Source organism: Mytilus californianus, unplaced genomic scaffold (assembly GCF_021869535.1).
Source record: "Mytilus californianus isolate M0D057914Y unplaced genomic scaffold, xbMytCali1.0.p SCAF_8, whole genome shotgun sequence".
Classification (NCBI taxonomy): domain Eukaryota; kingdom Metazoa; phylum Mollusca; class Bivalvia; order Mytilida; family Mytilidae; genus Mytilus; species Mytilus californianus.
Window position 1 is genome coordinate 8,887,042 of NW_026262734.1, and position 126,634 is coordinate 9,013,675.

Sequence of the window (126,634 nt, forward strand, 5' to 3'; positions counted from 1 at the left end):
ACATATCAATTTCGATACCAGAATATGATATGACAGAATCAAGTCAATACACACACAGCAATACCGATACCAGAATATGACATGACAGAATCAAGTCAATACACACATACCAATTCCGATACCAGAATATGACATGACAGCATCATGTCAATACACACATATCAATACCGATACCAGAATATGTCATGACAGCATCAAGTCAATGCACAAAATCAATACCGATACCAGAATATGTCATGACAGCATCAAGTCAATACATACAAAACATTGTGACTCGAAACGTTTTAATGACTTTGATTCACAGGAGATATAGACAATCAAGGAATGGAACACAATAACAGACACACTAGACACCGATGACTACAATGCCTCATTGTAGTTTTTATAGATCCTTTTCTATTAGACTATCTCTTACACTAGTTAAGAAGTGTCATGTCAGATTTTGGGTTCATCTTTGGTGAATTCGCGTTTAATTTTTTTTTTTATTTTGGTCTTTAAGAGTGACATATTATACTAGTGGAAAAAGGAAACTGCATTCCCCAATACACGACAAATATTTAAAACACTACTTCTTATTTAACTAGTTGGTGATGATTAAAGCTGTGACTTTGTTCAAATGATTTACACATCTATGGTTTGAATATATGCCTTTATCAAACTCAGAATGTTGTCCCCATCTTGAAGTGTTGATAAAAATCTTGATTGTCCAAAGTTGGCTAAAAATTTCTTAGCACCGCTCCTTTTGTTTTATCATCAAGTTCTGCTTAAAAAGACTGAACATTAAAGAAGCATGTGTAAATTATTAAATATTCAATTGTTTGGATTTAAAACCATGTTAGTTGGAATGTTAGTTTTTTTAGGGTGTGCTATCCTCCAAGTTATTGTTGGAAGAATCACTCAGCAGCATATATTCAAGTTCAACCTGGTCCAATGGTTAAAAGGAGTCATCTGTTGAACAGTGATGTCGTGACACCAAATTAACTCCAAGGTAAATTAAACTAGAGGCTCTAAAGAGCCTGTGTCGCTCACCTTGGTCTATGTGCATATTAAACAAAGGACACAGATGGATTCATGACAAAATTGTGTTTTGGTGATGGTGATGTGTTTGTAGATCTTACTTTACTGAACATTCTTGCTGCTTACAATTATCTCTATCTATAATGAACTTGGCCCAGTAGTTACAGTGGAAAATATTTTGTAAAAATTTACAAAAATTTACAAAATTTATGAAAATTGTAAAAAATTGACTATAAAGGGCAATAACTCCTTAAGGGGTCAATTGACAATTTTGTTCATGTTGACTTATTTGTAGATCTTACTTTGCTCTACATTATTGCTGTTTACAGTTTATCTCTATCTATAATAATATTCAAGATAATAACAAAAAGCTGCAAAATTTTCTTAAAATTACCAATTCAGGTGCAGCAACCTAACAACGTGTTACCTGATTGGTCTGAAAATTTCAGAGCAGATAGATCTTGACCTAATGAACAATTTTATCTAAGTCAGATTTGCTCTAAATGCTTTGGTTTCAGAGATATGAGCCAAAAACTGCATTTTACCCTATGTACTATTTTTTAGCCATGTCAGCCATCTTGGTTCGCGGGCGGGGTCATCGGACACATTTTTTAAACTAAATACCCTAATGATGATTGTGGACAAGTTTGGCTAAATTTGACTTAGTAAAAGATTACAAAAATTTACGAAAAATGGTTAAAAAAAATCTCTATCTATAATAATATTCAAGATAATAACCAAAAACGGCAAAATTTCCATATAATTACCAATTTAGGGGCAGCAACCCAACAACGGGTTGTCCGATTCATCTGAAAATTTCAGGGCAGATAGATCTTGACCTGATAAACAATTTTACCCCCATGTCAAATTTGCTCTAAATGCTTTGGTTTCAGAGATATAAGCCAAAACCTACATTTTACCCCCTATGTTCTATTTTTAGCCATGGCGGCCATCTTGGTTGGTTGGCCGGGTCACCGGACACATTTTTTAAACTAGATACCCCAATGATGATTGTGGCCAAGTTTAGTTAAATTTGGCCAAGTAGTTTCAGAGGAGAAGATTTTTGTAAAAGTTAACGGACGACGGACGACGGACGCCAAGTGATGAGAAAAGCTCACTTGGCCCTTTGGGCCAGGTGAGCTAAAAAGGAGAAGTCTAAGAAACTGACAAACTCAAACGTTATCAACCCACAGAACTAATGAAAAACAACTGCCATATTCCTGACTTGGTACAGGCATTTTCAGAAGGAACTGGTTGGTTAAATCTGTTTTTATAGCTAGCTAATTTTCCAACTTGTAAGACTGTTGTTTATAGTTGCATTATATTGGCAAAATTGGATGAGCAACACAAACAGAAATAATAGGCTAATGTGATAATAATTGGGATCCAGCAGCCAAATTTGTGTAAACATACACCACAGACATACAACACTTCTGACTTAAAAAATTCAAACAAACATACAGACAAATCTAACAAAGACACCAACAAAAAAGTTGTTGTAGTTGATAGTATATTTGACCAGATGATGTGTGAAAAGCAACCAGTAGACAACCCTTAAACCATATTCAAGATAGAACCATACTGAATATGAAATCTGCTTTGCCCTAGACAGCATGATGTTTCACATGGTGTGTGTAAGCCCACAAAGAGACATTTCAATTCATACAATAAACACATTATTTTGATTCAAAGCTTACCATTTAGGCTTTACTTCTAAAAGCTATTCACAGAAGCAGCAATTACCAAATTTGAAGTTTGGCAATGACATCTAACACTTCAGGTGAGTACGCATCGTTAGGGATTGAACCATTGACCTCTAGCACTCCAGTTGAGTATGCATTGCTTTGGAATGAACCAATGACCTCCAGCACTCCAGACGAGAACGCATGACAGGGGATTGAACTAATGACCTCTAGCACTCAAGGTGAGTATGCATGGCTGGGAATTGAACCATTGACCTCTAGCACTCCATGTGAGTATGCATCGCTTTGGTTTGAACCAAATGACCTCTAGCACTCCAGGTGAGAATGCATTCCTGGGGATTGAACCAATGACTTCTAGCGCTGTAGGTGAGTATGCATTGCTTGGGATTGAACCGCTGACCTCTAGCACTCCAGGTGAGTACGCATGGCTGGGGATTGAACTAATGACCTCTACCACTCAAGGTGAATATGCATGGCTTGTGTTTGAATTTAATGACCTCTAGCACTCAAGGTGAGAATGCATGGCTTGAGATTGAACCAATGACCACTAGCACTCCAGGTGAGTATGCATGGCTGGGGATTGAACTAATGACCTCTAGCGCTATAGGTGAGTATGCATCGCTTTGGATTGAACCAATGACCTCTAGCACTCCAGATGAGTATGCATGGCTTCGGTTTGAACCAATGACCTCTAGCACTCAAGGTGAGAATGCATGGCTGGAGATTGAACCAATGACCACTAGCACTCCAGGTGAGTATGCATGGCTGGGCATTGAACCATTGACCTCTTGCACTCCAGGTGAGTATGCATAACTTTGGATTGAACCAATGACCTTTAGCACTCCAGGTGAGAATGCATTCCTGGGGATTGAATCAATGACCTCTGGCACTCTAGGTGAGTATGCAACAACCAGACAATTTAGGCATTTTAATGAAGATACTGTAAAATCAGAAATTATTGCCAGGTTTTTATCAATGCAAATAATGTGACTATGTGAGTATCGCAATAATAAGAACTTGCATTCCGATATCTGATACATATATCTGTATGCAGATTTTCTGATATCTCAATTATTGATCTCGCATTTTTGTCCAATCTTCAAAAATCACAACAATAAATGAACACAATAATTTCTGAATTAAACAGTATTGATGAGATGACAATCCTGCAGGTAAAGGACTGGCCAAAATTACAAAAACAAATAATTATTATAAATTTTTTCTAAAAATATTTAATGATTATTATATAACATATAGTTTACACAAGATTAAACATGTACATGCCAGGCAGTAACAATACTGGATATAAAGTTAGCAAAACAACTGAAGGCACTGACAAAATTACAACAAATAATGATTGATTGATTGTTTCTTAACATCACCTTAGCAAATATACAAAAAATAATAATCAATTTTGTTGTAGAATTAGCCAATGGGTAAAATAACATTTTTATATGCACAATTTTTAAAAAAAGTTTACAGCCATTTTTAGTTATGAATGTATGGTATAAATAAGCCACAACCATTCAAATTAGAAAAAAACAACATTATTTTAGTTGATAATCTGAAATTGAATGTTAATAGTACTAATCACCATGTGAGACTTGAATAACAAGTATATATTTCAAAAGGACGATCATATAGTATTCAATAATGATATATGTAGAACATACACATTGATAAATGAAAATGTGGGGTAATCTTCATTGAATTATTCTGGTTAATGGCTACCATTATAATTTTTGTTGCAAATTGTTAAGATAAATAGACAAGAATAACTAAAAATTACTTTACTTGATACATTAAAATAGAACTTGACAGATTTTAATGGAGCTTATATTGAGTAATCTTTAACTACATTACAGACAATTTGTTGGTTAAAATAATGTGATTATTTTTTTTTAAGTTTTTTTTTTTTAAGTTTTGAATTGTACTGAGAAGTTTTTGACATATCAATTTACCATAGGATACAGTTGCCATGTAACTCTTCTAGTCCTTTTTGTTATATAACTTAAGCAATGAAAGTATATGAATTTAAATACATTTCAATAAAAAAACTAGCACCTTTTATTGAACAATGAAAAAACCTACGTCTCCTATTTCTTATTTGCAAATAAAATGTTACATTTATGTCTAGTCAACTGCAGATGTAAAACTTATATTTATAACTATAATATTAAACAAAAAGAAAATTATCCAAAAAATTACAAATTTGAGGCAATAGAACAATAATGTTAAACATAGAAAAAATTACAAATTTGAGGTACAAAACACAGCTTAACAATAAATTCAAGGCAAGTTTAACAAGTATATATATATATTAGTATTCTTCAGTGCAAATGATAGTGTTGACTAACCTGAGTACTGTTAAAACATAACATTTTAATAAGGATTTATGTTACAATACTATTTAGATCAAATTTACATCTAAATATTGCAACCTAAAGAACCCACTTATCCATTCGTTACGTTGGTTATTAAAGTCTAACGTTTGATTTTGTCAGTTTTTATGGACTTCACCCTTTTTAATTTACCTTGGAGTTCAGTATTTTTGTAAATACTTTTTTTCAATAATCAAAAATATATTGTGTGCCCGCCAAATTAATTTTCAAAAAGAAAAACAACATTATTCTCCAATACAATGTTAAACTGTTCTGACAACTTAAATATTCAGCAGTATTACAAAAGTTACAACTTATAATTTAATCATATGTTCTGTGCACGTTGATAAAAAAAATTAAAAAGACAATTAGAAATTTTTAAAAAAGGATTTACTAGCCATTCTTCTTTAATACTTGTCATTACTTTGTTTGAAAATCCGTGATAAAGGAAATACGTTTTATGATTTTGAAAGTGACTTTTAGACCCAATGGGTCGGGTGTATTTTATTGTTTTTGTAATATATTTGTATTTTGTTAAACTGTTATTACACGTCACAAAAATAAAAATTTACTTACCGGGTACTGTAATGCTTTTGATTGATTGATTGACCAACTATTCATCTACTAGTATATTTACAGAATGAAAATTTTGTATACACAGAATTTCTTCTAATTGATTAATTTATTATTTCTCAAATGTTATTAAGTTTTATAAATAGTGTTTTGAGATATGTTTTTTCCAAGATACAGATATCATATCACAAGAATTTAAGAAATATTATATTATATTTGGATCTTGTATTTTCAATCTGAATTCGTCTAAAATGGCAATATTTTGGCATCAAAACAAAAATATATTTTGGTAAGACATTAAAAAACCCATGGCAAGTTATAATATAAACTATTTAGTCTTAAATAGAATGACTAATCCAAGATTTCAAATATCGTAAAATATTCAACGTGGGACTGAACTACACATCAAATCATGAATGTACATTGTGCATGAATTAATTATCACTGTTTTTTGGTCATGAGTTGAATATTTTTTAATTTGAATTCTTAGATTAATTTAGTGATTTTTTATTTAAATAAAGAGGTAGATGTAATCCACTAATGTGAATTCATTTATTTTCGTGGATACCAATTGTTGTGGATTGCGGAAAACTTGTCTTTTCGTGGATATGTGATTTCGTGGTTTTGCCAAAGTCTGCATACAACCTGATAGAAATTTGTAATTCGTTGAACATTTAAATTTGTGGTTCACCTGAACCCACGAAATCCACAAAAATTGGTACCCAACGAATAATAATGAATCCACTGTATATACTTGTTTCTACGTGTTCTCACTTCATTGTGATACAACGTCAATAACAATGTCTTGACAACATCTATTGTTGTATGACGTCAAAAGAGTGAATTAACTGGATTTCTTACTCATTAGTTTTTATTTGACTGTAAAACCCTGGTATTTATTTGCAGACCTTGTTATAATTTTGTTTAACCTATAAAAAGATCTTTTAGGACTAAGTTATTCAGCAATGTGTGTGAAAGAAAAAATCTAAACAAAGATATGTTTCAATAAAAAATATTTATTTATTTCAATTATCAGTATAAATTTCTCTGCTCTTCAGAATTCAAATACTAGCCGAACCTATAACTGTCTTCTATGTTAAACCATAAAGTAATCAACAAATGATGAAAATAATTAACTATAAATAAACATATGTAGATTATAAAAGCACATAATGTAATGTTACATATAGCATAAGCTTTTGTTCATTTTATTTTTATAATCAAATAAAAAATTTATTCTACACATTTATGAACGTATAATTTAATTTTGGATGTAACGCGTCTTCTGATTGGCTGACGTTGTTTTGTTTATCAGCTCATAGACATAATTTTGTCATGTGACCGTGACGTCATCAACGTTTTTTCATGGTTTACTCCGGTTTAAAATGGAATTTAGAATTAAATTATAAGAAATGACTGTAATATTTTTTCTGTCTATTCGAAATAACATAAAAAATGTGGTGCACACTTTAAAATAACCCGCGTATTCAGTGTGCACCACATTTTTGATGTTATTTCTTAATAGACAGAATAAAATATTACAGTCATTCCTTAAATAAACATCAAGACAATCATTATATTAAAGCTATAATTAGATAATATAATGTACTCTACAAACCTAGAAATTTTCGTTAAGTTGAACCAGCATGTTCTACATGAGGGAATGGTAATTTTTGGCTTATTTAAAAGAAAAAAATCGTGATCATTTCTAAATTATCAATTTGGATCTATAAAAGTAATTTTCACCTTTAATAAATTTTATTTTTTGAGGTCTTCTAGCATATTTGAAAAAAAAAGTTAAATCCCTTGAATTGCTTTATGAACCACTAACTTTTATATGACTTGCATATCGATAAATACTTCAATGTGATTAGTCCATTGGTATTTTTACCAAACTACTTTTGTTACCTATGTAAACACTATGTTGACTGTGTTGTATTCATTATAACACAATACATATGAATGAAAACCTTAGGTTCCAAGAAAGTTGAAAGCAGAAAATAACAAACGTTCAGATTTATAAGGATTACTGTAAAAACATCTTTCTAGAGGTTATCGATGAGTAACCTGGTTTGTTCACTTACAAACTTAAAATAAAAGTCCTTTTTTATTCAGTTCTTTAGTTAATTGATCTAATTAACACATTAATAATTGATATAAAACATGTGTTTAATCCTTTATTGAACTGATTTATCTGTTAAATAGACGATCATCTATCAGATAGACAGTTCTATCACAATGTATTTTGGCCATTTTATATAACACAGATTGACTGACCTGAAAATTTGACCGTGTCCAAAATTGACATTTTTGGCAGAAAAATTTAAATGGAACACTTCCAAAAATTATTGACATAAAAAAATATCAAACTTGCAGATGCATGGGTAAAACATGAAACACAATCTCATTGGCTGAACCTTTAAGTAGCTGCAACAAATAACATATGATTTTTTTCGGAGGTACACAAAACTTAATTTACAATAAGCAAAGTGTGAAAAATATACAGGTATATGGATCACAAACCTTGGATATTAAATATATGAGTACACATTTATTACTTGTACAATAATATAATTCATGGGCTACCTATGTTTCTATAGTTATTGGTTAATATGAACACATACATTAATTCTAGTTACAATTTGAAATTTATAAATCAACTATGTTTTTTCAATATGAAAAGCACTATAATATCATCTAGCCACCTGAGTATCTAATGGATTCAAAATATAATGTTGAGTTTTACAAATATTTTTTTAAGAATTTTCCCTTAATCTAATGACATTTGTTTCTTTCTAGAATGAATGTTTTGGCAATATACAAATATAGATATTATCATTTCTGAATGAAAAGATTAAAATATCAAAATATCAAAAGGTATATACAAAAGTCCTCATTGGCCAATATGCACCAAATGAGCTTAAAAAAGAATACCCAAAAAATAACAAGCTGCAATATTCCTCTGATCAACTAAATGCATACAAGGAGAATCCAAGATATGACAAAATAAACAAGAGGCTTGAAGAATGAGGTTTCTTTTATCTGACCTCTGCATAGCAATATAAACAAGAGGCATAACTGCATGGATGTAAGTGGGTGGACTCTTTCTATCACCATGAACTAAAGCATAGGACTTTCTTGAAACTCTCTTCCGAAAGCCTGAATCTAAGTTTGAACATGTTGAAATTACAATTGAATAAAAATTATTTCCCTTGTTAGGAATTTTACTCAGGGCGAATCCAGGAATTTAGGTTATGGGGGGAGGGGGTGGCGCAAACTTAAAATTTTTTTAGGTAAAATTATCGAAATATTCTTTATTAAGCTGAGGACAACCCATGCTTTGCAAATTTTAGGGGGGACACGCCCGCCACGTCCCCGCCTGAATCCACCCCTGTTATAAATACTGGTTCGCTGCAGTGCAAAGCATTGGTGAGAAGTAAATAGAAAACAATGTGTTACTTTATTTTACAAACATTTCCAGCTTTATAATCGAGCTTGATTACCAGTTTGATGTAGTGACTGGCATGTGCAGGGGCCGGGTATATCAATAACTAGTAAGAAATTATTTAAGATTGCTTTAAGATGCTTGCAATACATACATCTTCTCTCTATTTGTCCGCCATTACTGGACATCACAAAGGTTCCCGTAAAATTATGGTGTCTCAATAGAAAATGTCTGACGCCACAAAGGAAAAGTGATTGTTGTATGATGTCAATAGTTCTCAAGTGTCACAGATTCTCGGGTCAAGTGTCACAGATTCCCAAATAGCAATAAGGTCTATTGCAATAGCATACCAAATATGAACTGCAAAATAAGTTCTTCCTAAATATACACTATAAGAAAGTTCAACACCTGGTAAGAAACCTAACATCTAGCATTGTCTAATTTGTAACACATCAAGCAATATTTACAGTCAAGTCATGAAATTTTATTTGTCCTGTTAGTCCATGCACTTTTTTGACACTAACGTCAAATGAACGGACTTAGAAGACAAACAGAATTACCAGCAAGCATTGTAAGTATCCCCATTAGTAATAATATATGCTTTATATATAATAAGTTCTTTTGTACTTGTTCAAAAAAAATAATTAAATACACATAGTTAATAATAGAATCACATAAAAATTAAACATTTGACTACAATAACAATAATCATGAGGTAGTTATATTTGCCATTTTTCACACCATTTAATTTACTATAATCACAAATACTATAAGTATATATATTGGATTTCCTTGATCCCTTACATCAATAAAATATAACAATAAGACTTAAGGATGTTCGCTAATCTTGGTACTGCAATAATAAAAGTTTTGCCCTCTAACCCCTACTTTTCTTTTCATAATTTTATTACATATACATGTAGTATAAATAGCCATTTTTGAAAATCTTATAAAATCCTTGTTATTTTTTCATAGTTTTTGAAAGAAAAAGGTGCTAATGTTAAATGTATGGAAAATCTAGAGAGAGAAATTTCCCGCCAAATTTTCAATTGATAATATCTCATAAACAAGGACACTGACCTGTCATTATTTTGTACTTTTTAAGTTCCATTATTTATAATACTATCAATTAATAACAGTCTTTTAAAAAGCTTGTTATCTAGAAACAGAGTGATGAACATCCTTAATGATTGATAATTTTTTTGGTAACATGTTAAAATATAAACTAGAAGTAGCTTGACTAATTAAAGGAAATTTAAACAATAAACTGTACAACAAGGAACTATATCACAGTGTTAATTAATTTGAAATAAACAATTGAAATGGCTATGTTTAGAAGTTTAAAAATTACAAAGTCAAAATTTTGACACAATGTTTTTCACATCAAGGGATTTAGATCCTGTTAAATTGGAGATTTAAAGATAATCAATAAAAGGCTGCCATCTTTTTTTAACCCAAAAGTGAAAGATTTTAAATATTTTGTGTAAAAAAAATTCTATTTCAAAGAAAGAATAAAAGAACTTAACGGAAAAGTTGTCTCCTCATTCTAAGATGTATTTCTTTACGACACATTTAATGAAAACTGACTTTTGATTTGCACTTTTTAGAGGAATAAACTAATGCCAACATAAAATAAAATTTTCTTCATCAGCTGCAATTGATTTCCAATAAATGAAAGAAAAATTAAGCAAGAATTAACAAAACATGAAACTGAAAAAAAAATGTATCTGCAGAGAGATAGTGCCTTTCTTATGCGGCTTTTAATAATTGACACATACTTGATAGACTGTTTTCATTTAAAACCCGACATAAATGCATAAAAAAATATGAAATAATTTGAATAATACTGAAATATCTAAATCAAGATTAATACAAAGTAGAAAAATTTACTACAATAAACTTGGTATGACCTAAAAAATAAGATGAACTACAAGATAGTTTTGATATTTGAAATAATAAAGAAAGCTAGCATTCTATATAAAATTCCACTTTTTTTCAAATTATTTGTACATTAAGTAAGGGTCTGGATGTGGTTTACAGAATATAGAATAATTGGTCAGTACTACAGAAAAATGGTTGAAAATTATACAGAATAGAGAAAATAGACCACAAAAATAAAGAATAGAGAATAATGGGGTGGTTAAATATAAAAAATAGAGAATATGGGACAAGAAATTAAAGAATACAGAAATGATGTACCCCCCATCCAGATCCTCATAAGTATATCAAAACAATAAATCACAGTATACATATATTACAATACAGTTCTGAACAATAACCATACATTACAATCCCCAATATTTTGATCACATAGGGACCTTTTTTTAAATGAGGTATACAACATGGAAAAATGTCTGCTGCCTGAACTTTGTTAATGGGAATTTTCTTTTTTTGATTCATTTTTCTTTATAAAGTCACTCTGTAAAAGTCTGTAGAATAAAATAATATTCATAACTGTCATAATGGCTAATCCTACACTGCCGATGGAATAAAATATCAATGGGACGAGATCTTTGTTGATTAGCAACCATCTACTCATCCATGCCATCACAGATATACGACACACAACAAATGTTCCTGCAATAACAGAGACTCATTAATGACAGTTATATAAAAATATTGCATGATCATCAAACATAAAAAAAAAACACTTTCCATAAAGCCTAGTTTTCTCATTGGCAATCATACATCATCTCCAGTGGTGGATCCAGGGTTCAATAATGGTAAAATTATTATACCCTCTACACCCCCTGAATCTGCCAATGGTCTCCCTGCTTTTATACTAATGACAAACTTAACCAGACACTCAAGCATGAAATGTAGGTCAGAGAGTCTAAAAGGTTATTGTATTGTATACACTACTAAAATGTGAGGTGGTGAAAGACCAATGATATACTACCTACTATAGATAAATGGACATATAGGATTTTATGTTTGAAATCTTATTCACTGTGATCAAAATATTGTTAAACAGTGTGGTACAATTCAAGAAAATATGGATGTAAATATCCCTGATACATTACTAAAGGTTTCTGAGAAATTATCATACATTCAAGAGTGACTCCAGTTTGAATTGTTGATGATGTGACCCAAACTGTGCTGAACAGTGTTATACTATTTACAAGAACATTCAAAAGGTGAAATATATAAGTGATTTTAACATGTTTTTTTGTGAAATGGACATAAATTTAAATCTTTACTAAACTGGAATTTTCATTGTTGATATTCAGTTTGTATGGGGAACTGGTAGTGGAGACTTGTCATCATTTTTTATCATAAATCGGAAATAACAATGTTTACTTATCTTATTAATCTTAAGTAGTTCAGGTCATTAACCCATGTGACCTTTTTAATGACGGACTTAATGTTAACACTTAAAACAAAACTTCGGTTTTATTGAAGTGAAAATGCACTTAATTTTGTGGAAAATTACAAACACTTGGAGCATATGACACAATGTATGATCTGTCGATTGTTTTCTGATGACCATGATATTAACAAACTATATTGAAATGTTTGTATAAAGGTTTAATATGTTGAAAAGAAAATTTTATAAATGTTTTGTTGAGAATAAGCCTCAATGATATTTATATTATATTCATTGTAGTTAAACTTGAATTCTACATTTTTTATTAGAATGCAAGTAATGCATAGTAATGAATTTTGAACCATTATGGATTATGCTTGTAATTGTAACACAAGCAATATATTTGTAACAAACAGGATATCAAGCTTGTAATAATTACATGAATTAGTGAGGAAGTCAGCTTATGGTGTATTTGATCCTATTAGTGACATGTCTGATAACATGCAGAACCAGTCATTTTAAAAAGTGATGTTTTGTATAATTCTACTTTTAAAAAATCTGGTGTATATATAGTCAGCTGTATACAGGGGCAGGCCCAGGTGAGGGCGTAACGGGCTAATATTGTATTGAATATGGCAATTAGTGCATTTCATAATTATTTTATGTTTAAAAAAAAGGTCTAAAAAAATGTTTATCTCACTCCGCTCGGCGAAAGATTTCATTCTACGCCCCCTCTTTCAAATATCCTGGAAACGCCCCTGGCTGCATACAGTATACTAACTAGAGCATTATGTTATGACTTGATTTGTATCTAAATAACACACAAGTTCCATATAAACATTCATAACAAATAAAATTGTTAATATTTATGGACTGTTTTTTTTTTTATAAAGTAACTTTCCTAATTTCATCCTAGAGTCATTAGTGAATAACTCAAAAGCCTTATCTAAATGATGCACTGCTTCGGTCATTTGTTAAAATCTAAGTGATCAACTTGATGATGGCTTAATTTTAGACATCATGATCTAATGACTTAAAATACATATCAAGAACAGCCCCCAAACCCCTCCCCATGGCTGAAAAAATTGTATTTTTTTCTGCATTTTTCTGATTATTGACAACCAGGCCCCCCTTTTGAGAAAAACATTTTTGGTGCCCTTGAGGGTCTCCCCCTTTTTAGGGAAAACCTAGATCCACTGTTAAATATAATGACAGTGTGATAGTTGTACTTACCTAAATTAATAAGACTGTTCAGTCTATAAGCACTATTATTTTTGGAATATCTACAGATTTGTAACAACTGTCTAATATGTAAGAAGATGCTGTTTATTTCTATCACTAAGGCAACAACTGCATATCCAATATACAACTTTGTTACTATGGCAATACCAAAGCAAATAAATATCTGAAAAATAAAATATTGAATCAAATTAGTTTTAATTAGAATAAAGAAAGTTTTATTTTACATTAAAAAACAAATATGAACAAAGTTGATGTGGGGTACTTGCTAATGAGACAGCAACCCAATGATATAAAGACACCAAAAGACATCTAGAGGTCAATTTAGTCTTCTACATGTTCAACAAAAGACAAATGTCCATACAATATGTCAAGCTGTCAATCACTGAGTCAAAATTGTCAATTGAAAATTTGATTTGGACAGGAATCAACCCATGAACTCCAGCACTTGAGGTCAGTTGAGGAGAATTTTGGTAAGTAAACTATGACAACAAGAAAACTGATTTTAATATTCAACCATCAGACTTATATAGATATACCAAACACCAAGTAACATGATATATATATAAAATTTGATATGGAATTCATACAAGTTAATTAAAAAGCTTGCAATGTTAGTTCTTGGTACATGTAGTGATGCCTGGTAAGCATAATGAAAAATCAATTCATATCTACTGGTATTCTATAAAATACGGATGTTAATTAATATAAGCATTAACAATACAAATGCTCCCAAATCCCCTAGTAATGATCAGTCATTATGTTCACTCCACTCATGTAGAATTTCCAAACAGAATAGATTTTTTGTTATAACATACAAAAAAGCCACTGAATGATGGACTTAATGATGAACAAGTCTGGAATTATTCGTAGCTAATTAGTGAGGGGCTTTACATCTAGAGACAAATATAACATGCATGACCATATTATGTTATGTGAAAAAAAATACTTTGCTCTGACATGATTAATAACAAACTCTTCTAAAATTCTTCTTTGTAAATAATTAGGGACCTATGGTTCTAACCCACTGGCCAAAGTTGACTGTAGGAGGATTTGGCTATTCATTTTACCTCCCTTTTGGTCATATTCCTCCTCAAGTATTCAAGTTGTTAACCTCCCTGACTTTCAAATTTTTTGGGTTTGAGAGTTTCAGATGAAGGTAAATCCAGAAAAGCACTTTGCACAGCAAATAGAATTTGTTTAATAAGTTTCCAATATCGCCCCTATTTCTAGTATCATTTTATTTTCTAGCACTGTATCCATACCACTACAGGTGGACTGCTATCATCAGCCTAGTGCCCAGCTAGTCCCAGAGAGTATCATCATCAGCTCAGTCATGTCAGTAGTCAGTGAATTGGTATTGACATGATTTATAACAAATGCACCAAATTTATAAGTGTTTCTTTCATTTTTTGTTAACAAGACTAACATAATGAGTTTATGTTAATGCAAGGAAACATGTCATAATTACCTTACAACAATCAGACTTTGCTCATAACCCTGAAATTCCCTGCACCAAAGGCAAACACACTAACATAAATCAACAGATGTCGTTAAAAATCTAAAAAGGTAGATGTAGCCCAGTTGAGCCCAGCTGGATACTGTCCTTTTAAAAAAAATCCTGTTAGATTTTTAATCAAAGTGGTCTAACATTCACAATATCAATGAAGAGACGATAGAATTTGTAAATGTTATACAATGCAATGTTATGAGAATGAATACATTTTATTATGGTTTAATTGTCCAGCATATAGACAGTAGAGACTAAAATACTTTTCAAGATATATATTATTATGCATGGCTAATTATTAACAAACTCCATACAAGTTCAAACAAAATTAGCTATTTAAAATTTGATTTGTTTTTTGCATGAAAGTTAGAAAATGAAAATTTTCATATTAAAGTAGTTATATAAATTGTCTTTGTCTAACAAAGCATACTAATGCTGTTGTGACAGTTGTAAAGTATGATATCTGTATCCCTTTCTTGATACTAAAGGATATGTTTGAGAAGACCAGTAAAGCATACTAGTACTGTTGTGACAGTTGTAAAGTATGATATCTATATCCCTTTCTTGATACTAAAGGATATGTTTGAGAAGACCAACAAAGCATACTAGTACTGTTGTCACAGTTGTAAAGTATGATATCTATATCCCTTTCTTGATACTAAAGGATATGTTTGAGAAGACCAACAAAACATACTAGTACTGTTGTGACAGTTGTAAAGTATGATATCTGTATCCCTTTCTTGATGCTAAAGGATATGTTTGAGAAGACCAACAAAGCATACTAGTACTGTTGTCACAGTTGTAAAGTATGATATCTATATCCCTTTCTTGATACTAAAGGATATGTTTGAGAAGACCAACAAAGAATACTAGTACTGTTGTCACAGTTGTAAAGTATGATATTTATATCCCTTTCTTGATGCTATAGGATATGTTTGAGAAGACCAACAAAGAATACTAGTACTGTTGTCACAGTTGTAAAGTATGATATCTATATCCCTTTCTTGATGCTATAGGATATGTTTGAGAAGACCAACAAAGAATACTAGTACTGTTGTCACAGTTGTAAAGTATGATATCTATATCCCTTTCTTGATGCTATAGGATATGTTTGAGAAGACCAACAAAGAATACTAGTACTGTTGTCACAGTTGTAAAGTATGATATCTATATCCCTTTCTTGATGCTATAGGATATGTTTGAGAAGACCAACAAAGCATACTAGTACTGTTGTGACAGTTGTAAAGTATGATATCTATATCCCTTTCTTGATGCTATAGGATATGTTTGAGAAGACCAACAAAGAATACTAGTACTGTTGTCACAGTTGTAAAGTATGATATCTATATCCCTTTCTTGATACTAAAGGATATGTTTGAGAAGACCAACAAAGCACAATAATACTGTAGTATCCCTTTTCTTAAAGCCAATGTTTGAGGAGGCCAATTTAGATGGTAGACTTCTAATTCTTATATCATAATCAATTGATGAAAATTTACTTCTCCTTTTATTCATAAACTTTTAAAAATAAACTATAAATATGGATATTTCGGTTGTATTCAAATTTTGGTTTAATTGGCGCCTAAGATGAAGTGTCATAATAAACACACCAGAAGATTACGCAATTTGTTTAAGTGTGCATTACATAGGATTTTAAATGTTTTAAGTGTTCAGTATGCATCAATTCTTTTTTTTTATTTTACTTCATTAATATGTAAATTTAACATTGTTTGATCTCTGAGTGAATGAAGGTAATTTTTTGCTGCAAAAGGATGTTTATTTGAATATATGTTAATTATGTAATCAAGTTATTTTGAGAGAACTTCAGTTGTTGGTTGTTAAATCTTAATGCTTCATATCTTTACAACTGTTAAATGTTTACATTCAATAACAACCCCACCTTAATATGCATCCTTTAAAGATCTTCAAAATATTTACTACACAACTTTTAATAAATTTTACTTTATAGGAAAGTAACACTGTAACATAATTCTATTTTAGAGCAGAGTTTCTGATACATGGTCCCAGAAGTATTAGAATACTACTGGTACTTAATTTTTGATAGAAGTTAAAGGTGTGAAAAAAATCCCCTTTTGAAAGTCTAACATCAAAGTTTTACATCAGAAAAGAGATTGAGTAGATTTTTTTAACTAACACTGGTTGAATAATATCAGTATGTACTGACATTAAAAGTACTTTTTACATAATAAACAGAACGGGCACATTCATAAACTTGACTTAACGTCAAGAGTTCATAGATTATCCATAAAGATATGAAAACTTTTAAATAAATAAAATTATCTAATGGCATATCTCAATATATTGAACTATCTCATGCATACATCAATTTGAAATTAAAAACAATCATAATTGCAAAATTTATCAAATTTATTCATAGTACAGTACTGTTTTATTTAGAAGTACCAACATACAAGTGTGAATACATGTATTAAAATACAGGCTTCAATATATATAGCTTGTATTTTTACAAATATATATTTACAATTTTCTATAAGGTTTTGCTTTTGCTCATTGTTTTAGGCGGTGTAGTGACCTGTACAGGGCTGCCAAGTCTCAAGCATTTAGCGTAAGACTCACGCATTTTCATGCTTATTTGGCGGCATTTTCCTTTGATCTATTGTTTTTTCTCTTTGATCTTTACGATTTTGGCCAAATCTCACGCATTTGCATTATTAAAAGTTGGCAGAACTGCCTGTAGTTAATTGCATCCTATTCATTTGGTCTTACGGTGGATATTTGTCTCTTTGGCAACCTTATCACATTTCCTTTCCTTATATTCAAAATTAAGAAACCACCATTTTTACACCTTGTTTAGTGTTTCCTTAATGAACCTAAATTCCAGGTAGGCAGGTTTCCTTATATCAAGTATATATAACCTGAAAGCTAAGTTCATTATATTAACAGCAGAAAATAAGAGATTTAGATAAAAGGTTGCTAATGAAAAGTCTTTTCATCTAATGTCAAAAGGTAAAAATCAATACCAATGTTAGATTACAGCCATATACTTTTTCCATCTGATATTTAATACAAATTGTACCTGGCATAAAGTCTTTATCTAAATATTTGTAATAATAAAGATATGAAAAAATGATCTAACAAAAGAAATAATATGGTTTATATAAAAATATGTCAATCAAAAATACAGTATTTGTTATTTAGTTAAGAGATATTTCATTTCTTTATTTCTCATCAACTTAGTGATTCAAAGCACAATTAGTTAAATGATGAAATCAGCGTCATATGACAAAGATTTCCTGCATGACCACAACAGGGCAATAACCCTGCAGTTGCTTAATTGATTATCATTTCAATTATTGACCTTCTAAAGATGACTTTTCAAAAAATCTAAATTAACTTTCTAAATGTTTACGAAGAAAGTATTTCTTATTTATTATGTTAATCAAAAAACATAAAATTTGAATATATTTGTAATATTGTTTTTAAATAAGTTCTTGCTGTCACAAAAGGCTTAATTTTTTTAATATTAATCCTGACAAGTTTTCCAAATAATTAATTATTTCCTTTGAAAATTTTATCTCAGATTCATGAAAAAATAGATGTTAACAATACTGTACATGAATTCTTTACTATTCTTTAACCTTGTTTCTTAATAACTTTTATTACAATCAAAATACTTGTAACTAATTTGCTTAACACTTGGCCATTAAATTAGCATAGTCATATTTAAATAAAGTTTAGATTCATGTTTATTGAAGTAACTGTTGGTTTCTTAATTTGAGAGAAATTGAAATACTCTGATTAAAAGAATGTTAATGCTAAAGGAGATACTTATGTGAGCAAGGGTTTCAATTGTATTATAATCCTGTGTTGCTTCAAGCATGAAAAGATCCTTCAAATAATTGCTCTATTAAATAAAGCAATCTTAAGGACTGGAAACAGAAGACACTTGAGGACTAGAAACAGAAGGCACTTGAGGACTGCAAACAGAAGGCACTTGAGGACTGTAAACAGAAGGCACTTGAGGACTGTTAACAGAAGGCACTTGAGGACTGTAAACAGAAGGCACTTGAGGACTGTAAACAGAAGGCACTTGAGGACTGTAAACAGAAGGCACTTGAGGACTGTAAACAGAAGGCACGAGGACTGTAAACAGAAGGCACTTGAGGACTGTAAACAGAAGGCACTTGAGGACTGTAAACAGAAGGCACTTGAGGACTGTAAACAGAAGGCACTTGAGGACTGTAAACAGAAGGCACGAGGACTGTAAACAGAAGGCACGAGGACTGTAAACAGAAGGCACTTGAGGACTGTAAACAGAAGGCACTTGAGGGCTGAAAACAGAAGGCACTTGAGGACTGTAAACAGAAGGCACTTGAGGACTGGAAACAGAAGGCACTTGAGGACTGGAAACAGAACGCACTTGAGGACTGGAAACAGAAGGCACTTGAGGACTATAAACAGAAGGCACTTGAGGGCTGAAAACAGAAGGCACTTGAGGGCTGTAAACAGAAGGCACTTGAGGACTGTAAACAGAAGGCACTTGAGGACTGTAAACAGAAGGCACTTGAGGACTGTAAACAGAAGGCATTTGAGGACTGTAAACAGAAGGCACTTGAGGGCTGTAAACAGAAGGCACTTGAGGACTGTAAACAGAAGGCACTTGAGGACTGGAAACAGAAGGCACTTGAGGACTGGAAACAGAAGGCACTTGAGGACTGGAAACAGAAGGCACTTGAGGACTATAAACAGAAGGCACTTGAGGGCTGAAAACAGAAGGCACGAGGACTGTAAACAGAAGGCACTTGAGGACTGTAAACAGAAGGCACTTGAGGACTGGAAACAGAAGGCACTTGAGAGCCTATGTTGCACATCTTTAACTTCTAACACTCTCAAACATGATAGACTAGAATATTATTCATGACAAAAATCACTTTTTTGTTCATCTTGTATTGCTGATGATTTTCTGTTGACAGTTTCTCTCTATCTTCTTTAGTTTTTGCCCAAAAGAGAACCCCAAAAAATTGTCATTTAAGGCAATTATTCCTATAAAGAGTCAACTAACAATTTCAGCAAAAATTTGGTTTATTTGCAGATATTGTCTTGCTGATCATTTTTGCAATTTTAATTTTCTATCTATCTTTTAGAGTTTTCCAGACAAATAGACAAGAACGCAAAATAATTGGTAAAAATTAAAATTAAAGAGCAAAATGAGCTCCAATAATATTGTTGTAATGTTATATCACTGTTTCAGGTTAGGGTGAAGGTTGACGTCTGTTAAAGCGTTTAAACCCGCCGCTAAGTCACGAGCCTGTTGTTCAGTGGTTGTCATTTGTTGGTGTGGTTCATAAGTGTTTTTCATTTCTCGTTTTTTATATAGATTAGACCATTGGTTTTCCTGTTTGAATCGTTTTACACTAGTCTTTTTGGGGCTCTTTATAGCTTGCTGTTCGGTGTGAGCCAAGGCTATGTGTTGAAGGCCATACTTTGACCTATAATTGTTTACTTTTTACACATTGTGACTTGGATGGATAGTTGTCTCATTGGCACTAATACCACATCTTCTTATTTATAATTATTTGTAGATCATGTCTAGTTGATCATTTTTGCTATAAAAAATTTCTCTCCACCTTATACAAGTTTTAAAATAATAGGCTAAATTGATAAAAATAAGGACTTACCACAACATGATGGCCCATTGATTAAAAGGACTAACCACAATATGATGGTCCATTTTTTCAAAGGATTTACCACAACATGATGGCCCATTGATTAAAAGGACTAACCACAATATGTTGGTCCATTAATTTAAAGGACTTACCACAACATGATGGCCCATTAATTCAAAGGACGTACCACAACATGTACATTGTTGCCCATTAATTCAAAGGACTTACCACAACATGGTGGCCCATTAATTTAAAGGACTTAGCACAACATGATGGCTCATTAATTCAAAGGACGTACCACAAAATGATGGCCCATTAATTCAAAGGACTTGTAACCACAACATGATGGCCCCTTAATTCAAAGGATTTACCACAACTTGTACATTGTTGGCCCATTAAATCAAAGGACTTACCACAACATGATGGCCCATTAATTCAAAGGAATGTCTGTTTCTTTGATATATCATCATATCCCACATATCATACACAAAATATCCTGAAAATATACAATGTTCTCTATTACATATCAGTCTCACACACACATATCGAACACAAAACATTCTGAAAACACACAACATTCTCTATCATATAATTGTACCAGTACGAAACACACATACATATCATACACAAAATATTCAGAAAATATGTATTATCCACTATCATATCATTATATCAGTATCAAACACACATATCATCATGATCATACACAAAATATCCTAATCAAACACACATTTCGTCATGATCATACACAAAATATCCTAATCAAACACACATTTCATCATGATCATACACAAAATATCCTAATCAAACACACATTTCATCATGATCATACACAAAATATCCTAATCAAACACAACATTCTCTTTTCGGTATATTAAAAAAGATTTTTTTCAAACATGCACCTAACAACTCCTTAGAGAGTTATTGCAAAGCCAAGGTTCTTCAACTTGCAGAGATCATGGCACTCTTTCTACAAGAGGCATCAGATTGAACTTCCTAATTCTGACCAGAAGTGACTGCCTTTTTATACATCCTGCACAGCCAAACAGAGTCCAAGGGATGACCACATGTCTACCCCAAAGTTAACCCTTGGGGTAAATACAACATAGAACTGTATCCCATTAATTAATGTATCAACATCATCAACTTTAATACAGATTCCTTCACTGCTGACTTTAATGACAATTCTGAAAACTTCCTCTAAACTTTTAGTGTCAAAATACAATGTTTTCCTTAGGGACTTATAGAACAATGGTACCATTTTTACTATGGGAATTTGTAATTAAAAGTTTATGTGGTGCTATAATGTTTTGGGAAACAGTGTTTTTTCAAATCCCATGGTCATGATGGTGCAACTTCAAAATACTTGGGAGTAATCAGAATTAAAAGTGATTTATGTACTTACCAAAAGAAAAGCTTATTAATGTATGTGCTGATGTGCTATATGTCTTTATCAAATCTTCTGCCATTTTGGGAGTTTCATAAAAACTGAAAAAATATAAAAAAGCAATGTATCTTTCATACCACATTATAAATTATAAAGGTCTTAATAGTCATGTAATATTTTCTCAGATAATTGGAGAAATAATGTTGACCTATTTACAATATATAGTTAAAATCAAAGTGCTTGCGAGCACTGAAGGTTAAAGTTTGCTTTTATTTTGCAGTTTTTTGAATTAAAAATAAAACATCCAATTGAATTAAACAGGTCAAATTCTAAATTTGAGTTGGATTTTCATCCTTTGTTCATATTTGTACATATTTAGTTGAAATCACATTAATGCAATTGCAAGAACTTTATGAAGAAATATCACTACTAAAATAATGAAAGAGTTTTTATTATTGCTAACCTGATATTGTCACATTTTTGCATTAAAACATCACAATAATTTCTGATTTACAGTAACTGTATAATACTGTATGTGTTGATCGATTAAAAGTATTAGATCATTTGCTTTTCATCTGTAAACAATGAAGTGTTTCATTTATTTCCAATATTTTGAGAGGGTATAAATAATGATGATAACAATTAAATCTTTGGTTATCAAAGGTGAAAAATTGGTGAAACTTGTTAGGTTTATTTAGTATATGAGAATTCACAGGTATTGCCAACCTTGTATATAACACGTATAAACAATTCATATGTGGCTCCTGATGAATTATAAGTTATTTCATTTTTATTTCATTCCATATAGAATCAAATTATCTCCCCTTTCCCACCAAAATTCAATACTAGTACATCTTTCCAAACTCATCAGTCAGTTGTGTCAGTGACCTATGCCTTTTTATTCTACTAAGCTGTACTTCAGCTTATTTATCCAGAAGTTTTGAACAAAACCTTACATTAACATTTTTATTTTTAAGATTTGAATATGTCAACACCTCTTTTTTCTCTTTTATCTTAATGTTAAAAGCAACTATGCTATTTTGACAGCTATTTTTTTTTTTAAATTAGATGAAAAGTGACCCCCTTATTTGTTTTTCCACCAATTTTATCCTCCTATTTTCAAGTTTAAAAGCATAAAAAATTTATAATTTTCTGACATAAAGTTCTAATTACATGTACCCTTGAATCACCTTAATTTTTATATAAAAATTAGGTACTATTGCTTGAAATAGAACTCTTTTGTATATTTATATACTATTAGTTATTTTGGTGTAATCAAGGGTGTATGGAATTTTACTCTGTTGTTAAATTCTGTGCACACACAATTACACCAAGATAACAAATTTATTTCTTTTGAAGAGTCCCTTTACTCATTTTTATACTGTGGTGTAAAATTGAAAAATTGTTATGTTAGTCTTTAGTTTTCTGTGTTGTGTCATCTGTACTATTATTTGTCTGTTTTATTTTTGGCCATGGCTTTGTCAGTTTGTTTTCGATCTATGAGTTTGACTGTCCCTCTGGTATCTTTCGTTCCTCTTTTATGAAGAAATTCTAAGTCATATTTTGTCAACACCAATGCTGCTGCGTGTTGTCAAATGTTACTTACTATTTTTGGGAATTCAGGACAATATTTTATTTTTGTTTGAATTTTGTCCAACTTTTATTTTTGGTGGACTTGTACTTTTTAATTATTAGCCATAAAAATGTTTTGGGGGAATTTTGACAACATTTAGAGTTTTTTTAGTATATTTTTTTTAAACATTTTGGGGAATTTTGGCAAAATTATATCTGCTGGTGTAAATAGCTAAGCTGGGGTGGTGTATTATATACACCAGGGTAATTCACCAACAGAGTGACCAATCAAGATTCTTGCTTCACAAGAAATAATGGTATATACATATGTATATTAACTACATGAAATATATCAAGAATTGATTGTCTTTTGAACAAGGACATAGACTGCTACAATTTAATGAAACATTTGTGAAGTTTTCATTTTGGTATTGTACATGTTGTATATATATTACATGTATACCCCTCTTCCAAGAAATTTGTTTTGCATGCACACGTATAAAAATTGCGGTTTTTATCCAACGCAATCATAGGTTTGAACGTTGTTTTCAATTTAGAATTGTTTACATGTATATAAAGATATTGTTACAAGTTTACCCAACATTCAACAGAGGAATAATAAGGTACTACTGTGGATTCATTATTATTCGTTGGATACCAATTTTCATGGATTTCGTGGTTACCCGGGAACCACAAATTTTAATGTACAACGAATTACAAATTTTCAATAAGAATGTATGCAGACTTTGGCAGAACCATGAAATCAAATATCAACGAAAATACAAGTTTTCCTCAATCCAAGAAAATTGGGACCCGCTAAAAATAAATGAATCCACAGTATTTAAGGATAGATTTCTTCAATATATTGAGTCAATTGGCCATTTGAAGTTTATCTTGTTGGATCATGCTAATAAAAACATTGTCATGCATGGTTTGGTCCAAGTTGTATAATGATGTCACCTGAGTTACTGGTTTTTATCATCTCTTTAATATCATCAGGTAAAGAAGTGCATGTATTAGAATGTAATCTTTACTTTCCGCTATGCATGTCATGCTTGTAGCAACAAAATATAACATCAGACTGCAATATTGAGTATGCGTAAAATATGCTTAAAGGGGCATTAGCTAGGAGATATACAAAAAAATAAAATATGATTTTTTTTTTTCAATCATTTATCATGTTAATGAAAGTGATATTGTGAAATACTAATTTGCTTTTAGCAAGTGAATAATTTGAATAATACTAATTTGCTTTTTGCAAGTGAATAATTTGACCTCTTTGAATCCGTATTCGTGGTCGCTATCAGTTTATGTTTATATTTATGTTTATATCGTGTTATATGACCGTCGGCAGTTTCAGAGTTCATCTCGATGGTTATTTAGATGACATAGGGCAAAAATACACACGAAAATGTGAAACATATTATCGAGTCCATGCTTTTTTTAAATGTTTATTTCAGACTTTTGTAATTTTTATATGCATTTTAGTATGTTATAAATAAAATATGAGAATTTGAGTCAAATCGGTGAAGATGAGTATAACAGCTAATGTCCCTTTAAGTGCAGTAGACTTGCCATGTTTTAAAATCATCATTGCAATCTTACTTGATACATATGCTTGAATTCATTAAAATAAAAAAAATTAAGGCCACGTATTTGTTCATTTGTTTACTACAATATCATGAATATTAAAAATATATAAAATTGAGAATGGAAATGGGGAATATGTCAAAGAGACAACAACCTGACCAAAGAGCAGACAACAGCCAAGTCCACCAATAGCATTCAAGCATATAAAACCAAATGCTACCTGACAAAAACTGCTGACTCAGCAGTAAAATTGCAATGTAACATCCCAGGCATTTGAAGCATGTCCGACCCCCTTTCATTATCTTCTGTCATTTCTGTGTTTTAGACATTTTCATTCAAATTTCTTTATAATTTGGGCTTAATTTTCTTGATCATAGAACAAATTCCTGCTCGTACCAATACAATCTTATAGTGGAAGTAGTTTGTAAGTGCTGCCCCTAACACTGAATTTCCACTGAATCATTTATATTCAAACACAATGGAATTTGATGCAGTAGCCATATCTATTTTCCATTGAACTGGAAAATAAGAGTAGAGGGGCAGCACATCAAAACTGGTTCCACTATTAGTTAATATGAACAAGATCATGCTACATTTTGTAAATAAAGGAAAGTAACTGAAATAAGAAAGAAATGTAAATGAAATTATCTGTAACAGAGAAAATAGTAAACAATGGTAAAAAGGGGTTGTCCATCATGTCCATGCCTAGATATGATAAAATAATCATGTGTCCACTAATCTTTTATCATGGTTATCATGGTTATGATTCCACAATGGAGCAAAATAGTATTACATGTATTGGTTATTTAAATAAAATAATGTTGTATCTTTCATGAAACTATACAAGGGACAATAGATAGTTAATATATTGCACATTCACCCCTGTATCCCTGTAAAATTAAAAAAAAAAAACATAATAAAATAGTCACTTGTTTCTTTAACAAAAATGTTTAATGTCAGTCTTAGGGTCTCTCTAATTAGAGACAAGAACATGAAGAAGCATTAAGAAGCGACAAGAAGACACATTTAGTGACAAGAAAACAAATTTAGCGTCAAGAAATCTAACAAGTAATTGTTTCAAATAAATAAATGCATTAAAATGATTTTTTTTTTAATATAGTGTATTTAATAAAGTGATTTTCATTATTTCATTAAATCGATAGACATGATAGATGATAGATGAAGAAATTAAACATTTGTTAAAAAAAACAGGAATTGTTTAGTTTTTATTTATTTTCAAGAATATGTTGATGATTTATTTACGGTTTTCCTGATACACATGTCCCTACTAAGTTCAATTGCCATAGATCATTCCATTAACACCTTAACACTCCAGACTATACAATTAACTGGGCCAGAATATACAATCATTGTAAATAGTGAACACCTGTAGAAAACTCAACATTGTCTTTAATTACCTTTAATCTTCATGATCTTCAATCATCAATAAAATATGTATAAATATCATATATGTATATTCAATGATGCAATACACAAAATAAAATTATATATATTTATTCACGTTCAGTAACTGTTTTTCTTTTGTTTGACTTCATTAATTTTATTTCATTGTATATCATTTTTAAAAATATGTCTGTATTATCTGCACAATGACATGCAAATAACATTGAATAATGCATGTTGAATGCAGTTTTATATTTATAAGTTTATTATTTAGAAGGGTAAAAAAATATAAAGATAATCATGCAAGTGTTCTAAAATGCTGGAAAAAAATAAAATTTTGTTTTAATAAGATATAAACTTTCTTGTTGCTAATTTTTGTCTTCTTGTCGCTAAATTTTACTTCTTGTCGCTTCTTGACGTTTCTTGTTGCTAGAATTCTTCGTCGCTAATTAGTGAGAACGCAGTTTTGAACTTAATCCATCTAAAACCTTGGTTTTCACCAAACACTGACAGTTTGCTTGAATTATATTTTTATATATTGACTGAAATTATCAACACACAGTGATCGGGAAGGACGTGCGCCTTGCGCCAATTGCGCTTATCGACCAGAAATGGCGCATAGAGTGACAAATGTAAGCGCCCGCGTGGCGCATGATATTTTTCACTTCGTTTTGAAACGTTGAGATATCGTCAAATGGATTTCCGATCGTATTTCGTGCCGCCATGTGTGAGTACACAACTGTGTAGTGTTTACTCCAATGATAGGAGCACCTATATATTTTTGTGACGTCTCGGGTGTTTTCCTATGGTAATATTAGCAACATGCGGTATGACTGATAACCCAAAAAACGTAATTAACCATCATTCATGGTATAATTTTTTTATAAACAACTTTAAATTTGTGAAAATTGGCTAGTACCTAATTATAATCTTTTAAGTAAGCTTGCTACTTTTTCGATTGAAAAATCCAAAAGCCTTTTTATGAATAGCATAGTATTTGTCTCCATAAAAGGGGCTTAACTGTCCTTGTCAATTTTTTTGGTCTTTGGCTCGTTTTGACATTTTGTAAACATGCCTTCAGCGAATTGTTGTTGTGTCTTATCAATTAACGTTGCTCTCTACTGTTATTTTTGTCATCGTGATGAAGTAATAATAATACAAGTGCAGAGGAAATGTCAGAAACGTCCTCTAATACGGAACGTCTGGAATAAGTATGGTATCGACGAAGACCCAAATTTAATGTAAAAAAAACCATGAACATGAACAAGGGAACAGTACAAGTTTTAACATTGTAAATAAAGGTTATCGTTAATATTGCCCGGTTTGGAAGAAGTTATTGTATATTCATTGAAATTGAAATTACAAAATCACAGGAACAATATCCATGATATTAATTAGAATCATACTTGTAAGTACAGTGAAATATACAATTTTTTTATTTATTTTTTTTTATTGTAAACGAATGGCCCACTCATTTGACAACATGGCCCATTAATTCTAAAAATGGCTCATTGAATTTATTTTTGGGGGGCCCTGGGCCCATAGAGAAAAAATCCTTCCAGATCACTGAACACAAATAGGTTAAAATAAATAAATTTAAATACATGAACATGTATTATTGAAACTAGAATGTATTCATACCTGAACATGTTTACAGAATTAATTTTGCCAATAGTGAATCACTCGTGGGATGCTCCATTGCAAGTAATGGAAAGGCATCATAACTGACATGTAGATTGTAGTGTACACTGGGTTACCAATGACCTTATCATATCTTGTCCATGTCCTAGTCCTTTTTTGGATTCTGAGTCCGTAGCAGGTTTTTTTTCTAATCTGGGTGGTCAAATTTGAAAACAGTTCCAGACTCTGACTGTTGATGGCCAAGTCAGAAAATCATGCCAGACACAGAATACCAAAAGGGAATAGTCCAAGCGAGAAAAAAAATACGATAGAAGCATTACATACAATTTACCTTAAGCAAGCCCATGTACCAACAATAACAGCATGGACTAATGAAACTAAAATGTTTTTCCATCTCCAGGGAGAGTGGCATGCACTGGCAGGAGTAAGAACATGTGCAATTCTACCAAATACATAAAATAAAAAACTGGATGTTATTACAACTGCCAAACCATAAACTGCTCCGTCAAATTTCTCTGGCCATATTTCAGTATCGGTCATTTTAGGTTAATCAGAGAAGTTTAAATGAACTTTGTCACAAATACATCAAGACTGTGTTATGTATCGCAATAGATCTACAACTAGGCCAAATAATATTGTTATATAACGTTCCATTCGGATTACCCTGTACTTTTTCATCCGGCGCTTTGAAAATTTGAAAGTAACACATGTGTATATCACTGGTAAGACAGTGCCGTTATAGAACTAAGACACCCTAACACGTGATGGTCTTGTTTCGTGTCTAATCATTAGTTAGTTAGATAGTTATCGGGTTGAGTGCTAGATGAGTGATATCAATTAAAACCGATTCTTTTTTTCCTTCAAATCCATAGCAAAAATGTTTTTGAAATGAATTGTTCAGACATGATCAGACATGGTCATTGAAAGCCACGGTCACTCCCATTTATTATTATACATTATACAATTGTCTGTTTTATTGTTTGTATTTGATCAAGCCTTAACCAAGGATTTATATACTAAACTGTATATAAATCCTTGCCTTAACCATTTCATTTAAATGTGATTGTAAAATTAATTATTGCCTATTGTGTATTCATTAGCACTTATACAGGCTGTAAATGTTTAAAAATGTAAAAAAAACAAAAAAAAACAAAACAATATACAAATAAGAAGATGCGGTACAAAAATGTGGTATGGACCAATCGACACAGAAATTAACAACTATAGGCCACCGTACGGCCTTCAATAATGAGTAAAATGATCCAGTGGCGGATCCAGAGGGGGGGCGTAGAGGGCGTACGCCCCCCCCCCTTTTGCTTGCACTTTTTTTTTTTTTTTTGTAAAATGATTAATCAGACTAGACTTCGTAAACTTTGCCATTTTCGGCGTATTTAATTTTTATGCGGCAATTCTGTACTTATACAGATATGTTTCGCTCGTATTTACTGTTACTGTAATATATTATTGATGATGTCAAAATCATGTGATTCGCTACGGTGGAGTTGACCAGTGCGTCGAAAAAACGTCACTCAGTCATTTTGAAATTCAAATTACAGTAACACATTGCTTAGGCTGAGGATGACAAGCATGACACCTTCAAAGCGACAAAGGATTGAGCAAGAACGTATGTATTGACTTCTATTTCACAATTCCACCAAACAGAAAGTAATACTTTATTACACTTTCATGAAAAAAAAGTTCCACAGCAAAATTGTTTACCTACGAAAACATGTTTAACCCAACACGCCCCAGCCTATTAATAACATAGCTGAATAATGATCCCCAGTCAATAAGCTCTAGATAGATTTAAAGTCTAAGGTACGGATCATTTGATTTGAGGGGGCAGTCTGAGATGTTTGAGAGAAAAAATTCTGACCCTGATTTTTGCCTTAAACAAAAATTATGGCCATATCTGGATTAAAAACAATAATCTTGTCCACTTTTTTTGCTATTAGAAACAAAAATTTCCAACAGAATTATTTAGCATTAAATGAACATGATGAATAAAAAAAACGGGCGTAATTTTTTTGGGGCCGGGGGTTTGCATGTAAATCCCATATCTGACCGGAATGTCTGTTTCGTCGAACTGATAAAATGAATATTTTTTCAAGGCCCGACTGCAACCTGCCTGCTGGGTGTGGCCTTAATATGTCTCCATTTGTCGACCGTCATTCATATATTCGTTGTATTTCAGACTCATTCGTAGCCTTTGGTTGAGTTTGAAACCCCTCACTTCCCTTGTTGGGTGAAACATTTCAACCAAAAATTTTGATAAAAATTGCTTGTTTGTCTTTCTTAACTCGTGTCGGTCGTATTGTAAATTGCATTGAATAGCCCGGCGTATATCTTGTTTACAACAAGAAATCCGTGACATTATGCTAACTAAACATACAACAAACGAGAATTTTCCATGTCAATTTTTTACTGACAAGTCCCACATCAAATATATTAGTTCATAGCTTTGGATCCATCCAATCATTTTATAATAGACAATTAATGGGGAGAATACGGCATCAAAAATGTCCAACCCTTACACTTTAACTATAAAATATACATGCCTTACGTCAGGAACCGTTAAAAAAGTGCATTTTACACTTATTTTATGTTTTTTAGCCAAAAAAGGTCCCAAAATTTTTTCTGAATCCTGAAATCCATACCGCATAGTCAACTATAAAAGGCCCCGAAATGACAAATATAAAACAATTCAAACGAGAAAACTAACGGCCTGATTTATGTACAAAATAATGAACGAAAAACAAATATGCCTGATATACAGCAACAAACGACAACCACTGAATCACAAGCTCCTGACTTGGGACAGGCACATACAGAATGTTTCGGGGTTAAACTAGTTTAAAAGCGCCAACCCTCCCCTAACCTGGGAAAGTGGTGTAATAGTACAACATAAGAACAAACTATAAAAATCAGTTGAAAAGGGCTTAACTCATCAGATGGATACAAAGCAGAAATACATTTAACAAAACCAGAGTGGACATGGCAGGGTACTTATACATCCCAACAACAAAAAGACACTAAGTACAGATCTGAGAGTAACCGCAGTGACTGACAGCTAGTTCAAAGCTTATAACAACTAAAACATTTTTTTTTTAAATCATGCATCTAAGACTAAAAGTACATATTAATCATAATCAAGGACGTATATTTTAGCAGATACATATGTATTGTATATGATTGTCTCTGATTTTAGTAAGTAATAAAAATCCTTGAAATGATGGAATGACCGAGGAGACATGATAACTTGAACAATTGACTTTTAACATTGAACTTCTAACCAATAAGTATTTATTTAATATATGTAATTGACAAAAATGTTCCATATAAGGTATAAAATGTGCACCTGATTTAAGTTATCTTGTTTTGTAACCTCCATTGACGCAATAGTTACATTGGTTACATATGTTACACAATTATAATTATATGTAGTGTATTCATATTATAGTTAAATTAGAATCCAGGTCACAATGGTAACATACATACAGGATGAAATTTTTCAATACACTAGGTCTGGGAAAAGGATATAACTAAATCTCTTCCCAAAATACTAGAAGCCGATTGAAAGTTTTCAAATGCGTGAGGATAACTTAAGCTGTTTGCTATAAAAGATACTTAACACTGTTCAACTGCGAGAATTATTTTTTAATTATGAGATATTCTCTATAATGTTTATAAGAGGAACATTTTAAGAGAAAATGGACTTCATCTTCAATGCCTCTACTTTGACAGCGAATGAGAAAAATTCGGCTCATATTAATTAGGCCGGGATGCTTATTAAAGTATCACCCCCATTTTATTGACAAAGCGAGTATGCACTTATTCTTAGTTAACATAACTTTAGTAGAATTTTATATAAATGTGTCATCAACCATCATATAAGAGTCGCAGTCTTTCATTTCAAGGGCGTAAAAAAAATACGAGTATTTAGAATAAAAAAGGAAAATGAAAGATGACACCAACTATAACTTCTAGACTATTAAAAATGTGTTTTACTATTTTGAGTGATTATCCGTGTATTATAGTCTCAGAATGATTTCGTTCACTAGACTAATGGCTGTATCATTAATTCTCTCTTGAATTAACTTGGTATGTATTTTCATTTCAAGAAATTTTAAACTGAAAAATAAGAAAATATTGTATGATTGCCAATGAGGCATTGACAATCCGCCAAAGACTAAAACCGCCCGGTATTCACCAAAGAGCTAAACCATACCTTATACTAGCTATAAAAGGTCCCAAATTGACAAAATGTAAAATTGTTCAAACGAGAAAACCGAAAGCCTGATTTATGATCAAACAATTATGAAACGGAAAAAAATATGATATAGAGCAAACAAACGACAGCAGGCTCTGGACAGACAATTGGGACAGACACATACATATTGTGGCTTAGTTAAATATGTTTGAGAGCGTGGAACAAGCCTCTCCTAACCTGGGACAGTGGTGTAACAGCAGCATTATTCTATATTACAGTGTGTTAATGTCCCTTCAGATGTTTTTTATCTACATATTATAAGAATGATAAGTTTTGGTTCCAATTTGCCCAGTAATTTCAGAGAACCAGACTTTTGCACACGTTTACAGACGAAGATGGCGGATGGCAAGATATGAGAAAAGCTTTATTTGCCCTGAAGGCTAGGCCAACAAACTGGGTAAAAGTCGTCGTTTAAAGTCATTTTAAGTATTTTTGTGATTTTCTATTTAAATAGTTTTCAAGTAAAATAACTGTAAAATTTGCTTAAATCTGTGACATTTAATTCTGTTCTGAAAATTTTTAAGATAGATCAACACCTACCGACCATTATATACCGATAAATTAAGCCAAGAACTATCGTTTTAATTTCAGTCTTCCATTTTTACTTGTATTAGCCATAATTTTTATCAGGTGGTAACAGAATATGGGCTATGCATTATTACTGTAAATTTTAATAACATTTGATTATGCAGTTTCAAAGGGAAATATTGTAGACGGAAAATGTGCAAAATAATGACAATGACGACCGCCCAGTGTTTGTATTACCTAATAAAGCTCTTAAGAGACAGGTGAGTTTAAAGGGAAGATCTTTGAATCATGATCAGAAAAATTTGTTTTACATTTTATCTTCAGTATTTCAGAAAATGATGGTTACTAGGCATTTTCCACAATATGAGAATGGCTACTAAAGACTACTGTGACGATATTGACCACTTACCCCCTTGTTGTAAACCTATATATATATATATATATGCCTGGGAAAAAGCCTTAGTACTTATTTCGAATGATTGAAAGTTTAATGAACACTAAATACACACAAAAAATATCTATGATGTTTTAAGTCAGAACAGGAGACATCGTGGCTGATGACTAACTGAAATACACATGAGTAAAATCATGTCAGTAACTTATTTCTGTTCTTAAAAGGAATTTGACATTCTTATTGAAAGAAAGAATTTCATTTTAGTTTCAAAATTTCGGAATTTTGTCACAAGGGATCAAAACATTGCTAGCATTTTCCAACTATATCAGTATAGCTACTTAAGTCTTTTGTAACGATATTGATCTCTCACCTTTCAATAAGGATCTATATAACAGTTCATATTAGTCTGAACCCAAATATGTATGGTTGCTAGGTACTTTTGTATCAAGTAAGGGTCGTTGCTAAGAAATTTTGACATGACCTTGACCTCTTGCATTTTATCCTTGTTACTAAATAAAAGCAATAATCGTTCTGAACATTTTTCTATTCAAGGTATGGGCATATTTGTAACCACTTCTGACAAAATCTAATAATAAAAGACTCAAGGTCAAAGGTCAAGGTCATCAAATAAGCTTTTACCTTTAGATAAAACTTTAGGTTATTGAATGTGGAATATTTTTCAATTGATTTTTATCCTTTAGCTGTAATAGTTAATGAGATATTTTAATAACAAGATCAAAATTATAATACAAAATAACAAAAATATCACTTTTAGGTTCCCTTAGCAACCACCCTATAGCAACCTAAATCCCAAACCTTTGGTTATAAATTATTACTAGGCAACTGTGTTAGTTTATAGTAACAATTTCAATGTAAATGCGTGTGACTGCAAAAATGTGTAATTAGTTTATGCAAAATGCTTATAATTTGCCTTCTTGAGTACAATGAAAACTCCCTTATTTTAATCATTGTTGCCACCTTCACCCCTTTTTATTAGAATTATTTTTTATCGTTTATCTAAATTTTTAAATGTTAGTTTTTAATGAACAAATATTGCAATATTCATCAAAATTAAAATTTGTGCATGATAACTGCCTGAAAATGGTAATTTTTCTACCTCAAAAAATGCAATTTTGAGCCAAAATCCAAGGGGACCCGTAACCATGGCAACGACGACATAAACATTTTTTTTTGTCAATCTATTTCTTCTATGTTAGTCGATAGCTACCAACAAACAAAATGTCAAAAAAATCTGAGACTATGTGTGCCGGATCTTGGTTGTTGGTTACAGAGAATTGCTATTTAAAATATATAGAAGAAATTTCCCCTCCTCATTTGATTTGTATATTTTTTTACTTTCAGAATGATATTACTATGAGAGTAACACGTACTTGCTTATCGAACGTAACTTGTGACATTATTTTATTTTTTGATATGTATCCTTTTTTGTTCATGGACATAAATAATTGTGTAACTGTCAATACACACAGATTTGTAGTATTCTTTTCGTGTGAATACCACTGTCACTCTAATTTAATTATTGTTAGTTTAATGTTTCAATTGTTCTATACTGTATGCCATAACCATTTAATGTAAATGTGTTTGTGCAAATAAATATTGTCTATTGTCATTACAAAATCGATCTGCATAAAATAGCTGCAGATTTTATATAAAACCAATGCAAGAAATGCAAAGTAGCATAATACCTAAGATAAGTGTATGGTAGTCCATATTTCTTGGTGGTGTTCCTAGAAAGGAAGAATATACAAAAGATACACACAAAACAGAGATTTGGTTCACATCAAAGTTGGTCCTATCTGAGGATATTTGACTGCATAGTAATTTCTATTCGGAAACTTTGTATTTACTTCCGCTAAAAAAAAAAGACACAAGTCTGCTTAAGTTCTTAAACGTCTAAAATATGGGGAAGAGGAAGGAATCTGGTACAGAGGAAGAACTTATCATTGGTAGGTGCTTTGTTTTTGATACCTTTTAAATGTTTGTTGATGTCATTAACGAAAACGAAATGTGGATTCAATTAATTAATTATCTTTCCATTTCTGGGTATTTTAAGGTTCATGTGGACCCTTCGTCTAAAATGGCTGCATTTTCACCTCAAAATTTACTCTGAGTACAGACAAACCTGTGCATCTGGAAAAGTTTTAAGGCATAGCATGCCCTAGATAAATAAAATTCAAATATATTTTATGTTTTAGAAAATTAAAAACTTAACCGGATTTTGCAGTGCACTTTTTTTCATTCCTCCAGAAGGTGCCAAAATAAACTAAGTTGGGAAAGTGGTTTGAGAACTTCCCCACATGTAATAATTGAAGTGAACTGTTTTGATTGACATGGACAATAGATGGACAATAGATACCTGACAATAATTGGTGATTTAAACTGTGTACCTGAGTGGACCATATCAAGTGAAACTCAACTGTTTGTTAATTTTATCATCTTCTGCAGGAACGAAAAAAAGTGCACTGCTAAATCCAGTTAAGTTTTAAATTTTCTAAAACATACAATGCATTAGAAGTTTATTTATCTAGGGCATGCTATGCCTTAAAACTTTTCCAGATGCGCAGGTTTGTCTGTACTCAGAGTAAATTTTGAGGTGAAAATGCAGCCATTTTAGCCAAAGGGTCCACATGAACCTTAATTTTCATTTAAGAAAGTGGATAATGATTTCATTGGTCCACATATTGACTCAAAAACACAAAAAATATACCACAACAACTCAAAATATTTAAAGAAAAAAGACCAACATGCACCTTAAACACAAAAAAGTAGATAGTGGATGCTAAGTAAACAAGTGCCAAACAGTATTGTGATCTTCATATATTGACAAAAAGAGCACAAAACCCTGATGAATGTGTGATTACAATTCATATATGCAGTGTTTGGAAAGCCAGGACCATTCATGTAGGTCATTTGACATATTACTAGATGTCAATCGAAACACTCATAACATATAAAATTATAACATATAAAATTATCATCAACCATACTTGCCAACCACTGAAACCTTCAAAGAGGGAGATCTCCCCCTCAGCTATGACAGCTGAGGGGGAGATTTTGCGCAATCGACATTTTCAAGTTAAATATATGACCTGTTTATGTATTCATCTACAAAACACCAATAAGAGTTAATATATATACTTTATTTCTTCAATTCATGGTTATAATCTATACAAGGTGGGTTTTTTTAAGCCTTTTTCAATACCTCCGAGTCTCATAACTCATTACATTCCATATTTTGATTTTGTTGTGAGTCTCACACTAAACATGCTTTCAAACATCGTACAGACCACCAGAAGTAATCAAAAAGTTGATTGAACACAGAGTTCGCGAAAACTTATTTCGACCCGTCGGTCATGGGACCGACAAAGCATGATTATTTGTCAGTCCTACAAAATTTTAGCCAGTCCTACAAAATCTGTCAATTTTATCCTGAAATAAAATTAATAACATATTTTATTGAAAAATAACTTTATTAATATTAGTTTGATTCTTCGCACCCACAGGCAAATTAACAATGAAGGACCAGTTCAGGTCTTCTGATTGTTCTTATTTAAAGTCATCTTCACTATCCATTTCATCATCTGAATCGCTTTCTCAGCTGTTACAGTATTTGTTTGCTCCATTGAAGGGTTCAATCGCCGATTGTTTGCCAGGGATGGCTCTATGAACAAATTTAGAAGGCCACGTGTAAATCGCCGCTTTGGTTTGTTTATAATAAATCCGTAAACTAGTACCGGAAATTGGCAGCGGGTACATCTGATAACCGATGTAAACACTTATTGGAAACAGTTGCGGTACATCTAATAACCGATGTAAAAAAGTGCCGAAATATGCACTACAACGGCCGTTTTTACATCGGTCATCGGGACCGGCACTAGCCTTCAAAATACTGGTCCGAGCCTCATTTTGACCGATAGGACCGACAGGACCGACCATTTTCGCGAACTCTGTGAACATGATGTGCAAAAAGATTCATTGCGAAGTGAACTTGGTCGTAAAAATTGAAAATCTTTCATTCAAAATTAATTATCTGCTTGGCATTTCAATTTGCAGTTATTTATTTCATCTTTTTTACACTGCCGCTTGGTCCAGACAAAGTCCTCTGTCTTGTTAGGAGTTGACATAAAAGAACTGAATTTCGATTACTTATATATCGAACATAAAAACTACTGACCAAAGTTTTCAAATGATTGCCGATTGTTTATTTATTTCTATTGATATTAATGAAAAAGCCAAAGAATTACGAACACGGGTTATTCCAGGTCAAAATATCCCAAAGCGGGAGATTCTATACTCCTGTGTGGGAGCTGACCAGCAAGCGGGAGATTTCCAAAATTTCGTCGTTTGCACAGGAGACTCCACTCAAAACGAGAGGGTTGGCAGGTATGATCAACTGAACATGCTGAAACTGTTCCAATGATGAGCCATCATGAAATACATGTACTCATTAATATGAGGCAGGTGTTACCTGTGATAGGGGACGAAGTCAGCAAACCTTTTGAATACTTTACAATATCCTGTCTGTCAACAGAACAGGAACAGGGTAATGGGCAACCTCAACTGTTAGAAAAGAAAGTTAACGATTTTTTAGTTCATTAGTAAATTGGTTTTTCGTTTTATCAATTTTCTTCTTGGGAACTTCGCTACCATATAACAATGTAAAATTTACTTTGCATTTATTAGATATATTAATTTGTATACCCCTGCTTATAGTGCCTGTCATTTCGTTCCACATCCATCTATCCAACTTTTGTCATGTTAGAAGCCACTATTTGAATACATTGTATCTGGACAGTACAGTGTCTATTTTGTATCCACAGCTCCTCCTTGCTGTATGTGGTGAAGAGGGTATCATTTTGTGAGCTCTGCTCGTAGTATCTCTATATTTTGATTACATCAAAGATCAAGTGAAGTACATAAGATTTAATGTATGAATTCACTTCTAAAAGGTATACATTATCAGTAGATTGAAATTTTACCTTTTACAGATTCTCCTCCTGGAAGCTCACATAAGAAACACAAAAAACATAAGAAGAAGCATAAAAAGAAAAAGGAAGGCGATCTAGAAGAATTGTCGTCACCAAAACCGTCCATAAAACTTAAATTGAGAATTGGTGGTGAAACTTTGGGAACTAAAAGGTTTGTGGTATACATGGTATAAATTCACAAGTACATGTATGTAACATTTAAATATGGTAGTAAAAAGTCATATGTAATTGCTTTTACCATTGTTTGAAGTACAATGTACACGTGTATATATGGTATTTAGTTTTCCAAAGAACTAATTTGATATTAGACCTGTGCTGTATGAACTAAATAGACCTCTTCTTCTCTTACCCATATACTGTGAAAATGCTTTCACTATTTATCAATAGACACATATTCCTATTTTCCTGATCTCTGCAAAGAATTTGTTAGTGGATTGGATTTTACACATCAGAAATCAGTGCAGTTTGTCAGGAATCAAATGGGTGATTTTGATTAATTATGGCAGGATATGCATGGAAATTCACAAAAATAGGATACTCAATAATCAAAAGTATTTCAACAGGGTGATTTACAACATATGTTGTACAATTCAGAATGAAACATTGTCCTTGTATAATCTGTATTACTAGTATATAAATAGATATTCAAATGTTTGCTTTTATTTGTTATTGCTTTAATATATATATTTACCTATTTATTTACTCACTAATTTATTTATTTATTATATATGCAGTGTTCAAACAGTAAAGAAAGAATCATCAGATGAGTCACAAGATCAGATTATAGATGTCATGAATGATTCCTGGGCATCAACAGGTAGGTCACATGACCAATATTAGATTATAGATGTCCTGAATGATTCCTGGGCATCAACAGGTAGGTCACATGACCAATATTAGATCATAGATGTCCTGAATATTTTCCTGGACATCAACAGGTAGGTCACATGACCAATATTAGATTATAGATGTCCTAAATGATTCCTGGGCATCAACAGGTAGGTCACATTACCAATATTAAATCATAGATGTCCTGAATATTTTCCTGGTTATCAACAGGTAGGTCACATGACTAATATCATATTATAGATGTCATGAATGATTCCTGGGCATCAACAGGTAGGTCACATGACCAATATTAGATTATAGTCAGGAACCTGATGTTCAGTGGTTGTCGTTTGTTGATGTGGTTCATAAGTGTTTCTCGTTTCTTGTTTTTTATATAGATTAGACTGTTGGTTTTCCTGTTTGAATGGTTTTACACTAGTCATTTTTGGGGCCTTCTATAGCTTGCTGTTCGGTGTGAGCCAAGGCTCAGTGTTGAAGGCTGTACTTTGACCTATAATGGTTTACTTTTACAAATTGTGACTTGGATGGAGAGTTGTCTCATTGGCACTCATACCACATCTTCTTATATCTATAGACGTCCTGAATGATTCCTGGGCATCAACAGGTAGGTCACATGACCAATATTAGATTATAGATGTCCTGAATGATTCCAGGGCATCAACAGGTAGGTCACATGACCAATATTAGATTATAGAAGTCCTGAATGATTCCTGGGCATCAACAGGTAGGTCACATGACCAATATTAGATTATTGACGTCCTGAATTACTGTTAACAATCTAATTTTCATGAGCGATTTATTTTCTAGACTTTCGTGAGTAAAAAAATAACGTGAACATAAATCGTTGCGAAAATGTAAAACTCGGATCTTTCCTTATTAAACTACATTAAGTAAATTAGAAAATCGTGAAATTAAATAGCCGCGAAGTGGACTAGAAAGTGTTTAACGCGAAATAAAGTATCCGTGAAAATAAGTTGGTTTACAGTATTCCTGGGCATCAACGGGTAGGTCAATATGACCAATGTTAGATTATAAACGTCCTGAATGATTCCTGTGTACCAACAGGCTAGTCACATGACCAATATCAGGTTATAGATGTACATGTCCTGAATGATTCCTTGGCATCCATTTTGTCAGCAATTTTTTGTCATCAGTCACTATATTCTTTACTTATTGTCATGTTCTACCAGTAAAAATCTGTCACTCAGTATTGCATTATAATCAACAGGGTTCTGTATTGTTAATCTGCATACAGTCACAATATATAATCCATTGAATCTTACTATCTTAGAGTCAAAATTAGTATGGTAGATTTCTAATAAGGAAATGTCACTTAAATTGTTTAAACCCATTTCATTCAAAAGCTGCTACATTCCAAAAAAAATAACAGGAACAAAATTGCATGTAATAAATGATGTAACTGTTTTACTGTACAAATCCTTGGTACCAGTTATTGGAAAATGGACTATCACTTCAGTTTATTCTCAGTGTTGAAGTGCATGCTCTTTGTTATTTCAAATGATATCCTGTCTCTATATTTTTCATGAAAAGACACTCCTTACTTTTAATATGGTCAGGTTTATTTTTAAGAAGGATCATGTTCATAATGTTATTGACAAAATTAAGAACAAAACTTTAAGGTAGATTGTTAAAACAATTGTTACATGTAGCATTGATGATAGTTACTAAAATAGTCATAGAGTTTAAAAGGCCCTGATTTGGATATGTTCTCTGTAACCATGGTCGCAATCAGGATAGAAAATATTTGTCAATGTTTCTAGAACTTTCTTCAATATATTATGAAGAATTCTCTAATTTCACACGATTTTATAATTTCATTTACTGAAGTCGGTGCAGCTAGTTTTTATACGACCGCAAAAATTAAAATTTTTTTGGTCGTATATTGGTATGACGTTGGCGTCGTCGTCCGGCGGCGTCGTCGTCGTCGTCTGGCGTCGTCCGGCGTCGTCCGAAGACACATTGGTTTTCGCACTCTAACTTTAGTTTAAGTGAATGGATCTCCATGAAATTTTACCATAAGGTTCAATACCACGAAAGGAAGGTTGGGATTGATTTTGGGGGTTATGGTACCAACAGTTAAGGAATTAGGGGCCAAAAAGGGGCCAAAAATAAGCATTTTTGTAACTTCCAGACAATAACTTGTGTGTAAGTGTATGGATCTCTCTGACATTGTACCACAAGGTTCCATATCACAAAGGAAAGGCTGTAATTGATTTTGGGGGTAATTGCTTCAAAATTTTAGGAATTAGGGGCCAAAAAAGGGGCAAAAAACAAGCATTTTTCTAGTTTCATGACAATAACTTGTGTGTAAGTGTTTGGATATTTCTGAAACTGTACTACAAGGTTCCATATCACAAAGGGAAAGCTGGAATTGAGTTTGGGGGTAATTGCCCGAAACGTTTAGGAATTGGGGGCCAAAAAGGGGCCAAAAATAAGCATTTTTCTAGTTTCCAGACAATAACTTGTGTTCAAGTGTATGGATCTCTCTGAAATTGTACTGCAAGGTACCATACCACAAAGGGAAGGCTGGGATTGAGTTTGGGGGTGATGAATCATAAGGGGGTTCAAAAAATTTGGGGGGGGGATTTTTTTTTTTCTTTTTTTTTCTTTTTCCTTTTTTTTTTCTTTTAAAATTTTCCATTTTAAGTTGGTTATTTCTGATTAATATTTAAAAGCAAATAATAATGATATGGTAGGAGATACACACCAAACAGGATGTGTAAATTATTATCTAATAAGTATTGTGCAATAGCAAGAAATTTTCAATTGCACAGTATTGCACAATAGCAAGAAATCTTCAATTGCACAGTATTGCGCAATAGCAAGAAATCTTCAATTGCACAGTATTGCGCAATAGCAAGAAATATCCAATAGCACAATATTGCGCAATAGCAAGAAATTGTCAATTGTACAGTATTGCGCAATAGCAAGAAATATTCAATTGCACAGTATTGTGCAAAAGAAGATACTTTGTATAAATTGCTTATTTCTTGATCAATTTCAATGGGGGTTTATTCTTGAATTCTTGGGGTTCTTTAATATGCTGAATCTAACCGTGTATTAAGTTTTTGGATTTTGGGCCCCGTTTTTAAATTGGTCCACATTGAGGTCCAAAGGGTCCAAAATTTAACTTTGTTTGATTTCATCAAAAATTGAATTATTGGGGTTCTTTGATATGCTGAATCTAACCGTGTATTTAGATTCTTAATTTTTGGTTCCGTTTTCAAATTGGTCTACATTAAGGTCCAAAGGGTCCAAAATTAAACTTAGTTTGATTTTAACAAAAATTGAATTTTTAGGGTTCTTTGATATGCTGAATCTAAACATGTATTTAGATTTTTGATTATGGGCCCAGTTTTCAAGTTGGTCCAAATCGGGGTCCAAAATTAAACTTTGTTTGATTTCAACAAAAATTGAATATATGGGGTTCTTTGATATGCTGAATCTAACCATGTATTTAGATTTTTGATTTTTGGGCCCCGTTATCAACTTTGTCCACATTGAGGTCAAAAGGGTCCAAAATTTAACTTTGTTTGATTTCATCAAAAATTGAATTATTGGGGTTCTTTGATATGCCGAATCTAACCGTGTATTTAGATTCCTAATTTTTGGTTCCGTTTTCAAATTGGTCTACATTAAGGTCCAAAGGGTCCAAAATTAAAGTTAGTTTGATTTTAACAAAAATTGAATTTTTAGGGTTCTTTGATATGCTGAATCTAAACATGTATTTAGATTTTTGATTATGGGCCCAGTTTTCAAGTTGGTCCAAATCGGGGTCCAAAATTAAACTTTGTTTGATTTCATCAAAAATTGAATTCTTGGGGTTCTTTGATATGCTGAATCTAACCATGTATTTAGATTTTGGATATTGGACCATAATAGGTGAATGTCCAATTTAAAATTTTTAAGTTCTTAGACCACATTCATTCTGTGTCAGAAACCTATGCTGTGTCAAATATTTAATCACAATCCAAATTCAGAGCTGTATCAAGCTTGAATGTTGTGTCCATACTTGCCCCAACTGTTCAGGGTTCGACCTCTGCGGTCGTATCAAGCTGCGCCCTGCGGAGCATTTTATTATTCCTGTATTATTCCTATTTTGATAACACACGTCTCCTGCGTATTAAAATTTCAAATGCCCCCTAATTCTGTTTTAAATGAAACCTGATTTAGATGTGTTTGATGTATTTTTAATGAGAGACCAACTTGACACATTTCAATAATAATAATATTGTCTGTTTATTTTGCTGTTGCCATTACTGCTACAAGTATTAAACTGTCAAATTATGTTGTATGAAATCAAAATGTTTTTTGAAACACAATGGCAAGAACAAAACATACGGACCCCATTCTATAAAATCTTGTACTATGTGCAGCTTTCATTACCATTAATGTCTTGTTAGAAATCAAAGATGAAGAAAAAGTAAAGAAACCAGATGTAGATACATCAGATGAAGAAAAACAATGGTTGGATGCTCTGGAGAAAGGAAACTTAGATGATTCTGGCATGCTGAGGAGAAGTAAAGATCCTAAATTGTTAACTGCCCGACAGGTACAGTTTTTATTTTTCTAATTTAAATTAATTCAGATCTTTAAGGGAATAGAAATCAACAACAGACATCGAGTTTTAGAATTTTATGTTTATTTCATGCAATTAATTATATGAAGAAATGTTTCTACATGTCTTAAAGATTTTTAAAAAATCCTGAAAATATCTTTAAAGAGATAAATGCAAGTTACTATGATGCCTCAAAAGCTGAAATGCCTGATGCATACATACATGTTTATATCAAAAAAACATTAAGGAAGTGAGCATTTCTTTTTCTCAATTGACCTCATCATTTGAACTCTGGGTGATAGTTGTCTCATTAGTAATCATACCACATCTCCTTATATTAACAACTGTAGCATACAACAATTATCATGATTATTATTTGAAAGAGGGATAAAATAAAAATTGCAACATGAAATATAGTTACTGGTTTAAATGAAGCAACAATTCTATTTTCTAACCTTTTATTGTAGAGAGCATTATTTCATGGAGATCAACAAGAATTGATGCAGCTACCGTCAGGTATGAATCATATATGACTAGATATAGATAAGATCAGTAGCTCCAGAATTCTTGTTTCACCACTTTGAGAGGTGAGCAGAACTTATGAGCGAGGTCACAATGTAAGAGGAGGAGTTATCAGCAATGTCACAATATGACAGCAGAACTTATCAATTAAATGTAGGTTAATGACAGGTTGAAGTATTATATTGACAGTTATAGAAGAGTGTAACACTCTATTATGTAGGTTATAGGCAGGTGAAATTATTATAATCTAGGTCAAAAATAGATGGAATCATTTATTATATAGGTTACAGACAAAAGGAATTGTTATTATGAAGGTTATTTATAAACAGGTGAAATTATCATTATATAGGTTATAGGCAGGTAGAACTGTTTTATTATATAGGTTATAGACAGGTAGAATTGTTTTATTATACAGGTTATAGGCAGGTGGAATTAACAGAAGAACAAATGTTAAAGCGACAACAGAGAGCAAAGAAAAGAAGACAACAAGCTCATGAGAAAAGAGAAAAAGATAAAGTAAGTTGAAAAGTTTGAACATACGAATGGTGTTGTAACATCTTTCTTCCACTTAAGATTAATGTTGAAGAAAGATGTTACAACACCATGATCAATCGGGGAAAAAAAACAAAAAAATAAAACTTAAAACAGTCAACTTAACAAATGACCATGCAGATTGCTCTTCTTGAACCACAAAAGATTGTTTTGAATTGAGATGGAGGATAAGAAGTTTCTGTTTTACTTATAGCAATTGTTATGGTCTAAATCTGCTCTAATCTAAATTAGTTGAATAAATTTAACTGATACACTGTAGATCTGTATGTATGTATTAAAAGGCTTAATGTCAACGGTTTCTCTTTGGCCTAATAGTCTTATTGAAAAAGCCTATGATTATTGGAGTAATTGCCCTTTGATAATAATTTGTGTCTGGCCCTGACGAAGTTGAGAAACTGAGACTTAGGCGTGCTGTTACCAGCAGTGGTGGTAGCAACAACAATGCATTCAGTGGTGGATCCAGAACTTTTTATAAGAGGGGGCCCTGCTGACTGACCTAAGGGGGGGGGGGGGCTTTGGTCATGCTTCAGTGATTCCCTATATAATCAACCAAATTTTTCCAACAAAAGGGGGCCCGGGCCCCCAGGGCTCCCCCCTCGATCCGCCTATGGCATTAGTTTGTGATTAGCTCATTTGAGTGGTAGGTCAATGATATTTGGTATGGAGGTGTATTATCACTGTCACATCTTGTTTCCATGATCCTTCAAAAGATGAAAATAAAAATAAAAATGGCATCTTTATGCAAAATGAGTAATTTCAACTCCTATGAGCCTCAAGGTACTATTTGCATTATCAATTGTATATGACTACTTATGAAATTTCTTAATTTCCTTTCATATTTAGTTTTCTATAATATTTTTTGTGAAACATACAATACATGCCTGTAACTGTATCTTCTGATTTCAGAAACAAACACTGGACAGACTGCTGAAGAAACAGGAATCTAAAAATAAATCAATGAAGGTAATTAACCCATGATAGCAAACTCACTTTTACAAATGGAGCCTTGTGTTTGCTTGGCAGATCCATATCAGTCCATGAATTACTGGCTGGCTGGAGAAATATAATGATCTAGAAAAGGGACTAATACTCCAAACATGTTGACCACCTAGATCATTGTATTGAAATATCTTTGAGAAACAGTATTACATTTGAAGGTTGATAAAAAGAAATAATGCAATTGTATCGTGTATATATATATATATATAAAATTAAAAAATAATTCATGGGGGCTTGAATTTGTATTTATTTTACCACAGGTTGGCTCTTTATACTAAATATTTTACCTCTTGCCATAGCTTTTGGGTAAAATATTGGCATCAAGGGCCAACCCGTGGTAAAATTAATATTAATTCAAACCCCATGAATTATTTCTATTCTAATAGAACAAAGACTGCAAATCTTTTGGATCAAGGTGCTCTAGGTGAAGGCAAATATTAGGTTTTCCAATAATTGAACATACTATTAATATTGACGTAAAAGAAGTAAACTGAATAAGTGACATGATTAAACAATTAACAATAACATTCTAAAACAGGTTTGAATAAAGTTTAATGATCATCTTACTTTTATTTCAACAAGTTATGAACATTATTTGTTTATGTTTTCATGTTTTGACAACTTTCAGTTTCACCTTCGTGCATTTTCCCATAGAATGCTTATATAATCATGTCACAGTTCAATGACATCTTTATAGCGTCTGACTACAGGTAATTCTTTCATACGAGGTGGGATTGGGATTAGAACAGCCCAAACAAATCATGACGTTGCCGATCAGCTGACCTATCAATATATTTACCATGGGTGTGTACTCAAGTGTTTAAAGAACATCATATTTAGAACAAGTGTCTTATGCTTTGTAGAAGTAATTAAATAAAGTTCAGTATAAGCTTTATTTTTTGGTATCAAAGTTGATTTGGACATTAACAAAGCAACAATCAATCAATTAATCAAAGTTGATTTTTCACACATTTTCAAATAGACAAAGGGAAATAATTCAATCTCAGTTTTCCTAGATTTTAAACAGTTTGACTGTTGGTAAAGATTATAATTCATTTAAATAAAAACATTCAGGTAGAATAAGATCTATAAAATTAAGTTACTTTTAACCAAGTCACATTAATTTTCCCTTCAATACTTGGAAATAGAGCTTTCAGCAACTATTTTGAATAAACATAAAACATTAGTTAAAGAATATTTTAATGTAATAAGTTAGATGTACGAATATGCTAATTTTTGTGATAAAGTCAGATTAGTGGGTTCACAGAATTGATGGTGCTTTGAGATATAAGTCAATACTATTGTCCATTTTCCCGTGAAATTGCACATCAAATGCTAGTCATTAGTATCTGTTACTAATTTAGCAACCATGATTTTTTTTTCAGACCAAAAGTTCAAAGAAGAGTAATGCTCCCAAAGTACATTATGTAAATAATCATCATGGTATAACCATCTCAGTACCAACAGGGATACAGTTCCCTTTCACTGCAGAAAAAGCTAGGTAAGTGTAACCCACAATGAAAATAAGTTACTGATAAATCAAGGCCTATTTCCAAAGATTTATTACCCCATGTCCAGTGAAGAGAAATTACATACAACGCCATGATAAACTAGCAAATTTTGAAATGGCATTTTTTATGGGGGGGGGGGGGGAATCTGTAGTACCACATCCATGAAAGACATTATAAGAAAACAGTTTCTGATAGCAATCAAATAATATAGCATCACATAATTATGATGCTAAAAGGTCCTGGGGATATTACTGATGAATATGTGAAACTCAGGTCTTCTCAAATTAAGTTGATATGTTGACTGTTTCATCAAGTAATTTCATGAAAGTCATTAAAATAAATTGAATAATGTGTAACAATAATTCAACCAAACTTGCAGATTTATTCTACAGGACATGAAGTTGTCTGCCTGCTATTTTAATTTTTGATCTGTGAGATTTTCGGGATTACATTACTGTAACATGGATTTCATCATTTTAGTTTAGATATATTACATTTTACTAGTATTATATTATTTTGAAATTCATAGGCACACATCAACATGACAGACATTATTTTAAATGATAAAAATAAACACCATTAAAATATTTTGATAGTCAGAAATTTTTTTTATACATTGTATATTATAATCCATAGTTGCAATCTTTATTTTCCAGTCCCTCAAAACCAAAGACACTATGTGGTGTGAAAGGATGTTCAAATCTTAAGAAATATTCCTGTTCCAAGACTAATGTACCTCTTTGTAGTTTACAGTGTTATAAAACTAACATATCTGTGTGTAATAGACCAATCAAAAAAGAAGTTGTATGATGTTAGTTTTTTAGACAGCATCTTTAGTGATTCCAAGTTAATAGATATATTGAATGAAGGAAAGAGCAACTTGTCGTAAAATACTGTGTGCTCATGTAATTTTGCAAGTTGCGGAATAATGTGAACTTGTTTTCTCCTCTGATTTAATCAGGTAAGGAAACAACAATTGAAGGACATGTTAGTGATGGTTGCAGGACTTGTTTTTGTTAAGAATTATTTAAACATACATGATATTGTTAATGGTCCTGTACTAGTGCAGAATATGGACAGGGATAGAGAGAAATCCTGTGAATGTGTGATAAAAAAAAATAAATGATGAAATCAATTCAGTATTATTATCAGTACCATAGTTATAAGAGAATTGTTTCAATAGAATGTGAAAATAAGCTGATTTGTATTGTTCCACTTTTTGTTGAATTTGTACTTAGTCGGAACCACAAAGAAGAAGAGATGAAAAGAGCTGTTTTGTGCCCATGTATTTGCAGAACTAGTCAATCTTGTCAAACTAGTCAATCTTTTCAAAATTGATAAACAAAATGTACTATGAGTTATTGCTCACTAATTATACCCCTGTCCAAGATCTATGATTACGGCAAACAGGAAGTAGCACATAAAAAGAACTAAAATTATGTAACGGTATGCCATAAAAAGATGAAGTTTGGTACCATAATACCATTATCAAGATACAATCATTTGTAGTTACTAATAAAAAAAAAGCCAAACAAATGTGTATTGGATAGATGGACAAACCGACGGAGATATGGACAGGGATAAATCAGTTCCCCCTCTTTTTTTTGTGTCGGATGTAAGTAATTGGATGGAGTCTGGTCTATAGCCTTGACATCAACATGTAAAATTTGATATACAACCCAGTGTTTGTTACTAGGTTAGTAGGTATGTATTAGTACAACACAAGAACAGCGTTTATTAATCTGGCACTAAAATCATGTGTTGAAGCTTCACAAACGTAAATATCTCATTGAATCGTGAACTATATTAGTCTGTAGATGCTAACTGACAACTCAATATTCAAAGTAACTAAAATAATCAATTTGTATGAATGAATTACATAACAGTATAGACATACATGTACTCTGACATATAGTTGCTTAGATCAGCCTTATTTGGACTCTGTTTGATAGTTGTCTCATTGGCAATCATATCACAGCTCCTAATTTATATAAATATTTTTGTTTTCAATTTGTTTTTTTATTTGCAACAAAATATAAAAGGGAAAAATTTTACACCATAAAAAATAAACCACTACCAAGCTGTTTATTCCAGGGTACCTACAAAGTGCTTCAAGGATTCATATCTTTCACATGGCATCTTCCTTATACTGGTAGTCACCTGAAATGATTTATTTTAGGTTAAAGGTTAAGTATTCATTTTATGCATTATTATTTTTTTTTTATTTCACAGCTTATTAAAGCATCAATTAGATATCAGATACATAGAATTTGTGTAGATATGAATTTATGTGTATATGGCAAGAAATCTGAAGTGTCAATGGATGCCAAAATATGTCTACTTTGATCTCTGTGTATTAAATTATGTTATGGTTTGAGGAAATGGTGGAGGGCAATCAGAAAACAAGGCAATACATTAAATAACAAGAAAACTAAAACAAACTACACAAAAATTGTAATCTATGTGAGTCAAAGGGAATAAAGTTGTCATGTCATATTTTATGATTTAAGTGCTTTTTCGACTTGATTTTTCTTGGACAATTAAGAGCTTGATATACTTGTATGTATTTAAGACCTCATCTTATGATATGATGAATGAGGTCCTGATGTCCTGACGTCAACATTTTGGTTTCTGGACAAAATGAGAAGGTATGATAAGGCCACTTTTTTGGTCCCTTGAATTCGAAAATCTACCAAAATAACATCATTCAGGCGTTCATATGTATGAGTAGCCGTTCATGTCAAAATAACGATACTTCCAGCATTATAGTTTTCCATCATGATGGTTTTGATAAGTGTCCCGATGCTTTTAACAACTATCATGACACTTGTCAAAAGCATCATGATACTTATCAAAAGTATCATGATACAAGTCTAAAGTATAATGATACTTGCTCAAAGCATCACGATGCAATTCAACTGACTGAATTCAAAAGTATTGTGATGGAAGTTAAAAGCATCATGTCGGAAGTTTAAAGCATCGTGATATAAGTCAAAAGCATCACGATGGAAGTAAAAAACATCATGTTGGAACATTAAATGCTAAGACGGCCATCTTGTTCCAAATCTCATTTCTACACAATCGGCTCGAAAGTTGTAAGAATTGCTTTGATTGGTTAGCTGCAAAAGGACATTGCGCCCTTGTGAGTTGACTTGTATCATAATAGTTTTAACTTCCATTATTATGCGTCTAACTTACATCGTGATGCTTTTAACTTCCATTATTATGCGTCTAACTTACATCGTGATGCTTTTAACTTCCATTATTATGCGTCTAACTTACATCGTGATGCTTTTATCTTCCATTATTATGCGTCTAACTTACATCGTGATGCTTTTAACTTCCATTATTATGCTTTGAACTTACATCGTGATGCTTTTAACTTCCAGCATTATGCTTTGAACTTACATCGTGATGCTTTTAACTTACATCGTAATGCTTTTAACTTACATTGTGATTCTTTTAACTTCCATCATTATGCTTTTAACTTACATCGTGATGCTTTTAACTTACATTGTGATGCTTTTAACATACATTGTGATGCTTTTAACTTCCATCGTGATGCTTTTTACTTACATCGTGATGCTTTAGGCTTCCAACTCGATGCTAATGTCAGTTTAATTGCATCATGATGCTTTGAGCAAGTATCATGATACTGCAGACTTGTATCATGATACTTTTTATATGTATCATGATGCTTTTGATAAGTGTCATGATAGTTGTTAAAAGCATCGGGATACTTTTTAAAACCATCACGATTGAAAAACTATCATGATGTAAGTATCGTTATTTTGACATGAACAGCCACTCATACATATGACATTAGTTGGTCAGACATCAGTATTTATATTTTTAACCGGATTTTCGAAGGAAAAATCGGTTATTGATTTGAGGATGTACGGCAGGCGGACGGGCGACTGCCAAACAGTCTCCATTCATTAACATGAAAATGCTTTCACGAAATTTTTTTAAATTTAGATATGTTGTTTCCTGTGATTAGAGGAAGGTCAAGCTCAATTTTTACGATTGTAGCTTATCTCGTTGTTGAGTTATAGCCCTTTCCCAAGAATTCAATTTTTGATGAATTATTCCATTTCTGTACAAAGGAAAATAACTCATTTTTTAAAAGATTTTTAAAAGACATTGTATTAATGATAAATGACATTTTGGATTTTTTTTCTTTTCCTTGGAAAATTGTTTGAAGAATTTTGTGGTAGGTTTGTTTGTTATTCTGTATAAACTAATTTTCTGAATGCTATATATATAATTTTTTTTGAAGAAGTGAACTCCTTTAATTGAATCTTGTCTTACATATTTGCACTAGAGCTTCAAACCTCTAGAATGTACTTCAAAACTGCCAAAAAGATATTTTGCTACTTAAATGCTCTTAAATGTCTTGTTCAAAGACAGTATTGTGAGTAAAATATCGTTTTGTCATGGTAGTCTTGGCACATATCTATTTAGTCCAAAAACTATGAGTAAAACAGCTATCTGTCGTCCGAAGACACATTAGTTTTCACACTCTAACTTTAGTTTAAGTGAATTGATCTCTATGAAATTTTACCATAAGGTTCAATACCACAAAAGGCAGGTTGGGATTGATTTTGGGGGTTATGGTACCAACAGTTAAGAAATTAGGGGCCAACAAGGGTTCAAAAATAAGCATTTTTGTAACTTCCAGACATAACTTGTGTGTTAGTGTATGGATCTCTCTGACATTGTACCACAAGGTTCCATATCAAAAAGGGAATGCTGGGATTGATTTTGGGGGTAATTGCTTCAAAATTTTAGGAATTAAGGGCCAAAAAGAGGCAAAAAACAAGAATTTTTCTAGTTTTATGACAATAACTTGTGTGTAAGTGTATTGATCTTTATGAAACTGTACTACAAGGTTCCATATCACAAAGGGAAAGCTGGAATTGAGTTTGGGGGTAATTGCCCAAAACGTATAGGAATAAAGGGCCAAAAAGGGGCCAAAAATAAGCATTTTTCTAGTTTCCAGACAATAACTTGTGTTCGATTGTATGGATCTCTCTGAAATTGTACTGCAAGGTACCATACCACCAAGGAAAGGCTGGGATTGAGTTTGGGGGTAATTGCCTCAAAATTTTAGGAATAAGGGGCCAAAAAGGGGCAAAAATAAGCATTTTTCTAGTTATATGACAATAACTTGTGTGTAAGTGTGTTGATCTTTATGAAATTGTACTACAAGGTTCCATATCACAAAGGGAAAGCTGGAATTGAGTTTGGGGGTATTGGCCCAAAATGTTTAGGAATAAAGGGCCAAAAAGGGGCCAAAAATAAGCATTTTTCTAGTTTCCAGACAATAACTTGTTTTCGATTGTATGGATCTCTCTGAAATTGTACTGCAAGGTACCATACCACAAAGGGAAGGCTGGGATTGATTTTGGGGGTAATTGCCTCAAAATTTTAGGAATTAGGGGCCAAAAAGGGGCAAAAAACAAACATTTTTATACAACTGTTCTAGTTTCAGGACAATAACTTGTGTGTAAGTGTATGGATCTCTCTGAAATTGTACTACAAGGTTCCATATCACAAAGGGAAAGCTGGGTTTGAGTTTGGGGATGATTGCCTAAAATGTTTAGGAATTTGGGGCCAAAAAAGGGCCTAAAAACAAACATTTTTCTAGTTTCCAGACAATAACTCGTGTTCAAGTGTATGGATCTCTCTGAAATTGTACTGCAAGGTACCATACCACAAAGGGAAGGCTGGGATTGATTTTGGGGGTAATTGCCTCAAAATTTTAGGAATTAGGGGCCAAAAAGGGGCAAAAAACAAGCATTTTTATACAACTGTTCTAGTTTTAGGACAATAACTTGTGTGTAAGTGTATGGATCTCTCTGAAATTGTACTACAAGGTTCCATATCACAAAGGGAAAGCTGGGCTTGAGTTTGGGGATAATTGCCTAAAATGTTTAGGAATTTGGGGCCAAAAAGGGGCCTAAAAACAAACATTTTTCTAGTTTCCAGACAATAACTCGTGTTCAAGTGTATGGATCTCTCTGAAATTGTACTGCAAGGTACCATACCACAAAGGGAAGGCTGGGATTGAGTTTGGGGGAGATGAATCATAAGGGGGTTCAAAAAAATTTGGGGAGGGATATTTTTTTCCTTTTTTTTTCTTTAAAATTTTCCATTTTAAATTGGTTATTTCTGATTTATATATAAAAGCAAATAATAATGATATGGTTTGAATAGGTAAATTAAAAAAAATTTAAGTTCTTAGACCACATTCATTCTGTGTCAGAAACCTATGCTGTGTCGAATATTTAATCACAATCCAAATTCAGTGCTGTATCAAGCTTGAATGTTGTGTCCATACTTGCCCCAACTGTTCAGGGTTCGACCTCTGCGGTCGTATCAAGCTGCGCCCAGCGGAGCATTTTATTCAAAATAACAAGCTTTTTTAAAAACTTATAAATTGAAAGTATATGAATAAAGGAACTGAAACAAAAGAAAAAAATGAAGGGTCTGTGTGCTTGTTTTCAAGATATAAGCCATTAAAAATTTGGTGGGAAGTGATTCTCTCTAGATTTTTCATTCATTTAACATTGTCACCTTTTTTCTTCCAAAAACTATGAAAAATTACAAGGATTTTATAAGATTTTCAAATATGGCTTTTAAAACTATATGTAATAAAATAATGAAAAGAAAAGTAGGGGTTTGCGGGCAAAATGTTTTAATGGCACCACATGGATAAAACCAGAGGATTCTGAATATCTGGCAAAAATTCATAAACAAGAGGAGCGAACACCGTTGGTATCAATTTCGACACGTTTAATATGGCGTCATAGTAACATCACAAGTTCGATCACAAGTAACCTTTCTGCAGTAAAGTGATATAAGAAGATGTGGTATGAGTGCCAATTAGACAACCCTCCATCCAAGTCACAATTTGTACAAGTAAACTATTATAGGTCAAAGTACGGCCTTCAACACGGAGCCTTTGCTCACACCGAACAGCAAGCTATAAAGGGCCCCCAAAATGACTAGTGTAAAACCATTCAAACAGGAAAACCAACGATCTGATATTTATAAAAAAAAACGAGAAACGAGAAACACTTATAAACCACATCAACAAACGACAACCACTGAACATCAGTAAAGTGTCCAGATTAAACCAACAAAATAAACGTAATTTTGAAAGACTTGAGTAATTTAAACCTTTTTGCTAGTCATGGACCAAACAATAGCTCTTATCCTATCTCCTCCTTTTTTGACCAGTATCTTTGCCAAACTTGTAAGAACCCTATATTTATTTTGAGGTGATTACGTCAAGGTCAAAGCAAACAAGTATCTACTGGTTTGCCTCTATCTGATTGAGGTTTGCCTATGATACAGAAAACATTACGTTACTTGTCAGAAATTGGTTATCAACTAAACATCATAAAAAATCAAAAAGTGAAGTTTATTTGAGGAAAGAGACGCAACCGTGTTTTGTGGAATTCAGTCACAGGGTGTGAGTATGATGAAATAGCTAGGCGGTGGACAAAGACCAATAACTCCAGCAGAAAATGTCAAATTAGAATTAAAATTAAAGTATGAAAAACTTCAAAAGACGATTAGCAATCCTATATAGTAGTACTAGTATGTATGAGAGCTTTTAGGCCAAACAGTCTCAGAAGATTTGCGTTCTCGAAGTGTCATTGTGTTATAATAGTTAGAAAATCACCATAGTTCATTACAATTGTAAGTAACAAAAACATTGTCAAATCAAAATGACCGTAGAGTATGTTTAACTAAACACAATGACAATCAGTCATACCAAGTATGGAAGATAACTGTAAAACGTCTAATAGCAGTTGTGTGTCATTAAGTTATAAAACTTATAATAGTCATAAAAATGGCCGAAGTCCTATAACTTCAGTAAAAATTGTCAAATCAAGATGACGGTATACATAGTATTTTAAACCAGAGACATATAATACTGTGTATTATATATGTCAAACTATACATGATAGCAAACAATATCACAACGTATCGCAGAGCTTTTTATCACACGGTCTTATAGGAGTTCCGTTCACAAGGTGTCGTCATGTTATGAAAAAAAGTAAAATAACAAAAATACCGAATTCCAAGGGAAATCCAAAATAAAACGGAAATTCCTTTATCAAATGTCAAAATCAAAAGCTCAAACACATCAAACGAATAGAAAACAGCTGCCATAGTCTAGAAAATAGTCAGTCGTCTAACTCCTTCAAAACTTGTCAAATCAAAATGACGGTACATAAAAGACAACTACACATGATGACGAACAATCCTACGCGGTTTGAAAGTTTTTTTTATGGAACTTGTCTAGAAGTTGCGTTCACAAGATGGCATTGCGTTACAATTGTCAAAAAATGTCAGAGTCACATTTATTTACTCCTGTAAAAATTGTCAAAACAAAATGACGTTACATAATGGCAAACAATACACGATAACAAACTGTTCTACATAGAATTGACGAATATAAATAATTATGTTGTCATCCACGGCGTGTGCAGTGGAGGCCAATAAGATTACCATTCTGCACAATAAGATTACCATTCTGCATGTCTTCCTTTTAAGACTATGCATGCGTGGGGTCATACAAGTAAACATCATGCTGACGGGATTTGTAATGACCTTCTACTAAGCTGAATTAAAATTCACATTTAATCATTTAATCTTATATGTTATGAAATGAAAAACAAAAACTAATCCCCCCGAATACCAAAAAATAAACATTTCATTGTATATTGATCTTGTATATAATTATTGAAGAAGTGACTGTGTGAAACCGATTCTTAAATGGCAAACTGGATGGATGATGCTTTAACTCTTGAAAATAAAAGTAAAATAAAGAATAAAGATAGCGTGTATGACAATGTACGAGGTTCAGTGTCAAATAGGAATAAATTTATAAAATCTAATTCAAGAAAATCGAAATCACGAAGGAGCGACATTGGTTATGAAGAAGACGACGAAGATGAAGTTGATTCTATTTATTCCGATATATATTCTGACAATGGAAGGTCAAGAGGTCGTGTTAAAGCACCTCGCGTTCAAATTTCCGATGGGCTAGAACCGTGTAGTTGTTTTCCAAAACGCAGTAATAAACATATATCTTCCATGTTATATGAAGGACTAGAATGTAAACACAGCGGTTTGAGGGGTGAACCTCATGCTGGGGTTTATAATTTTGCAAATGACTGGAGGAACGAATTTGAGGGACCAGATCCAGAAAGTATTATGCCTCAAAGAACAAATTTTGTGCTTGGATATCCTAAACCTGTTAACCTGGATCCTGATACGGATTACGACGACGAGTACAGTGAACCGGATCATAAAGATACTCGGCAAAGTGACAGGAAAACGAATCAAATTTCAAAAGAAAAGCGAGAAAGTGTGTCCAAAAAGAGCCAAAAGCCAAAAGGTAAGCCTATGAAAGAGAAACAAGACAAAGAAACTCCTTTCGCAGGACTGTTAGATTTTATGGAACAAGATGAAGAACAAAAGAAACCGGAATCTAGACCACTTATGAAAGGAATGCCTATAACCCTTCCACGTATAGGATACTCCCCTCCTCCTCCACCATCACGTGAGCGTTTATCTGCCAGATCTGTGGCACACTCGCTACCACCGTTACCAGAAAGCCCTTTCCTGAGTCGTCAGAAAAAGACACGCACATATAAAAGTAATACATCAGAAGTAGATGAAATAAGTGACGAAAACGATGAGGATAATTACAATTATGATGAAACTCAAAAACGACGAAATAAACGACCGATGAAAGGTTATGATTCGTCACCTAGAAGGTTTAAAGGTCATTATTATGATACAGGTGAGTTGATAAGTCTTTTATAAGAATATTGTTTTCTAGACTTAATTTATTAATCTGGTTTATTTAAATTTTTTGGCTTCGAGTATCTTTTTGTATCGCTTATTGGAAAAGGGTATTGAATATATGATATAATGCCATTTTTTGGCTTCCATCCATACCAGTCTCTTCTTGTATATGTTGTCTTTCGATCTGTCGTCCATTAATTAAAAAAAACACACTTTTCTCAACGGTATAACCCATTGGAACTATAAGACATAACTTGACCAGGATCATCGGATATCCTTAGAATGTTTCGTTTCAAAATTACATCATATGTATTTCACCAACTAGTCAACATGGCTTCTATTACTATGAATAGAATACAGAGAATAAAATTAACACGATATTCAATCTAAAAAGTGTGATCCCTTAAGATGCCAACTACTATTAAACTTTGGAGATCCGAGTAAAATTTTTAATAAGCTATTCAATATAATTATGTTTTGTCACACCCATCCGCTATCTAAACTAGTTCCTTTTTAACCTTTAACTCTAGATCTTTGTTTCATAAACCTGACTAAATGTTTCCATAATTAAACGTAAACCCGAATGTTCATGATGTTATACAACTGTTACTGGAACGGCTGTTTCCTTATCTTCCTATGCAAAAGAAGAATGTTGTTTAATGGTAACACCGTGCGGAATTTAAAACAGCACAAAAGGAACGCGTTTGCTTTTACTATTAGATCTCAGAGGTATTTCTTTTCTGCTGAGATAGCATTTTGGAGTACTGGAAATTTTTTTGATTTTTGATTTTATAGCCAAAGCATGTTAAACTACTGAAAGAGGGTCCCTTCTCACAGTTCTTAGCTTTATTTTCGAAATTTGGTTCCAAAAAGTATGAATTACTTTTAGTGACTCAAATGATTATTACAAATAGCATTTAAGTGACATGTTTTATAAAATTATTACAAAACAGTTGTATTATGATATTAACCAGACCAGATATATACACTCAAAGCAATTCCTAGTAAAATTTACTAGGCAAATAAGTAAACTAACTGTCCAATGGATAACTAACCATTCTAGTGAAACTTACTAAGCAGAAAATAAAATTACTAGAAGAGCTAGTAAATAAACTAAAAAGACTAGTAATTTCAACTAGAAAGACTCTAAATGTATTCGTTAAAATTTCTCCTTTACTATAGTAAGCTAGTACATCTACTAGATATTTCTATCAGTGTATTGGAAATTATTGCCCAATAAATTTAGGCTCCAAAATTAGTTTTACTGCATTTTTACCGAGCTACCCTCCCCCTCTTTAAAGCACACTTGGTCAGAAAACTTAACAGCATGGATCATTCATAAGGAAAATATGCCTGCAGAGATTATAAATATCCAGCCTAACCTAGAAGGTATAACACATTCATACTATTATTTTAAGATTATGAATTACAAATACTTATGTTACATACAACTCTAGTTTGCAACTTGAAAGCGGCTTGTATTAGTGTATCCCTTATTAGCTCACATGGCCCACAGGGCCAAGTGAGCTTTTCTCATCACTTGGCGTCCATCGTCCGTCGTCCGGCGTCCGTCGTCGTCTGTTAACTTTTACAAAAATCTTCTCATGTGAAACTACTGGGCCAAATTGAACCAAACTTGACCACAATCATCAATGGGATATCTAGTTTAAACAATGTGTCCGATGACACCGCCTGCCAACCAAGATGGTCGACATGGCTAAAAATAGAACATAGGGATAAAATGCAATTTTTGTCTATTATATTGAAAATCGTTATAAAAATAGAAAATTTGACGAGGGCAAAAATGTTCAGAATGTTGAGCTCTACCAATTGTCCGTATACGTCAAAACTGTCCGACGACTTCTTACAGGAGTTATTGCCCTTAAATGACAAATTTTACCTTTTTTTTTTTCATTTTTGCCTTTTATATTGTTGTAATAGATAGATTGAAATTTAAATAAGCAAAAAATGATCAGCAAGACAAGATCTACATAAAGAATATATGGAGGAAATCGTCCGCCGACTCCTTATTGGAGTTATTGCCCTTTAATAGCATTTTCACTATTTTTGCGTTTTGCCTTATATGATAAAAATAATAATAGATAAATAGACACTTTAAATAAAAAAAATGATCAACAAGTCAAGATCTACTAACAAGTCAAATTTTGCTGATATAGTTAGTAGACTGTCACTCTTTATAGGAGTGATTGCCCCTAAATGAGGATATTTTTAGCTCACCTGGCCAAAAGGGCCAAATGAGCTTTTCTCATCACTTGGCGTCCGTCGTTCGTCGTCGTCGTCCGTCGTCGCCCGTCGTCGTTAACTTTTACAAAAATCTTCTCCTCTGAAACTACTGGACCAAATTAAACAAAACTTGGCCACAATCATCATTGGGGTATCTAGTTTAAAAAATGTGTCCGGTGACCCGGCCAACCAACCAAGATGGCCGCCATGGCTAAAAATAGACCATAGGGGTAAAATGTAGATTTTGGCTTATATCTCTGAAACCAAAGCATTTAGAGCAAATCTGACATGGGGTTAAATTGTTTATCAGGTCAAGATCTATCTGCCCTGAAATTTTCAGACCAATCAGACAACACGTTACTGGGTTGCTGCCCCTGAATTGGTAATTTTAAGGAAATTTTGCCGTTTTTGGTTATTATCTTGAATATTATTATAGATAGAGATAAACTGTAAACAGCAATAATGTTCAGCAAAGTAAGATCTACAAATAAGTCGTCATGACCAAAATGGTCAGTTGACCCCTTAAGGAGTTATTGCCCTTTATAGTCAATTTTTAACCATTTTTCGTAAATTTTTGTAATCTTTTACAAAAATCTTCTCCTCTGAAACTACTAAGATAAATTTAATCAAACTTGTCCACAACCATCATTAGGGTATCTAGTTTAAAAAATGTGTCCGATGACACCGCCCGCGAACCAAGATGGCCGACATGGCTTAAAAATAGTACATAGGGTAAAATGCAGTTTTTGGCTCATATCTCTGAAACCAAAGCATTTAGAGCAAATCTGACAGAATAAAATTGTTCATTAGGTCAAGATCTATCTGCCCTGAAATTTTCAGACCAATCAGACAACACGTTGTTGGGTTGCTGCCCCTGAATTGGTAATTTTAAGAAAATATTGCAGCTTTTGGTTATTATCTTGAATATTATTATAGATAGAGATAAACTGTAAACAGCAATAATGTACAGCATAGTAAGATCTACAAATAAGTCAACATGATCAAAATTGTCAATTGACCCCTTAAGGAGTTATTGCCCTTTATAGTCATTTTTTTACAATTTTCATAAATGTTGTAAATTTTTGTAAATTTTTACAAAATATATTCCACTGTAACTACTGGGCCAAGTTCATTATAGATGGAGATAATTGTAAGCAGCAAGAATGTTTAGTAAAGTAAGATCTTCAAACACATCACCATCACCAAAACACAATTTTGTCATCAATCCATCTGTGTCCTTTGTTTAACATGCACATAGACCAAGGTGAGCGACACAGACTCTTTAGAGCCTCTAGTTTACCTTCTTTTGTGTTTTGAGCAAAAACTAAGGAAGATAGATAGAAACTGAACAGAATAAATTATCAGCAATACAAGATCAACGAAACAGAGATTTTTGCCATGAATTCTATTCTCATCTACAATGTTGGAGAGTGTCCTTTGTTGAATATGCACATAGACCAACGTGAGAGACACAGGCTCTTTAGAGCCTCTAGTTTCATATCTGTATTATCAAATCCTTTGAATTTTACTGTCAGTTCTGATAAATATTACTATCAGCTCTGTTGAATATTACTGTTAGTTCCGTTGAATATAGTTGTAATTTGTATTGAATACTACTGTCAGTCCTGTTGCTGTTGAATTCTGCTGTAAGTTCCGTTGAATATTACTGCCAGTTATGTTGAATATTATTACCAGTTCCGCTAAATATTACTGTTAGTTCTGTTAATCATACAACATACTATAAAATGTGTTAACTATCAATAATATGTCAATAAGTACAAAGAGGGGCGAAAGATACCAGAGGGACATTCAAACTCATAGATCGAAAACAAACTGACAACGCCATGGCCAAAAATAAAAAGACAAAATTAGTATGAATTTTTGCCTAACTTTTGAAATAGGTTAGAGATATGCCATATACTCTTTGACAATAAGGAAATTTTTCGATAGTATAATTGATTGAAAAAAAAATCAAATACACAGATTATTTCTGTTGGAAGATTGATGAAACAAAAAAAAAACGTCTTATACTGCCAAGCAGAGGACTATAATTTTTATAAACCGATAATGTATCGAATAAGGTGTCATTATATGCAGTTACAAATGCTAAGTATCTTTTTCTAATTTTTCGTCTTTTGTTATAATTCTTTTATATGAATTGTACATTTCTTTGAGATACAAAATGTATATATTGTGCATGCATGTTTATCTATTATAGCAACGAAGAAAACGAGAACATATGAAATAACACCTAACTTTCGGAAAGGACTTGGAGAATGGAATGCATACATTAACGACAGAAACAGACAAAACTCTATGATTTCTGGACTCCAGGGTAGGCGAACGACGAATGGTAATATGTATGCACGTGACAATAATGTTGTACCAGAGGACGACGAATATGATGACGATGATGACGATTATGAAGAAGAAGACAAAAAGCCTGTACAGAATAAGTTTCTAAGCAAATTTAAAAATAAAAAATAATATTTTCGACAAAATATTTTTTCTATTATCGCATACCAGCATAGGTTTTGAATTTTTTAAAATTCATTATTGTCATTTCATTTTCCATTGAGCTTAAGTTACATATTCATATTCTCATTTGTAATTGTTATGAAGGTTTTGTTAGGGGAAAAGATAAAATCTTCTTTGTATTTTGATGTTGTTTGCTTTAATCCGGTGCCAAATATTTCAAGCAAAGTAAGGACGAGAATAAATTAACAAGTATGCCAATAGTCAGAATCGACAAAGTTTATTGACAAGGAAGAAGGACAGAAAATGTAGACTGCCAGTGTCCAAAGAGAGTATATTGGATAGAGCATACATGCCCCCTATGGACGCTTCAGGGTTGTTTCAATTATGTGTTCTTAACCATACAAAGCCGTTGGTACTCTCTTGCTTGAAGCATCGAATATGACGTTCCGATTCCGGCCGGACGTTGCTGCTTATTTATACATCCCGCATTAGCCAAACAGTTATCCTTTTTAGCGTGGGTTTTACTGTTGGACGGAAGAAATACATCTGGACAATATTTCTATGTCGAACCTTTCTTTTTTAGATCTATCTCAACCCTCTCCTTTTAAAATCGATCAGTAGCATACAACTCAGCCATGTTTTATTATTTGTAGATCTTGTCCTACGGATCATTATTGTCATTTTCAGTTTCTCCTTATCGGCTATGTTAACTTATTTGTAGATCCTTTCCTCTATCTATTATAGCTTCCGCAAAACACAAAAATGAGTAAAAATCGGTTTTCAAGGGCAATAATTTCCAGACGGAATCGACTGATGATTTCGGTCATTTGCTTTATTGCTTTATTCGCATACAGATCTCGTCCAGATGGTAATGTGTGCCATTTTCAGTTTCACTTTATCAATTATGATTTTCAAGATAATAGCCAAAATCGCAAAAATTGGTAATAATCGTCGTTTAAGGACAAAAACTCCGATAGGGAATATCTTACTTTTTAAAAATGGAAGACAGGTAGATCTCGTCTTTCTGACCTTGACAGATTTTCTCTATCGAAAGAAGTTTACAAGACAAAAGTCAAAACTTCGTTTTTACTCGGAGACTCTCCTATATATTATTTTATTATTGGCGGCCATATTGGTTAGTAGCGGCATCATCGGAGACATCTTTTAACTACATGTGTAGATACACTAAGGATGATTCTGGTTCCATTTGGCCCAGTAGTCAGGGAGGAAGATTTTTGTAAAAGTTAACAGACGATGACGACAGACGCCAAGTGATGGCAAATTCACACTGAACCTTTCTGTCAGGTAAGCTAAAAAGTACACGAATGAACGAACATGTACAATAAAATATCAGGAAAAGCATGTCTTAATCTTACTTTGAATGGTATTTTTGTTGATCCACCCTTTAATCAGACCATCAAAATATAAAAACAAAAGCAAATAAACATTCGACTTTTTTCTGATTAAATTACTATTATTTCAAGGATTGTAATATCAATATTTCAAGTTACTTGTAAATGGAATCCGTCATATATATGTAGGACTCGGGTGTAAGCTAGGGCGCTGAAGTGCGATTGTCTGCGCCGAAGTGCGATGGTCCGTTCGCTGGTGTATTTGTCTGCATGACGCGTGATGGCTAGTTAAAATCTGCAATTGTTATGAGAAGTAGATTTTTTTTTAAAGTTAGTAGATAAATTTGCGTTCGTTGTTATCAATGTATGTCATACAGTTGCATGCTATGTGAGAGATCGTCCTCTTTGATTTTCTGCATGTGAACATAATGTTGCGTTATCATTTTATCTTTACTTTGTTCCTTTCATGAGTTCCTCGTTTACCGTAATATTGTAATATTTATAATACGAAGAGTCTGTCTGCGGACCCGTGTGTATCTAGAGATTGCCACGCTCCATTGTACGTAAAAACAGAACCTTTTGTAGATTTCGAAAAACAAATACGCTTTCCCCTCTCTAACAACCACTCCCCGTTTCCCATAGTATTAAAAGTTTATGAGCTCTTCATTAACTTAAAAATCCGAAAAACTGAGTCAAAACAAGTTGGCTTCTTCATCGACATAAAAGTCATTGCAAATATAGTTTATGTAGGCCATCGCACTTCAGCGTTACCACCACGCACTTCAGTGTAGCTATCAACAAGATAGCGCCAAAACGCCTTAGCACGTCAGCGTCCAACCGTTGCACTGCTGTTCGGAGTACCATCGCGGTTCAGAGTCCAACATATTTATTAAAACTTCTCAGGGAAATCCGTACTAGGAGTTTAGTCGTGGATGTGCGTTATGTTTTGCATTTTGATTTGCGGATCCCCGTGAGAGAAAAGAGGAGGGCTGTTGGCGATTGATTATTGATATATGGTTATACCCAGTAATTCGTAATTCCACATGGAGAGTAATAGTCGAGGTCTATATAGTCGCTACTTTTTCAATAGTATATCATTTTCTAACAGACAAATAATGTCTCCGAAATGATTCTCAATATCTATCTATTTGAGAATCAAAAACTGAAAACACATTAAAATAATTAACAAAAATTATCAAACTAAACCAAAACCCTGCCACGGAAACATAGCAATGCATAACGGACCCTGTCAAAAATACACATCTCGTTTGGCTGAGCGGGATGTACATATACACAGTCACGTCCAGTCGAAATGGGGACATACTCTCTGCACGTTTAAGAACTCGTCCTCTTGAGTGGTCCGTAGGTGGTGTTGCAAAGCAAAATTTGTACACCTGTCCAACATATCCTTATTTTCCAGTGCAGTCCAAATTTCCACCTTTTATCCCGGTATACCTATCTTGCAGAACCTACCCATAATTATCCATTTGTTCTCGTCTGGAATGTGCTTACAACATTTGTCATTGGACGTTAAACAAGCAACAATCAATCAATCAACAATAGACAATACAATCTGTAAATTAAGCTCTAAATAACCCTAAGCCTAGAAAATTTACAAATCAATTGAACACGAACTCTCAAAGCCTACCGTCAACATCAAAATGGAAAAGACAAATACATGAAACAAAGTATAATCACTCAAGAGGCTCCTTCCTGGGAACAGAGACGTGACCATATTGTGGGGTTAACTTAGTTTGTTGAGTATTCGACGCTCACCTTTTAATTTCTATAAGTGGACTAATTAAAACATAAAGTACATAGAACGAACAATAAAAGTCAGCCCTGAAAAATCTCTAAATTCTTTAAAACTAAATTTATGGACAACAATAACACGGGTTATACTAAACATGCTATTTTCAGCTTTGAAATAACCAAGTCCATTTATCAGTAAAATACGGAAAAATAACAATAAATATTTTCAAAATTTTGATCTGGATACTGTCTTTTGTTCATAAACAAGCTTTTTTTTTTGTTGTTGTTAGGGATGAGGGATGGATATATACCCTGCCACGTCCTGTCTGTGTTTTTGTTTGGTGTTTTTCTTTATATCGGTCTGATGAGTTAAGCCTTTTTCAACTGATCTTGATAGTTTGTTCTTATGTTGTGCTGTAACATCACTGTCCCAGGTTAGGGGAGGGTTGAGCGCTCACAAAAATGTTTAACCCCGTCACATTCTTTATGTGACTGTCCCAAGTCAGGAGCCTGTAGTTCAGTGGTTGTCGTTGGTTCATGTCTGTCATATTTGTTTTTCGTAAATTGTTTTGTTATGAATTAGGCCGTTAGTTTTCTCAATTGAATTGTTTCATATTTTTCATATCGGGGCCTTTTATAGCCAACTATACGATATGGGTTTTTCTCATTGTTGAAGGCCGTACGGTTGCCTATAATTGCTTACATCCACTTTATTTGAACTTTGGTGGATAGTTGTCTCATTGGCAATCATACCACATCTCCTAATTTTTATATAAGAAAATATCGTATTAAAATGATAACAACTACTGAAAACCCAAACTATTTCCTGATTTAGAAATCATGTCGATGTACATATCATATTTATAAGTGAGACATGCAACTCGTGTACGACGTCATTTTGATTTAGTTGACCGTTATGGATTATGTGTGTCACAGATTGCCAAGGATCGATGCAACAATTCCGTCCTCTTTTCTGTGATTGTGATATCATTAAATTAGACTTTTCACCAAATTTGCATATGCAATACGCAAGACGACGTAAACCACATGTGGGGCAGGATCTGTTTACCCTTACGACACATTTGAGTTGGTGAGGTTTCTGTTGCTCAGTATTAAGATTACCAATAACACTGTCATTTTATCAAATTATTATCGCCTTGAGCTGTGATTTAAGGTAATTGAGTACCCATCTGGAACATGAATCTGTAAATTCCGAATGTATTCTTGATATTTACAGTGGGGCAGATTGAAATAAAATCTTATTATAAAATAGGTTATTAATACATCAATACCCATGATCTATTAAGTGGAAAAACTGACGAGTTAAGAACAGAAGAAAAGTATCTCTTCTGCGATTACGGTAAAAGTCAATATTTTGCCTATTCCGATAACCACACTGAATTATATGTCTTGCAACATCTGTTAAAACATGCATTTATCAATATAGGTGCAATATACGTATGAATGAGATATTTATTGCACTTATTTTTTAACTATGTTTATCTTTTGCTCCATTTTGCCGAAATATACCACTGAACTAGTATACATTATTGTTTAGGGCCAGCCGAAGCCCACCTCTGGGTGCGGCATTTTCTACCTGCGTTGGTGGCCTTGGGCTCTGGTTGGGTTGTTGTCTCTTTGACACATTCCCCGTTTCTATTCTCAATTCTATTACTTATTGTTACGGAAGACTGCACCATAGAAATGTTGTCTCTGTATTAATATAACGATGTTTTTCGTCACCAAGACATCTGTGTTGCATTGTTGCAATGTTGTCGTAACAAATTACTCGACCATCAACAGTCAGTCGAATAACCCACTGAATAAAAGATATGCCTGTTATGGTTTAAAACGAATGAAAAGGGCTTATTTGTCCTTTATAAAGGATATAACAATATTTTGAATCATTTTAAATGTCGTTTGTCTCAAATATTGCAGATATGTGTACGGTCTTTTCGATTTATTCTCATTAATTCCCGAACGATTTCTCCTTGAAAGACTAAATATTAAAATGAAAACAGCAAACGCTTATCTGGATATCTTCATCAGGAACCCTTAAACGTCATATGCAATGATGTATTAATACTTGAATACTTGAGGAGCTATGTGACCTAATAGGACATTCAAAAGAAGTCAAACGTTTCTTAGGTCAACTTTGTCTTGGGGAGTTAGACGTTTAGTTTCTTGATAATTTCAAAGTTTATCAAAGGGGAATTTAAGAAAGGTATTTTAGTGACATACCAAAAGCGTTTATCTTTGTAGTACTTCATTCGATTTTATAGGTATTTTTGTCCTTTAAATTTTATGGTTTAGCTTCGTACATACATGTATAACGGATTATTGACGTGTTCGTGTGATTTATACATAAAAAAAGATAAATTGAGGAGTTATTAAAGTAAAGCAAAATTATTCTTTTATGAGTTTTTGTGCACTTATTATACACAAAACGTTTTATAACCGTCTGTTATATTTAGAGGAAAATGATAATATCAAATGATAATTTTGTTGTATTAATTTTCATTATTACTATTGTCGCATTGATTTCTTGTGAACTTATAATCCATATTAGATAGTGTCCTTGTAGGAGACGTGCATTGCATAGAAGAGTTCACTTTGAAAGGAGGATAAAAAAAATTATGTGTCACTACTTTTTCTAAGTTTTTCGCTCGATTCCTCTGAGCGAAGACGTTACGATCCTTATGTAATTAGTAGCACACATACAAGTTTTTACTTTCAAAAGAATGATACCAGTGGCGGATCCAGAGGGGGGTTCCGGGGGTTGGAACCCCCCTTTTTTTTGGACGATCAATGCATTTGAATGGGGACATATAGTTGGAACCCCCCCCCCCCCCCTTATCCTGGGTTAGGAACCCCCCCCCCCCCTTTTTAAAATGGCTGGATCCGCCCCTGGATACTGGTATTTAGGAAGAAATTATTTTTTTTCGGTCGGTTATAAGTGTTTATATATAAAACAATTTTCTTTTTTTTCTCGTGTATACCTTTTTTGCAATCCCGTATATATATTTTTATTATAGAAATGAAGAACAGTGTTCTTTAATTTACCATTTTAAAAGAGTACTCCATTTTAAAAGCTCAAGTAACCAAAGTCGTACTTAGAATTACTCCATTTTAAAAGAGTACTCCATTTTAAAAGCTAAGTAACCAAATTACTCCATTTCAAAAGAGTACTCCATTTTAAAAGCTCAAGTAACCAAAGTCGTACTTAGAATTACTCCATTTTAAAAGAGTATCGTACTTAGAATTACTCCATTTTAAAAGCTTAAGTAACCAAAGTCGTACTTAGAATTCCTTCATTTTAAAAAAAAGTACTCCATTTTAAAAACTCAAGTAACCAACGTCGTACTTAAAATGACTCCATTTTAAAAGAGTACTCCATTTTCAAAGCTCAAGTAACCAAAGTCGAACTTAGAATTACTCCATTTTAAAAGCTCAAGTGACCAAAGTCGTACTTAGAATTACTCCATTTTAAAAGAGTACTCAATTTTAAAAGCTCGAGTGACCAAAGTCGTACTTAGAACTATTCCATTTTAAAAGAGTACTCCATTTTAAAAGCTCAAGTAACCAAAGTCGTACTTAGAATTACTCCAATTACTCCATTTTAAAAGCTCAAGTAACCAAAGTCGTACTTAGAATTACTCCATTTTAAATACTCAAGTAACCAAAGTCGTACTTAGAATTACTTCATTTTAAAAACTCAAGTGACCAAAGTCGTTCTTAGAATTACTTCATTTTAAAAACTCAAGTGACCAAAGTCGTACTTAGAATTACTCCATTTTAAAAACTCATGTGACGAAAGTCGTACTTAGAATTACTCCATTTTAAAAGCTCAAGTGACCAAAGTTGTACTTAGAATTACTCCATTTTAAAAGCTCAAGTAACCAAAGTCGTACTTAGAATTACTCCATTGTAAAAGCTCAAGTAACCAAAGTCGTACTTAGAATTACTCCATTTTAAAAACTCAAGTAACCAAAGTCGTACTTAGAATTACTCCATTTTAAAAGCTCAAGTAACCAAAGTCGTACTTAGAATTGCTCCATTTTAAAAGCTCAAGTGTCCAAAGTCGTACTTAGAATTGCTCCATTTTAAAAGCTCAAGTGACCAAAGTCGTACTTAGAATAACTCCATTTTTAAAAACTCAAGTGACCAAAGTCGTACTTAGAATTACTCCATTTAAAAAACTCAAGTAACCAAAGTCGTACGTAGAATTACTCCATTTTAAAAACTCAAGTAACCAAAGTCGTCAAGTAACCAAAGTCGTACTTAGAATTACTCAATTTTGAAAGCTCAAGTAACCAAAGTCGTACTTACAATTACTCCATTTTTAAAAAACTCAAGTTACCAAAGTCGTACTTAGAATTACTCCATTTTAAAAGCTCAAGTAACCAAAGTCGTACTTAGAATTACTCCATTTTAAAAGCTCAAGTAACTAAAGTCGTACTTAGAATTACTCTATTTTGAAAACTCAAGTAACCAAAGTCGTACTTAGAATTACTCCATTTTAAAAACTCATGTAACCAAAGTCGTACTTAGAATTACTCCATTTTAAAAGCTCAAGTAACCAAAGTCGTACGTAGAATTACTCCATTTTAAAAGCTCAAGTAACCAAAGTCGTACTTAGAATTACTCCATTTTAAAAACTCAAGTAACCAAAGTCGTACTTAGAATTACTCCAATTTTAAAGCTCAAGTAACCAAAGTCGTAATTACTCCAATTTTAAAGCTCAAGTAACCAAAGTCGTATTTAGAATTACTCCATTTTAAAAGCTCAAGTAACTAAAGTCGTACTTAGAATTACTCCATTTTAAAAGCTCAAGTGACCAAAGTCGTACTTAAAATTACTCCATTTTTAAAGCTCAGGTGACCAAAGTCGAACTTAGAATTACTCCATTTTAAAAGCTCAAGTAACCAAAGTCGTACTTAGAATTATTCCATTTTAAAAGCTCAAGTGACCAAAATCGTACTTAGAATTACTCCATTTTAAAAGCTCAAGTGACCAAAGTTGTACTTAGAATTACTCCATTTTAAAAGCTCAAGTAACCAAAGTCGTACTTAGAATTACTCCATTGTAAAAGCTCAAGTAACCAAAGTTGTACTTAGAATTACTCCATTTTAAAAGCTCAAGTAACCAAAGTCGTACTTAGAATTACTCCTTTTTAAAAACTCAAGTAACCAAAGTCGTACTTAGAATTACTCCATTTTAAAAACTCAAGTAACCAAAGTCGTACGTAGAATTACTCCATTTTGAAAGCTCAAGTAACCAAAGTCGTACTTAGAATTACTCCATTTTAAAATCCAATTTTGGATATAATATTTTCTATTTAATCATTAAGATTCCCAAAAAAGTGATGTATCAGTTATCTTGAATGAAAGCCACGATAACAAATTGGAGTTTTGCCATAAAGAAGTCGGAAAATAGTTCCCTAAAATTGAAGCGGTTTTAAAAGGGGGGAATCAAATACCACAAGTCGACAGAAGACGAACATCGACATGGCAAAGAATTAAGAGGCTCACAGGAGCCTGTATTGCTGTACCTGGTATTTTTGCCAAAAATAAATTGATACAATCCAAAAAGATTATATGTGTTGAATAGAAACTATGTGGACCAAAATCTGTCTTCCTGATCATTTTGAGTGGACCCAGTTTGTGTATATCCATTTTCGTTTTAATAATTATAATAAAAAATTTAAAAAAAAAAATTGAGTTGAAATTGTGACTTTTTGTTAAGTTTCTGCAAAAAATGCAAAAATGGGCATTACTCGTGATTCCAGGCAAATAACTGTTACAAGTGGTCAGTTGACTATTTCTGTCATATTGACTGATTTGTAGATCTTATTTTGGTCATCATTAATTTTGTACTTTTTTCTTTAAAGTTTTTATCTGCAATAATATCAGCAAATAATACACACAAAAAACCCCGGGTGAATTACATCCTTCAAGGACAATAACTGCGATAAAAGAGGGACGAAAGATACCAGAGGGACAGTCAAACTCATAGATCGAACACAAAACTGACAACGCCATGGCCAAAAATAAAAAGACAAACAGACAAATAATAGAACAGATGACACAACATAGAAAACTAAAGACTAAGCAACACGAACCCCACCAAAACATTGGGGTGATCTCAGGTGCTCCGGAAGGGTAAGCAGATCCTGCTCCACATGTGGCACCCGTCGTGTTGCTTATGTTATTACAAATCCGGTAAATAGTCTAATTCGGTAGGTCACATTCGTGAAAAGGGAAGGGTATTGTAGTTACGACATAAGGAACATATCCGATATCATCTGTGAAACGGTTATTCTATAACGGTCAACCAACTCGTGATGGCGTCCGTAAAATTTACGAAGGGATGATTTCAACTTCACCATGTGGAACTCTTGGTTTAATAGCTTCCTTATGAGCAGCAATCCTCTATCAAGGAAATCATGATAGAAAATACAAGCCCGGGAATATCGTATCAATTGGGAGATATATACTCCGTATGCAGGCGCTGCTAGAATGTTGCTACATAGAAATGGAAAGTTCACAATTGGGAAGCTGAAATCATCTCTTTTGTAGTAAAGTTTGGTTTTCAACCGACCCTCATTGTCAATTTCTAGATGTAAGTCAAGATATGAGGCAGACTTAACTGTATCTGTAGTATCCTTTATCTCTAGTTCGATGGGAAAGATTCGTTCAACATAGTCACCAAATTTTGTATTATTTAGTGAGAGAACATCATCTATATAGCGGAACGTAAAGTTAAAGGATATTGCTAACTTCTTATCTTTCTTCCTAAGAAGTTCCTGTATGAAGTCAGCTCTATAAAAGAGAGGCGAAAGATACCAAAGGGACATTCAAACTTATAAGTCGAAAATAACGCCAGGACTAAAAAAGAAAAAGACAAAAGACAAACAGCAGTACACAAAGCACAACATAGAAAACTAAAGACTGAGCAACACGAAACCCACCAAAAACCGGTAGTGATCTCAGGTCCTCCGGAAGGGTAAGCAGATTCTGCTTCACATGTGGCACCCGTCGTGTTGCTTATTTTAGTACAAACCCGGTGATAAGTCTAATTCGGTAGGTCACATTCGGAATCGATTGATAATTTCAGCCTAGTTGACTTATTTGTAGATCTTATTGTGCAGAACAGTTTCTCTCTATTTATCATATTTTTAGCAAAACAAAAATCGTAAAAAATCGTTTTGAAGGACAATAAGTCCTTTAAGCAGTCAGTTGACGATTTCGGCCGTGAAAACTTATTTGTAGATTTTATCTTTTTTCTGATCATTTTTACTATCTGAAGATTCTCTCTATCTACTTCACTTTCAGAGGGATCAATAGCAATACTATACAATTATAGCCTTTGTATGAGGTCGATACAAGGATATATCGACCTGAAAGAAGTATATTGACTGAGGACGAAGTCCGAGGTCGATATACTTCTTTGGGTCGATATATCCTGTATTGACCTCATCAATAGGCTATAATTGTTATATTATTAATTTCCGACAGATTTGATTTTTTGATTTTGTTGGAATTTTATAGATATCATATTGTCTCCTAGACAATAACAACATTTAAGTTGTTATTTCATTTACATTTTTTTTTACATCTTATGTATATGAAGATTTTTTTTCTTCTAATAATCGATCATAGATATTTTTTTATAAAGCTTTTAACAATATCATGAAATTCATTACATGACGTCACAAAGTATATCGGTTTTTAGATATTCTAAAAATAACCGTGCAATATGCTTTTTGCTGTGCAATATGCTTTTTGCTATCCGCCGTTTTCTCTCTACCTTCGAAAATATAGTTGAACATGTGACTATCTCTGAACGAATCAAATTAGTTAAAATATACGAATTAATAATATTATACAATTATAGCCTTTGTATGAGGTCGATACAAGGATATATTGACCTGAAAGAAGTATATTGACTGAGGACGAAGTCCGAGGTCGATATACTTCTTTGGGTCGATATATCCTGTATTGACCTCATCAATAGGCTATAATTGTTATATTATTAATTTCCGACCATATTTGTATCAAGATCCTGATTGATTTTTTGATTTTGTTGGAATTTTATAGATATCATATTGTTTCCTAGACAATAACAACATATAAATTGTTATTTCATTTACTTTTTTTTTTTTTACATCTTATGTATATGAAGATTTTTTTTCTTCAAATAATCAATCATAGATATTTTTTTTATAAAACTTTTAACAATATCATGAAATTCATTACATGACGTCACAAAGTATATCGGTTTTTAGATATTCTAAACATATCCGTGCAGTATGCTTTTTGCTGTGCAATATGCTTTTTGCTATCCGCCGTTTTCTCTCTATCTTCGAAAATATAGTTTAACATGTGACTATCTCTAAACGAATCAAATTAGTTAAAAAATACGAATTAATAATATTATACAATTATAGCCTTTGTATGAGGTCGATACAAGGATATATTGACCTGAAAGAAGTATATTGACTGAGGACGAAGTCCGAGGTCGATATACTTCTTTGGGTCGATATATCCTGTATTGACCTCATCAATAGGCTATAATTGTTATATTATTAATTTTCGACCATATTTGTATCAAGATCCTGATTGATTTTTTGATTTTGTTGGAATTTTATAGATATCATATTGTCTCCTAGACAATAATAACATATAAATTGTTATTTCATTTACTTTTTTTTTTTTACATCTTATGTATATGAAGATTTTTTTTCTTCAAATAATCAATCATAGATATTTTTTTATAAAACTTTTAACAATATCATGAAATTCATTACATGACGTCACAAAGTATATCGGTTTTTAGATATTCTAAAAATATCCGTGCAGTATGCTTTTTGCTGTGCAATATGCTTTTTGCTATCCGCCGTTTTCTCTCTACCTTCGAAAATATAGTTTAACATGTGACTATCTATTTCTTGATAGAACAAATATTTGATGAGATTTGAATCAAATTAACATCACAAGCAGGTCAACATTTATAATATAACTTTGGACATAATAGAAACATCTATTCTTAAACAACTTAACAATTGGACATACTTTCGGACAATTCGATATTTGGCTATAATAACTAAGAAAGTTACGTTGCCATAGCATCAGCGCGTATTGCTATATAAGCTTGAACTAGAGCTGGCTCGCCAAAATGCGAACCTCTCCTTAATAGGTAAGTTCAGGACTTTTAAAACTTTTAAAAGTTAAATAAAACTTTGATAATTAATATAATTGATATAAATTAATCTCAAGTTATTTTAGAAAGTATTTGCTGTTTTAATATTTAGAAATTATTTGAAAATGTATGTCTATTCTTATTATTGTTCTTCAATTTGTTTTATTGTTCAAATTGTATTTTATCTTGTATTGTTATTTCTCTTTCTTTGTTAATAAAAAAATGCGAACCTCTCCTTAATAGGTGTCAGTCGATTCCGGCCTGTCTCTACAGCAACAGATATGCCTTAAACCATCATAGGTATTGTTCCCAGCTAATTTCCCCCCAAAATGGAAAGGTTTAGTTTCTACTCTCATAGAAGTCGCTCTTCTAAAGAGAGTAAGAGAGAGGAACACAAAGATAGACCATGCTATATTGCGCAGATATCAACATCCTATCATTTTTTATTACAATAAATGATGGCGGACCTTAAAAGTTGACACCAACATTCTTTAACACAATATATATGACACCAACATTCATTTACACAATATTAAAAGCTGATAATCCAACATTCGTTTACACAATATTAATAATTTATAAATCGTATTTTTGATAATTTTTTAATCATTTTAACTTTTTTATCAAAGTTTCTATTTGCAATAGTTTAAGCAAATAATGCACCAAAAAATAGTGAAATTCATCCTTCGAGGACAATCGCTCCTATAGGAATCGATTGATAATTTCAGCCAAGTTGACTTATTTGTAGATCTTATTGTGCTGAACAGTTTAACTGTTTACAATTTCTCTCTATCTATCATACTTTTAGCAAATCAAAAATCGTTAAAAATCGTTTTCAAGGAAAATAACTCCTTTAAGCAGTCAGTTTACAATTTCGGTCGTGGAAACGTATTTGCTGATCATTGTTACTATCTTAAGATTCGCTCTCTGATATAGTTTTTGCTAAACATGGGTAAAATGAAAAATTTCTGCCAAAATGCAAAAATAGTTAAAACTCGTGATTCAATGCAAATAACTCCTGAAAGTGGTCAGTTGAATATTTCTGTCATGTTAAGTAATTTATAGATCGTATTTTGGTAATTATTTTTTACTTTTTTCTTTAAAATTTTTACCTGCAATAATTTCAGCAAATGATGGGGAAAAAACTCGTAAAATTCTTCCTTCGAGGACAATAACTCTTATATTGTTTCGATTGATAATTTGAGACAAGTTGACTTATTTGTAGATCTTATTGTGCTGAACAGTTTATCTGTTTACAGTTTGTCTGTATTTATGAATTGTTTTGCAAAACAAAAATCATTAAAAAATCAAGGACAACTACTTTAAGCAGTAAGTTGACAAATTTCGGCCATGAACACTTATTTGTAGATCTTATTTTGCTGACCATTTTTAATATCTGGAGATTCTCTCTATCTGTTATAATTTCGCAATGCATGGTTAAAATGAAAAATTTCTGAAAAAAGCAAAAATGGGTAAAACTAGTGTTTAGAGGTGGTCAGTTGACTATCTACCTGTTATCATTTCAGCAAATAATGTAATAAAAAAGTTATCATTATGCTTTACAGGTCAAACAGAATTCCAAAGCTGCAGTATACGGTGTGCCAACTTCAACCATTGTAAAGACTGCAATGAGAACGCATGCTGATCCAACAGCTTCAGAAGCCAGCAGACCTAACCCTAACTATCTAGTCAGAACTGGGAACCGTATTCGCCAAAGTGAGAGACCTTCAGATCCAACACACTTAGATGCTGAGGTATATTTACATTAACAAATTAATAACTCTCAAAAAGGAAAAGAAAAAAATCAATCAAGAAATCATTATGATAATAATATGAATATTATGAAATCAACAACGAACATGATGATGTTATAGGAACTGATTTAGAAATATTATTAATTTGACCGCAGACTACCTGAAGACATTACCCTTGACGGTTTTGTTGCTGATTTTGAAGCTGGTTTGTGGCAAGCACTGAAGCAGCGGTTTCCACGTTATGCCATCCAGGGCTGTGCCTTCCACTGGTCCCAAGCAGTATTCAGAAAGGTGCAAGAACATGGTCTGCAGGTAACATACATTTGTATATATATATTGTTATGTCTGATCAAATATAAAAGAAGTGTGGTATGATTGCTAATGAGACAACTTTCCAGAAATATAATGGCGTATATGTAAACAGCTATAGCACACTGTACTGTCTTCAACAATGTTGTTATTGGGATTTTTTTATGATAATTGTCTTTTATTCAAAATCAATACAGCTTAATTATAAAATTTATATAATCAAGAAATATAATAGCATCAGTGTTTGACAATATAAAATTTGTTTTTTGTTAAATTGGTTATAAGTATTTAATTTGTTTATAATTTTTCAGACTGCCTACAACCAGAAAGATAGTGTTTACACCTTCTTAAGACAACTGATGGCCCTTCCCTTCTTGCCGCCAGAGCACATCACTGATACTTTCCTCCAGTTAGATGCCAGAGCACCACAGGCCATAGTTCCCGTAATGAACTATGTGTACTTCACCTGGATAGACAGCACCATCTTCCAGATCCACCATTGGAGTGTATTCATGTCAGCCATCAGAACCAACAATGATGTCGAGGGATGGCACAACCGCTTTAACACCAATGTTGCTACCAGAGGACCTGTACCGTTCTACCAGATGGTCACTGAACTTTTTGCAGAGGCAGGTGACATCCCCCTTCAACTGAAACTTGTCACCGAGGGTAAACTACAGCGATACCAACGCAAGAAGAGTCGACAAGTGCAAGGCAAGGTTTTCAGCCTATGGAATGACTATTGTGAACGTACAACATCAGCAAGCAACCTTCTACGCGAATGTGCTGCCATTTATGGTCCACCGGCAAAGTAACAGTCTCAGTTATTGACATAGTGCTTGATACAATATGTTTACATGATCGTCTTTGATACTTATAAATTGATACTGCTGTAAAATGATTTAGTGCTTCTTATTATTGAATACATATAATCTTAGTTTATTGATGTTAATATAGTGCATGTAGTGCTTTGCTTCAAATACAATAATTATTAATCTTAGTTTATTGATGTTAATATAGTGCATGTAGTGCTTTGCTTCAAATACAATAATTATTAATCTTAGTTTAATGATGCTAATAGAGTGCATGTAGTGCTTTGTTTCAAATACAATAATTATTAATCTTAGTTTAATGATGTTAATAGAGTGCATGTAGTGCTTTGCTTCAAATACAATAATTATTAATCTTAGTTTATTGATGTTAATAGAGTGCATGTAGTGCTTTGCTTCAAATACAATAATTATTAATCTTAGTTTAATGATGTTAATAGAGTGCATGTAGTGCTTTGCTTCAAATACAATAATTATTAATCTTAGTTTAATGATGTTAATAGAGTGCATGTAGTGCTTTGCTTCAAATACAACAATTATTAATCTTAGTTTAATGATGTTAATAGAGTGCATGTAGTGCTTTGCTTCAAATACAATAATTATTAATCTTAGTTTAATGATGTTAATAGAGTGCATGTAGTGCTTTGCTTCAAATACAATAATTATTAATCTTAGTTTAATGATGTTAATAGAGTGCATGTAGTGCTTTGCTTCAAATACAATAATTATTAATCTTAGTTTAATGATGTTAATAGAGTGCATGTAGTGCTTTGCTTCAAATACAACAATTATTAATCTTAGTTTAATGATGTCAATATAGTGCATGTAGTGCTTTGCTTCAAATACAATAATTATTAATCTTAGTTTAATGATGTCAATATAGTGCATGTAGTGCTTTGCTTCAAATACAATAATTATTAATCTTAGTTTAATGATGTTAATATAGTGCATGTAGTGCTTTGCTTCAAAGAAAATAATTAACAATGACAATAGATTAATTAGTGCACACTGTTACTTTTACTTTTACTTATGTTTTACTGTACTTGTGTGATCAGCTGTTATATATATATGTATATATTATATAAATAATAAAAATATCTGATACTCATATTTTCTTCTTATTTATACAGTTTTGTTATATAAGAAATAAACAGTTTCTGAGTCAGTTCAAATATTCAACAAAGTTCAATTAACCATGAACCAAAGAGCATGCAAAATATTCACCTGTAAATAAAACGGACAAAATGAATAATTCTTATACTTACATTTCCCTGTCAGGAAGGTTTAAACAGCATTAGTTCAATTCAATTCTTTATTACTTTAAGCACATTATGCTTATCAGTTCAATAAATACAAATACATTTCTATAACACAACATGACATAATACATCAGAGAAGCAAATAAATATCAAGTATTGACCAATATCAGTTTGGTCCTATGATTAATTGCATTAAACAAGAATTTACACAAATTACGCAAATCTTTTACATTTTCAGTGCTGAGAAGTTGCACTAATTTGAACGACGATGGACGTCTATAATAATAAGGTTTAATAAACTGTCTCCTTAAGTCTCTATAGCATTCACATTGTAAAACAAAATGGAATTCATCTTCAGTGATATTCAAAGTACAAAGAGTACACTTTCTATCTAACCTATTTACTCCATGATAACGGCCTACTTCAACAAACAAATTATGAGATGACAATCTAAGGCGAGTTAAATACACTCTAAAATTCATATGTTTGGTTAGATAATTCTGTAAACATACATTATTGACAATATATTTATATAAATAACACTTAGATGAAACGTTCAGTTGATCATTCAAAGTCTGTTTTGCTTGTTTTGCATTAAAACCAACAGCCATGCAAGATCTCAACTGTTCAAAACATGCATAACAAATATCCAATACCTTGAAGACATATTAAGTTGAACAACAACAAAAAAAACATATTAATGTCCACAAAGATGTTCTAAAGTCAATATTTGTAGATAACACCTTCATTTTAATGAAAAAAAATAGACATATTCCACATATTTTTCATGGGTGCCGAAATGACTACATTAGGTGCCGATTTAACCAGGTGCCGATTTGACTATACCAGGTGCCGATTTGACCAGGTGCCGATTTAACCAGGTACCGATTTGACTAGAATTCGTTGCAGCGACACGAGGTTCGACAGATTAAGCCGTAATTTACAACTTCTCACTGATCTAAAGTGAATTCTGAAAGTCAATTCGACTTCAGGAAAGTGTGTGTGTAAGTAAGTTTAACTGACATGACTCAATTATTACTTAAAGTCAGTGTGAATGATCGTCGTTTTCGGCTTCTGCAACTTTTACAATGAGGGAAAATCTCAAAATATATAAACGCTCTGAAAATCACATTTCAGGTAGGAAAAAAATCTACATCCATACAAAAACATATCCCAACTACGAAAGTTATACACAGTTAACACACTCAGAAATTCTTAGAAGCATTATGTGAGAACACAAGTATATTAAATAGAAATTTTTGAACATATCCAAAATCTGATAAAAAAATGTCAGAAATGAAAACTTCAGAAACATTGAAGAATCTCTGGTATAATGAATTATAAGATATATATATAAAGCCAATTATGTTTTGGCCAGCTGTCTAGACCACAGTATATAACTCTTGTCATGTAACAGCATTGCACCTACAAATAAAATACTCTTTGCAAAAAAAAACAAAAGAAGGGGGGGGGGGGGGGGGGTACCTTGCTACATTTTATCCCCCCGTTTGAAATTTCGTGTCCTCACAAATTCAACAAATCATTTTATTTGTCAATTAAAGCTCTGAATTTATTCTTAAAACATGTATCTACCGATTCATACCTTAGCAAACACATGAATACTCTAACATAACAGATTCAATAAGTAAATAAATAATTAACAATCAATTTCACACAATCTTTCATTCTTCAGAAAAATTTACCTAATACATTATCCTCTCATTATTTAACATTAAATGCTTATCCTCCAATCACTCGAACCTATGTATATATCTATCTATTAAAATTTTCTTTGTAGTTTACCCAAGAGAAAATTTATATCAACAATTGAAAGTAACACAGTTAAGGGCATCCGATACAGTTTCAAGGGAGTTAACTCTTGGCGCGATGTTATGCGTTTGAATTCCCGCAAAACGTCACTTTTTGCGGGACGTAATGCGTGTAATTTTCCGTAATAAGAAACGTAATGTGGATTTTCGATGCTTCAATTTCTGTTTCTCCCGCATGCTAACTTCTAAACCATTAATATTAGTGCATTTGATTCTAACAGGATAACAGTCTAATAAAATCAGAAGAAATAAAACATATTACTGTTTCTGTGAGATCTTCAACAAAGTATCGTATAGTGAGCAATCTCAAGACGACTGACCCTTTTGGTGTTACTAATATAATGCATGTCAATTATCATTTTTATTATCATTCATCATCCATGATTTGGTCCGAATCCAATTTTCTGACATTTTATTACAGCACAGAAAACCAATGATATTTTAAAACTAATACCGAAAATTTAGGTACACGAAGAAGTAAATTTCCTAACTGAACAATTTACTAAAATAAATAATGGTATGCCGCTAATATAAAAATGATACAACAAAGTTCCTATTTCTTCCACGTTGCAACGAAAGGCAAAAGTCAACAATATTAACGCCCGAAAAATTTTGACGGAACGTAATAATGGTATACAAATGTCCGGCGTCTGTCTGTCCGTCTTTAACATAGTACAGCACAAATATCCAAATTTCATTAAACTTAACACAGTTGTTTTTTATGATGGTCAAACGATAAGTATACTTTTTGGTGAACGTTTTGAGTTACAGGATTTTGTAACTAAAACAGAGGTGTTTTTTTCACAGTTCGCGCCGTATCTCAAAAACGAATTATGATTATTGCTTAAAACTGTACACACTTCTTAGTTATATTAAGCTGAAGATCTGTGTACTTTTTGGGGATGATTCAAAATTTTATTTTACAGTTATTGAGTTTATGAAAAAAGAGGGGGTTTTCACATGTCGCGCCGTATCTCAGAAACTATTTATAATTATTGCATAAAACTTCACATACTTGTTACTTAAATTAATCTAAAGATCTGTATACTTTTTCGTGATGATTCTTTAATTCATTTTTGAGTTCTTGAATTTTTATTGAGCTTCAATTTGATATCATAGAACACATGATGTGATATATAAACTTCCTATTGAGAAAGAATAAGGAATGAGTCAGGATATACTTAGCATGAATTCCTGTACAACCCCCGTGTTATTTTAAAAACATTTATTATGGGTTTTTTTCATAAGACAATGGGCGTATCATGCGCTCGTAGCGCAGCTGTTTATTTTGTTCTTTATTTTTTTTACAAATATATTAGAGAAATGACGGATTGACATCAAATACAATGCAATTTCCAATATAATTAATATTTCCAAATGGCATAACTCTTTTAAAGAACAGTTGATATGCACTGATTTTCGAACGTGTCCATACGATATTAGTTTTATAAAAATTTGGCAAGAATTGTACACTTGAAAAATCTATTAACCAGAAGGACAGGAATGGGCGTGTGATATTTTATGTACCCCGCAATGCGTCGCGCTGTGGTGAAAAAATATATATAGTTACTAGTATTTACCAATAAAATTACGCTATGAGAGAAGTACTAGCATTTGGATTTTAATCGCAACTTGCTACACTCTCCCACTCTCTCCCCTCTCCCCCCTAAAAAAACAGCATTAAAAACTGAAGAGAAAGTATATAATAGTACAAGATTATAAAAGTGACGTGCAGAGGCGTATTCAGGGGCGAGGCTCAGGCCCCCCTTTTGAGGAAAAATTTTGGTTGGTTATATAGAGAATCACTGAAGCGTGACGAGAGCAGGCCCCCTCTTATGCAGTCAGTGGGCCCCTACTTATGAAAATTTCTGGATCCGCCACTGACTTGCTTTGCAATCGTACTTTAAGTGGGTATAGTGTGGAAAGTTGGGAGAGGAACAGAAACAAAACCAAAGCTATTAATTCAATCGTTTTGCCAAATCAAAAATTTCAAAATTATGGTTTAGTTTCTCTGTCTGGACAAAAGCATCCTTTGGCAAATTGAAGATTCTCCTTTATAAGATTTTGTTTTTGTTTTCTGACAACATAAAAAAAGAAGATGTGGTGTAATTGCCGATAAGACAACTCTCCACAAGAGACAAACATGACACAGAAATTAACAACTATAGGTCATCGTACGGTCTTCAACAATGAGCATAGTCAACTATAGAAGGCCCCGAAATGACACTGTAAAACAATTCAGACGAGAAAACTAGCGGCCTAATTTATGTACAAAAAAGAAGTTCCGTTTGCAGGAAAAGACCTCATGTAAGTAACCTTTGTGCTGTGATCCAGTGGAGATAATTTTATCAAGTGAACTTTAAAACTATTCAGAAGCCTATAAATTTTATTCAATTGCAATCATTGACCGTAATAAAAGTTTTATTTTATGAATAAATGTGAAATTCTAAAAAATGATTAAAACGTGAATAAAAGGATTTTAAGGAGTATTGTAATGAAACAGCAGCCCACCAAACAAAACAAAACAAAAAACAACATCTAGAGGTCAACATATTGTAAAAAATAATACACGAGTGTGTACAGTACATGTACCTGTATGTCAAGTTCTAAATTGCTGAGTCTTTAATTCTAAAGGCCGTAAAATTATCAACAGTCCGTAATAACTTTTCTTGCGATGTTTCTCACTTAAACCACAAACAGAGACAGGTATTTATGATTCACATGATTTTATTTCCGAAAACAATTTGACCAATTTATAGGTAGCTGTTTACAAGCAATATTTATACATCTAAAAAATGTCGCCGGTAACTTGCAGAGATAACGTCGAAATTGTCTGCCAGCGACGTCGTGCATTTTAGCGCTAACGTTGAGGTTCCAAAGGGGGGGACTCAATTTTTAGGATAACTCGCGTTTATCATGGAACCCAGCACGGTGACATATATTTTTTATTTGAGATTTGGAGAAAGCATGACAAAATGCAGTTTATGTAGAAAAATGATAAAAATGACATTTTTAGAAACACTTTATTTCCCTATTTTTAGGTTAAAAAAATACCACTTTGAGCATCTGGTCCGCAATGTCAAGCAAGGTTTGCATAATTGTATAGTCATTCGTGTAGGGATTTATTTTTTTCCTTATTGTGTCTTATCACAGCTTCAAATTGAACCCGATCTTAATAATTTACGACGAAGAATATCTGCTCCAAAAATTTTATAACATTGCCTAACTTTTTTACAAAATTGCACAAATCCCCAATTTTCAGCCTCAATTTTCTCGAAAACAAGCATGGTGACCTATGTTTTATTTTGTGTTTTATTTAATAACTCGCCAAGGCCTACAACATATTTCAAAATTATAAAAATGACATTATATCGAGAAACTGTATCGGATGCCCTTAACAAGCAAAGGTAAGCATTTTCTTCCTTATACACACTTTTTAAACAATAATTAATTACAAATACACATTATTCTTGACTCATTTAGTTAGTCTTATTTCTAGTTAAAATATGAACACAACTTTGAACACAACATGGTTGAGTTATATATTACCCTTTTGTCATCTTGACAAATAGTTACTAGCAAAATTTATACATCATCTACAAATATCCACCCTACTACTCCCAAGGACAATTTTTGTGTTTATTACTTATTTGGCACAAAATATTTAATCTGAAAGGAACTATTTAATTTGATTTTTAATCATCAATAATTGAGTAACTGTCAGAAAATACTAATCCTAATAATTATTTTATTATATAATACTTTGAAAAACTGCGTCAATAGTGACTCAGTGGGTAAGTGATAAGGTATACTAAATACTGTAAAAACTAGATTTATAGTTAAAGAGAAATGGTGATTATTCCTACATTAAAATTATTTTGTTTTATATATGACATTGAATTAATCTTTAAGTATATAATATTTGTAGGCACCAGGGAAAGGAAAGACCACACTCCCAACAGACCTCAGACCCCAATATGGAAAATAAAGTAAAAAAAAACTACAAAGTAGCCAAAGGGAGATAAATCTCAAAAGGTATTATTTTTTTTAGAAGTTTAAGAATGATCATTATCTGTTCAAAATATATTATTATTTTAAGAAAAAAAAATCATTACTAATTCCAGAAAACCAGACATAATACAATCTAAACAAAACAAAATTTACAATTTACCTAAATGAAAGTTCACTTCTTCATTGGCGTCTGGGGTCTTTGGCTCCTGCTGTAAGATCTGGAATAGGGTCTTATTCTTCCAAAACGGGTAAAGCCATCCTGACACCTACAGTCTGCTTTTAGCGCTCTGATCTCCTCTCCCTGCTGCCTAACCATGCTCCTCAATCCCTGTACTTGTGATGACATGGTTGTCATGAGGTTGGTGAGGTTGCACAATTGGTCCTGCACCTTACCTACCTCGATAGTGAGGCTACAATTATTCGAAGTTATAATGTTTTGTAGGTTTTCTAAATGATGACATGTAGAGCTGGAAGAACTAGACGATGATTTCTTGGATACACTCTTATTAGACTGTCTCAAGGGAACATGGTCCCATTCACAGGCAGGGTGTGTGAAGTCTACCTCCTGTAGAGCAGTGGCCGGCAAAAGTTGCTTTAAAATATCCTCATCATCTTGACTATCCCTTAATATAATTTCTCTGATGGGTGTTGCCAAAGAAGGAGTTGATACTAGTGGTGAGGCGGGTGGTGACCTAAGAAAACTGAAACTAGAATCCAGGTCGGAATCAGTTAAAAGTCTAGTGGAAACCTGCTCCAGGACCTCCTGCACAACCTCCATTGGCAACTCCTCTGCAATGTATTCTGGTGATGATAGATGACCAAACCTTATAGGCGGTAATACAGATGAAGATTCTGATGAGGCCAGCTCTGCATCAGAATCAGGTGGACCATAGGTGGGTACATAAGTTTTAGTTGTGGTCAACTCCAAGGAGGAGGTGCTATCTCCAGAAGAGCAACTTATCGGTTCTCTTAAGGTGCCTTTAGTACTATTCCCCATCAATCGAAAATCCTTATCTGGCTTAGGCTGATATGGGTTCTCACTTTTCCTAAAATAGAAAGTGTCCCCCTCAAATGTCTGGGCAGCTATAGCCTCTGCCTTCTGCTCACAATGTTTTCTATGGAAGTTTATGTGGGCCTTTAGTTGATTCTCTTTTGTTGTCTTGTACCCACATAGCAAGCAATAGAATGGCACTTGGGTTATCTCTACATGGTTCATTAAAATATGAGTTACCACCCGATATCTAGGCCCCTGGTAGGGTGTCTCCTCAGGGCACCTGAGGCACACTGTTGACCTTCTGACCGCCTTATTGATATCATGGTTGTAAGTACTCATCTGAAAATAACACAGGACCTTAGAAACTTGTCTGATTATAAAAATGTTTTTAAAAAAAATCACTTAACTCTGCTCATCTGGAGATGATTTTTTTTTTTATTGTTTCATTATCTAGAAACTTTGATTATTCTTATTTATTTATATAAATTTTCTATTTGTAGATCAAAATATCCACTAACCATGGATTTGAATACTCAGCTGACAATGTTTATGCAGCCAAAACACAACAATACTGATGTGAGGAGTGAAAAGGGAGATAATCCAACAGTTTTTAAAAGGGAGATAATCATCTGATAGTACTATGAACTATTCATCAATTGTAAAAAATTTTTAATTCCAAAATTATCAATCTGATATCATCAGCTTATGTTATTTATCAATTTCATTTCTTTGATTCATAAGACATTATATGCTTTCTTTTTAAAAAAAACATTCTTAAGTTTACAAACAAATTGTTAACTAATTAACAAACTATTAATTTTTATTCATATACATTCAATATGTACACAAATTTTATTTTACTGATTATATGAACAAATATTTTTCAGCTCATCAGAATAACATTTGGCACAGTCAATCTACTCAAATATTTAAATACAGCATAAAAGGTAACTCAGAACCACCTCAAATCTTTTTATGTTCAACTTTCCTCATCCATTTAGGGATATTTTCCTCCCAATAGGGCTTTAACTTGTCATGATTGACGACTTTACAATTTCCAGTGCCATCCAGCTGGATTTTATAGTTTATGTCATTTAATTTTCTAGTAATAAGACAGGGTCCCATATAAAGAGGCTGTAGCTTTGGACTTATGCCTTCTTTTCTGGTCTCATAAAGGTACCAAACCTTGTCAAAAATTTGGTATGTAACCAAATTGACTTTATTGTCGTAATAATTTTTACGTCTTTTGGCATTGTTTGCCAAATGTTTTCTGGCCACAATATGGGCTTTTTCTAATCGGCCTTTTGAGTTATGGACAAACTCTCCAGGTGTCAGAAGGTCATTGCTAACGCATTGACTGGTCCCGAGGGTAACCTCTAATGGAAGTCTTATCTCCCTGCCCAATATCAGAAGATTTGGTGTAAGACCAGTTGACTCATTAGGAGTTGATCTATAAGCCCCTGCTAGGCATCCAAGATTAAGGTCCCAGTCTGTTTGTTCCCCACATAGATAGGACTTAATCATGGCCAGTAGGTTGTACCCCTTCCCCTGATACTACATGACCTAGAAAGGTTACTTTAGTTTTGAAAATTTGACATTTCTCTGGTTTTAATTTTAAACCAGCTTCAGATATTCTTGTAAGTACCACATCTAGTCTTTTTAGGTGCTGTTCAAAATTTGAACCAAAGACAATAATATCGTCCAAGTAAATCAGACATGTTTGCCATTGCAAACCATTCAAAACTAACTTCATAAGCCTTTGACATGTGGAAGGACCATTACACAGACCCATTAGAAGAGTTTTATACTCGTATAAACCATATTTGGTCACAAAGCTGTTTTTGGAATGTCATCTTCCTTAACGGGAATTTGATGAAATCCACTGGTCAAATCAAAAGTACTGAACAGAGTTGATCCACTGAGTGTATCCAAACAGTCTTGTATACGCGGCAAGGGAAAATTGTCCCGTTTTGACAGCTGGTTGACCCCTCGAAAATCTGCACAGGGGCGCAGCTTGCCTGACTACTTGACCACAAGGACAAGAGGACTGGCCAAAGGACTGTATGACCGCTGTATAATACCTTGATCTAACATCTGATCTATTAATTTCTTCTCATCATTTGCATATGCCATTGGCACCCTGCGTGGCGGTTGTTTAGCATCACCAGTATCTATACTATGTTCTGTTAACTGGGTGAGGTCTAAGTCTGTTTCATTCTTTGAGAATGTATTTGAAAATTGAATCAAGAGCTTTGCAATATCTGCACATTCATTTTCTGAACGGCCCTTTATGGCATCAGTATACATGCCATGTAAATGATCTGGGACTATCCCACTTTTCCCCCCATCAGCAGTTCCCTTTTTAGTTAAATTTCTAATGATACCAGTATTAGTTTCCCACTGAACAGGTTGAGCATCTGCCAGCTTGATGCGGCGGACTGAAGAAAAATTGGTAATTTCTTCTATGTCCTCACATTCGACCAATACTTTAGTCTCAGTGGTCAACTGTTCAGCTTCACCAAGTACTGTATCTTGATGCAGCTCAAATTGCTGATCAAAAGGATTCATAACTCTTACAATACAAGTAACATCTTTTTCTAAATTAACAACAGTAGGGGCCATAATAATAGGGAACTTCTGTAAAATATCAGCATTAGATTATAATACAAAATCTTGGGACTGTGAACTTTGGTCAATTTCAAATCGATCAATAAAAACATCTATTAACATTTCACTACGGGGAGGTATAGTAAAAATATCTGCTACCCTGACTTTTCTAACTTTTTCAGGTAAGCCAATTTGTTTGCAAGGAATGGAGGTACCCCCCAGCAGCATAATTCCATCGCTTAATTTAAGATTAGCAGGACCACAATCTGCCTTCATTAGTACATCTAGACCTAATAAGGCTTCATCTTCAATATTAGCTACTACTAATTCAATATTAAAATCTAATTCCTTTAATTTAACATTAAAAATGGCTTTCCCCAACTCATCTAAAGGTTTGCCATCAGCACTGGCCAGCATATTAGAACTTTTCAAAATGGGTCTTTTGGACTTTGGAATTTGTTGGAAAGCTTGTTTCGACAATACTGTTCGAGCAGCTCCGGTATCCACAGTAAAATTTACCCAAAAGCCCTGTACTTGACCCTTAACATAAACTCCATCACTACGGAGTACTTGACGTCCAACAACCTGTGGATTGATCAAGTTATGTTCCTTACTGTCGTCACAGTAGGTACAAGGATTTTTCTTCTCAGTTTGAGAAGTAATAAGTTCATCTTTTAAACCCTCTTTATTAACTTCAGTGACCTCCGAATTTATGCTACTGTGTGATACATCTCCATTCACTACATTCAAAGATTGACCTTTTTCCTGAAAATGATGGGTCAGCTCCTGGTCATTAGAGTTGACCCCATCTAGTTTAAAGCAAAATCAGGGAAAAGTCTATTATTCCCAAGTTTTGTATCAGATGTCCCAGACCCAGGGGCAGTATCTCTAGGTTTACTTTCAGACCAATTCTGACTATTTAGCTTTTGGTCTGGTCTTTTAGGGTTGCTAAAGCAATTTCGGGCATAATGTCCTGGTTGACCACAGTGAAAACACAGGAAATTTATATCACCCTGTGGGTGTTGTCCTGAGACACTGTCTCTGGGACCATTAAAATTATTGGGTTTTCTATCTTTATAGTTTGACCTATTAGAACTTGGACCAAATGGTTTATTTCTTTGGTAACTGCCTATATTTTGATTCTCTTCTTTCTTATTTTGTTCATACATTTGTTTGAACAATTTATGTACTTGTTCCAACTGTGTTTTACCCACTAGAAGAAGTCACATTCTGTTCCTTTTTGCCATTCAATTTGCCTGTTTTCCAGTCAGGCTTCTTTGACTCATTTTTGAGTTGTCTTACTTGTTTCTTAAATTTCCCCCTGATTGTTCCTCTTGAGGACTACTAGTAGTCTCAAGATAAGTTATAACATCATGTATAGCTTAATTCCTCTATTGTACTACGATCTTTATACAATTCTACATGAACCCTGGTTTTATGGTCTGAAAGACCCATTAAGAACCTTTGTAAAAGGTCTTCTTGCCTTATTTTTCTATTAGACTAAGTATAGGCCTTATCATATATGCGCTTAAGCTCAGCAGCATAAGTTTCAGAGGTCTCGCCTGGTTTTTGGTTCCTCCTATTAAATAGGACCTTGAAGTTCTTTTTGGTCTCAAATACACCAAATCTATTTTTTATTTCTTTTGTTATTTTACTATAACTAGACAAAGTTTTCTGAGGAAGCTGACCAAAAACAAAGTCCCCTGCTGCCCCTTGGAGATGGGGATGCAACTCCCTGAGTTTACTTTTGTTGTCCCATTTACCAAGGCGGGCAACAGCCTCAAATCTGTTATACCAAACCTCCCATTTTTCTTTACCAGTATAAACGGGCAATTTCACATTGTGAGGAAAAGCAGATTTGGACTTAGATTTTGACCTATTTAACAAACTTGTACCTAAACTTTCATCATCAGATGAATCAGGACAACTGTCCTCAGAGCTTGAGGTATTATCAGACGGAGCATAGGATTTTGATCTTGAACCTAGCTGACCTTACACTGCCTTTTTCATTGCTAGATCTAGCATGTATGGCTCCGGTCTCTGATAACCTATGAGGGTCTGGAGGACTTTGGAAAAAGTTTCCTCTAAATGCAGCCTGAATAGCTGTTACAACTTGACTGGTCATATCTTGTATTGCCCCTTTTATAACCCCATAAAGCCCAGCAGTATCACCCTGGGGTTCAACATCTGTCTCATTAGCCGACAAATCAGGCTCATGAAAAACTTGTTTCTTCCTAAGTAATCTCTGACTTCTCCTAGGTCTTGAATCTAATGGGGGAGGCATATTTAACCCACTTGTGCTTGGAGAGGGAAATAATTCTGCTCTAGGCAGAACAGGGGGTTGACCTTCGTCAGTCTCAGGTTCTGTATCATCGGGTAAATTAAATTCTGTCTCACTTTCTAACATGTCAGTCTCAGTTTCATTTTCATCTTCAACTATTCTAGGTGGAGCTTGAGCTCTCTTTTTCACCATTGCTTAAGTTCGTATCTCTAAATCCCCCAATAAAAATATAGGGATCCCACCGTGGATGCCAAAAATGTAGCGCGCAAGAGCATATGATGATAGAGGGTATCTCAATGACCACCAAGATCTCTATATTATAATAGACCATGAAAGTCTCATAAAACCAAGAACTGACTAAAAGAATCACCGACCAAATACCGGGTGAACCAAATAAACACTGGAAAAGCAATACCTATGTCTGCAATCTATCTATGTCTCTAGGTTCATAGAAATGGATACGTTTCAAGTTTAAATACTTTATTATTTTGCTAAGGCAGAATATTCATTCATTCAACATGTTCGATAAATATGAGCAATTTGACAAACTTCAAAATGATACTGGATTGACTGTGCCAGAGCTATCTTATGAGCTATCTTAAGTAAAATATTTATATAGTTTTTCTCCAGATGCACAGATACTGAGATCTATATATATATATATATACATACATACAAATATAAGGTACAGTTTGCTAAGGTGTTTGGTCACTGAAAGGGGTAATTTTTAATGACATTCATACTGGAGACATTACCAGTAACGTATATCTGAAGTCTATACAAATAAAGAAAGTCCAAAATAATTGACAAGGATACTAGAGACTTTACTAGTAGCGTGTCACAGGTAACCTATAAGCAAACCGTACTGGTCAATTTTTAAAGGTTATAACTATACTAAGAATAAAGGTGTATCTGAGTATATCCAATTTATGCTAACCTAAGTGTTTAGAATCTAAACACATATGATGTAATGTTTAACCAGTTTACACTGCTTATCTTGTATGTATTAAAAACTTGAATTATGTTCTTTTCCAGAATTGTGAATAGAATGAATTTTTGATAGAATTCAAATATATGTGTTTAATGATTAAACACCTCCTTGTTAATAAAGTTAACCTTATATGATCAGAAATGCAGTTAGAGACTACTAGCTTATGTATCTTACTATAAAATATGTGTGGCTTATTTATTGTGCCAAATGTATTATGCACAATACTAGAAACTTTACTAGTACTGGGTGCCTGAATTCATGAAATCTTACTGCTTACAGTTTAATTTAAATTAATGATAAAGACTTCGACTAAAGAGACTTTCTGATAATACTAGTCTTGAGATCTTACAGAATTTTGAACTCAGATACCCTTTTACTTAAATAAATAATAAGTTTTCTATCTCTGAACCTTTAATCATTTGTACTTTAAATCTTATAGGACTCTGTTAAACAACCAACGGTTGTACATTCTAAAAGTTTTAATACTTTTCTCTAAATATCAGTTTGCACTGCCGTGAATTTAAACATTTATAATTTCCAAATAGAATAATTTCACTTAAAATTTGTATAGCATTTTTATTAATGCATTTTCCATTTAAAAGTTCCAAAAAAGGAATAAAAAATTACGTTTCCGTCAAAAGATAAACGTTAACGTTAAATATTTTCAACAGAAAATAACTGGTCTTACTTTTTTTTCAGAAATTTTTGACAGAGTCCTCCCTTTTGTCAATATGGAAAAAGTGACGTCAATAAAGCGTTTTCGGGCCCTTTTTATACTACCCGCGCCGCACATTTCACCCCTTTTAGGTCAACTGCATTTGCAGATCGATAACCAATCAAATCATCCGCACAAGTGCCCCGTTGACCTTTTGAGAGTTCAACTGTGCGCAAGTGTGCACAGTGATTCTGACACAGCAGAATCGAATATTTGAAATACTAAACATATTTTAAGATAAGTTTCACATATCTTTTCTTGTATGTACATAAAAATGATGTATTGTACAAAGTTATTTTAATAAAAGAATAAAAATAAGAATTTTAGTTTTCCCAGCCAATCGGATCGCAGACCGAAGTTGTTAACAATGGCGGATTGCGATGATGGCACAAGTTGCAGCGACACGAGGTTCGACAGATTAAGCCGTAATTTACAACTTCTCACTGATCTAAAGTGAATTCTGAAAGTCAATTCGACTTCAGGAAAGTGTGTGTGTAAGTAAGTTTAACTGACATGACTCAATTATTACTTAAAGTCATTGTGAATGATCGTCGTTTTCGGCTTCTGCAACTTTTATAATGAGGGAAAATCTCAAAATAATGAGGGAAAATCTCAAAATATATAAACGTTCTGAAAATCACATTTCAGGTAAAATCTACATCCATACAAAAACATATCCCAACTACGAAAGTTATACACAGTTAACACACTCAGAAATTCTTAGAAGCATTATGTGAGAACACAAGTATATTAAATAGAAATTTTTGAACATATCAAAATCTGATAAAAAAATGTCAGAAATGAAAACTTCAGAAACATTGAAGAATCTCTGGTATAATGAATTATAAGATATATATATAAAGCCAATTATGTTTTGGCCAGCTGTCTAGACCACAGTATATAACTCTTGTCATATAACAGCATTGCACCTACAAATAAAATACTCTTTGCAAAAAAAACAAAAGAAGTGGGGGGGGGGGGGGGGGGGGGGTACCTTGCTACAATACTATTAGTTTATGCAAAAAACGCACAAATGGGTAAAAATCGTCTTGCAAGTGTAATGACTACTATAGGGAGTCATGTGACTATTTACTCTATCTTGATTGATTTGAAGGTCTTGTTTTGCTGAACATATTTGCTGTTTACCAATCTTTCCAATCTTACAGTTTTTGAGATAATGGGCAAACGCTCGAAAAAATATCGTCGAAAGTCATTATTAAAGGTTTCTGTAATTGGCCTTTTTTGTAGATCTTGTTTTTCTGATTATTTTTACTATCTATAGTGTCTACCTATCTATTATTATAGTTTTCGATATTAAAGGCAAAAAACAGTAAAATAAAGTCAAAAATAGTCATTTACGGACAATAACCCCAAAAGGAGTCATCCAATGATTTCGGTCATCATGACATTTTTGTAGATCGTGTATTACTAATAATTTTTGCTGTTAACAGTTTCTTATATCTAATAAGTTTATAATTACCAATATATTAAAACTTCCATGAGAATATACATTGCTTTGATTCTATGACAAGCAGAAGAATATATATTGTATTTGATTCCACGCAATAATCAAATCATAATAAACATCATCATTTGAACAAATACTGAACAAATTATCATCAATAGTATCAAAGTCAAATATTTGCATGATTTAGTAGAAAAAAAAGGTAGAGCGATCTTTTGTAACATATCGTTCATTTGAATTACAACAACTCAATACTCCTTATGTACAGTAAATATTACTTGTTGATATCAATCCTGATGGACTATCAGTATCCGAGGGTACCATCTGCCAAGCACCCAGTGCTTCTGTAATTGCATAATTGAAAGGATACAGAAAGTGTATATTATTGCTCAATTTATAAATTTTCATCATAAACATTAAAGTTATATCAACAAAATAAAGAAGGGAAATCATAAAATTTGTCAAGTATACTCCAATTCACAATATTTATATAAAATAATGTTCCCTGATTTACATTTTTGATTAGAATTGTTGAAAAAACGAATATACCTTCTAGGTGTCGTAAAGAGTTTCGACACTGTAAACAGACTCAAGTAAAGACAAGGCAACGACTGACCAATTAATATTTTGTAATTTACTCCTTCCGTAGCGACCTGATAGCATCTTCCTTGGTGATGGATCCCCATTTCAAAACATTTCCTGGTACGATATAGTCATATGTCAAAGAAAGTTCATTTCGATATGTATACACAAACCACATCCAGTAAGAGGAGGAGTCCATAACGGCGGAATGCTTTATCCGCCATTCTGGAAATAAGTATTTGTAATCTTTGAAGTAATGAGCAACTTCTTTTGTCCCTAAGCCATCACACGTGCCATATTTTTTGCATTTGCCATTTACTACTGAGCATCGGAATTTTGCACCTGAATTTATCTTATAATTACAACTTTCCCAAGAAATATGATTGGTTGAAACTTTTGCTGTACCTATGATTCCTGGTGGTCTATGTTGAATGCATGTATGATTTTCGTCGACATCATGGTGGTTCTTCGTAGTCTTTTCACAAACTTCGTTGCAAAAAGGACATCGCTCATTACAGCCCCACAACTTATCAAAAATGGTTTTGCATGGATGTTGCCCTTTCCAAAGAATAAAATGCTTAGACTCATTTCGAAACTCAATTAAAAGATTAGATTTCATACCATCTAACAAACCTACAAAACATTTGTGTAGATTTTGAAAAGATGCCCCTTTCTGATTCTTTGGAGCAAATTGATGAAAAGTGCTGACCGGGATGGGAAGGTGTTGAGCTAGGGAATTTTCAAACAAATTAATCCATGTGGATATGTTTGGTGCTGACCTCTCAGATTTGTTTTTTGCTTGTTCAGCACACATATATATTGTCATAAAATGCTTTTCTATTAATTCCTGTACGATAACCATATATTTGTTGCTCGATTTTCGGAAAGGTTTGAATATACTATCATTTGTAAATGTTGTTATCCACTTTAAAACAAAATTTTCGGCGTCAAGAATATAGCGGTAATAGCTATCGAAATCATCCTTCAGTGCAAGATCTTTCATTACTTCCAGCATTAGACTATACTTTGAGGAAAAGTGTTCATTAACAATCGTTTTAACAATTTTTAATGGCAGCACCTTCTGAATTTCTCGTTTTACAATATGTTCTACACTTCGAGCTAACATATTGGCCGTTTTTACCTCGATCTGTTTGTTTTCATACACGTCAATAAAATATAACCAGGTAGAGGTTTTATAATTTCCTATTTGTGCCATGACGTTGTGATTTTCCTCGTACCTTTTATCGATGAAGTTAAAAACACTTGTGATACATCTGGCAACATGGACTGCTAATTTGACTCTCAGAGCAGCTGTGAAAGTGAAACTATGATGGTCATCAATAAGACTGTTGTGTTTGTTTATATCCTCTCTTATTATCATAAAGACTTCTTTAACGTGCGTCTTTTCAAAAGGACTGTCCTGCCTAAGAACACTTATTAAGAAATTATGGATTTTCCCTAATATCATATTGATAATATTCAGTGCATGCTGCTTACACTTTAACTTTTTCATTTCTGCGGGTCTAACTATTTTTTCATACCAAGCTTTTGAAACGCTTATATGACTATCTTCTAGATCGGTAAAAGAAATTGAGTATTCAGGCATTCTCTTTTCAGATTGTACAATTTTCGGTAGTCTTTTCAACTCATTATAAATAAGTTGGCCATCTGCTTCAAAAAGATCAAAAAGTACTTTCTCAACTTCGTCTTTAACGGACTGTTTTTCAGAGATGCTATCAGGCTCTATACCACTAACCCATTTTGTCCATGTACAATTAAATTTCTTCTCAAGTTCTTCCTCGGGCAGTGATTTTTCTTGAAACTGATTTGCCAGTGCTTCTGCTTTTTCTCTTAATTCCAATTCATGTTTTGTTCGTTTGTTGATTCTTACAAGATCTGCAGCCTGTTGTGTTTTCATTTTCCGAATATTTTTTTCCCCATTTCGTTTAAGATCAATCACATTTTCTGATAAATATAAAATTCTATTTTGTCTCCATTGTTCCATTATCTCACGGAGAGGACAATTGTCTATAAACGTGTTCCACTGATGGGTTGTTTCTTTTAACTGCGTATGAAGAAATGTATTTAATATCTTTAAAAGTTCGGTTGTCTTTTCGTCCAACATGTTATCATCTGTACATCGTACAATTTGAACATTTAACGTCTTTTGCACAAACCCACGCATCTTTCTTTCAATACTCCAGTTAAGTCTGTTAAAAGTTTCTTCCATTATATGATATGCCTTAACCTCAAGACTATTACGAAAACTAAACACAAAATTGTCAGATAAAATGCCATACCACAAGTCTTTCATTTGTGTTTTCATTTCTGAAATTGTTAAAAATGTTTTCCTTTTTTGTGGAAAATCAAACAATATTTGTTGTTTAACTTCCTGTACATTTCTGCTGTAACCGACATTTATAGGTGCCATAGGAGGATCCCCATTCCAAAGATCTGAGAAATACCACATGTGGGTTTCAGGGTTTACTTCTATGACTTGGTTAAATGAGTTAACATCTGCAATACCTTCGTGCTTTGCTGCCTCACGAGTAAGTTTGTCCAATTTTTCCATCATTTTTTGTCTTGCATGTATCATTTTTGCTGATGCATCGACAGCAGGGACATTTTGATGGACAAAAATACATGTTTGCTGCATTTTCAGATTATCATTTGCCATTTTCAGTCTTAAAAATGCATGAACTGCAATTTGCAAAACATCTTCCATTTCTTGTGTGTTCTCACCTTTAATATTTATAACAGTAATGTTGCCAAGTCCAAGGACAAAAGTAGCAAGTTCATTATCATGCGAATGCTTTGTATCACCAAGTTCAGGTGCTCTAAGACCCTCAGTGTCTATAACAAGTACATAATCATATGGTAAAATGCCTTCTTGGACCTTAACCAACTGTGCAAAGACACCTTTTGTACATCGACCAGCACTCACGGCAAACTGAAGACCAAACATTGCATTCAGTAAAGTAGACTTCCCGGAACTCTGAATACCCAAAACAGATATGGTTAAAAGTTTTTTATCTCCTAAATCCTTCTGAAGACGGTCCAAAACTGCCTCGATCCAAATTAATGGAACAGTTGCAGTATCTCCATTCATTATTTCTAGTGGGTATCCATGCTGAATGAGCTTGCTTACTAGCTCCGGAAATTTTTGAACTGACGAACTAACATAAGCAGATCTAGACATCACTGCCTCGTAGATTTGTCCCAATTCCCTCACGAGATGTTCAAGTCCAAAAGATGCTTCGACCAAATCGTGTTCTGCATTATCAAGAGCCAATTTTAAACTTTCAAACATGCTATAATTATTATTTTCAATAGCATTCCTTAAAGCTACGCAACTGTTTTGGTATTTAAATACAAGTTGAGGTACATTAAGTCTACATTTATCATCTAAATATATTTTTATCCAGTTAAGAAAGAAAATTGTTTGCTCAACATTCTGGATTGATTCTAAACCAAGACATCGAATAAAAAATGCCATGAATTTGTGGGGATGTTGCTCAAGTTTATATATTTGTTCTGCTCTCAATAAATCCATCCTTGATTCAAGCTGTTCTTTTTCAACATCAGACTTTGATTTATGCCGTTTTTTTAAGTCAGAGCACCAGGAGACCCATAGCTGTCCTTGAAGTGGCAGTATCGTTTCTTTTATAGTTGGTTCTAAACTCGAAATTTCATTCATTAGAGTAACTGCTATCCTCTTGCTTTCGTTACAGTCATTGATCTGATTTTCATCTATGAAGGGCAATTTTCTTGTTTTGTTTATTAGTTTCGTTGCTTTCCTATCACTTAATGAATCGACCAGAAGTTTTCTCATTTTTTTCGTTATATCTGACGAACTTTTAATTTGTTTGGAAGTTTTCAAGTTGAAAACTTTAATCTGTGATTTAAACATATTCAAATTAGATTTGTATGATCTCCATATGTCAGCAGGACTCTTCCCTATTTCACTGCTTGCTTCAAGAGCATATATAACAGGCACATTATTACAATGCAGTGCAAGTAAAGATTTTTTCACAAGTTCGGAAGTCAGTTGTTCGATATCACTGTGAACAACGATAACATGTGAAAGGTTTCGTATGATTTCGGTTTCTTTTCTGTAAAAGGAACTATCTCCTCGCAGATTCAAAACCATAATCACATCGTCAAAAATATCATTTTTTCGTCCAGACGGTACATACCATGATGCTTCTACAATGCCGTCAGCTGCAAGTCTTAAGGTTGTTCCAAAATGGCAATCTCTATTAAAAAATGTTGGATGATATTGATCATGTAGAATCTCATTAATTATTTTTGATTTAGATATGCTTAGTGAACCAAATCTTAAAAATGATACTATTTTAACTTCATGATGAAGAGCGTCTAATTGAGTAATTTTCTCATCTGTACGTTTGTCAATCAGTACTTTTCTTAAAACCCACTGCGATAAGACAAGTTTATCAAAATCATGGTAAATGAATGGTATTGCAAGCTTACATGCAAACAGTTTTGATATAATATCCTGTTTGAGAAATGGATGACAACATAAAAAGGTCACATGGAAAAGGTCAGATGGATTTATCGAGTTTATTGGTGTATCCTCAAAAAGACCATCGTCAGAGTCTGGTTCGAAATCTTCGTTTTCATTTCTGCTCTTTTCAAACAACATATTAAGATCTTCTTCGCGTGCATTATAATTTAACATCATAATTTTGTTCAGAAGAAACCAAGGTAAATTTTTTTCTTTAAGTTCTTGAGTCATCGACTTAATTTCCTGAATATCAGAAATCATAATTTTATCAGGGTAATATCTTTCGAGTGATAAATCCCTCAGTAGTTTTGATAATCCAGTGGTTTTATTTTCCTCATTCGTTTCAGGAAGAGCTAGTTGCATGTCATCAAAAGACCAGACATCCTCATCATCCATTACCTCAACTACAAACAAAATAAGTTTTTAGCAGTATTTAGATAATACATAGTTAGAATTCCAGATCACGAACTCTAGATCAAAATATAGTCTCAAAACACCAGACTCCGAGTGCGCGATAACTGCTGTTCATTTTAATAAAAAAAAATATTAATTACACTGAATAGGTATAAAATTCAGATTACTAGTATTTTTATCTAAATAAAGGCAGTAATTTTGTCATTAAACGGAACAAATATAAACAGAGGTAATATATTTGACATTCCCAGTGACGCTATTTTATATCACTGTGGTTAACTGTCCTCTGAGTAAGAAAGTTGTTGTGATTTCGTTGTTACACCACAGCGCCAGGTTAGGTTGAGGGTTCAGCCCTCACAAGAATGTTTAACCACCCCACATTCTGTATGTGCCTGTCCCAAGTCATGAAGCTGTATTTCAGTGGTTGTCGTTGGTTGATATTTGCAATGATTTTTTTTTTCGTTCATTGTTTTAACTTAAATCAGGCCGTTGGATTCCTCCTTTGAATTGTTTCGCATTTTATCATTTCCGAGCCGTTTATGCTCGTGATCACTGCACAGTCTTTATTTTGCTCCTTATTTAAGGCCGTGCTTATGTTCACGTCCTTTTGTCTCTTGTGGATAATTATCGTCTCAATTGCAATCATACCACATCTCCTTATTTTTATATAGAGAAAAACAAAAGAAACATATTAGTATTGTTTCCTGTTATGAATGAACGACTGTATATCTATCCCAAAACACGAGATGCGTTGACTAAACAAAAACGGTACAGCTACAAATGTAATTAGTAAGTCAATTAATCCACGGCGACAGATTTGAAGGACAATTTCTAAACTTGTTAGCATTATAAACAATAGTACTGACATAAGCGGCCTTTGAAATATTTATTTTTATTAAATTTCAACATGTGAAATCATACATTTTTAATACAAATTAGTTAACGTTTTGACCAATTTATGACATACATAACGTAAAACGTTTACAGTATAAAAAGTTTTTTTTTCTTTTTATGAAATTGAAAATAAATGTGAATAAAAAAGAAATGCAATGAAATTGTCACGCAATTAAAGATACAATTAATTTATTTTTAATGTTAAAATACCCAGACACATATAGCACCACGTTTTAACACTCTGATTTAAACTTTCTTAATTCATCTTTTTTTTTTATATTACGCATGTTGTCAATATATGGTAAATAAAATTCAAATTTGAATCATCGAGATTAATAAGCAAATGCATATAAAACCACATTTTAAAAACGAGATCTAACTTTTATAAACTCTTTTTGTACTACTTATAACAGTTAAAGAAACATTTCAAAACTTTAATTTTAGAAGTCAGATTCCTACTGTTAAGGAGTTACTTTTATCTCAATTAATATTTTTCAATTTATCAATTCAATGATGGAGGAGCAGCATCCTTAAATGATCTTTGGTGATCCCTGACCACTATCCAAAAAAATAAGCTATCTTATGTTTAACTCTAGAGGGTCATGTTGTCACCATATAGCCTTTCATAATAATGAATGAAATATTTAAAAAAACAAGAGCTTATTATATCATTTTGTTAAGTTGAAAAAAAAATACCCAAAAGACCACCAGTCTTGTATTGATCCTGTGGTACGGTACTTGACACAAATACAGCAAAATTAAAAATATGTTTGTTTGCCCTGAAGAAACTTTTCTTGTTAGATGGGTAGAAAATTTATTTAACTTCATGTTGTTTAATTTCCAATGTCTTATCTGTATTATGCTTACATCATTTTCAGGTTAATGTTTAGAAAAAAAAATCAGTCAAACAATTTGTTTTGTGATTGTAAAAGCTATATCCATAAAAACCGGCTTCCACAAAATAGACAATAATGCTGAAAGTGGCGTTAAACACTCAATATTAATCACTATGCAGTAAATGAAATTTATGAATTTGAAATAATTTCCAGCTGATTATTTCTGGTGTTAATTGAGTCATGTATTTGAAATATGAGTACGGTAAGTGCATTAACAAATTTGGAGGAGATCTCGAGAGTAATTTAAACTAGCAACACACTTATACAATTGTAATACCTTTAGATGAGAAACACTAATACAATAAAGGAATATTTGAAGAATTGCTTATCTATGTGCAAAAAACTTTTTGTGAAAAAGGGGGGAGGGGGTGGGTATACCTTTTTTTCCCAAAATTATCCTAAATAATGTGATACTGCCCAACAAATTTCTTTTCATAGATGTTTAGAACAATGTTAACGCTTAGTAAGTTTAAAGTTATTTATGGTCTACATTTCTGCAAAAAAAATACTTTGATGGTCAAAACTTGGCCATTTTTGGCAAAATTTAACATATTCTTTAAGACCTGCCATGTATACTCAGATAAGATATCACATATTGCAAAGTATCTTTATGTTTTTCTACTAAGCTTATAATGTTGTTCATCAATAATGTTTTTTATTTAACCTTGATTGCAATAAAACCTGAATTTTACCATATTTAGAATGTCAGTTTTAAGTTTATTTTTTGTCCTGGTTGCTAGGGAAGGCCTTGTCTCTAGCAAAAACAAAGAAGCTGCAATAGATTCAATATTTCTTGCTTATTTCTAGTTATAACACAACTAGCTTGTACAAAAAAAACATTTTCCAATCACATTATTTTTTCAAGTGGCCACCTGTTGGTTGATCCTTTTAGAGAATTGATGTTAAAAAATTCTTTTGTGAATGAAGAAGGATTATGAGAGTAATTAATTGCTTATTGGTTATTTACATCAAAAGGCAAAAGGCATATTCACGACGACATAATGTGACAGTGCTACATTTTTTATAGCACTAACTTAAAATAGTATACATTGCTATTTTCTGATTGACCCCAGATAAATTTTTCGGGGGGGGGGGGGGGGGGGTGGGAACTTGACACATTGTACGTAATCACAGTCAACAGTTGATTTAAATACAATGACAACATCATATCATTAAAACTAAAGATATGATTTAGATGCATAACACAAAAAATTTGGAAAACCATTACCATAAAACGACGAAGAGCACAAAATTCAGAAAATTCTAAACATGTTATCAAAATTGTTTTAGTTCAACTTTGCCTAAGGGTGATTTAACCTTATTTTAAGCCCAATAATGCAATTTTATGAACTATAATTTTCATAAATTACCTGAAAGATCTGAATTGTGTTGCCATTCTGTTACTCCAGTTTGAAGTGCTTCTTGCTGACATCCATAAAAATTCATTTCAAACCTAATCTGATTTGGTGTTCCTAAACGTTTCACTATCTCCTTCATATCTATTTGGGAAAAAAAAACGATGTGATTGTTAACTGGAAAGGTTAGGTTTATTTAAATGACAGGCGTTTGCCAAGAAAATATAGTTTAACCACATTTATTAAGTATTTAATTGTTGTACATTTTATTCATATATGCATATAGATCGAACCGGTATTTTTTATATGATTTCGAAGAATAACCTGCACCAAGATCGGACCTTAAAAAAAGGTTGAAATTGTGTAGCTTACCTAAACGGGACATTAGGACCCGTGGATATACAGAATAAATTGTCTAACTGCAAAAAGTTCTAGTAAAGAAGCTAATCCTTCAAAATTGGGGGAATATTTGGACTCAGAAAATAACGACTCTTGGATACGAAGAGATTAACTCTTTCCTATCTGAAACTTGATTATTTTTTCCATATGCCATCTTATTATATTATGATATAACAAAAGTCAAGATATTCTTAAGTTGGAAAGAAGTAAAAAAAAATTCGGTAAATTTCAGATTCTTTTTCAAATTATTAAAACAAATAAAGTTGTGGAAAGACTAAGGAAAGAGAGTGTTATCAAAATAAAGTTGTGGAAAGACTAAGGAAAGAAGATTGCTATCAAAATTTAGAGTAAGTGCACATAACATCAAAAAGAGAAAGGAAGATATTTAAATTCAGATAACATAATGATGAAACGAAACATAATTTGTGTCAGAATTCTATGTGTTGAAGACAAAATTCGATGCTTGAGCTTAATAGCAGTACAGAAAATATATTTGGATCAAATACATAATTATAATAAGAATGTTAGTAAACTTTCTAATGAAAACAAACTATTTTGGCTTTCAAGCAATGAAGAAAAATATATCATATGTATATAATTTTTATAAAACTAAAGCAACTGTCTCAGGAAATAGATCATGTACTCTAATGCATAAGTGACCTTGGATCTGACCCTATATAATATGAAATTTTGTGAAATTCATATCGTGTTGTTTACAATTATAATACTAGTATATGCAATTAATGATGTACGTTATAATCAATCCGATCACTAAAATCATGCTCTTTAGTCACTCGTGGTGTATGTTTTGTCATGTAGCCATATTGAATTGTTATTATTCTGCTCTGCACGATATGGGCCCTGGATCGCCACTGCAGTATGCTCAGTAACAGAGGTCGGTCAATTTAAAACGTATCCAATCGTATCAGATACGTTGACGTATCTGAGGATATGCTAAACTAATATTACCACGAGTATAACCCTGTGTACTAAAAGTACTTTTTTTAGCATAACTAAGATTAAGCTTGGAAAGTTTTGCACAAATGGTTAATTTGCATATGTTTAAAAAATTAAATTTCGACCCACAGTCGCGAATTGTTTTGCTTCAATTTCAAATGTTGAACTACCGTGGAGTGAAATGTCGTTGAATACATCGGAAGCTACATGGAAGCTGCGCCTAAGATGGTGATATTCATTGTTACAAAAGGATACCTAATTATATCGCCTTGTCAGGACAGAACTATTATGCTATTTTTGTATATTACAATTCAGTAAAGGACATTAAAATCCAGTGAACGGTTTAGAAGGAGTTGCGCTTACAATATTTGTGAACAGACGAACAGAAACAGTAGACGGACAGACGAAGTATTTCCTATTCAATAAAAGCTTAGAATTAGCACACATACGTGACCACTAGTATAAATGTTTGTATAGTTGGATTCCAATGTTCACAATTTGTGTATTCCCATTCTTCCCTTTTTGTCAAGGAATTAGCGTAGATTTTAGAAAAAATAAAATATAAAACAATAAAAGGATAAACCAAGTTTTTGTTTAGCATGTAATCCGAGTTTTAAAGAGTTTCCGGTTAGAAGTTTGCTTATGTCCTAACGTGCGCGCGCACAGGACCAACCAGGCTGACGCCCAGTGTTTATTTGTTTAGTTTGGTATTACGATTTAGTGTTGAATTCATCTATAATAAAACCTCAAATGTATAAACAAGTATAGGACCTGAAGCATTTGACATATTTTTTTGTTGTTTCCTTTTGTACGCTACTAGCCAGACATGCTTTGGATGTCTATATAATTTGTTGTAATGCGTAATGTTGTACTGCTTCGTGTCATTGTCCCATAAACGATCTTTTTCACAAGCGTGTGTTAATCATTGATCATGATAGATTTCCCCTTTTCAAAAAACATAAACCATTGCAAATCTTGTTTGAGTTTCCCATGAAATAAATATTTTTGAAATGCAACATACATTGTCCATTCATTGACTTAAGGTAGATGGGGGGTCTAAATCAAAATCCATAGAATTTTTTAATAATTTGTCAAAATGTAGTTTATATCGTGCTTTTTTCAAAAATATAATAAAAAATATGGGTCACCGGGTTTTTTTTCACGCTAAAGGTTGTGCAAAATTGTCAGATTTTGTATAGATTATGCAATTTTGTGTGATGAAAAGAATACTAAACCATAGAATTTTAAGATAAAATATGAAAAGATAGCTCTAATAATATCCTTTCAGATAAGAAAAAGAAAAAAATGGGATTACCGGACTCGTTTTCTTGCTACATGATAAAATAGGTAAATTCATAATACATTCTATTATAAAAGTTACTTTATCTGAGTTATCTCCCCTTATGTGTCAAAGTTGAAAAAAATCGAATCAAACAATAATATTCTGTTTTTTGTAAAATACAGTCATAAAATATGATAAAACACAAACTTTTCTTTATAAGCATGAAAAGGTTCACACATGAACTACATACTACTCTCGAAATGTGCACATTTAATTTAAGATCTAGACCGATTGTTATCTGCTATTTCAAAATTCAAGATAGAGGAAGACACCCGAGCCACCTTAACATTCCAGTCACGTCTCAGTCCTTACAACTGAAAGGACGTGCTGGATCAGCTCCTGATTATACGTTAGCTACAACATGTTACGCTTCTTAGGTGGTTCAACAACAAACTAGTTTTGGAGGCTGCCGTACAGTAAACCCGCGTCAGCGACACACTGAAACCCATTGTGGATGGGTGAGTGTCATATGCTGCCCAGACGTCCGAGGGCTATGTGTATCGTAGTTTTAGTGCAATTTGCAGTCATCTACTACTGAGTAAATGATTCATCTACCAGCAACACATCGTTGTGGTAAGCGGGCCGCCCAGCTGATCAACCTGGCCCTGAAAGCAGCCGTTGTGGAGTCCATACTGCAAAGAAACATCAAAATAGTAAAAAACCAAACCAAAACAACTCACGTAAACCAAGATGGCCACCTACCAAAATGGCGCCTTCCACCTGTTCCTGACCAACTGCGCAAAAATATTTAATGCTTACCAATCGCCTCCGGGCACGAGCCGACCGTGCGAGGGATGTATAGCCAGTCAAGGTCGTTAAAAACTTCCATCATGCAAGCCACTTTAAAACTCTTGATCATTTGTTGTTTTAGTTTATCTCCAGATATGTATACGTCAACGTATCTGATTCGATTGGCAATCGACTCTATTGGTAAATAAACGTTTTTGTATTGTACAATGATACAATAATAAAATAATAACCGCAACAAGAAAAATAACCGTAAGAGAAAAAATATAGAATAGGTGAATATGAAATAGCAATCTTGTATCTACTTTTCCTAAAGAATGTAACTTACCGAAAAAACCCATAAGTTTTTGTATAGGTCTGTCAAAAGAAATATGTTTTACGTGTTTCTTTATCTCTGCTACACTTGAAGGTACAACTACTGCAACACAGCAAATTAGTTTACAAAATGTTAATATTGGCTTCTGATTAAATTGATAAATAAGACAATTGTTGTATGTTGAATGGACATAGATTGAATACAAAGAAAATTATATGTTTTAATCACGGATTCTCTGCTATTCGTGAAAAAAACATAGATCAAAGGGGAACGGATGATATGGTTGTTGTTTATCTTTGTCCAGATCATGTGTTGCTTTTAACTTTTCTAATATCCAAAAATTAAATAAACAAGCAAAATATTTGTCTATAGTAAATAATATTCTCTATTATAAAGGTCTTCTTTTGTTCCTTGGTTATCTGATAAAAGCTAAAAGGAAATATTGACAATTAAATGTAAATTTACCAAAAGTAATGAATACGAAAGCTTATTTCAAAAAAATCTTACTGTTGTAATCAGTACTAAGAGAATCTGCAATATGCGCTAGGCCGGCTTCTGACAGGAACTTGGCAAGGTATTGTTTGACATTTAGACGAAGACTAGAAATAACGGAACACCACTCGCCAATCATCATTACGTTCCTCCACTCTGGATCTTTAGGATACACATCTTCTAAATGATTTAGTTTTGCACAAGTATATCCTAGATATATACCAAGTGATTTCCATTCACCTCCGATTTCACCAGCTATTTCCAGAATTTCTGAAAAAAAATTATACCAAAAATCTAATAATTGACTTCTGATGTACCTCAAGGAGATAATTGATACAGCAAATCTAACTCCACAAACAATAAAGAGGCCTCTAATGGTAAAGTTCTAAAACACTGAAGGTCTAGGCAAGTTATGTATGAATTCAACAAAGGCCACACAAATTTGAAATCAGACTCTGTAACATTCTTTAGAGAATTGTTGAAAGCCGTTTGGTCACCTATAGTTGCTAACACCTACTTCATTCGGTTTCTGGTGGGAAGTTGTCTCATTGGCAATCATCCCACATCTCCTTATTTTATATAAATAAATATATGAATAAACAAACAAAAAATAAATAAATAAATAAATAAGAAAACAAGTTATAATGAGTTATGATGCAAATACAAAGGTTCTCAATCCGATGATTGAGTAACTAGACCAATTAAATGTTTGCACCTCTCTTGAACCAAAAATGAAATAACATCTCGTTTGGAGCCTAATTCAGAACAATATATGACTGAGGTAACGAAGACCTAGCCTTAACAGGTATCTGTCATATGAAACTGCAGAAAATATTTTTTGGAATTATTAATTATTAATTAACACCCCTTTTGATTCTCTATGATACAACAATTTCACTTCAGGAACCTTCCGAAACTCAGTAAAATCCCCTTAAGAGTCCAATTAAGAAAACAATTTTGCAGAGTTTTTCCTAACATACCATAGCCGGCTGGGCAAGCACTATACAATCAATGCAACTGCCGAAAATTATTTAAAAAATTGTAATTAGTAATATTATCTATACCCTTAGGAGTCTCTAAAGGCAAATTGTAATAGGATTTTATTTTAGCAAAAAATATTATGTAACTTTTACCCTTTGAAATCTATATAATGCAACAATTACCGTTCTGGAACCTAATTAAAAGACATTTATGAAGGGTGTATACTTACTCGCATACATTTGGGGTTATCCATTAGTTCAAATTGCTGTTAGCTTTTAAAAAAATATTTTTCTAAAGATCCCATAGGTGTCTATAGTATAGAAGGCGCCTGAAAGCTCCTCCAAATCAAACGATCAAAATTGATCCCAATGCAAAAATAAAACACTGAATGCACAACTACGACATGTAAAACTCATCCGATAAACAATGCTTATAATTTGGTACGTTAGATGTGCGTTTAGTCTGCACCAGATTCATCAGTGGAGCTCGTAAGCCTTACACACTGCAAAATCTAAAAAGTAACGTTTGACTTGCGGTTTCTGAGAAATCCCATGGAAAGAGAAGAAGAAAGTTTGCAATTCCAAGCAATAGCGAATGCCATATTAAACTTAAGTTTCATGGCGACAGTAGTCATTGTAAAATTGCTATTTCCAATCCTTACTTAAATTCATAGTAGTACAGCCAAATGTTTGTACTTTAAGGTTCTAATACTACTTTGCTTATTTCTAAATAGGTCTTAAAATTACCAAAACATGAAGAATATTCAAAAGCGTAATTTGTTCAGATTTATGCTGAGTATTGTCCTTAAAATGTATAAGGAGGACATCGTTCATCCAATCCAAAATTATATTGGTAGTAAAGGTATGTGTTGTCTTTGTCTTTGTGATAGAAATTAGTTCATTTTGGTTGTCCTTCGATGCAAAATTTGACGAACACATGAACAATTTGCACCTTTGTATCAGAATGTCTTACAACAGCAACATGCACTGCTGAATAACATTTTAGTTTAAGTTTATCGAAATATGTAGTATATGATATGGAGTCTTTAATATAAAATATTCATTAGGATTTTGATCATGTGAGTGAAACAAATACAGGGGAAATTGGTCCTACCCCTTTCAAATACTGCACATATATCCATGACAGGTCCAAAATTTGAACATATACAGTAACAAAATATTTTGATATATAATCAATTTGATTTAAATATTCTGTTCGATCTCTTATGTAACGGTGGCAACTTTGATTTTTTTCAAAATAAATTCGCATCTACATATTGCAGGAATTAAATCTATAAATGTCTATTAGGTTGCAATAATCTAAGAAAAGGCTACTATTTTGCGTTCCAATGTTGATCTATAGAACCAGTGCATAGACTCTTGGGGTCAATTTTGTTTTTAAATTCTTTAAATTTCAGTTTGGCCTTAGGAGTTAATGCATGATGAAATCAAATACTAATTCTAATGCAATTTTTATGTAACAATTTTTTTCATTGGCTAAAAGTTACCGTCAAATTCACAGTTGACCAGGCGTAACTAAGGAGGGGCTCGCCATTTTGAATTGATTGGATCAACAAATGTTCGATTACTACAATATTATCGAATATAAAACAACACCTACCTCGAATTCGCCGTTTTAGCGTAATTTTATCCGAATTCGAATCGTAGAGGTAACGTAATAATCTCCAGTTTGTAAGTTTTCATTTGTATGACGTCACGTTTAGCCATGACGTCTTTGCGCTAAAATCATTCATGAAGTTTCGCGGATTTTTTTTGTATGTCAAATTTATACATTTTTTCAAGCTTTAACGTATTATTTCTTTTTGTAATGCATTAGAATCGGAATAACAGTACTGTAGTTGAAGAGTTGCCACCGTCAATTTTGATTGACGGTCGCAAATTTCCGTTTTACTTTCTCCGCTACGCGTCGCCAGTAAAATTGCATTTGCGACCATCGACAATTGACGGTGGCAACTCTTCAACTACAGTACTGTTATTCCTTAAATGCAAAGCCTATTTTAAAATGAGTTTCGTTGCAAATGATCACATTTTAAACAGTGTAAATGGTATGAAACTCACATGGCGAAACAGACGCTAATTTATTTATTGCATTTTCAGTATCATTGTCAAAATTTGTCACTGATATTCTGAAGTATTGATACTTTTATCCGGCATTTTATTCACATTTCAAAAATTCACTTCAACTTTGTTTTCTATTTAAATTATTTATTCGTGTGACAAAATTAAAGACCAAATGCAACATATTTGCAGAACCACATCAGTCCTGGTAATTTTCAAGTGTTTCTCCAGAGAGTATTTCTTTATTGTTAGTATTTTATGAGTTCCTGTAGTTTTTTTTAATTATTTTACTATTTTCATGTCAAACAGTGTCCACACCCCCACCTGACAATACATAAGAAATTTTTATTTTAGAGTGGCAAATGTGCCTGCATACACCCATCAGAATCCTCCCCGGAATAAGTCATAACCAACATTCTCCCAACAGACAATACACGCCTGTATCCACACTTGTTTCTTAACAACATATAATTTTAATCTTTTGTTTACAATAATTAAACTTAATGTTCACAATTTAAATTCAGATAGATAATACTAAGTTATATAACGGCTATGTAAATTTAATTCACTAAATTTCTAAAGTAGTTATATGCACATCCCTTTTTGAAATTTTCTATTGAGGTCTTGTTTTATGTTTGATGTTGTTTCAAAATGTTCCATTTGCCATGTACTATCCGATTTTGTTTTGTTATAATGGACGTAACCTCGATTATTTTATGTTGAAATATTTTTGTTTTTTGTGTTGTTGATAATATATGATAGAAAATATATTGATTGATCTATATGGAATTCCAATAGTACATACCGAATGCTTAAGTGGACGACCATTTGATATTCTTGAAGGCTATAAGATTTTTACAGCACAAAAATGTATTTTACACTCCTAGCTAAGAAAAAGTCTTTTTAAGCAATGCTACATGAACATTTGCTTTCTTCATCATGCACAACTTTTTCGATTTTTTTTATTTTCATGCTGCCTTTGGAAAGATTATATATTTTTGCCAGTTGCCATTTCTGGTCATTTATTGCGTTTAAAAAATCCTCCTGTCCTCTATAATATATCAAATGTTCATACCCTTTGTACATATAAAAAGTACATTTTTTGTAGTTTGGAACCTGCACATCAACTGAAATGAATCACGTAGCTTTAATATTTATACCTTTCTCATTCAGTTGCCATAGATCCTGCATTTCATCTGGATCAAGCGCATCAAGGTAAACATCTTGATCGCTAACATTTGGATCAACAGCCACAGCCATATCCATAAATCATAACCTGCAGTAAGTTTAAAATGCCAGTAAATGATAAAATATCTATAAATGCTCAAACAGGCTTATGACAATGTTCGCATCTCTTCCCTCCTTTTTAATCTCGATGAATGGACTAGTTAAACATACAATAAAAATCGGTGCAAGAAAATAGTTTTACTCTCAAAAGATGGTATTGGTCATTTTCAAAAAATGTCGAATTTTGAAATTGCATAATTGATTTAAAGTTACTTATTCAAACAACCCTCGTCATAAGCAAATCAAAACAAACAGTACTTATAGAACAACATATAAAAAGATGCAATCTTGATAATGTCATACAAGACCCCCCAATACAAGAATATATTGAAACATTTTTTGATAGGTGGTGCAATATTTTGTCTCTCCTGTTACCATGTTCAAAAGAAATGTCGGGTTAATTAGAAAAGATTTCGATAACATTTTAAGCTTGTTTATCGTAGCCAATAAGATGGTTTTCAAGAGTAAAAACTTCTATTATATATTCATTCTGTGAAATAAAAGTTTGTTTGCCAATTTTCATTGTTGTACTGAAAAATGCCTCTAAAAATTGGTTTTCAAAGGTTATAAAAATAACCACCAGTAATGCAAGTCTAAGATAGCAATTCACAATGTTCAGCATTTTTTCTCTCTTTCAAATAAACCCAACATCAAGTAAATCCTTCGCATTTTGGTTTACTTTTGTCTTTATTTTATTGATTATAGGAACGTACGTTAATGATATATCACTATATTAAGTTCTATCCTGTTACCTTTTTGTCTATCCTGTTACCGATAGCAGTATTTCACCTGCAAATGCTAAATTGCGAAGATTAAGACGTTATAACCTTTAGATGAGTTCAAACAACGAAACATTTCATTATGTGTGCAACTTTATGTTATTATAAACTTTTTAAAGACGTTTCTGTCTACTATTGCCTATCCTGATACTGTGACCATAGCACCCATAGTAACAGGATAGACATAACAGAATAGACACAATTTTTTTCATTTTTGAATGCTGTTGTGAAATAACTACTCCCTTTGATGAAGTGATAATATTTTTCTGTTGCGATTTTGGTTTCCAACTCGTTATTGCACTTTTTACAAGTATAAAATTGGTGTAATTAATCAATATGTTGGTAACAGCATAGACATGACAAAAAAGTACCCACTATTTTTTTTCACTAAATGTCTTGAAATTTCTTTTGTCTACACTGTTATACAAGAAACGTGCTAAATGTTTAGGTTACCTTGCGCTTTTGAAATCAACACTGACTAGTTTAATATTCATAGGGAGACTAATTTATCGGCTGATTTAAGTAGCGGTAACAGGATGGACATGAACTTCATGTACGCTGATTGAATTTAGTTTGTAGAAAAATGTTACATATAATTATAAAGAAGCTACGATTTTTCGTTAGAGTTATTATTAACGTTCTAAAAAAGTCCCTTTTGCAGATATCAAGGCGATCAGAAAATAGGAAAAATCATTTAAAATGTGTTACTCTGACACTGTACGCACAGAAATTACGCAAAAATCGGACTTAAATATATTTTAATCTTATCAAAATTGATCTAAATCGTATTTATTATTAATGTTCTGATTCATAAATCCTACAAATTTTCATTTAAACACTTACAACTGCATTTTCCATTAGAAATAAAACAAAATTAGCATGAGTGTACTGAAAATTCGACATTTTTTGAAAAATGACCCTTTTTTGAAAAATGACCCGTATAATAACATAGGTAACACGGCCATGTTTGCCAAATGGTATACTCCGCCATTAATAATTTGATATACTTCCTTGAGAAGTTTATGCTGAAAATCAGTCATTCTTTCCTACCTGTGGTATTTTGGTATATACGGAAAATGCCTTTGATCCTTTATCTGACACTTCATTTTTCAGCTACATATTTTATATAGTTGTAAATGTTGATCTAGGTCAAATGAACGGTTGGTATACGTCTGAATGCGTTGACTTCAATTTTCAAAAAATTAATCTTAACCTAGGAATACTATGATAGGTCATACACATTTTAAAATAACTTCAATAGGTAGATAAAATAAAAGTTCATTTAAGTAAAACAAAAAATTAAATGCACATGTACATTTAACGGAGTGTGAGTACCATGACATGTTTTGACTTAATTCGCCCCTGATGTTTTGTTATATATTTTCTATATAAAAATTCGGATAAATTCTCACTTTTGTTAAAATAAAATTGTTTTCAAAATCTTCCAATAACCTGCTGTTTCTAGTAAAACTTTGGTCAAACAGTCATCTGTTTCTTTTGTCTTATCACTATACATTAATTGTTACTTTTAATACTGATAAAAGGAAAGTTAAATCTCAGATTATGTTAGTATTAGGGACCGGTCATTTATCAAGGCATGAGACCAGTGCAAAACTAAAATGACCTATAAAAAAACTTGAAGTCCCATGGTTATTTCAGTGAAGAAAAGGTGATGCCCATTCTTTTTTTCAAACCAATGTGCCAGACAAGCATACGTTGTTACTTTTTATACTGATTACGGAGAGTTAAATCTCAGTTTATTCTAGAATTTGATACGTAGTTTCATTTGGAACCCATACAGAAAACAAATATTGTGCGCACAAATCATCATACTGTGCATTCTCAACTTATAAGTTGCATGTGTGAAAGCAAGACAAACAAAGTGAACCTCGAGTTATTTCTGGACAGTGTGTGAACCGGTGAAGCGGGAACAATAGAAATTATCTTTTTCATCTTTAAGATTAATAAAACAGTAGTTTGTTTACGTCGGTAACCATGCTGAATAAAATTTATTTCGAAACCACAATCGTACATTTTTAAAAAATTTTCTATTAAAACTATTTTATTTGAAATATACAATCAAATGCACATGGTTTTGATTTTGTTATTCATCAAGAGCATTTAATTGCATTAGAAGGTAGTTATATTCATATTTGAAATGATTATCTTTGCTGCATATTCTGTAAAAAAAATGGGGGGGAAATCATGTAGTACTACATACAATATCTAAAGCTTTTCCCATATATCATATTGTCAGAGTGTTGCCCGTAGCCTCCTCAGCATGATACGTATCTCTGACTACGTTTTCGAACAAGCCCGTCTGCTCTTTGTCATGGAAACTTTTAGTGTGAATATAATAATTTAAAAGTTATGTTTATCAAGGTAAAAAAAATAGTAAAGATATTTTAACAAAAAATATTATCCGTTAAAAGATTTTCAATATAAAAAAAACAATTTTAAGAATAGGTCGTCTCGATTTTTGTACATACATGTCAGATCTTCTCGATGCATTTGCATCAGTACCATCTTTACTAAACTATATATGCATTTTCATAACTAATGTCTCTTCAGTGATTCTCGATACCATAATATTTGAAAATTCAGAACCTAAGATAAACGTTTAACTGAATCAAGAGTTATTGTATTGTCATCGATAAAAATAGTATGAGGGTCTGGATGTGGAGTCCTTATATACTTTCTGTATTCTTTTAATTTTTAGTTCTGTAAAATTCTCATGACAATGATTTATCTATTAAATGTTTCTGAAATACGATAAATTTCTGTATTCTATACATTAAAATAAGAAGATGTGGTATGAGTGCCAATTAGACAACTATCCATCCAAGTCACAATGTGTTTGTGTAAAAAGTAAACAATTATAGGTCAAAGTACGGCCGTCTACACGGAGCCTTGGCTCACACCGAACAGCAAGCTATGAAAGGCCCCAAAATGACTAGTTTAAAACAATTCAAACAGGAAAACCAACGGTCTAATCTATATAAAAAACGAGAAACGAGAAACACTTATGAACCACATCAACAAACGACAACCACTGAACAACAGGTTCCTGACTGTTCATTTCTGCATGTAATCAGTATTTTATCACCTAATTCTTTTATGTTTTCTTTTGCACTCATTTACTTTCTAATCTATATATTTTTTGCTCATTGTCATTATTTTCTTTTGGTCATTGTTCTTTATCATGTAAACCCAATACATCTAGATCTTCATACATAAGTATACAGAAATTCCAATATTTCAATTACGTCATTTTATTAAATGACGAAGATAAAATCCATTTAGTAATCATATACAAACAATGATTTCTAATACAATTGCATTTTTCCTTCTGGTTTATATTGCAAAAAATGCCAGTTGATAACAAAAAATGTAAATATTGTGATTTTCAAACGACGATCAGTAGTATATGTAATAACATAAACGGTAACAATTTTACTGTACTGTACCAGATGCGTATTTCGACAATTTATGTCTCTTCAGTGATGCTCGATCCCAAAATATTTGAAAATCAAAAACCTAATACTAATGTTCATTGCGACAATAAATGTCTCTTCGGTTATACTCAATACAACCTAATGCAAACGAAGAAGTGTTCATTAATTAAAATGGAACAAAAGTAAATGCCAAATCTGGATAAGACATCAAAGCGTTTTGCATGAGGGCGATTCATTATTCAATGTAAAATGGTTTCAATAATTCATAACAGCTAAATGCAATAAAACAATATCCGTATCTTCACGCAGTGCTTGTTACAGTACAAGCCTCGGGGACTTATACTCCACCCGCAGAGTTATCGACCGAGTGAAACAGCATATTAGATAAAACAATTTCCGTAGTTTCATGTCAGTAAGACCTGTAAGTAAACAACATTTCGTATTGCGTGATTTTTGCACAGCTTTTGGTAAAATAAAAAGGAGTCCACGCATGTTCAACGGAAATATTAGATCAGAAGTTTTATACAATGTCAAACTTATGTGTTTACTTTAATGAAATCCACGTGTCTGCTCATACATACTAAAATCAAATTTGATACTCATATATTAGAGGGTTATGGCTCTTTCACTGAAAGTACAGTTTTTGAACCCCATAACTATTCATGTGTTTTAACGTGATTGAAAAATCACTGATTAGTTAGCATGCACAAATTAGCCTTACTGCACGTTTTGGTTTAATAATGACATACACATGACCCATGCTAAACAAGAAAGGATTAAATCCTCAACATGTTTTTGTAAATTTACAAGGTAATTCTGACGAGTTACAATTATTTATACATTATTTCAGGATTTTTCTATCTGCATTAAAATATGTGATACATTATACATGTGTATAAGAAAAGTTTAGGATTGATATCTGTATAAATCCAATAATAACCAGTTGATTACTATATATGAAAAATTGAGAGCTGGACATGAGAGATTTCGTCAATGAGAAAATAACCCTACAGCAAAAATAAACAAATATGGCATCCAGAGGTCAACAATAGCGATTCAATGATACAATAGCCTTACAATATGTAAAGATCTAAATTAAAATTAAAACAGAAATGATATGTCATCAAGATACCCCCAAAGAAGTACAAAAACAAAGAAACAATGTTATCTACGCGTGTGACGACAGTAGTCAACAGTAGTTAACGATCTTAAAATCTAAAAAATCCATAAAGAAAATACAAATCAAAGTCAAAGACAAAACTGAGGGAATCGCATGAGCTGCAAAAGGAGCGAGGCGGGTATATTGACAGGGTCAGTGCCTTCTACTACGCATATGTAAATGGTCATGCGAATCATCAATCATGCCAAATGTCACAATAGATCTAATAACGACAAAACAGTTTGCACGTGAGTTGAAAACAAACACACATCGTATCGATCAACCCATTCGTGATGGTGAACGTAAAACCTACGTATTGTGGATTTCAGTCGTTCTCCCATATAACTCTGAAAAGACTGTACAGATAAAGCTGTTTATTCAAAAATTTCAATATTACCGCTGGCAAAAGTACAAAGAAAACAATACTAGATACAAAAAAATAAAGATACTGATAGAAATTGCAAAGTTATCAATCTACTGATAAATAAAAAAAAAACTGAGAAGAATATTAACTAGATCTTCTACTTGATTACAATGGCAAACGTTCTTACCAGTTTCTGTGTTTTAAACAGCGTTTTTTAAATTGTAATTCGTCATTTTATACAAAATAATTACCAGGTCTTGTTAAATGGCGGCTATTCGTCGGAAAATTTCCGGGCTTTTGATAGGTACATAAACATGGGGTGATGTTTTGTGAGTTTTGAAAACTCTTTTATGTGATGCTTTGCTTTCAAAGTAATTTAATACATCATTGTCTTGATAAAAAGTTCATTTTTTTTTATAACAAAATTCATCAAATATACCAGGTATGTGATTTAGGCGCACGTTTTGTCTACGCAAGACTTGTTAGTGACGCTTGAATCAAAACAGTTAAACGGCCAAATCGGTGACAAAATTGAAGAGCGAAAATTCAAAAAAGTACCCAATCGGATCTTTGCCTGTGGTATAAAAAAAACATCCTACTGCTTCAATTTTTTAAAAATTTTAGAACAGTAAATTTACAGAAATTACCATTTCAATAATATTTCACGTCAGCAGAGAATTGATAACTTCTAAACTGTTGATATCCATTGCCAGGAAACCACTCCCAGCAGTGGCATCGACCCAGAGGTTGTTAAAACTCATTAAGTGGTGGGGTTAAAATAGATTTGATATCTCAATACTCCACTTTTTTAGAGTTATTGTCCTTAAATGCCTATTTAACTGATGAGTCTTATGTAGAGGAAATACTAAAATATAAGCCTGGCACCTTTGATGTGTTATTTAATATATTTGTATGTTTGTTTCAAAGATCTTCAGCACTGAAACTACTGAAGTTATTAAACAAAACTTGACAATCATGATCCTTCGTGTATTTTTCTATCAAATGGTGAGGTATATTTCGTTCTCATAACCGGCGTGTCCGTCATCACTAAGAACACACGACTAAAATGGTATATTGTCGCAAGGTGAGCGATTAATTCTCTAGTTTAATGTTGTAAGACTACCTGTCCCCAATAAGCTAGTGTGAGCTATTGACTTTGTGTCCGTCGTCTTCATCGTCTGTTGTCTCAAGCAGGGTTTAGAAAAGGAACGACTGAAACCGACACTTCATAACGGATATGTTCCTTATGTCGTAACTACAATACCCTTCCCTTTTCACGAATGTGACCTACCGAATTTGACTATTTACCGGATTTGTAATAACATAAGCAACACGTGTGGAGCAGGAGCTGCTTACCCTTCCGGAGCACCTGAGATCACCCCCAGTTTTTGGTGGGGTTCGTGTTGCTTAGTCTTTAGTTTTCTATGTTGTGTCATCTGTACTATTATTTGTCTGTTTTTCTTTTTATTTTTGGCCATGGCGTTGTCAGTTTGTTTTCGATCTATTAGTTTGACTGTCCCTCTGGTATCTTTCGACCCTCTTTCATAAATTTTACAGTCCCATCACGACTTGTTTCACCAATACGAAATGTCTGTGTTTGAACTGTCAAGAGACATATTTTTTGGCGGTCTTATATCTTCTGATACCAGTCGTTTGGTAAGTTAATTTACCCATTATGTCCTATTTCCTATTGTGTTGACTGAATGTTAATAGAGATATAAACCTTGCTCAAAATCTGCTTAAACAGAGTTACGGAGAAGAACGACTGAAATTGATTTGACTGTATCTCAACTCACTATCGACATGTTTTTGCGGTCTTATCTCTATCGATTTATGAGTTTCGAACAGCAGTATACTACGGTTGCCTTTATTTAGATCATTTTATACCAGAATATATGTCAGATCAGTAATTTTATCGTCTGTGTTCTATTCCCGATTGTGACATTTTAGCTGAGTGTGGATTTGCATGGCATAGAAGGAGACGCTTACGCTGTCGACGCACTCAGTATCGCTACATTTGGAGTTCATTTGACTTTCTCAGTTTTTGTTTGTTACCTTGATTTGTATATTTTTAATCGATTTATGAGATTTGAACATGGGTAAACTATTGCCTGAATTTATTTTATAGTATAGAATGAAAATGGTTTCACATATTTGACTTATCTGCCTTTTATACACTCACAAAATTTAAAAAGGGTTATTTTCAATGACGTATAAAGTAACAAGACATAGATGATCTTAAACTTTGATATCACCGAATCTGTACCAAAATATTTTCAGAGGGGATCATGATTCTGTCAATTATATTTGTTTTGACCAGGTACTGTCTTAAATTAGATGCATAACATTCAAATTCATATTTATATTTAAGTGTACCAAGATAGCATGCGGATTGGGAAAAAAACATCCTTTGAAGATAATAGTTCCACAAATCTGGATATTTCATAAACAGGAACTATGTGCCAGAGTTTGATAAATCAGAAGCCAGTCAGCCCCCTTCCACAAAAATAAAAATGAGAAAAACATGAGACAGAGAAAAACAACACAGAAATTAAATTATACCACTAAAAAGATAATGATTTCAACTATAAATGCTTGATTTATGTAAATATCTGAAAACTCCTCTTTGTCAATTGATAATTTTATACGACTCAAAAAATGTAATCTTTCAAGATTTTGTCAAAAAATGTAACCTTTCAAGATTTTGAAAGATAATTTTCTAGTTAATTTATTTTTATCCTGCGTAAAAATGATTCCAAGGGTACACAGTGATATACAATTATAGTCCCTAGATTTTATCCGTCCGACAGTAAAACCCATGCCCAGGGGACGTTCGTTTTGCTTTGCGATGCCTCGTGGGAGGTGAGTGGCATGCTTTATGCAAGTTAAAAAAAAACATTGCAACAACCCTTTGATTGGTTTCCTTCGTGGATATGTTGCATGGCAATATTTTTGTCTCTTGTTTTCCCAGAGGCAGTCCAAATTTTACAACCATAATCCTGTGCATTCATTTTGCAGAACCTACTTGAAAGGTTGATTATTAATTTGTTCTCTTCCTGAAAAGGAGCGTCTATTTGGTTGTGCGGGATGTATGAATATTTAGCCACATCCGGTCGCAATACGATCGATAAATTTAGATCTGATGACTCGTAAATATAGAGTGCCAGGTTCTTTCAAAGTAAAAAAAAACATTTCAACAACTCTTTCAGGAGTCTGTTAGTTTTCTGTTGTAAGGCAAGTATTTGCTCCTTTCTATCTTCATTTCCAGTTGCAGTCGAAGTTCCAACCCTTCATCTTGGTTTACCAACTCTGCCTCACTTGAAATAAGAGTCAATCTATGAAACTATTGATGCATTGCTAACAAGAGACGGTTATCATGTTGACGCAACTGATCTCACTCTATTTTGGAGTTCAACTGATTCCCTCGGATTTTTGTTTTCTTGTATATTTGAAATGTGTTTACGATATGTAAATGTAAACAACTGTTGTCTCTTCTGTTTCTCGAAATTATCAATTGAAACCACGTACTAATGACATTGTATTGAGTGACAATTATCCTTTCAGTCCCACTTTATGAAGATGTATGGTGATACCATAGACTAACCAACATGGTATCCGTTAGTATAAATATAACAAATCAGAGGCGGAAGATACCAAAGGGATATCTGAAATCGAAATGGCAAAAAACATAAAACGACCATAAGACAAATAGTAGTCTACAAGACACAACAAAGACAACCAGTGGGATCTCAGGTGCTCCGTAAGGTATTGCCAGGATAAAAATGATACATTTTGTCGTAAATTTCTAGTTCACAACTATGTAAATCTGTTGCAAATTAAGGTTCACCAAGTTAAATTTTAAAAAGGGACGTCCATTATACCTGACAAAACCAAACGCTCGACTATTACTAGTATATCTTGAAAATCAGAAAGTATTATAAACCTACTAATTAACCTCTTTCAGATGTTCACAAGTCTGCTAGTATTTATAGATTTGAATGTTGTCGATCATTCTTCTCGTTTTTTATATAGATTAGACCGTTGGTTTTCCTGTTTGAATTGTTTTACACTAGTCATTTTGGGGCCCTTTAAAGGTTGCTATTCGGTGTGAACCAAGGCTCCGTGTTTCGGCCGTACTTTGACCTATGATTGTTTACGTTTTATACATTGTGACTTGGATGGAGAGTTGTCTCATTGGCACTCATACAACATCTTCTTATTTATATTTGCAAACGGGCATCAAACTTGATGCATTTATTGAAAATTTAAGAAACAGCCAAAACAGCCTCATTTTGAGATCTTGTAATTAATATCTAGGTATGAGCTAAGGCTTCACCCAAATAGATGTGTTGTTACAAGATGTATTTTTCATTGAAGTTACTGTGTGAAACAATTTTTGGACAATGACTTGGATCATACCTGATTTGTCAAAACCTATGAGAATATTGGCATGGATTGTTGTTAGAGAAGGCAGTTACTATATAATGAGTGCTAGGAAGAGCCGCTGGAATATGTCACTATTTCAAGCTGCGTGATATATGATTAGGTTGAGAAATTCAGATGGAATATATGAAAATGTTGCTGTTGTCGATGTTCACCTTTTTAACAGTTTGAAGCAAATTGATTTTTTACAGAAAGTTGCTATTACTAATAGCTTTAAACAAAGTATGGTCGTTGTAAAGAAGTGAAATTTTCACTTCTGGGTTCTTTTAGTAAGGGGGACAATCAAAATAGATCTGTCAATTGGGCGTCAAACAAAACTAAATAAAAATTTGCATTTAATAATACCACAACCACAAGACAAACACAAAACATAAATATACACATATGAAACAACCTCTCCACGACCTCTCTTCTATCTCACATAGACAATGACAAATACACGGAACTAAATACACTTAACTAAAAGTTAAAATTGAAAGTAAATAAATAAATAAGTCCATCACAGTCCATAAATCACAAGTCTATATCAATCCAGAAATCTCAAAGGTTGTTCTCGTTTGATCCGAATTACTATACTGTTCAAATTTACTGTCTGTCAACTTGACAAATATTGAAAAACCAATACTTTGACAACATAACGTTAAATACTTCAGTCTCTGGGACAAACTGTCAAACAAGTTTCTGTTATGTTTTAAATTGTAATTGTCCCGAAACAAATTCACTGACGGACTATTTAACCACACAGATATTCAGGTTGTTGTAATACTTAATACTTGAAAACTATCTGTTCCATTTAAACTATCAAATGTTAACCATACACACATTATATATTTATCCTCATCTGAGATTCAACTTTATATATAGGAAATTGTCTCATTTTACTTATCACTCCTTTCTTTTAATGATCTAAAATACTTCCATAACTCAACAAGTCCACTAGAAAAGAAACAAAACACAATTTTAAATAACGGACCGATTTAATCCCGAATAAACATAATTATTTGACAACCGTGCGCGCCATAATTACAATATGACAAACAAAATTTGATATCTCGTGCGAATATTTGAAACAGAAGACATAAGGGCGGGGCATGGTGTGTTTGTGTGACAAAACCTACCTGGGAGTTCTTTATTGTCCTGATGGACATAATATTAATGAATTCTCCTGAACTGATCATTCCTGATATAATATTTGCCCTGACAATAGTCAAACTCCAACTCCAAGTTCCAGTCAGTTTTCAACATCTGACTTCAACACTGTCCAGGTGTTATACTGACAACACCTTATGTCAAGACTAGTGTTTCTAAATTAACCTGCCTAACCAGTTTCTCACCTTCACATTACCTGTTTGTCAAACTTGATTACTTTTGTTCTATTTATAAATCACTAAGATTTAAATCCAGGTAACACTCAAAGAAGGATAACTCAAAAACTTTACAGTCGTATATCTAATTATCGAACATGTTTATTGACAAGTCATTCTGTGATAATATTTAGCCATCCCTTGATAAATTCATCCAATCATAACCTCCTTTCTATTAATAAAAACAGCATATACAACTGGTGTTATGTTAGTTAAAATCTTCAACAAATACGTAGGAAAATGGCCCAATTATTCTCCATTTAGAAAACAGTTGTGAAAAGTTTTGCCAGCCTTTAAAATGTAGCAACAAAAACGGTGATGAATTATCTCAACATTTATTGGAACCCAAATATTTCCGAAGCATAATTAAAACTATATGTCACCGTAATAGTTCAAGTCATTTCTTCTTCGACAAGTGGAAATCTTTAACTGAGTTTAACAGTGACGAGCTCGTGAACCCTGTTGAGATACACGTTTCATGGCCTGTAAGAAATTTCTATTGAAATAATACAACATATATTGATATATATATATACAAACTTAAAATTTGTAACTCGCTTTTTAGGGAAAAAAAAGAACATCCATTTCTAAATACAACAGTTTTAGCTTTGTCCGAATTCACTATAAAGTTTTGCTTATAACAATATATTAACAGTTTATCCAAAAATTCTTTTCTAAACGAAACAGTGTCATCCGCAAAAAGAATCAGATATATCAGATTATTATTTACGGTCCGTACATCACTACTAGTATATATGTCCTCAATTAAGTCAATGATAAAGAATACAAATAAAAGAGTCCCCTTGTTTTACCGCCATCAAATTGTCAAACCAAATCTAACGCGCATTTTAACTAAAGAACAAACAGAATTCAACTCAGATATTAGTATGATTGCCAAAGAGACAACTCTCCACCAGACACCAAATGACGTAGAAATTAATAACTATAGGTCACAGTACGGCCTTCAACAATGAGCAAAACTTAGCTTGTCAAACGCTTTACGAAAATCAACGAATAAACAGAATTGTCTCCAGGAAATTGATAATTCAAATTCCGCTTGCTCACACTTCTTTCTGTATTGTAAGGCAAATTGAGAGATGTTAATTTTTCAAATTGAATTAAAATCTAAAACAAATTATGTTTGAAAAACCAAATAGTCAATAGTCGGATTTTTACTAATTGAACACTAAGTCCACTTTTTTGCCTCTTGAATTTAAAAATAAAACAGTATTAAAAACCTACCAAATAACATAATTCAGATGTTCATAAGCCATTAATCTGCCAGACATCAGTATATATGGTTTTGAATTTTGACTTACATACTTGCATAAGGGCATCAAACTTCTTGCATTTATTGAAAACTTAAGAAACAGTCAAAACAGCATCCTTTTGAGATCTTGTAATTAATATATCTAGATATGAGTTAAGGCTTCAGCCAAATAGATGTTTTGTTACAAGATGTATTTTACATTGAAGTTAAGGTGTGAAACAATTTTTGGACAATGACTTGGATCATACCTGATGTGTCAAAAACTATGAGAACATTGCCATGGATTGTTGTTAGTATGGTCAAACATATGGCCCACAAAAAAATGTGAACATACAACTATTGTAAAAAGCAAATCTTCATTGACAAATAAAATAACTCAGCAACAATTCAGGAACAAAGGAATTATGTGTATACACATAGTCGACTTGATCGAAGGAATTGTCCAGTTTATTGTGTTGCATACATCGCATGCATGATATCAGGAAAGTCGATGTCTTGGGGGAGGGGGCACTTACTATGAAATGAGTGCTAAGGATGAGCCGCTGGAATATGTCAATATTTCAAGCTGCGTGATATATGATTAGGTTGAGAAATTCAGATGGAATATATGAAATTATCTTACCTCCTATACATTTCTAGGAATATGATTGGTTAAAAGCAACCGCGTGGAGACCGTGTATATTCCATATTGGGTTAGATGGCGCGGGGCTTCTTTCAATACACTGTTAGTAGTGGTGTTACGTCCCTTTATTAAACCAACACGGTGTTGAGGAAAAATCTTCAAGGGATCAACAGACGAAGAAATTGATGATGAACGATTGAAATAAATTCATAAAACACTTTTAAAGCTAACAAGTTGTTATTGTCGGCATTTGTTTTTGGATAGACCAATGGAAGTATGTTCTTAGTACCAACGGTATTGAAGACTTGATCACTTTGATAGGCCACTAGTCTAAATACCACATGTTAAGATAGTCGGTAAGATAAATTCGTTACATAGTGTGCTAGTGACCTAATAAGATATATATGGGGCCAGTAAATTCCATATGGGAATTCGAGCTTCGCTCTCGCCCCATATGGAATTTACTGACCCCATATATATCGCATTAGGTCACTAGCACACTATGTAACTAATATTTTCTTACCTCCTATATATTTCTAGGAATATAATTGGTTAAAAGCGTCCGCGTGGAGACCGTGTATATTCCATATTAGGTTAGTAGGGAGACGGGGCTTATTTCAATACACGGTTAGAAGTGGTGTTACGTCCCTTTATAAAAACAAAACAGTACTGAGAAAAAATCTGAAAGGTTTCAACAGACAAAGAAATTGATGATGAAGATTGAAATAAATTCATAAAACACATTTAAAGCTATATATGACAAGTTGTTATTGTTGGTATCTGTTTTTGTATGAACAATGGAAGTAGTTTCTTAATGCTAACGGTATTGAAGAATTGCTCATTTTGATAGGTCACTAGACTATGTCTAAATATCACACGTTAAGATAGTCGGTAAGATAAATCCGTTACATAGTGGGCTAGTGACGTAATACGGTATATATGGGGTCAGTAAATTCCATATGGGGATTCGAGTTTCGCTCTCACCCCATATGGAATTTACTGACCCCATTTATACCGTATTAGGTCACTAGCACACTATGTAACTAATAATGTTGCTGTTGTCGATGTTCATCTTTTTAACAGTTTGAAGCAAATTGATTTTTTTGTAGAGAGTTGCGATTACTGATATCTTTAAACAAAGTATGGTCGTACATCTAATTATCGAACATATTTATTGACAAGTCGTTTTGTGACAATATTTAGCTAGCCATCCCTTGATAAATTGATCAAATGATAACCTCCTTTCTATAAATATTTATTATGCACAGTACCAATTTATGTATGCTTTAAGGCAACATGGGCATTGCTTAGCATGGTCAAATTTAGAAGCACAACTGAATTGATAACAAATTAAAAGGATAACTGGATCTACAAACAATATAAGACAGTACGACAGACCACACCAACCACCAACATCTGACCCCTCTAAAAAAGGAAGCACAAATAAGGACAAACACGAACGAATTACACATAGTCCAAAAGCCTGACTGGGTACAGGTTCAAAATGTAGTGGGGTTCAACCAGTTTTAGTGGCTCACAAACCCGTCCCCTTTAGCTTATCTAGATTAAATGTTGTGAAAGTAAACAGAAAAAAATCGACACAGTGCAGTTACCAACACGATGCCCACACAGTTTCTTGAACAATGAAATAAAGGACGACACGTTATTTTGAAAAGAAGGTTCAGAAGTGATCAATACCACAGGAAGCTATACCTAAGGTAGTCAAAGCTGTTGATTTAATACTGACGATTATGCAAAACAATCATATACATAAATCCTAACAGGTTACATGAAGTTTGAATATAAAATTTGATTAGAATTTGCAATAATGGTTAAACGCCAACGGGTTTATAAATGTATCAATTTTGCTATCCGCATTCCGACCTCTAGACGATTTATATTTTGAAATAATATGAATAAAATGAGATGCAGATTATCATGCTTCAATAAGACAACAACCCAACGACATGGGTAACCAAAACATATTTATCTTTCAAGAAAATAACATACATTTGCTTTTTTGTTTTACATTCACTTTTGAATAAAAAGTTCGGGGGATTTAACGATATCAACAAAATGCTCTTGTAAAAATATGTGTTTACTCTATTAGAAATGTACCCCCCCTCCTGCCTCCTCCTCAAAAGAAATTATTATATTGATATTGACGAAATTTTTTTTATATAATTAGGACAAGTTTTTATATTATTTATCCAATATTACATATTCTCTGTGACATATTATTTTAAATATGCATGTGCCACCGTTGTTAACAATTCAATAAACTATAAAACCAATTTACAATAATCCAAAACGCTAAACAGTACCAAACGCCTTTTTAGCTCACCTGGCCCAAAGGGCCAAGTGAGCTTTTCTCATCACT

The 126,634-nt window shown here is 32.8% G+C and overlaps 5 protein-coding genes across 6 annotated transcripts; 3 read left to right on the forward strand and 2 right to left on the reverse strand.

The window, feature by feature from the left end:
- Positions 1-9,032: 9,032 nt before the first annotated feature.
- On the reverse strand, positions 9,033-29,052 carry LOC127710574 (TLC domain-containing protein 2-like). The gene is made up of 5 exons (XM_052216523.1): positions 28,749-29,052; positions 22,229-22,311; positions 21,237-21,319; positions 13,660-13,831; positions 9,033-11,696 (listed from the first exon to the last, which is right to left on the reverse strand). The coding sequence occupies exons 1-5, from the start codon at positions 28,955-28,957 to the stop codon at positions 11,491-11,493; spliced, it is 753 nt and encodes a 250-aa protein (XP_052072483.1). The 5' UTR covers positions 28,958-29,052; the 3' UTR covers positions 9,033-11,490.
- A 6,424-nt stretch (positions 29,053-35,476) lies between these two features.
- LOC127710570 (INO80 complex subunit B-like) lies at positions 35,477-48,765 on the forward strand. Of its 2 annotated transcripts, XM_052216520.1 has the most exons (10): positions 35,492-35,576; positions 38,619-38,769; positions 39,353-39,435; positions 43,892-44,040; positions 44,514-44,562; positions 44,951-44,961; positions 44,995-45,084; positions 46,027-46,083; positions 47,505-47,620; positions 48,287-48,765. In XM_052216520.1, the coding sequence occupies exons 1-10, from the start codon at positions 35,531-35,533 to the stop codon at positions 48,438-48,440; spliced, it is 906 nt and encodes a 301-aa protein (XP_052072480.1). In that variant the 5' UTR covers positions 35,492-35,530; the 3' UTR covers positions 48,441-48,765. The 2 variants fall into 2 exon arrangements, with proteins under 2 accessions (XP_052072479.1, XP_052072480.1); XM_052216519.1 differs by lacking the exon at positions 44,951-44,961 and having other exon boundaries at positions 35,477-35,576; positions 44,984-45,084.
- Positions 48,766-56,391: 7,626 nt separating this feature from the next.
- LOC127710568 (uncharacterized) lies at positions 56,392-62,225 on the forward strand. The gene is made up of 2 exons (XM_052216517.1): positions 56,392-57,456; positions 61,924-62,225. The coding sequence occupies exons 1-2, from the start codon at positions 56,424-56,426 to the stop codon at positions 62,190-62,192; spliced, it is 1,302 nt and encodes a 433-aa protein (XP_052072477.1). The 5' UTR covers positions 56,392-56,423; the 3' UTR covers positions 62,193-62,225.
- Positions 62,226-76,116: 13,891 nt separating this feature from the next.
- LOC127711872 (uncharacterized) lies at positions 76,117-77,490 on the forward strand. The gene is made up of 3 exons (XM_052218036.1): positions 76,117-76,242; positions 76,393-76,554; positions 76,863-77,490. The coding sequence occupies exons 1-3, from the start codon at positions 76,117-76,119 to the stop codon at positions 77,364-77,366; spliced, it is 792 nt and encodes a 263-aa protein (XP_052073996.1). The 3' UTR covers positions 77,367-77,490.
- A 28,001-nt stretch (positions 77,491-105,491) lies between these two features.
- LOC127711873 (uncharacterized) lies at positions 105,492-110,780 on the reverse strand. Its single transcript, XM_052218037.1, has 4 exons — positions 110,672-110,780; positions 106,468-106,722; positions 105,973-106,062; positions 105,492-105,529 (listed from the first exon to the last, which is right to left on the reverse strand). The coding sequence occupies exons 1-4, from the start codon at positions 110,775-110,777 to the stop codon at positions 105,492-105,494; spliced, it is 489 nt and encodes a 162-aa protein (XP_052073997.1). The 5' UTR covers positions 110,778-110,780.
- Between the last annotated feature and the right edge of the window lie 15,854 nt (positions 110,781-126,634).

What these genes read in the sequence shown, in the direction of transcription:
- LOC127710574 (XM_052216523.1), bottom strand. Translation starts at nt 28,957, where the DNA reads ATGACCGATACTGAAATATGGCCAGAGAAATTTGACGGAGCAGTTTAT. An exon ending in GGTACATGGGCTTGCTTAAG is followed by an intron (nt 22,312 to 28,748) that starts GTAAATTGTATG and finishes ATATTTTTTCAG; the next exon opens with TTTTTATGAAACTCCCAAAA. An exon ending in ATTAATAAGCTTTTCTTTTG is followed by an intron (nt 21,320 to 22,228) that starts GTAAGTACATAA and finishes GTATATTTTCAG; the next exon opens with GATATTTTGTGTATGATATG.
- LOC127710570 (XM_052216519.1), top strand. Translation starts at nt 35,531, where the DNA reads ATGGGGAAGAGGAAGGAATCTGGTACAGAGGAAGAACTTATCATTG. An exon ending in AGAAAAGAGAAAAAGATAAA is followed by an intron (nt 45,085 to 46,026) that starts GTAAGTTGAAAA and finishes TTCTGATTTCAG; the next exon opens with AAACAAACACTGGACAGACT. An exon ending in TTCACTGCAGAAAAAGCTAG is followed by an intron (nt 47,621 to 48,286) that starts GTAAGTGTAACC and finishes TTTATTTTCCAG; the next exon opens with TCCCTCAAAACCAAAGACAC.
- LOC127710568 (XM_052216517.1), top strand. Translation starts at nt 56,424, where the DNA reads ATGGCAAACTGGATGGATGATGCTTTAACTCTTGAAAATAAAAGTAAA. An exon ending in AGGTCATTATTATGATACAG is followed by an intron (nt 57,457 to 61,923) that starts GTGAGTTGATAA and finishes TATCTATTATAG; the next exon opens with CAACGAAGAAAACGAGAACA.
- LOC127711872 (XM_052218036.1), top strand. Translation starts at nt 76,117, where the DNA reads ATGAGAACGCATGCTGATCCAACAGCTTCAGAAGCCAGCAGACCTAAC. An exon ending in CAACACACTTAGATGCTGAG is followed by an intron (nt 76,243 to 76,392) that starts GTATATTTACAT and finishes TATTAATTTGAC; the next exon opens with CGCAGACTACCTGAAGACAT. An exon ending in TGCAAGAACATGGTCTGCAG is followed by an intron (nt 76,555 to 76,862) that starts GTAACATACATT and finishes ATAATTTTTCAG; the next exon opens with ACTGCCTACAACCAGAAAGA.
- LOC127711873 (XM_052218037.1), bottom strand. Translation starts at nt 110,777, where the DNA reads ATGGATATGGCTGTGGCTGTTGATCCAAATGTTAGCGATCAAGATGTT. An exon ending in TCTTAGTACTGATTACAACA is followed by an intron (nt 106,063 to 106,467) that starts GTAAGATTTTTT and finishes GCTGTGTTGCAG; the next exon opens with TAGTTGTACCTTCAAGTGTA. An exon ending in AAAACTTATGGGTTTTTTCG is followed by an intron (nt 105,530 to 105,972) that starts GTAAGTTACATT and finishes GTTTCTTTGCAG; the next exon opens with TATGGACTCCACAACGGCTG.